The 119,775-nt window shown below is 40.8% G+C and overlaps 3 protein-coding genes across 16 annotated transcripts; 2 read left to right on the top strand and 1 right to left on the bottom strand.

Annotated features, from left to right (window-relative positions):
• Window positions 1-13,244: 13,244 nt before the first annotated feature.
• LOC146667822 (sorbin and SH3 domain-containing protein 2-like) lies at window positions 13,245-69,449 on the top strand. Of its 14 annotated transcripts, none has more exons than XM_085409525.1 (29): window positions 13,245-13,841; window positions 21,717-21,868; window positions 31,656-31,711; window positions 33,835-33,924; window positions 35,132-35,158; window positions 35,287-35,411; window positions 37,034-37,450; window positions 40,487-40,613; window positions 40,973-41,148; window positions 43,332-43,398; window positions 44,153-44,203; window positions 44,333-44,549; window positions 44,690-44,804; window positions 46,448-46,519; window positions 51,197-51,253; window positions 52,073-52,122; window positions 54,005-54,180; window positions 54,620-56,452; window positions 57,905-57,981; window positions 58,215-58,312; window positions 58,701-58,815; window positions 58,926-59,054; window positions 59,640-59,834; window positions 60,483-61,523; window positions 62,305-62,766; window positions 63,230-63,313; window positions 63,632-63,669; window positions 64,877-64,983; window positions 66,362-69,449. In XM_085409525.1, exons 3-29 carry the CDS (start codon window positions 31,702-31,704, stop codon window positions 66,421-66,423), a joined length of 6,018 nt encoding a protein of 2,005 aa, XP_085265651.1. In that variant the 5' UTR covers window positions 13,245-13,841; window positions 21,717-21,868; window positions 31,656-31,701; the 3' UTR covers window positions 66,424-69,449. The 14 variants fall into 14 exon arrangements, with proteins under 14 accessions (XP_085265651.1, XP_085265641.1, XP_085265644.1 ...); XM_085409511.1 differs by lacking the exon at window positions 54,620-56,452 and adding an exon at window positions 35,728-36,351 and having other exon boundaries at window positions 13,251-13,841; window positions 66,362-69,371; XM_085409514.1 differs by lacking the exon at window positions 54,620-56,452 and adding an exon at window positions 35,728-36,351 and having other exon boundaries at window positions 13,252-13,841; window positions 58,266-58,312; window positions 66,362-69,371.
• A 437-nt stretch (window positions 69,450-69,886) lies between these two features.
• On the top strand, window positions 69,887-83,987 carry LOC146667821 (PDZ and LIM domain protein 3-like). The gene is made up of 7 exons (XM_085409526.1): window positions 69,887-72,529; window positions 78,515-78,666; window positions 79,091-79,175; window positions 79,272-79,459; window positions 81,139-81,266; window positions 81,869-81,980; window positions 83,473-83,987. Exons 1-7 carry the CDS (start codon window positions 72,437-72,439, stop codon window positions 83,660-83,662), a joined length of 948 nt encoding a protein of 315 aa, XP_085265652.1. The 5' UTR covers window positions 69,887-72,436; the 3' UTR covers window positions 83,663-83,987.
• An 8,208-nt stretch (window positions 83,988-92,195) lies between these two features.
• Window positions 92,196-95,092, bottom strand: npy2r (neuropeptide Y receptor Y2). The gene is made up of 2 exons (XM_085408525.1): window positions 94,948-95,092; window positions 92,196-94,201 (listed from the first exon to the last, which is right to left on the bottom strand). The coding sequence occupies exon 2, from the start codon at window positions 94,177-94,179 to the stop codon at window positions 93,070-93,072; it is 1,110 nt and encodes a 369-aa protein (XP_085264651.1). The 5' UTR covers window positions 94,180-94,201; window positions 94,948-95,092; the 3' UTR covers window positions 92,196-93,069.
• Window positions 95,093-119,775: the final 24,683 nt, after the last annotated feature.

The following is a 119,775-nucleotide window of genomic DNA, read 5'->3' as shown; positions in this document are numbered from 1 at the left end:
AACACAGCATGTTTACTCTGTCTATTAACTGGATTAGTGCTATGGATGAGGACAGCTGTGTTGCAGGAAAAGGAGGAAACATTACATTGCTTCAGTTTGGAAAAAGAAAAGCCTTCTTCTCTCTGTAGTCAGACCCGAAGATATGTAAACACACCATTCTCTCACCTCCCTTTTCTCCTTCATCCCCCCCTCAGATTATTGGGCTGCAGAGCAGGTACTTCCTGGAACAGACCTGAGGCCACTGATTGGTTTACCCCACCACTTAAGCTGAGGCAGCTTACAGGGCGTTGTGCCAACTCCTGGATTGCTGAAGACCTGCAAAAACTGAAGACAGCTGGCATGGTCAGCACTGTGGTGGTGCTGGTGGAGGTCAAGCTAGTAATGCAATAAATAAAAGCAGGAAGAATAGATTGAAAGGATTCAGCAGGGGGGGGGCAGGAATAGGGGCAATCAAATGAAGTGAGATCAAAGGCGCATGGAGTGGAAAGGGCTGTGATGAGAACAGGAGCCTCTGCCATAACACCAACTAACTCATGAGATGCACCTTGATCAGCTCGCGAAGAGAAGAAAAGTAACCATCAGGTAACCATCTGATTCTGACCAAGAGGAACAACTTGGCGCTGGAATAAGGGATTAAGAATAAGGAGAAGCACCCCTACTTACCTGTGGACAGTGACAGGCGTTACTGTACTTATTTCACTTACTGTTGCCAGATTGTGGCCGGTGCGTGTTGTGCGTACGCGTGTGATTGAATGCACTCATGCAAAAGGGATAATTGGTGGGAGGCAACAGCTCCATCAGTGGGAGTATGTGTGCGGCTTGGGTTAATCTCCTCTCCCTCATTTATAGATTGAGTCTCCGGAGTGTTGGAATGCCCTAACACAAAAGGTGAGTTTGCCCTCTTGGCTCTTCGCTGTAGCGGTTGTTAACCTGTGCTATGTAATTATGTCAACAGCTTTAACTCACAAATAAATCTTCATCATCAGCGTGTCCAAACCCTCACTACACACTGACTGAGTGACACCTGTGCTTTGGACATCCATTTATTTACTCCCAGAATATGATTGTGTGCGTAGTTATAGGGAGTTGCAGTCTTATAGCAGCATACTGCCATTGTTTGGTGGACATGTGTGGACTTAAAAAAGACAAGCAGTGTTACTTTAAGTCTTTGTTAGCCTGACATTTTTAGCAGCGATGGGATAAATTCTCACAATAGGTGAAGTGGAAAACTGGAATGAAGAGATTTTTTGCAGAGAAGAATGGGGAAGAAGGGAACGGCTAATGCACATACAAGGAGATGTGCAGGCGGTAGAAGCAATGTTGTAGCATGTTCCCTCTGCAGAAAAAAAAAGACACTGCAGCATATCTCCCCCTCCCCAATTTGCTGACCAATGATGTTTGGAGGTCAGACTCCCAGCTCTGCTGTCAGCCCCATGACATACAGCTTGTTCAGGAACACACCTTAAAGGAAGCGCGGGGGAGGGGGGGCAAATAATCACAAGCAAAATATATGCACATATTTATGCCATCTGCTGAGAAGCTAGTGAGCAAAAATGTGCAAATATATGCATTCAGCATACTGTTACCCAAAAAATAAAGCTGCTCAGCACGGATGACTGCATGATGTGTCACCCCGCACAGAAACGGCTGTTTTGTCTTCAGTGCAGGAAAACGAGCAGCCGATGTCAGACGACAGAGATGTGGCCAGATAATTTTTGCACGCACTTGGAAACTCAGATTTTTAACAGTTTTGTCCTTATTTTGACTAAAAAGAGTGCTGTTGAGGAATAAACAAAATAATTACTGCATGTGAGTGTTTCTCATCAGTGGCTAGTGCTCACTAAGTGCTTACTCGGGTCTGTTCTCACTAGAAGTAGTCCCCGGGGGTGACAGGACATCAATACTGAATTGGAATCAGCAGCATGGATCTACTACCATACTCTTAACTCTTTGCAGTGTGCAGTGCAGCTCAGTGATATTCAGTGTGTAAGAGGCACAGTTTGAATAAAATGCCAGACATATGCATGTATGGATTTGAAGGACCTGAAATCAGCTTCTTGTTTTTAGAAATCTTTTCCTTTTTCTAATTTTCTTTCTTTCACATTTGAATTAATCTCTATTGATTTTTGTTCTTATCCTCAGTTACAGTGTTAGAAAATGTTCTGTTATTTTATGCATGGCCTAAAATTTGCAATACACCTTCCATCTGGCTCGTTTAAGGTGGAACTTCTGTATTAGTCAAAGTGAGTCATCTCTCTCAGTGGCCCATAGAAAACTGCAGATGTGGGCCACATTTAGACCAAACAGCAGTTACTGCTGTCTGGGCAGTGAGTCAGCATCAGAGGTTTGTTTGTCCACGTACTGAACACCTGTAGGTCGAAACAGTAGTTAAACATATTTTGAAGAACTTGTCTTAGGGCTGTAGTTGAGAAGGTAAACTGGCAGTCATGTGATAATTTCACATCTCTATCACTCTGTGTTACAATAAAATAAAAAATTAGAGCAGCTTTAAGGAATTAAAAATTGGCTGTGGCTTTCCTTTTAAGCAGACTTACTGATAGTGTGCAGCTTTTTCAGGCTGATCTGAGAAAGCATGTGACGCGATCTACAGCAAACATTTTTATTTTTGCCTACAGCACAAACAGTGCCCGAGCTGACCCACGACCCAAGTTTTCCAAGGTTGCGAGCCTTTCTGTGAAGAGCTGAGACCTGAGCTTTCTCTGTGTGATAAATGCTGTCGGACATGTGGCCTTTTCAAAGAGAGATTACACATTTCTAGCGCCAGCCTTAAAGTAAAGGAGGCAGCCACAGCTTTGTTCCAACACCTTAAGCTTTGGCAGTCTTAACAACCCAGCCTGCCTGTTATGTTTAGCAGATGGGACTAAATGCCTTGATTTAAAGAGCCAAGCAGACTGAGTGAGTGCTGAGAGTCAGTGGTTTGCTTTTATGTTAAAAATAGGGCATTATATTTAGAATACATTTTTTTTCAGTCTTGTTAATTCTAATGTAAGAGCACAGTAAAGTCCAGCCACCTGCAGATCCTCCTTTAGTATTTTTCATGTAATTAATGTGTAATTACAATATAACTAATGTCCAACAGGGAAGATTGTCCTAAAACAGAAAAACAACGGGAAAAAACAATTTAGGCTCAACGCAGTAATTACTACATGTCTTATTTTCAGCTGATAAATTAAATAAAATACTTTCATTCACTGCTGTGTGAAGTTCATCCCCTTTGGGCTAAACACACAAATATTTTTTCTGGGTCATGTGGTCAAAACTGATTTAGCGATTTAGGTCTCTTTTGATGTAGCAGAGCAGCAATGTTACCAAAGAAGGAAGAGGGAGTTTCAGGGGTCACATTCCTCACACCGGAAAAAAAAATGGACAGACTGCTTTACTCCTAATGCAACAGAACCAGAACGAAGGACACTGAAAATTGAGAGCAAAAGTATTTTGATGAACGAGATAGTCAATATTTGCTGACAATTCTGTCTGCAGTTCTCCCTTTTTAGGCAAACTAAAAGTAAGCACTGTTTTTTTATACACAAAACACTTTGCCCTTTTGCTACTGTTTGCATCCCCTTGTTGGTCTCTGAATGAACTTAGACATTTTGTTTGGTCGCCTAGTTTTCAAATCCCACTGCAAACTGTGCGTTGTCGTGATTGCGACTGCACTACCAGCACCATCATGTGTTTGACCTGTATTAGTCTCCTCCTGTTGGCTTCTAATAAATATCCCTGCTCCCCCCCCCCCCCCCGGTTTGATAGGATTAATCGAGCCATTACTTAATTACAGGCTTGAGAAGAAGCTGAAAATCTATGAGGAGGATTTACAGCTCTTCCCATAAATCAAGGACAGATTTTTTTCATAACTGCTTTCCACTAACAGGATCATTAGCAAGGAAATGAAGGAAAGAGCTGGTGTTGCTGCTGATTCTGCTATCCAGGTAGCATTTCCAATGCTGGTCAGGAGCATTACAGTAATTACTCACTGTTAGAATGTGAAAATGGTTTAATAAATTTATGATTAAAATGTTCAATCAGGATTAGTAGCTCTAAATTGCAAAAAAAAAAAAAGCAGTGCAATTGTTCCATCATACTGTAGGCTTAGACTGTAGACTTTTGGCATAATGGTTCACTGCTACACTCTCATTGCTTGCTGAATTTGTAAATAATTACCTTACATTGAACTCAGAGACCAAGGATGGGGTCTCATTACAAATGCAAAAAAGTTTTGAAAAGAAATATTCAGTATTTGCTAAGTTAACACAACATCTCTACTACTGACTATTGATGGTGTAAACACTGCTTTAGAGTTGAGATCATGTCTAAGTATTTCTATACTCTGTTAGCAACCTCTTTTATTTTACCATGTAGAATAGCAGAGAGTTTGGTCCATGTTGGCCCAATAGCATCATGCTATTGCCGCACATTTGTCTGCCACACATCCACGATTGTACTGAGATCTGGTGACTGTACATTTGAGTACAGCGAGCTCACTTGCATGATCAACAGTTGATGTTTTGAGATTATACTTCTACAGAATATTATACAACGCATTTTAAAGATAAATGATCCAGTTAGCAAGCTCCTCAGAGGTCAGAGGAGAGTGGCTTGAGTTTTTCAAGCTAATGAAGGCAACAGTAGCTTAAATAAACACAAGTTACAAACAAGGTATGCAGAAGAGCATCTACAGCAGCAGAAGACCACACAGGAAACCGAGGTCATAATTTACACAGGTTCATGAAAATTGAAAAATAGAATATGGGAAAAATGGTGCCTGGGCTGATGATGATCAATTTCTGCATACACAACATAAAGACACGGATCAATCCTGCCTTGTATCAACAATTCAGGCAACTAATTGTAGTGTAATGACGTAGGAGATATCTTCTTGGCACACTTTGGGCTCCAACTTGTTCATGAACACACCTTAAAGGAAGCAGAGGGGCGGGGGCCAAATAATCACAAGCATAATAAATGCGAGTTGTTTAAATCCCGCAGCCTACTTAAGTATTGTTGCTGACCATGTCTATCGCTTTTTGTGACCACAATGCACCCATTCCCTGCTGGCTGCATCGTCATGTCACTGTCATATCATCTCAAACTGGTTTGTTGATCATGCAAGTCACCAGATCTCAGTACAATTGTGGATGTGCGGCAGACAAATGTGCAGCGACAGCGTGATGCTATCGTGTCAATATGGACCAAACTCTGCTATTTTACATGGTAAAATAAAAGAGGTTGCTAAAAGAGTTTGCAAACACTTGAAATGTTTATGCCGTCAGTAGTTAGTAGTAGAGATGTTGTGTTAACTTATCAAATATTGAATATTGAATATTTCTTAAATTGAACTGTAATAAGACCCCATCCTTGGCCTTTTGATTACAATGTAAGCTAATCATTTACAAAATCAACCAAAGACTCTCCAAACACTCAGGCTCTGAGCTGAGAAGGGGTGTCTATCCTCACTAAACACTTAGATGTGCGAGGAATGGCTAACTATGAGCCAGCTGGCATCCCCACTTGCCTAGCACCTCTAACTATCAGTCACTTTTCATACTTTCTACTTCTCCATACTCTCTCAGTGCACTTGCTAATAGTCCATTATCTTCTTTTTTGTCAGGGTCCCCCACCCAGCTGCACATCTATCAAGTTTGCTTTTGTATTTGTTGGTTCTCATTTCTGCATCGGCTCTGCCAACTGGCATATACACAAAGCTTGCATCAGCAACCGGCCACATTTCGCAGCACCACTTATCAATCCACTCAGCAGTCACACAGGAGAGGCCTGGCTTACCCACAGTGAAGAGTAGAGAGGTGTATTAGAAATGTGTTCCAGAGAGTCTGTCAGCAATTACGCTTAGAAGACGCACGTGGGAAACATGAAGAGGTAGCTATGTTGCGTAAGGAGCACAAGATAGTCTGCCGTCCTTTCATGCCCTGATAAGGAAAAGGAGAGAGGTGGATGCGGTTCCAAAGGTTTCAAATGTAAGATTGTGTGTTTCAGTATCAGGGTTAGATCAGATTTAATGGTGTTGCAGTCTTCATAACACTGACAAGACAACAATTACACATGCATGTGATTACTAAGTATTAAGTGTGTGTATTAATCTGACACTGATGGAATGCCATTCATTTTTGCAGGCCTATCATAAATGAAGGCACTGAACAAAACACACATAATGATTCACGTTATTGCTACCCTTTCAGGAGTGTCACCAGTGTCATTTCAGTTCATCCTCTGGACACCATGGAAAGGTCTTCCAAACCTAATGGCTCATCTGTTCAATATTTAGTCAGATATTTCAGTCTGGACCACAGCAGACCTGCTAAATAACAGACTAACACTGATTCACTCAATAGAACTGTGCTAAAGAGCCTATTCATGTATTATCATGGCTAAAAAAAGAGATAGGCCTATTAGGACTTAATGATTTCCATAATGATGGGTTAAAGGGTGAGGATAATTTGGTTATTCAAATTGGGTGAAAGCTGAACTTTAATCTGCCTTAAACGTTTATTACAATATGAGAAACTTACCAGCATTCAGAGTGAAAGAGACATAAGATCTTTAATATCTTGATGACATTGCCTAACATGTCCAATATTTGGCTATTTCCTTCTAGAAAGCATGCTATTCCTCATTTTAAAAGGTTATCTCTGTATGTCAGCTGTAAGTTTGATCCCCCTATGTAGCATCACACAAATTAGAAGAGGGAATGATATAGACAGAAGTTAGTAGTTATCTTAAACGCATCCTTGTGCCCTGCTGCGGTAATTACAGTGTTAATTATATAGCTACACCCTCTGTTGGCCTCTGATTGCTCAATAGCTGCTAAATCATAGTTTAAGGAAACACAGCTAGTGCCTAACTTTGTCTCTGTGAATTGTAGTGCCGGGAAGGTAGCGTATCCAAAAAATGGCAAGCGAAAAAATAGTCCAGGATGTCAGGTGTTGTAGAGTTTGATGGCCATAATGAACGACTTCCTGTGGCATTCTGTTTTGCATTGTGGTGGAAGGAGTCTTTTCCTGCAAATGCTGCTGTGACTGTTCAACATGCCACGGAAAGGGTGTAAAGCATCCAAAACTGTGCTTAACTTGGACAGCATCCTCCTTTCTGACACTGACATCAGAGAGTCAAGCTCTACAGCCACGATCCTACTGGGCCAGCAGCAGTTTGTTGATGCCCCCTACCCTCAGTCTGCTGCCCGTGGACACCACAGACTCAAAGCATGCTGAGCATCATCCAACAAATATTAAAAGACCTCAGCTTCTTCAGAAATAGAGATTGCTTTGGCTTCTGTGTTTTAAGTTAAGTCCAGTATTGTTTTATTCTATTCATTTATTTGAATGAAAACAGTTCCCTGTAAGATGAGTTTATGAGAGTGGAACCTGGGGACAGTACCATCAAAACAATTAGTGAAATTAGCCTAAAAAGCTCAATAGTACTGCAGAGTCAGGTCTAACAATCTGTAGCTTTGGCAATTTACACAATACACATAGTCATTTTATCCGTTGTTGTTATAGGACATATTGATTAGTGGACTTTTTGAAGACTTCACAAGCACCGCAAGCAGACCAAAGACACTGCCGGGAGCATTTCCAAACAGCTACAGATAGATTATTGATTGATTGATTGATTGATTGGTAATTTATTTCAACATGTGAACAATATACAAGTACATTTAGAAAAGAAATGAGAGAAAAAAAATATACTATACAAATTACATACAAAAAAACATTCTGATTAATTTACATGTTGAAAGGGAGTGGGAAGAAGTATACACTTATTTAATCCCACCCCTGTCCCATAAATTATCAGTGAATATTTAGTCAGCTTCCTTACTGATATAATTTGTAATAAAAATAGTGAACAGATTTCTGATATACTATATACTATAATATCACATCATGAATTTTTTGTTTGTTTGTTTTTAAATAGAGACATTCACTTAATTTAAATATTTTCCTTTTCTTTATAGATCGAGAAGATCATATTTTTATAACTCTTTTTGAACAGTTTTATGTTTGGACATTGCTTTAATTCCATATTCAGTTTGTTCCATAGTTTCACTCCTTGAACAGAAACACAAAAACCTTTTCTTGTAGTACGTACCTTCATTGTTTTGAAGTTACAAAAACCCCTTAAATTATAACTTCCTTCTTTCAAAAAAAACATACTCTGAATATTACCTGGCAGTTCTTTATTTTTTGCTTTGAATAGAATTTGTGCTGTTTGGAATTTCACTATATCGTCAATTTTCAATATTTCAGACTGCAAAAATAGTGAGTTTGTATGTTCCCTATAACCTGCATTGTGGATGATTCGAATTGCTTTCTTTTGAAGAGTAAAAAGTGAATGTAATGTGGTTTTATAGTTATTGCCCCAGACCTCTGCACAATAGCTTAAGTACGGTGAAACCAGTGAACAGTAGAGAATATGAAGTGATGTTCTGTCGAATACCTGTTTTGCCTTGTTTAGTACTGCAATGCTTCGTGATACTTTGGAATGAATATATCTTACGTGAGCTCTCCAGTTAAGTTTTTCATCTATTATTACCCCCAGAAATTTATTTTCACTGACTCTTTCAATATCAACACCATTTATTTGAATCTTTGCATTTGTATTTAAACTACTATTTCCAAATAACATAAGTTTAGATTTATTCAAATTTAATAATAATTTGTTATTAAAGCCACTGAGTCAGCAAATTCATTTGGGAGATCTATTACAATACTGAAAACACGTGCATGGGAAATCTTGCAGAAAATTAATTTAGTCCTGCCTCTTTTCCCTCTGCCTCCAGTCTGACTGTGCCAAACATCTTCAGCACTATTGGATTACTGGTAATTGCAAAATATCAAAAACCGAGTCGGCAGCGGTTTTGTAGCAGTATGCTACAAAAAGTGAGCCATGATTGATTTTATCATCCAAATGGCAATAAGAGTCTGAGAATCTGCCTCCGAGTGAGCCTAGGTGAGAATTTATGGCCGAGGAAAAAGGCTGAAATGCGTAATCTGTTTAATTAATTCAAAATATAATAAACATGATAGTGTGCGTTGGTTATGCTCAACATTTCACATGTCTGCAAAATAATTTAATTCAATTATATTTCTGCATGCAGCAACATGCTATCAAGTATAATTTTGTTATTATGGCATCAACCTCTGGTTCCCCTCTCGTCCTCTGAGCTCTTCACAGTCCTTTATATTGCTATTATATTTCAATTCTCTGGTATTCCTGAACTTCTCTCATGCACCATTTTTTTTCTGCTGCATCAGCGTTTCCTTAACATCTGTCAAAGCACTGGAAGAGCAATACTTTATTCAAACTGAAGAGTCATGAGTGACACTGGCTTTCACACTGGGCAATGCTCACTCTTTCTGACTGATTACAGCACAGGAGCAGGGCAGAAGCCAAAGTGCTGGGTTCACGGTAAATTATACCATCCACTGGATGATTGATGGGAGGCGGAAAGATTTTTTTTCCCCTTTTTATTCTATCTGTGTAAGGTGGAAACTGACTCTTGACCAAGTAAAACACAGCTAAAACACAGCTAGCTTGATTAAGATAGTTATCTGACTAACTGCAGTCACGCTGGGTAAAATAAATAAGAGCAAATGGAAGTTAGGGGGTCAAAGATTTACTTTAATACTTGAGCTGTCTCTAATGACTCTGCTAAACAGAGAGAGGACGTAGACTTCAACATCATCGCCCTCTTACAGATCTGCTTTGGCATTTCACCTGCTCAGCTCTTAGACATCAAAGTAAGTCAGGAATAGAAGTGAAAGTAGCATGATGTCATTCCCAGACAATGTCCTCCTGTACTCATACGCCATGCACTCATTCTGTACCACTTCTTTAACACTGGCCAGACGAGTGGACCTCAGTATCAGCTGTTCCAAATGTGGATCTCTTTGGATAGCAATGACTGAAAGATGTGACAGAGTGCCACTGTTCAGATAAAAGAGTCATTTTCTCACAAGATCAGTGTGCCACCCTGCTGTCCTTTGTCCCGTGGGCTATTCTGAGAGAGACTGCGAGGGTGCTTTTAGTATACACTGTATGTTAGGGCTATATATTTATTTATATACATTTATTTATATAAAAACATCAGTAGATTATGAGGGTGTCTTGTGGGAACTTTTATGTATTTTATTTAGAATGAGTTCTACAGTATGATGTAGCTGTAATCATGAGAAAATGAAACAGTTGCAGTTGTTTAAAGGTTAGGTACAGGGATACGCTGTGTGACGTGCAGCGTGTTGTCTCCTGGCTGTGGCCAGCTTCAGTGTGTCTTGTATTTAATGTCAGTATTTGGAATGCATTTAAGACTTTACTAAATGAACGATGCACTATGAGAGCCACCCGCACTGAGGATGATTCTTGAACGTCAGTGGAGACTGGTAAGGATTCTTGCAATTATATTCATTGACCACTTTGTTTGAGTACATCTGTTCATCTCCAAATATCAAAAAAGCCAATCATATTGCAGTAATTCAGTCCATTTAAGCATGTCAACATGTTCTGTTGAAGCTCAAAGCTTTAAAGAAAGGTGATTTAAGTGACTTTAAATGTGGCGAGGTTGGTTAAGCTACTGGCTTACGTCGGAAACTGCTGATCTGCTGGGATTTTCTCACACAACCATCTCTATGGTTTATAGATAGTGGTCTGAGAAAGAGCAAAAAGAAATCCACCGAGCTGGAAAAAAAATGCTTTTGTTGATCCCAGAGGTTCAGATGAGAATGGCTACACTGTGTCAAAATAACAACTTGTTACTACCAAGGTATGCAGAACAGCATCTCAGGGCACACAGCCCATTGAACCTAAAAGCACCAACACATGTCAGCTAAGAACAGGAAACTGAGGCTACAATTTACACAGACTCGCTGAAACTCGCTGAAACCTACCACCAGGTGGGCATTCTAGCCTAGTTATTTCATTTCTATTACTTGAATCTTTAAAGTCCATAGCTTCTTCCCTCGGTATGTCTATACCTGTACCTCCTGTGGATCTCTGCATACCAGACACAATGTATCATCATCGTCTTCCCTGGCCCTGTAAGAATGCATGCCTGATAGTATGCCAGCGGATAACATATCACCTATAAAAAGGAACCCTCTTGACCACAGTAACAGACAGTAAGGGCTGCTTTTACAGCACATGAGTGCTGGTGATAAAAGACCGAGCAGATGCCTGCATACACGCGCGCTCACAGAAACACATATGCACACATACACACTAACAGATGTGGTCTTGCTGACACCTCACAAAGGTCAGCCATCAATAATGCTCTAAATTCGTACAGCTTTCAAGCTGACAGAAGAAAGGGCTCTTTATGGATGTGCTAACGGCAACATAACACCTCAGCTTTAACGCTGCTGATGAAATGCTGTTAATGTGATTGAAGTTATAAGATGACACAAATAATAATCACTCTTACTGAAGCATTAAACAGTGAAAATGTATCAGAAATGTGCAGTATAGTAAAGAAACTCACTTGAAAATCAAATTCAGACATAGTTTAAACATAAATTTGGCATCTAAAGATGAAAACCCTGCATATAATGTTTTCAATAATTTCCATATTACTAGAAAATTAGAACAACTCAAATTTTTGGCTTTGTGTGTGATTCTGTATCAACTCGCTAGACCATGTCTAATGGCCCTCAAAAGGTTTTTAAGAATTTATGAGCAAAAGCTGCTTACTTTCACTTTAGAGTTACAACACATCTGCAGTCTATGTCTCTGTTACACTGAGACCTAAATAGATAAATAGACCAGCCACAACAAAGAGGTATTAAATTAGATAGATAGATAGATAGATAGATAGATAGATAGATAGATAGATAGATAGATAGATAGATAGATAGATAGATAGATAGATAGATAGATAGATAGATAGATAGATAGATAGATATTATTGGACACATTAAAGACAAATTATTAAATGTGCATAAAGAATATCTTCTGTTGGCTATAAAGGCCTATAGTAGATCAAGTTTATATATTATTTAATAGCTGGGTGTGTTCGGATGGGGCTGGGGGAAATGCACTTAGCTTCCAAAGTGAAGCCAATGCAGCAGTGCCCTAAATAGGCATTCTTTTCTAACAGCCACCAGGGGGTGACACCTGTAGTTGCATAAAAGGCTTCAGATCCTACAGAAATCTATGAGATAACAGCACTCTCCCTTTACCTCTGTAAAAACTGACTTGTGTTGCATGTTTTGGGGCATAATGAAAAAAACCTTAAGTCCGTTTTGTAAAGTCTGGTGTCAGAGAGGAGGATTATATTATGTGACTGACAAGTCATTAGCCAGTGAGCGTATAAAACAATTAAAACTGACCTGTTTTAATTGTTTTATGGCCTAAAGTCATGCATGAAGAGTGTAGCCACTTTGAGCATCTGTAGCTGCTGGCTTTCTGCTAGATCTCACCTTAGATAATTTATCTAAATTTCAAATGCAGGACCACACCTCGTACACTCCCCTTCTGCTTCTCTGTCTATATATCTATATATGACGCCCCTGCACTACAAGCTACGAGTTTGTTCTCATTTTTGTTCCTCACCCTCCCTCTCTTTTTCAATTTATTCACTTCTCACAAGTGCATGTGTATCTGCCCATCCCAAGAGCCGACGCCAGTCCCCTCCAAGGCCTTTTCCAAACCGCAAAACAGGTAGCTAGCATTAGCTGATGACACAGAGCTCAAAACTAATATCCAAATATGATCATCAAAAAACCTAGATGGTGCATGCCAAAATGTCAAACTTATGACCAGGTGATGTCATAGTGGACATGTGCATCTTTTATATACAGTTTATGGTCAGCACTCAAATAAACCCACACTATCACAGCAGAGTATTTCCTGATAATTAAAAGATTTCGCTGCCAAATAATAATAATAAAAAGTAGAAACAAATGTATCTAGAAGTAAATACCTACAGCTCACGGTAGGGACATGGTAGCTAAAAGAACTCATTTAAACCTACAAGCATGGTGATGGACAAAATGCTACCAGGACAGCATAGATATAAATCTTAACACAGCTTCAAAGTTATTCCTAGCAAACATCTATGAATCATTTCTTATTTAGGCTTCGAGCCTTAGCCTGTGTCATGGTCTAACCATTAAAACAAACCGTCAGCACCCCGCCTCATATCTGAGGTCAGTCTATTGTGTGTTTCTGCTGCAGATAGAAGGCAAAGTGACACTTTCCTGTTGGTGAGCCGTACACAGGCCTCCCGTGTGCTGTGTGTGTCCTCTGCAAACACTGATTGAACCGCGGGCGTTGCCATGGCTACACGCAGACCCAATGAGAAGCTCGCGGTAGACTGTTGCTGAATGAAAATAACAGAGGCCATTTTGCGAACGAAGCCAAGACATCATTCACTAATAACGAAAAACGGAAACGGAGGCAGAGCCGGTCCATTTCTGGACTGACGCCGCTTCTCTTCTCCAGAGTCGCTAGGGTCGGGACTGCGGCGCGGCTCGCGCATGTAGTCGAGAAAGAAAGGCAGGCGGTAACTTAATTGTGCCGCCTTCTCCTTGGAGTGTCTTAAGGAGAGGGGACAGGTTATTTTCACCGCATTGCTGTCCGAGGCCCAGTGACCCCCCGGGAGAGAGGGAGTAGCCTTCAGTCAAGGTTGGCACAACATCCATGCGCGTTGAAAACAGGTGTACGGTTTCATCACACAGTAGCTCCCGAAGCCGCCGTAGCTTCACGGTGTGTGTCACTTCTGCGCCTGTCCGAGGACTTCACTCGTTTTATATGGAAAAGACATGTTATTAGACATGTTTCGGGAATTTGTCCGGTGAGGTGGCAGCTGTGTTAAGGTAAGTACACACTACCAGTTTGTTGTTTAAAAAACACAGGGGGGCTATATATTTATCTCTCCCTCCGCGTCGCTTTTAGCAGCTGCACCAGCAGCAGCAGCACTAGATCTGACCCTCGGCTTAATTTCGTGGTGTTAGAGCTGGTAAACAAGGCTATTTGGGTTGTTTTAACTGCCTTACAAGCAGTTATGACCCTGCAGTTGTAATTGACGAAACTCGAGAAAATGAATTAGCTTATCCGGGATGCGGTCGGGTCGACTCGGTTTCCATTTAAAGTGCATTCCGGTGGACTGGTGTCTCCAGTGCATTAGAGGAAGATGCGGTTGGGACTGGGAGGATGATAAATGACGAAACCACAAGCTTTTAAGCTTTACAAAGAATATTTCTAAAACCGTAAGGACCGACATTATGAGAGCAGTGTGGGAAGAACATGCAGCCTCCTGATAGTTGTAAACATGAACTGAAATATCCACGTTTAACCTAGATCTTAAACGCTTAGGATAATCTCTATTGTTAGCTTGCACTTGTGCATTGGTCAATACAGTTTCCCGTATGTGTAAGAAAAAAGGATATAAGCGTATAGCAGATATTTATTTTCTAACTGGACGAAGAACATATAACTTATTGAGTTTGGTTTTATGATGATAATAGTAACACTGTTACCCTGCAATTCTTTCATTTCATCTTGTGTGTAATATGTAGAGCAATGCTTCTGCGCAGGGCCACCCTACAGTCATCACTGAGTTGCAGTTTTTCCTTATTCCTGCTTCCTGAGTTCACATTCATCTGCCATTAAAGCTTTATCAGTCAGTCTCTATGCAGATAGGAAAACTCATCTGCTGCCTTGCTGTCTGACTTCCTCAAAGCCATTGCTGTCCCAGTTCAAAACAAGCAAACAAAAATAAAACGGATAACACAGCTTTTTCTGTCCAGTCTTCTAACTTGGTTAAACGGATGATGTATTTAGGGGCAACGGATAGTATCCGTAAGATGCATATGAATGCTGGATGAGCAGGGAAAATGGGGATGTGTAACACTATCACTCCGGGAACCACATACCACTCCCAGTGAGGCCTACCTTTCTACCTGCCTTGTGAGTGTCTTTTGCTGTGTGTGTGTGTGTGTGTGTGTGTGTGTGTGTGTGTGTGCCTTAGGCCATACTGGCCGGTGTTTCTGATGTTGTCTTTCTTGTATTTCTGTGACTACACACTTCTGTCTCTGATGAGGAAGCAGCGGGCAGGATGCAGTGTGACGAGCAACAGTTGGCTACTGACTGTTTCGCAGAGGACCAATAACAGGGACTTAAATATACACTCATAATGAGCAATCATAGCATTTTTGATTTGATTAATGGCCAGAGAGCCCAAAACTAAGTGTCTCTGTTGCTAACTCAGTTGCACCTGCTAGTTTAGAGTTACTGGGAGAGAAGCTGTGTGGTGCATGTGTGTCCGAGAGGGAGAGAGAAAGAAAGAGGATCAAGGCAGGTTGTCAGGGAATAGGCGAATGTGATACATTTTCTTCTGAAAGTACAGAATGTAGCAGAGGGGGTTACTATCACAGTGGCCTTTATTTCACTCTATCATTCTCTCACACTCATTTTCCCATGTCTATTCTTTGTTTTGGTGCCCTCTCTTTTCTCATTGTATCCTCTGCTCTGCTTCCTCCTTTATCTCCCCCTCACTGTGCCCTTCTCCAGAGTCTGATGTCATGGCTCAAGTAGTGTTTGAGAAGTGGTGTGTGCCTGCTCCCAGAGCCTATTAACAATGTCCTGTAGCGTGCATCATAAAGTGTCATGCTGATGACTTTTTTTTTTTTAAATCTCATCTGCTGAGCCACTTTTATCTAAAGAAATCCTCTTTTTTGCACAGTAATCAGTAATTCTTTGTTACTGAACCAGAGATACTTTATTCTGACAAATAAGCAACACATTGTAGCACAAAAAAAGACTTGATACGGTCCTGCATTGGAATCATTTTTGCTTAGTTATCTGGCTGTGCAACAGAGACGGCCCCAAAAAGCTGCTGTCGAGGCCAAATGCTGATTGTGGTGTGCAATGTAGTTGAGTTACCACAAAGACAAAGAAAAGCAAAAAACAACAGAGATGAAAGAAGCATGGATAGGAAACACAAACAATGGCTGTGATGGACAGTTCTGATTCTTTATTAGTCCTACTCCATTGTAGAGACGTTCTAGTAGATCATGACTTGACAGTGGCCAAACCAAAATGACTAACATGAGTGCAAACAAGAGCCCACATTACCGGTTGTTCCACATATTTTTTACACTGCCCCCTGGAGACAGTACACAGCGACAGCACACAGACGCAGGTCAGCCAGCCTCTGTTGCACCTGCGGATGACCATACAGGGACCTTAATCCCACCCAATATGGTTTGCTTAGTGGCAAACTTGTGCATATGTATGTGATGTGTAATAATCAAATGTGTAAAAATGGCAATATCTGATCTTATAAAATGGACTTGAACACATTTTTCTGGCTTTGTGAAAAACCTCTGCATCTATACACCGCTAGGGATGTTCAAATTATACTGTATCTGGAAAATTAAAAGTCTAAAAACTTACACTGCAAGTTGACAAGTATATCTTCACCTGTATTTCCAGCCAAGATCTTTCCCTAATTTAATCCTTGCACGTCAATCCTATTTCAGTCATGAGGCCTTTTAATCTATTTCAGTGGTTGTAAGAACAACCACAGGTTTCTAAATATAAAGGCTAAACACAGAAAGTAATACACAGCCAGCTTTGTTAAACAGCAGAAACACTAAGCCTCTGAGTACACTGAGTGGGCCTGCTATACCTCTGTTACACTTCATGTTATTCAAGTCCTGCCAGGTGCTTTCAAATTATGGTAAATCTAGAAAAGTGGACCAAAAGCCCGTGCAACACCACAGTTACTTGCTGTGGTCACATCCAGCTTGTCATACATCAGATTAAGCCCCGTGTATCCCTATATCATTAGGGGCTGAGGCCTAACCCCACTGACAAAGGGCAAAATGCAGGGCACACCCTCAGCAAGTCACTATACCGTCATAGACAGGGCTACCACATGAGGCAAACATGCACGCTCATACATATGACAATTTTAGAATTATCTACCAACCTAGTATTTGTGTCTTTGAATTGTGAGAGGAAGCTGGAGCAACCTGAACAAAACCCCAAACGGGGACAGGGAGAATGTGCAAACTCATCACGCAAATGCCCCCATCAGACCAGCTGGTTCAAATCTAGAATCGTCTTTGAGAGGGCCAACCAGTACAGTACTTGGCCACTCAAAAATGGCCAGATCTGAATGTATGAGTTATACTGAAGGAGTTCACAACACCAGTTATGTAATACATGTTAAAAAAAAGTTTGTAGAAAAACAAATATTATTAAACTATTATATCTCTATTAAAGAGCACGCTGCTTTGTGAATATGCTTTTCCTTTTTTGATCTTCAGATTTAAGTGTTTTCCAGTAAGTGACACTTACTACATGCGCAGCTCTTCTGCTTTTTATATCCTACCACTTACTTAACTGGGAATGGCAGGGCCTTGGAGAAGCTGATAATGAATTAGGTGTTGAAACTGTACGGGTGAGAGCATGTCGACACGGCTACTGTAGTCCAGAGTGGCTCATAGGTCAAAGTGTCGGTGCGTTTGAGTGTGAGTTTGTGTCAGTCACTATAAAAATAGTTTGCTTTGGTACTTTAATGAGATCATTACTAAGCTGCTGCTCTGTCCGTTTACTTTAAATTGTCTTATAAATCATTCTTCCACATGCAGCACTAAGTAGGACACACCTAGAAGAGCCAAAATATGATCTCAAGTAAGGAATGTGGTCAAAAATCTGTTTGCTTTGATGTGTGATGCAGATCCTGCTGCTTGTGTTTGTCATGCCAGGTTACAAGATTAAGTCTATAGTTGATAGCACTTATGATAGAACTTTATTGGTCCCCTGGTACTGCCCTGATTTTGGCCTCAAGGTTGCATCATTAGCACCTGTCAGTTGTCAGCTTTTCACCATACCTCAGTGATCCTTCCCACATGATGAGATGTTTCTGGGGGGGCAACTGCTGTTTGATTATTGGGATGTGTTAAACAACTTAATTAAACAAGGATCTTCTGGAACATCATATCCTGAATATTTTACTGATGCAAATGGTGAAAATCACAACATGAGTAATATTGTCGATGGGTTCAATAAATTCTTCATAAATGTTGGCCCTGAACTAGCAGCGGACATCCCGTGTCATAAAAATGAAAATATCAGTAATATAAAATCAAATCCCTTTTCACTGTTCCTCTCAGCTACAAATGAGCAAGAAGTAATAAATATCACATTAAAATGTAAAAGTAAGTCTTCAATGGATTATCATGACATAAATATGTCTGTAGTTAAACAGGTTATTCTGAATATTGCTAGTCCCTTAACATATATCTGTAATTTATCATTTCAGTCCGGTTGTTTTCCAAAAAAAATGAAAATTGCGAAAGTAATACCACTATATAAAAGTAATGACAAACACAGTTTTACCAATTATAGGCCTATTTCTCTACTGCCTCAATTCTCAAAAATTCTAGAAAAACTTTTTAATTCAAGATTAGAAAAATTCCTTGAAAAACATCAAATAATAAATGTTGGTCAGTATGGTTTCAGAACGCAAAGAACCACTTCAATGGCGATAATTGAGGCAGTAGAAGAAATTACTGATACACTGGATAAAAATAAATATGCAGTTGGTATTTTTGTTGACCTCAAAAAGGCCTTCGACACAATCAATCACTCAATTTTACTGGATAAATTGGAAAGATATGGTATTCGAGGGAAAGCTGGTAACTGGTTAAAAAGTTACCTAACAGGTCGGGAACAATATGTTAGCATAGGGCATTACCATTCAGAGAAACTTGGTATTACATGTGGTGTTCCCCAAGGGTCAGTGTTGGGACCAAAACTTTTCAATGTATACATAAATGATATTTTTGATGTTTCTCAAGTACTTAAACTCATACTGTTCGCAGATGACACCAACATATTTTTCAGTAGCGATGATTATACTGATCTTGTAATGACTGTAAACAGGGAGCTAAAATTAATAAAAAAATGGATGGACATAAATAAATTATCATTAAATATAAATAAAACTAAAGCAATGTTTTTTGGTAATTTAAAATATAATATAGAATTACCAATTATCATTGAAGGTGTACCAATTGATAATGTGAGTGAAAACAAATTTTTGGGAGTTATAATTGATAACAAAATTTCATGGAAACCCCACGTCAGACACATAAAAACCAAAATTTCCAGAAGCCTCGCAGTTTTGAACAAAGTGAAACAATTCCTTGATAAAGATGCACTTCGTACTCTGTACTGTACCCTGGTTCTTCCATATCTTACATATTGTGTGGAAGTGTGGGGAAATACATATAAAAATACAACTAATCCATTAGTCACAGTACAGAAACGAGCACTGCGTATTATTCACAAGGCTGGTTATCTAGATCATACTCACAAATTCTTTCTTCAGGCAAAGTTACTTAAATTCCAGGATCTGGTTAATTACAATACATCCATAATTTTGTATAAAGCTTTTACTAAACTTTTACCGGCAAATTTACAAACTAGATTTGAAATTCGAGAAAAGGTTTATAATGTGAGAGGCTTTGGAGAATTCAAATTACCCAGAACTCGAACAACCCGTAAAGGCTTTTGTGTGTCTGTATGTGGTGTGAAAATCTGGAACAGTCTGAGTTTACAATTGAAACAATGCAAAAATATTCATAGATTTAAATTTCTCTGCAAACAGTTGGTCTGGTCACAGTATACTCAATGATGGGTTTTAGTGTGCTCTGTAATGTCTGTCCTCTTACCATTGCTGGTATGGATTCCAAAATAAAAAATAAAAAATAAAGTGTGCGTATGTATGTACATATATGTACTTGTGTGTGTAGATATATATGCATGTATATGTATGTGTGTCTGTTACTTGTAGTTATTACTGCCTGTTACCTGTGGTAATGCAATTTATAATTTATATATTCTGTATTCAGTTATGAAGGCTCTAATTGTTGGTTGCGAGCTGCCGCTTAGATGCTTGTATCTGCCCGGGGCTGTTGATGGGTCTGTATGCAATGATGGGCGTAGCTGCGGGAAGTTTATTGTTTTTTTTTGTTGATGAGTGAGTATAGGGGTGGGATTTAATAAGTTTTCTTCGTCCCACTCCTTTTTCAGGCAAGTTTTGTTTTTTGTTTTGTGTATTTTATGTTCAATATAGGTATTTGTTGTGCCTGAAAATTAATAAATAAATGAATGAATGAAATGAATGAATGAATTATGTTTGTTGACACACTGATCGCTGCTGTGGGGCTTTCAGGAACCCTAAAGTCTGAAGCCTAGGTGTTTGGGAGACATAGTTGGAGGAGCGCTACTCGTCACTGGATCCATTCGTGCCCATGTAGACAGGATTTTTACATTACCACTTCATCATCTGCATGATGACAGCAGGCACAGAGAGTGTTGATCAAGACTTAGCTGTGTCCATGTTTGATTTAAAAGTTGGCAACAGGTTTGGCAGAGCCTATGAAGCTTTTTTTTTTTTTCTAATTTATGGCCTTATACTAAAATAGTTGCTGGTCAGCTACTGTAGAGTAAGATAAATACATTTAAAATGACAGCAAACTAAAGAGATCCGCCCACTGTTTGGTGGAAGGTTTGTAGTATGAATCTCATCTGTTTTTGTCATATCTCAGGATTTGGTTTATGGAAGCTAATTAATTTCTTTTGTAGTGGCACCTCGGCTCTGCCCGAGCCTTTACCGCACTTTAATTTGTAAGTTGCGGATTCTTGCGCCTCTTCTGTTTATTGTTAAAAACTTGTTTTAAGTGGATGCGTTGGATGTTGTCCAAATAGCATGTTACACAGTAGCTGCCTGGCTGGTTTTAGGTATCCAGGCTCTAAATATGACATGCTAATAGCAGTAGTTACATCATCATTCTAGGAATAGCAGGGAGTCTGGGGTCTAGAGGTGCTTCTGGCTGACCTCTCTCCTGTGTATATTCGGCGTCTGTGTGCATGTGTGTGGTCATTTTCCAAATATACAGTCCCATATGGATTACAGCGCGGGAAAGATTATTAATGGTACAGGTGAGTGGTCATATAATTTGTATATTTAGAGCCTGGTATGACGTTGACAGTACAAGATGTATTTACATGGATTTAAAAAGGGAAAAGAAAAAGTGCAATTGCATGTCATGTCTATGTGGCTGGATATTCACATCTCCGAGGGAGCATTCTTGACACAAAGTCAAGCTGACCACAACAAAAAAGGAAAGAAAGAAAATCTCATGTGAGAAGGATTTAAGACTCCTGTCAGTTTCTGTGTGGATGCTGCCACTTTACATAGCCACAAACTGACAACTCTGGCCACTGTGACATAAAACCTGTTAGGAGGAGATGAGTACATTGAGGTTCTCTTACACCCTTCTCACACCTCAGGCGAGCCTAACATCTGAAAGGTGTATCTACCCGATGTAGCATACAGTAGAATCACTCTGCGACTCCTTTGGAATGTATGAATTGTGTGAATGTGTGCTTAGAAGTAGTTTGTCTTCATGGGCATGCGTGCGCTTATACTGCGTGGCATGCATGCAAACATGTGTGTGGCAAAATAGAGATACTCAGGCCTGTCACTTATCCCCCACCCATCCACACCGGGGGGTTACTTTCCAGTCTCAAAGACAAGCATGCCAGAGTCTGAAAATAACCGTATCTGATCACTGCTTCACCCAAACAGGCAACTCTCTTTCCCTGTCACTCCCACTCTTCGACTCCGTCTCTTAACTTTCTCCTCGGTCTGTTGTCTCTATGCTTCCCAGGCATTGAACGGGGATCTTGGGACTAAAGCTTGAGCGGGAGGAGATACTTGTCCTGAGCAGAGGAGAGAAAGTGGAAGGCACAGGGGGACTTTAAGTCACAACGCCATACGTGACTCTTCTTAGCACTTCTCCAGTCTTTTGGGTTTATGACGGTAAGAGTTACATTTACTTTACTTGATGGACCATTGCACCTGCACTCTGTTGTCTGCAGTGGGGCAGGATTGCATTTCGTTGGCGTTCACAGGAAAACCATTTTTATTAAAACAAATTTAAATCCGAGTATGGATATTTTGGATTTAACCTGTCCTAATATCTTATATTGCTTTCTTCAAAGACCCTCTTCAAGGCACGCAGATATTGCAGCGCTGTCTACTCGGTTGTCATGTGTCTATATTTACTTGTTATGAACACAGATGCTTTAAAAAGATTTAAATTAAAAGAGATCCGAATAGCTTTTACAGCCCAAACACCCAAAGGGAATAGTATTTATCTGTGCTGCCAAAACCAAAAATTATAGCCCAAGAGTAGAATTTTTGTCTTTTGTGACAGTGGACAGAGGAAATGGTGTCAAATAAAAACAGCGGTTTTGACCGCGGTCACCTAAGAAATAGGATCACAAAAAAAGCTTAGATTACAGTTGTGAGCGTTAACTTCCTGAGCATGACTTTATCAGATTTTTGTGTATTTGTTTGTTTGTAAATATATTTATAAGAACTCCGTAACCTCTTAACTTTTGCCCCAGAATCCTTTCCCTCTTCGGGCCCTTTTACATACTTCAGTCTCTTGTTACAGCCTTTTTTCATGGTTTCTTATTTCCTATTCAACAAAAGCCATGCACCAATTCCTCCATTAGGCCAATCTCAGAGGTGTTGTGGAATGTCACCTTGACCCCTTGGGTACACAGTAAGGGGTGGTTCCCAGCCTCGGTTTGTATCACGGGCGGCTGGATTTGTTTTCTTCCGGATCTCACATACACAGTCACTTTGTGCGTTCCCTGCAAACGTCACAGGGCAACCTCTTCTTTTTTTTCTTTTTTTTTTTTTCTTCATTCATATGCGTCATTCCAGCCTCATTAAAACTGATTGCAGAGGTCAGCGATACTTTTGTAAAGGTTTTTTGGTTAGATAAATCTTTTTGTTGCTTTTATAAAGTCCACGCTTCATTGTAATGAATAGTTTTCTTCTTCAGCTGATGGCATTTGCTTGGTTAGATGTGTGTCATGTGGAGTGGCAGTTCTATGAAGCTGGTGTTATTAGAAAAATTAAATGAATCTGGCATGAAATCAGGGATTTTTTTTTCTGCAGTGTCTGTGTTTAAAATTAAGGATAGAATATTTTGTGGTAGTTATGATTATGAGCTTACCCGGGCTGTTGTTTCAGCCCTTCTTTTCCGCATTCCTTATTACTGGTTGTTTGTTCTAAAGCTGAAAATTTTTTTATTTTACTGAATCAAAGCGAATGCAAGGCTCTTATTTGAGGCTCTCATGCAAATATCTAGAATCCTGGAAATAGGAAAAAGTTTTTTCTAATGTTCTTGACCAGCTTCGAGGTTAAAAGGTCACGGCTAATGGCATTAAATATAGCGCCTCCTCTAATCAAGTTCCTCTTGTCTTCATGCTCGACACTTAACACTGGTACCTGGGGAATCCAGACTATGCATGGGGAATTTAATCTTGGGCACAACAGATAGCCCTGCCGCTTCAGCGTACCTCCTGTCTCAAATCAAAAAATATATTTTTGAACTGTTTGTCTTAACAAAGTCTTAGACGTAAACACTTTGTTTTACATATTGTAATTTGGAATTTCTTTTTGTTGTCATCTCTCTGACGTGTTTGCATATTTTCAGGATACATTTCTTTACCTCGTCACACTTTGTCGCCCTCGAGATGGGCGTGTTTACTCGTAGCATGTGGAAAAACTAACTTCTGCATCCTCTGCAAGCACAAAGGAAAATATTGCTTTTATGAAGTCCACACCAAGTTGTAATGAATAGTTTTCATCGGCTGATGGTATTTGTAGTTCAAACATCATATTTTAAACTCAAAATGTTTCAGATTCCAAGCTGAACAACAGTTGTTCTTCCTTCACTCAGAAAGCTGGAGCTTGACTATTACATTACGTCAAAATGACAAGTCAGGAAACGCTCAAGCTTCATCTTTGAAATTGCTTTGACATTTAGCCTAATGTCACACTGTCCTCTCATTTGCTCACTCTATTATCTTCTCGTAGCTCTGCCTATATTAGCTTGTTGTGTGGGCTGCAGTCTGAATAATAGTTTTCAAGCTTTTGTTAGATATCTTTGTGTGTGTTGTGCTTATTCTTAAGGAGCCGGCATGAAACTGTGGCAGCTCTAAATGTATTGTTGAGCGGGGCTGCTCAGATGTGTCCTCGGGCAGCTTTTGGCACAGAGCTTACATAATGCAACTAATATAAATTTCCATTTTCAGTAGGATGCCAGTTATTTTGCACTTCCTTCACTAAACACAACACAATAGGAAGGTTTTCTCTTCATCTCTTGATTTTATTAGATTTCTATGCACTTTTTTATTTTTAATTTTTAAATTGCTCTCTCCTTACACACAGAGCACATCATAAATTCTGTATAGGAAGACTGAGATAACAAACCCACCAAGTGTCACATCCAATTCATTCTTTTTCTCCCATATCCCCGACTCAAAGTACCAGGGATTGTGTTACATAATTGCATTAGTGCTCTCGGGCCAATGGCTGTGCTCGTTAGCGTCGTTGTGATGCAATCTGGAGAACACACTCTCTGTTGTTTGCCGTATGGGCAGTGAGTGGGCACGCAGGGTCAGTGTGTTGACCTCCCCTGTCCATTCTTACAGCCAGAGGGGAGGGGGGTCCGCTAATGAGTGGCAAGGTTGAGCAAACAAGGCTGATAACAGAGACTTTGTTGCAAGTGGTTGTTGTTCAACTACTGGCAGTAATGTGCTGGTAGAACAGTAACATGGCACCGACAAAACATTCCTGCATCTAACAACAAATACTTTAGAGCTTTTGTGAGAGGCTTAAACTGTGTTCTGCTTGAGGATTGAAGCTGTTCGTTTTGTACTTTAGAAAGGTTTCGTTTTTTTAAAGGAATCATTAAAGACCATTTATTCAGATTTAGTGGTATGGACGGGTATTTAACATACTTCTAACAGGCTGGAGTGCGGGGCCTAAACTGTTTCATGGTTCGAGTAATCCGCTTTTCTAAAGTGAATTGCAGGTCAGAAGTTTCTTAAGGTATGTAGGAAAGGCAGCATGCTGAAACAATAGCACCTCAATCATATGAATGGGAAATGACCGGCATATTACCAGGAATCATTGTGATGTGGCCATTAAAGGATTTTTAACACCGCTGCTCAGCAGAGATTTTGACACATGCCTCTGTGTTAAAGTGCTTAAAATCACCGTGACATGGATTACTCATCGCTTTCTGAATGTAATATTTAAATCTGACTTTGTTGCCACCATTATGGGAGGTTATATTTTTCATTACTTTGTTAGGACATTTGTGTGGCTAAATGATGCCAAGATACTTGGAGTTTTAAATTAAGCATAGACAAAAACTTGTTTGTTTTTTTTATGTTCTTCATTATTTGAAAAAGGAAAAGGTTACAAGCTCTTAACGCTTCCTCTGCAGCTTTATTAAAAGGCTTATAAACTATTTCAATGTTTACTTTTATTAACATTTGTTGGGCTAACGTGGCTACAGTGTCCATTTAAAGCACAGTGGGCAATTCTTTTTACTGTTTTGATTCTTTCGTTTCTTTTACCACAATCCCACACTCCCCACATTTTTACCACAAAAATGCAACACTGAAGAAAAAAAAGCAAAAAATTTGGCTCAGTTTCAGTAATTAAGGAATGAAGCAATGCTAAATCCTGCCTTTTTTGGAGGGGTTGTTGTCCCCGTCGGTTTGGTTTCAGTCTGGTCATGTCTTGACTGAGATTTATGTTGAATCTCCCGGGACCTTCTGTTTCCCTGTTTAAAAAAGGAGTTTGTTTTCTCTGATTCCTCCTAGATAGGTTTTCCAGATTTCTCTGTTTGCTGTTGTTGTATCTGCGTAAAATGCACTGGCCTGGCTGTTACTGTGTAGCATCCCTACAGGTAATACGCAGAGCACACATTCCAACTCGTGTCCATTAATATTTCTGCTGCAGTATTTTTTGTTTTTTGCTTCTTCTTTTTCTCACTGAAGCTTGTAACAAGCATTTTGAACATTGATAAAGCTGTTTTAACATTTTGCAATATGCTGAGTATTGCAATAACATAAACTGTGATTCATCACCTTTTTTCAACTGCGAAGTATGTTCAGAAAGTTATACTTTGTCAGTATCTTATTGGATAAGAAAGATATTGACAAACTTGTCTCACATCTATTATTTTTTTGCATTAAAATCAGATCAGAGTGGTTGTGAGTGTACAACGCCCTCAAGTTCTGGGTAGTCACCACGGGTTATGTGGCAGAACGTGGGGAAAATTCAATACAATCACCAGGCTGCCTCTGACTTTTGGTGACGTACGGAGGCCGCTGTCATATTTTACTTGTGTGACTGCGCCGTTAACTTGTTCTAAATTAAAAGGGCAACTTTGTCAAGCTAAGTGTGTCCAGTGTTTGTTTTTGTTTTGTTTTGTTTTTTTCAGGTGAACTGATTTAATATAAGTTTGCTCATCTTGGGATGAGTTATCATTTATAGTTTTTGATATTTGGTGCCCCTGTATTGATACAATATTGCCATGCAAAATATTTCAATGCTCTGTTGTATCAAACATTTTCCCCACCCTTAGAGTGCAGTCGGGCACATCAGCTGGTCTCCCCAGAAAATAAAGAGTAACAATAAAATTGGTTTGTTTGATTTACGCAACTTATGTGCACAAATCTCAACTGTAAACAGACAAGAAGTCAAAGAAGACATTGCTGTGGTTATAGTTTGTCAAAACAGAGGCCCAAAATATCAAAGTCACTTTATATGGAGAGGCATGCCCAGCCTCACCTTCAAGTAAGCAGCAACAGCCAAACCAAGCTGGACATAAAGTTGATATATAGCTGTTCTGTTTTTCTGACATCATACGGATGATGAATCCGGGCAGCTCTGAGTCTGTTGTTCTCAGTTCTGTGTAAAATACAGAGATTTAATATACTGCAAATGCTACCTATTAAATGTATTGATTACTCATAGTCCAATAAAGCTATCATATACAGTGGTCTTATTGCATTGATTTACATATTTTCTTTCCTCAAGACCAATTGATCATTTAAAGAGTAGGTACAGTTTCAGTCAGCCAGAGTTTACATTGGTTTAACTTTGGCCTTTATGTTGATGTAAATGTAATTAAAGCTGCCATTGAAGCAGGCTGGCTTCGTGTTTTGCAGGACTGTGTGCACACAGAGTTGGTCTCAGATGTTCCTCCAGTGGGACATTCAGGGTCATATGCAACACTTTTAACAGATTTGCTACAAATTTTAATCTGTGAGTGCATCTTAGTGAGTGACCACTTCAGTACCAGAACCTTTGAGGCTGATGTCCCCTCATCACTAATGACCATTCACTCTCACCTGGTGATTTTCCCCCATACACACTCTTCTGCATAATCTTGAACAGCAAAGTATTGTTTTTATAATAATTTTTTTTCAATGCAGTTATAGCTTATAAGAAAACACCATCAGTTGTATAAGGTCCGTTTAGCAGGCACATGATATTGAAAAGTGCTTCTCTCAGCTCTTTAAGTACTCCCCCTAAAAGATGGTGGCATGTTTATTCTTAAGACTCTTGTTTTGTTTATGTCAAAGCAGTCAGTGACTAATGGTATCCTGTCGAACACTTTTTGAGGGCATATCTTTATTTTTCACAGCATCCTAGCTAAGTGACTGTTGTTGTTTTGTTTTTGTTAATACTGGCAAAGAAACTTGTTCCTTCCGGTCTTTGGTGGTCCAGCTTTGTTGTGCTGTCTCCGCTCGGATTTTATGAGATAATTAAAACAGCGCTCAGATTACACATGGAATTTCCCATACATGTACTCAAACTTATCAGTTGTTTTCAGAAGGACATTTGTGTCAACACGTGATTGATTAAGTCAACAATATTAAAAGTCTTCCTGTTTAAGCTTACCATGTGATGAAGGGAAGGAAAATTAAGAAAACGGCTCATGGTGAGAAACTCAGATTAGCAAAAATGTTTTTCTAGTACTGACACAAAACAACACAAACTTCCTCTTACAGTAACAGTCTCTTGTCTATAAATAAAGTTTATAAAGTTTAAGCCCTATTAGTCCAATAATGTAAACCAGGTAGGTCTCAGAGGGCCACATGGCAGACTAACGAGACTTGATGGCCCCGATACTGGACATCACAGCTTTCTGCAGCTTCTAGCTCTGAGTTGTATATTTGCTGTCCCACAGCTATTACACTCAGTAATTATATACACACTGGTCTCCAGAGTGGCCAACCGATGTCTAAATTACAGTCGGTGGAAAAACCACAGCAAAGTAAAAAAAAAAAAAAAAAATGTCTCGAAAGAAACTTGACATACCAACTTTAAAAAGTAGTACAAGAATCCAAAGCATCTTGCTGGAAAACAAAGTCCTCTTCTTTATTATTGAGTATTTATTTAAGGTTTTGAGAGCTGACAGAGTATCAGATGTTTGGTCTGTCTGCATTTATTTCCAGGCTTCCTTTTCAAGCAACACAGTAAGCATTTTAGGGGAGTATTTGCAGGATTATTTTGGAAACTTTCTTTCAAATAGAGTGAGGCACATGCTAAAGAGCTACTAATGGTCTATCCCAGGCTTTAGACGGGGTTGCTAGATTGTATTTAAAAGCTTTAAAAAGCTCTATATTGACAAGCAGGCAGAGTTGAACTGAGGTGTTGAGCCCGGAGCGTTTTACTTCCAGTGTGTAGCCTTAATATTACACCACGGCCACAGCTGCTGTGTCGCCGCTGATCTGTCCCCAAGAAACATGATGCTGTTTATAATCTGACCATCATTTGGACGCCGACAGCCTGCGACGCCAGACCCATGATTTACCCCTGGGTGCCTGCGCGCGCGCGTGTGTGTGTGTGTGTGTGTGTGTGTGTGTGTGTGTGTGTGTGTGTGTGTGTGTGTGTGTGTGTGTGCGTGTTTGTTTCTGAGAGCAAGATTTATGAGGACACAGGGTATGAGGGTGAGGATTAGGTCTTGAGGGACAGAAAGTATCCCATGTTGTCTTCATGCACTCCCACAAATATTAGGATTTTATTTGCCAACCAAAATTAGCTGTGTTTGGAAGAATGAAGCAGTGAATATGGATAAACTAATCAAAGACATGGTGCTTGAAGGTTATGTCAAGAAGAATACAGAATACAGAAAGAATTTGTCAGTAAACGTTACTTCATGATAAAAACATGCTGATCCCATCTCTTATTGGGTGATAAGCAGGATACCTCTTGTAATTTAATTTATCTATTTAATGTACTCTTGTTTCGTTCCATCTCAGGGTGAGTTTGCTTATATAACTGCTTTACTGTGGGTCTACCCTGCTCTGAAGCAGATGGACACAGGGCTGAGCAGAGGAAAGTGTAGTAAAAATAATATTGTGTAACTGTAAGTGATAAAAGATTCAGCACTCAAAATCTCAAAGCCAGGGCAAAATATCTATAAGTTATGATAATAAAGATCTATGGCCAAAATAAAAACCCTTACCTGATTTATATTTGGCCCACCTCAACTTGTTACACACCTCTCGAGCATTTTGAGCTCACTGTGTACCTGCTACATTTTATCCTTTTGCACTTGTGCCTCTGCAGTGCATGCTGAATCTCCCCCATTGTCAAAGTGACTACCCTTCAGCTTGATTTTGAATTTTGGAAAGTGGTTGAAGTTGCAGGCAGCAAAGATTGGCACCTAGTCCAGGTGGTGAGTGAAGGTTGTGTTTGTGTGGCTAGAAAACACAGTTATAGTACAGCTGACGGTCTCAGCCTTGGGGTCGAGGATATGATGCAGCTGAAAACTGCTTCTGCATCGCTGTTCTCATCAATGATGATGCTCCTTACAGTCAAGTGAGGAGCATTATCAGGCCAAAAGGGTGATCTAAAAGGACAACCTTATTGGGTGACTGGCCAAATCAGGTAAGGCCTCAGTCACACTGGCTTGGGCCATTTGGCAACCCCCTGGCAACCTCTGGTTGCTGTAGTCTATTCCCCCAGTGTTGGCTGGAGGCATCTGGCTGATGCCTGATAAAAATCAGTTGAAAAGAGGTTGCTGCACAGATGCCCCTCATCTACAAACACTCGCCGTCTACTCTCCAAGCTGAGAAACTTTTCAAAGTCCAACACAATCTGGAAACAAAGAATGTTTGCCTTCATAGTAAAAGTTGTTCATAACTGCTGCAACCAACACGTTTCAAAACATTTACTATGAAGGAAAGTAGTCTCCATCCCCCGTTTGCATCACACTTCTTAGTTTTACTATTGCTTAGCAAGTAGTTTGTTACTATTTGTAGAAGATTCTGTGTCTTCAATTGGGAACCAAAGCAATCACAAGAAGGTTTGTCGTGCAGCACTGTATACCCCTGCAACCAAATCGACTGTCAACAGGCTCCCACGACACACTTTTCCCTAGTGACTAGTGGTTACCAGGGGTCTCCAGTCTCTACGCCTGCGTCAATTGATTTCACAGCAGATGCTAGCAACTGTCTGCTAACCGATCAGGGATTATAGATTTTTCCCTCATGGCGGGTAGTTTCCTGATGGTCTTTAGCCCCAAATGAGTTTAAGCTCTGTGTGACTGGGGCCCAAGACAGTTTCATCACACCTTGTGCATTTCTTAAAACCATTACAAGCAATCAAATAGAATCTGCTGACAGGAAAATAAAGTCCCTGTGATGGTAGATGTGTTTCACTATGTTTTGTATTACAAGTTAATGGTTGTAGCTGCATGTTTTTTGTCTTTTGTTTGTTATGTGTACATAAACTACTTAGTTGTAAATGAAATGGTTCTGAGAGGCTGGTGCTGTAGTTACTTGTATAGTTAGCAGCAATAAATGTTTCTTAGTTACTTCAAACTTAGTCTGTCATTAAAACTGTTTTGTATTTATCTCCTTGTTAAGACTGGAGTTGTGAGTATGGTCTAATACAGTATGTACTAAAATGCTGGGTCATCCATCTCGTGCCACTCATTACTGGGGACAACTGCTAAGGCAGTTTACACATTTATGTCAGAATACAATTGCATACCGTCCCCCAAATAAGCACCAGTAAATGACAGCTGTAATTATCAGGACCTCACATGCGTGCAAAGAGGCCCTAAGCTGTCACAGTGTTGAAACAAATGTCTGGTGATACATGTGTTTTGTTGGTGAATATAATCTGTTTCATCCTTTTTAACAAACTGGCAACATACAGCTATGGGGCATATAGCCCAAACATCTGTGCATTTCTCTCCTCAGCTCTAAGAATAGAAAGATAAAAAACAGAGTTAAACAGAATCAGGCAGTGTTAGCGATGTGAGTCTTGTTTCTTTGTAAAACAGGTGTGCTGTTTGCTTGTCAGTTGTAATGATTCTTTGCCTTTGATTTGTGTCCTTTTCCTGTCACTCGTATATCCAATAGTTTATATAGTTTATATAGTTTTTTAGAAATCATTTATTGCTGTTTCTCAGTGAAAAATGATCTATTCCATGTTTACAAAATACTATCATGCACCCAGCCTGCCATCATTCCTCAGAATGGAAAAAAAGCCAAATTAGTGAGCACACTAAAAACTAATCACAGTCATATGCTTGGTTGCAGTAAAGCAGGTACCTCGCTACAGTTTTGTGTTTTAACACCGGAATCTCCAAAATCTGCTTTTGAGGTTTTACCCTCAAGAAGATCTATTTGAGGTCTTGGATTTGAAACTCTATTCAAACAGTTTAAATCTCTTTCTAAAATACTTTGTATTTTGTTTTGTTTTTTAGGAAAGTGTGTGCCCCTGCTGCCGATCAGTAAGAAGTGCTCTTCAATATGAATACAGGTACAGTATATATCCAAAAACAAGTACAGAGTGCAGCGTTTACAGGATCGTTGGGAAGTCCCCCATCCACCTGTCCGATCCATGTCTTGCTTTTGTTTGGAAAAGTTAAAATAATTTTGTCATGTGGGTTTATCAGCCATGACGGTGATGAGCATACATGAAACTTTTACTACAAAACAGTGTCTTATATAAGACTTCAGGTTATAAGTGTAAAATGTATTCATCTATGAGAAAAATGGGAGAAATATAACAAGAAAGAGCATGTTTTACATTTCTGCCTGTCGTCATGTCATGATCATAAAATCATTAGTTTGGGATTTTTTTAAATTTATTTTTTGGTAATAACCCAGTTCAGAATCACGTTGATTTAAAAACAACTAATGTCTCACTTTATCTCTTGTAAATATTTAGGTTAGTGGAAGCTAATGCAGTAAATCATATTGACTTTGATTTGTTCACTTTTGCAGCTCTCGTGTTTGCACAGCTTTTTCCTAATTTTCTATTGAGTGTAGGGGCTGAACGATTATGGAAAATAATCTAATTGCGATTTTTTTGCCCCAAGATTGCGATGCGATATGCGATTATTTTTTAAGGTCTTTGTCTTCTGTATTATTAAACAAAGACAAGCAATACATCATATAGTATGGCCAATACTATATTACATTAATTTTAAACTGTTCTTTCCTGGAAGACAGACCTCTGTTATGATGACATGAGGTGATGCATGAATTGATGACTGACATTTTTATTTAACTTCTTCAATCACAACAGTATATTTGAACATACACAATAGTTTATTTTTAGCTTACAAACATCTGAGCATAAAGTGCTGACAAGGAACCCTGGTGTAAACATTAAAATGAAAGTCAGTACAATGTGCAGATTGCAGAAATATACATAAAAAAAATCAGTGGCTTTACCACACTCAGTTTTTCGACATCTGTGAACTACTAGACAGTCATTCAATTAAAAAATAATATTAAATAAATAAAACTAATAAATAAAAAATACACACATCTTACTGATCTCTGCAGTCAGTAACATTACACATAAAGTGCAAACATAATAGCAATTGTATAAACACACACACAAACACGCCTTTAAAGTTTAAAGGCGTGAAATTGGACGGTCTAGCCTTCTGATTAGCTAATCAGAAGGCTAGTTCTGATTAGCGTCACCGCTGTCTCGGTGGAGTTTAATAAACTCGGCCGTCTGCTTCTTGCTATCTAAAATATAACCAGACACTGGTGTAAATTCTCGACTGTCTCATACTTCTGTTTAATAAGTTTTCTGTTTGACGTTTAGTCAGCTGTGTGAAAACCAAGGAGGAACCCACCCGGGGGATTAATAAAGTTTTATTTTATCTAATCTAATAACTTTAATCTCAGCCAAACCGATTTACTCACGAACAAACAAAACACTGAAAAAAGCCCAACAATAACATTTTTAGGTTGTCTAAGTGACTTATATATTACGTTTAACCCGAGCAGCGAAACTCCGCGGTGATCTGAAAATGATGTGCCGGGAGTTGTGCCGTTCTCGGCCGCATCAGTAACCCTCGAGCTCCCGGCTAGCTGTCGAGCTGGTGGGTAGCAGACGCCTCTGAAAACGTCGAAGCACTTTTGCAAATATGGGATATCTTGATAAACCGAGCAGATATTTGATGTTTACACAACTACTTTCTCGCCTGAAAATATGTTAAAAGTTTATTTTGTGACCCAGAAAGATTAGTATGAGTAATTTTAAAACTTAGTAGCGGCCGCCATTGCTGGAAACTGGAGTTTGGCTGGGCCGCGCTATGAATTCTGGGATATGGTAGTAATTTGGACAGCCTTATAATCGCAGTATAATCGCAGCCTTTGCGGTTAGAAAATTGCACTTGATCATGTCGCGATATTATCGCAAATGCGATATATCGTTCAGCCCTAATTGAGTGCCAGTAAAAATCAGCTACTTGAAATGCATGTGCTTTGCCTCCAAATCTGCCTTTGTTTGCAATATTGTTACTGTAATTATTATCTTTCCGGCTGAATGCATTTGTTTATGGCAGTATGCGCACAAGCATGTGCATGTATGCTTCAGCTTTTGCTTCTGTGATCATCTGCCTGGCTGTGATTTCTCAGATAGCGGAGGATATGCTCGCAAATGTGTGGCCTTGTCACTCATGCTCTCTCCCATGAAGAGGGTCCAGAGCTCACCAAATCTAGCCACAGGTACTAACACTCACAAACATACAAATGAACATAACTATTTCCCAAAATAACCCAAATAAAAGGCCGCTGCAAGTGTTGGCTGAGCCAAACTATCGGTCAAGGACATGAGGTACATCTAAGTGGCTTGTTGTTGTTGAAAATCCTGTTATGGCTTGAACACATTTGAAATACTTTGAAATAGGCTGTGGCTGCCTCGGTATGCTTAAGCAATGTTTGGATTGTGGGATGCTATTTTTTCCTAATCAGTTGATTGTGTAATTCTTTCATTTCCTTTTGTTCATTTCCTTCTTTTGCTTCCTTCACTCATTCGTCATATTTGTATCTATGTGCTGTTATTCTTTTGCTTCTTCTTTGTAGAAGTGATATTATGTTCTCACATCCCACAATGTCTTCTCCCTGTCTATGTGTATATTACCTTAATGTTTTTAAAGGGTTTTTTTAATATATGTTTCTTTTTTTGGTTAGGCATTACACTGTTTCCTTGACCTAAGCTAAATTATCCTCAGATACTCTGTGTACAGAAAATGGCATCGTTAATGAAATTACTGTTACACTAGATTCACCACAGAGTACTATTGTTTGTGAGTTCAGTGTTAAATTAGATTACAGTTATTTGATTGTATTTTTAGTCATAGGAAGCAAGTTCAGTCACTGAAGCAAATGCTGATATTTTTTTATGCCAGGAGTTTGAAATGCAGAAAAAAATCATTTTGGCATAGATTTTGATATTACAGTTTGATAACTGTCTCTATAGAGTCTCGATTTCTTTGATTTCCTTTTAGATAATTTCAAGTTCACTCAAAGACATTTTTAGGTTATCTCACATATTTTCCTAAAGCTCCAACTTGCCTTTCTTGAAGTGGCTCATAGTGGATTTTAACGTTTGCTTTAGATGATGCTCCTGTTACAGCGTGAAGCGTGAAAATTGCTTCAAGAATGAGTTTTCTGTCTCTATCCTTTAAGCTGACGGGAAAGCAACCTCAAGAGGAAACCCACAGACACGTTGTAGCATGCAGGGGGGAAAATCATTAGCTGTTAAAAATGCAGTAGAAGCAGTTCTTGGTAATTAGGTGTGAATTGTATCTTGATGTTTAAGAGCTTTTTAAAAATGTTTGCACAGTAGGTGTATATTGGAGTTTGTTGCAGAGATGAATGTAAGGAACACTCAGCCATGTTGCTTATTATTGCTGTGTCCTTTTTTCCCCAGGGAGTGATTCTCACTCATCGGACTTGGGTAAGTGCCTGATGCTTTTGGTGATTTCTGGTGGACAATCCTAACACTGCTGTAAAACATCCCACATGATCCCAGCAAACTTGGTCAGAAAACATTAGTAATGGTAAAATTACTAAATTTATCTTCAGATTCTTGGCGGTCACACAGCGCAACAGACGGCCTTAAAAACGGAGATGCTAGCAGCTCATCGCTTGCTGCCAAAGGCTTTCGCAGCGTCAGACCCAATCTGCAGGACAAAAAGTCCCCCTCACAGGTGAAACATCATTCACAGTACACTGACAGACACTCACGCATTTATTTCTGTTGTTGCTATTTAAAATTTAATTACAAGTGTAATTTCATGATGTGATGTGCTTCTGTTGGCTTTTGAGTGTCTGAGTGGGGAAAAAAGTTATTTTTAACGTCATTAGGAATTTGGATAATATACATATATTGTTGCTGTATTCTGAAACAAGTCTTTTAAACTTTCTGATCTCATGCTTTGTGCTGATGATTTTTTTTTTCTGTTTTGTTTTTCTTTTTTGCTGTTTGAACTTACATTGGTTGCCACTTTCTAATTGGCTAACAAGGATATCAGTCCATTGCCATTGCCACCCCCCAGAAAAGAGAGTTTTCACTTCTCGCCTGCAGGCACTAATCCTCAAAATTACAGTTCCCTTATTGGCCTGGCTAATGATTTGAGTCCTGGAATGCTAACAATCACTAAAAATGAGCAAGCAGTCTTGAAAGAGTCCTACACTGTAAGAAGCACATCATCCTACTCATACTCAGAAACCAGTGCAAACACAGTCCAGCAGCTGAATGAGTCCGTTGTCTCGAATGACACAAGCAATGCTAATACAAAAGAACGTAAGGTGTCTTCCCTTACACTAACTCCTGTCACCATCCCTGACCCTCCTGCACACCTCAATTCTTGTGTTGATCCCCAACATAAGACCCAAACCACAGGGTCCCCTCCACCCACTTCCTCACCTCCACAAAGAAGTCCCATCCTATCTCAACCCGTGACACAGACAGCTTCGATTTCTGTCCGCTTGGACAAAGAGAATAAAAAAAATCCTGCTTCATCTAAGACAAACTCCAAAGTGGAACTCGAGGTCTCAGATCAAATGGCAGCTCCAGCTCCATCCCAGGTGGAGATGACGAAGCCTCCTCCTGCAATTCCACCAAGGCCTTCTCCTGCAAAACTGTTGGTACATAACTGACTACAGACCGGTACAGCAGAGCAAAATACACAGTTGTGTTCATTTAAAGGTCACTTTAATCCAGACACTGGGTTTATGTCTTGGTGACATCAAGACTGATTAAAGGGTAACACACCAACTGCATCATGTCACTTGGTTGCAGTAGGTCCCCAGAAATAACAGAAGTAGTCAAGCTACTATTACAGTGATGGCCCAAATTCTAAACTAGCTTCTTTTCTTATATGTTGAGTCTGACTGTGGCATTCTGTTAAAGCAGATATACCGTAGGGGTTTTAATGCATGTCTCCTACTTGTGTGTGTTGCCCTTTAGTTCATTCTTGTTCTTGATAATACCTTCCACTGAACCAAACAGTGATTCTACATTTGTGTGAACTTGTACTGCATTTTAACCAAGTGTATAATATGTTGTACACCACAGTTAATTACCATGTAATCTGGTGCTTTTTCTGTAAAGTGTGAATTAACAAAACATCTTCAGTTTCCAGCATTAATGCGTTCAGAAGAGGGTGCTGCAGCTTTATGACACAGTGTGGTTTCACAACAGTAATTCACCTGTTGTCACATGTTATTTTTACACATCCCTTTTGACGCCATGTCTAATAAATTATATCACTAAGCACTCTCCTCCTTTCCTCCTTTTCCAATGAATTACCTTTTATTCCAACCTCAGGGGCCTCCCTCGCCTGACCCCACAGCACGGCACTCCCCCTATCGCTACCACAGCTCAGAGTCACTTGACTACCTGTCAGGTCTAATGCCCAAGGCACTATCACCCACTCCGTATGTCCCAAGTGGAGCTGGTGGCACAGCTGGTGCGGCCAGCGGGCCAAGCCACGGCGCAGTCAGCAGTGTGAGCTGTGCCTCGCCCTCGGCTTCCCCCGTTACCGTGTCAGCTCTCAGCCACTACTCGACATCCACGGTCGGTCTGCTGGACGAGCTGCAGATCTGTAGCCTGGACTCGCCTGTCGCCTCACCCACGCCATCGCCCACTCTGAGCCATGTCTCTACCTACACGCCCACTGCTGGCCGTGATGATGTGCTAACAACCTCTGTGGCCTCCACTGCTGCAGCAGCCACTTTCACTAATGTAATTATCCAAGTCACATCTATAACATACATCATTACCAAGAACAGTTGGTTCCCACGCTCCCTCCACTCATTTTGATGGCTGAATCAGAACTCTACAAAGTGTGTGATCACTACCAATTTTTAACTTTCACTAACTGTTATCTACACCCTACCTGTCAGATACTGAAATTAAATCCAGCCCTCTTCGTTCCCTTATTATGTTACTGTCTGTACTCATTCAAACATGTCTATGCGTGTCTATATTTCTCCTTTTGTCGTTTTTGCCATCGTGTTTCTTAAGGCCAGTTCATATCAAAAATTCATGATGCAATGGAGTGATTTTTCTAAGGTGAAGGTGCAGTACTCTGCTGGAAGCCATTAGCTATGGGTTATTAGCATCTAAAAAGACTGAACTCCTGCTGTTTTTCTTCTTTCTTTTTTTTTAGCACTGCAGCATGTGTTTGGACTGTAATTATGTGACCATTCAGCTCATTATATTACACTGCAAATAGACATATTCTACTTTATTGTTTCTCTATGTTATGCTAGGAGAACATACATGTGTATGCTGTGTTTGCAGTTATGCAAGTATGATATTGAAAGCAGTAGATTTCATTTTGGTAAACTTGTTTCTTAGTATTTTAATCTAATTTTTGCCTTTGGGGAGAGCATGCAGTGCTTTGTAAATGCATGTAACTACACTGCTAATCACTATGTGGATAACAAGTGTTTGCAAAAGTACTCTAAATACAGAATTCTTCAAACCTTTTTTTTCAATGAGATATACAATGTTACCATGAGAAGTGAATTAGTCATTTTTGTTGTTTCTTCCTGTTAAAAGGGAGTTTTTCCTTCCCACTGTTACGGTACAAAGTTTTTGGTCATAGGGGGGTTGTCTGATATTGGGGTTTTCTCTATTATTGTAGGGTCCCTACCTTACAGCATGAAACACATTGAGGCACATTGGCGCTTTATAAATAATACTTTATCTTTCTGCTATATGACCACTATGACTAAAATATCACATTGGCCTTTCTTTATTCAGTTTATTAAAAAATCATATTCTAATAAGTAGCTTTAATTAGTATTCTCTGTGTAAGTAGATTAGGGTACTACAGGCAGGCAATCTCACTTGAACCTATGTATAAAAATAATTGTGTGTGTGTGTGTGTGTGTGTGTGTGTGTGTGTGTGTGTGTGTGTGTGTGTGTGTGTGTGTGTGTGTTTTTTACATAATTTTATACTATTCATATGACAACATAATAGCATTATATGCCAAGCACACTTAAAAAAGCAATTCATTTTTTAGTCAGTCTTTCTTTGGGTTATCTGAGTCGAAGATGATGGTGCTCTGGCTCTGTAGTACCTCCCTCTTGCTTCACCATGAATCTTTGGTGTGAACAGGCAAACTTTAAAACTGAAATGCAGTGCTGTGAAAAAGTATTCGCCCTTCATGAGTTCATAGATCTTTGCTTAGTTCTCACACGTTTCAGAAAATATAACTATGCCACCCACAGCAGCAAGTATAACTGTCAATGATCTGTGTCAGATCGCTATGAAGGAATCTTGAAGAATTATTTCAGTTTAGCAGCTTTGCGGGGTTTCCAGCATGAACAACCCGTATAAGGTCATGCCAGAAAGTCTCAATGAGATTAAAGTCCAGACTTTACCTTTTGGTTTGGTTTGTTGGTTGTCTTTTGTATCCAAGTCTTGGGGATCATCAAGATGTTTTCTGGTAAATGTGAGACAGTCGCTCTGTTCTTTTCGGTCAGCAGTGGTTTGCTCGTTGGAACTCTCCCATGGATGCCATTTTTTTTTCTCTTAGTAAATTAAATCATCATTTAAAAACTGCATTGCTTTTACATGGGTTATCTTTTTCTAATGTCAAAATTTGTTTTATGATCTGAATCATTTAAGAGGGAGAAATTTGGGGAATAACAAAACTATGAAATCAGGAAGGGGGTAAATGGTTTTCACAGCACTGTACAGACTTTTTATTCTTTTTCAGTTAATGTAACTTCTTCCTGTGACATATTGAATGGGAAGAGCATCCCATTGTAAATATATCATGTCCACTATCTTGTTTATGTCAGATGTTTGTTAACTAAATAATGAGATGTGTGTGAATGTGAATGGGCTTACTGTCTCTGTTTTAGTCTTTTGTTTTTTTCTTTTTTCATGTATTTTATGTACACTGTGACGTGTTTCAGTGAGTGACCCTTCCCCCCACTAACTGTCTTTATGTTTTAGTCACTTCAGATTCACAACTTACTGTGAATCACGTTCACTGTATGTTCACATGTCCATCCACTCTTAATCAGAACTGGTTCTTTTACCCGCTCTGATTGGAACAATGTGATGACTAATGTTGGATGGTAAGACTTTGTAATAGCCATTGCTAATAAACCACAAATTGATTGTTAATTAATCTTTACTAAGCGGTTAATTTACTAGAAACAAACAATGATTTGTTTTAGTGTTAATGAAGTTATAACTTAGATTTAGTAGCTGTTACATTATGATGTCACCAACACAAGCAACATTTTATAAACTTCTGTTATGTGTTTATTGCAAAACTGCATTAGCATTTCGGTAATGATTAACCTGCCTGTTTTCACTCCCGGGGGATTAAATGCTGCTGTTTATTCAACTGTGCAGGTGTCTCACATGTATGCACAAGGTGTCCTTTAGCCTTGGTCTTATATTGGTTCCTTGAATATTTACCTAAAACACAATCTTTTCATAAACATATGCAGTATTTTGAGGGCCTGCACCAAACCAAACAACAAATGTAAACAGCAAGTGACAATAAAACTACACACCGACAGAGACGTCACTGTCCAGGTTGATTTTTAGTCCACTAGTATCCATCCTTAGCAATGGTTATCATGAAGTGTTATCTGGCGGCTAATCCTTTTGTTTCCACAATTTTTTAAAAATATATATATTATGTTAAGCCAATGTTATAGAGCTTTACAACTGTAAGTAGTGTAGGTTTTGTCTGCTGTTGGTGATTTTCTTACACTCCCTGTTTCTGGGTTTTGGGTCGCTCCTAGGGCCAGGTTCTTTCTCACGCAATGAATGGAAGTACTAGCCATCCACATAGGCCGCTGTCTCCCCCGTCATATCCTCCACCTCCTGTCTCACTCCACACGGGGCTTCAGAGACAGAGCAGGAGTTCAGGTGAGTCACTGATCTGTGGTGATATATGACATGCCTAAAAAGATTGAAAGACATTAGACTTAAGACTACACAAGCACATGCAGAAAATAGAACCTAAGTTCAGTCAGATAATTGAACTGAAACCTCTCACAGAGGAACAAACGTTACATCATTGCTTACATCATTGTAAATGTAAAAGGATCTTTACAGTGTAACTGTAAACGTTAAGATGCCAAGTAAGGTGTATGTATCTATGTCTCAGGATTCATAATCTATATCTGTAGCAGTCTATCCATTACAAACATTTAACTGGAGCTTGTGGAGGACCTGTATTACTAACACGTCTGTCTCCTCTTTCTCTGCTTCCTTCTTGGATCCAGAGGGCAGTGAAACAGTCACCAGAGAGTCTGTGATGTCAGGGCACACCAGCATCAGCAGCACTGTGCCCATTGCCCGTTTCTCAGAAGAAGAAAAGAAGGTGTCGGTCGTTAAAGCCCCCCACTACGAAGGCATCGGCCCAGTTGATGAGTCAGGCATTCCTATCGCCATCCGCACGGTGAGAGAACTCGTACAGTAGACCTGCTCTCGTAGATGCTGTAGTAAAGCAGAGGAGTTTCTTTGAAGCCATTTTCTCCTGCCTCCTTGTGTGAACAGGTTTTTTTTAAGCAAGGAATTACTTGAAGCTGTCAGCAGCTTTTGACCCCATGTTCAAAGACTCTCTCCCGCTCTCACTATCTCAGTTTCGCTTCCTTCTGTGTGCTAGTCATGAAGATGAGCTCAAACAAGGTCTTTGCTTTGGTACTACAAGGTCCTTGCTGATTACTTGTCAAGGAGCGTGTCCCTGTGTGTTATATCTGTTAAGGCTTTCCGTGTATTAACACTTCACTCAGTTATTGGTTGGTTGAAGAGCAGCATTTAAAGGAATGCTCGCTGAGCTACAAAATGAGAGAAAGAGAAATGGGGAGAATAAGAGACGAGCAATAAACGAAAAGAGTTGAAAAGAGACGAAAGCAGGAGAGAAGAAAAACAGATGCTCCTTGTTTTAAGCGGGCAAACATTTTTGTGGCCACTCTGCTTGGTAACCGTGGAGAGTGAAGTGGTAATTGGCGCGTCTCTTGGCTGTGCCAGTGCTGCGTGCACAGTCACATGCTCTTTCTCTGTGGAGCCAAACTGCCTCCTCTCTGACCGGAATCCAGGCACATTGTTTAGTGCTACTGAATAAAGAGAGGATTAAGTCTCTCTGCCATTTGATGGGTCTTTTTTTAAGTGTCTGTTAGATCTATACTGTTTACACAAAGGCACACATACCAGGGTCTCTCCTTGATTCTCCAGCCACAGCAAGCAGAGCCCCCACTTTGTACCAACAAGGATTCGACACCTTTGTGGTTCAAAACTGAACCTGCTGAGGCAGCTTGACTCGAACATACGCACTGATAGTCATACCAAAACAAACTGACATAGTAGTCATTCAGGTAAGTGATAGTGTGTCATTTGTGGCTATTTAAACTATGCATTTAAATATTCTGACCTTACATAAACATCATGTTTTTTTAATTGCTCACTTTAAGATCTCAAAGTCATAGTTAGAAAGAAGGACCCCACAGCCCTACTAAGGGCTGCAGCAAGTGCCTGATTTTAGAATATTACAAAAGTAGTTGCCCATGCTACAGTATCGTTTGTCCTGTTCACACTTAATCACACTGAGAAAAGCATAAAAAAGGAGTGGTAAATACAGGCCATATGCTAATAACGGATCATTTTAGCCCATTGCTAAGTAATGATGTCATGTAATAATAATGTATCATGCATAATTTGAGTTTTGTGTATATCTGTTGAAGGTTATTCTCATGAAATTAAACCTATGAGATGATTTTATAAGGTGTTATAGGCACAAAATGCTAAAATTTAGTAATTTTAGCCATTTTGTTTGCTTGCAAAAATGACAATATAATAGTTGATATAACCAAAAAATGTCCTAAAGGTCTCTGAGGAATATGCAGACACAAACAGAGGTTCCACATATTATCCACATATTTAAACACTATCACTGCCAAATATTCTAAAAATCTGTTTTTTCACAGCTCTTGTGTTTCTTTTCATATGAATATTCAGTGTAAGTTCTTGGTGAGACTTGTATGGTTACTGAATATTATCAAAATTTCTGTCTAAAAGCTGTCTAAACAAAAGACTATCTTAACCTTTTAACAAATGTCAAGTGAAAAACAGTTATACAAGTTACAAACACACTATATGTGAAAAGCAGCCATACAGAGCAGGAGTTGTGTGAATAAAGCAACTTTAGCCAGTGGTCAGACACTAGCCTGATATTTGATGTAGGGATGCACCAACTAAACGTTGGCCCGGGTTTCATAATTAGTGCTTACTTAATTTAACGGGTTTGTTTGTTTAATCAACAGAAAACGACAACACACAAGTGGCCATGACAGAATAACCTTATTGGCAAATACAAATATTTCTCTCGGATAAGACGCAGTCTTGGTTTTATTCTTTATATTAGTTATAGTTATATTAGTATTAGTCTGTTTATATTAGTTAAATTATTTATATTAGTTATATTATCCCTGTGTGAAGTATAAATGCTTCAACAGGCTTACTGTGTTTTTTCAGCTCTAGAATGTCCAATAACATGTTGTGAGTCCGTTTATAGTTTCTAAATTCAGCCTTCACATTTGTGTTACATTTAACGGCACATAACTCTGGTTATTTCTTTGTCTGCAGACGGTGGATAGGCCCAAAGACTGGTACAAAACTATGTTCAAACAGATTCACAAAGTTCACAAAGCAGGTAAGGCCTCTGCTGTAGCGTGCTGAAATGATGTGCAACGACTAGATTATTAGACATTTCATGCAGAATTGGTCATGTATGCATGCTGTTTGTATGCGTGTGCATATTTTGTGTGTGTGTGTGTGTGTGTTTGCATGCCAGTTCTCATTAAACCAAAAGACCCAGATGATCCCAGAGCCAGAGCTCGTTAGATTGCGAGCAACAGCCTGGAGAGGAGGAGGAATGGAGAGAAACCTCTAATAGACACAGAGCCATCCTGGGAAATCTGCTCTAATTTTGTGGGCTTGACAGAATCACAGAATCAGTACAAGGCTTGTTTGTTCTAAACTGCTCAGCCTTCTGCTACAAGAGCACACACAAAAAACTCATGCACTCTCAGATACACAGACTATTTCACGGGTGTGTGCGCTGAGAACTCATCCAAAGGCTCATTATGGTCTTGATGCATTTTATTTTTTTGATTTTACTGGAAGCACAGGCAGTAGTATGCTTTCCCCATCCTGCAACCTTGATTCGTTTTAGTCAGAATTTCAGTCATCTTTCATCTTTAAAGTTCAGAAAGAGTTCTGGGAAAGTGGATCATGTTGCTTTGGTGCTTTTAATATACTTGTAGCTGAAAAGAAAATCACTTGTGTAACTGTTCATTTCCAGGCTGGTTAAAAGTGCTATCTTTGAGGACAAACTTGTACCCTGTGTACAACAAAGTGTGCTTACACGTGTTCCCAATCAACTGTTTTGTACATTTCCTCTACAGATGACGACTATTCCGACACATACAATGCTTCATATGCTCTCGTAAACAATGGTGAGACCTGCTCCTGTGTAACACAAGTTGTATTTCCTAAAAATCAATAACTTCTTCCCAACCTTCCTTTCTGGCTTACTGGCCTCATTGCTTCTGCCTCCACTCTCTCCTCCATCCTGTCCTTGCCAGATAACTACAGCCTGTCATCCAGCACCACCATGGCCCACCCTGCCCCTCGGACACATACGTACAGGCCTCTGTCCAAGAGCCCCTCGGATAACAATGAAGGGCATCTTGGACCTCGGGAGCTTTCACCATCCCCTGTACCCCCACCACCTCCACCCATGCCATCCCTTCTCCAACTGAGGGCGAGAGACAGTGATCGCGAGAGGGACTTGACAGACGCGTAAGTGCGAACTTTCTCAATATTAACTAATATTGATGATATATTGATATGCTGTAATATTTTTAATAATCTTTATTTTAATGTCAGTTATCTCAAGCGTTTTTTTCTGAAAAAGCATGTGTTTGTTTCTCTCACACCAGCAATGAATGGGGTCCTCCAGACCGAAAAGTGGACACGCGAAAGTACCGCGCAGAGCCCAAGAGTATTTTTGAGTACGAGCCTGGGAAGTCCTCTATCTTGGAGCATGAAAGACCAGTGAGTAATTATTATTTTTTTTTTTTTTTAAATACTGAAATTCCCACCCCTCTTAAAATATGCAGAGAAATGCCTCCCTGTTTATCTTCACCCTGGCATCGTGTGAGAACATCAAGTGATTTCCTCACAGTGTTTCTTGGTATCGTTTGGTAGAAGATTAAATAATTCAGTCACTGCTCAGGCTGTTTTTAGAGTGAAAAAATAGTCACAAGCAAGAGCGCCTTTTTTTTTTTTTTTTTTTTTTTTTTTTTTTTTTTTTTTTGGAAACTTGCTAGTCTGGTAGACAGACATTAGTATGTCATTATATTGTTGGCTTTCACATGGCTCTTCTTCTGTCAGAGACAATGTGGGCGTTAAAAGCTTCCAGTGCTTACATCCGCTAGCGACAGTACTCAGTGTTAATGTTTGTGTGGGGTGAAGGACAAAGCAGATAGCAGGAAAAAAATGCAAAAACTGACTGTGTTGACAGGCGGGACTGAAAAAAATAGTATTTGAGATTAGGACGGAATAATGAATAATGTGTTATAAATGAGTTGTGTTTGCAAAAAAAAAAAGGCTGTTTCGCAGATGTTTTATGTGATGACTGCTGAGAGTGCTTCCAGGGCAATAATGCATGAGTCACTTCCTGATAGACAGAGGTAATAAAGGAGAAAGCTGTAGAAGGACCCACGCTGTCTAATGTGCTGCTCGGTATAATTTTTTTTCTCCATTAACCAAAGTAAAAAAGTGTCACCCCTAAAACAACCTGTATGTTGATGACGCACTCGTTTGGGTAATTATGGCCTTTAAGAGGCAAAAAATGTTTTTCTGTTACTCTTGTTCTTTAGATGTGTGTGTGCAAGTGTCCCTAATGCATTTGTGTGATTGGCAGTCTCTGCTCCAGGCTTCTGTTTTGTTTTTTTTTCCAGGGTGACTCATCCATCTGAAAGCTGAATTTCCTTTTAAGCCAGAGATGTAGCACTACAACACCTACAAAACATCTCCTGGCAGTTTTTCATTTGGCATGAAAACTCAATTTTATGTGGGATTGGGGTTAGAAAGAGCAGACAGCGTGGTAAAACACACAATGCCATCTCTACAGTTCAAGTAACAGTAAATGGAAACAAATCAAACAAGCTGACCTTTTATTAAAATGTGTCTTAAAAGGCATCAAGACATACAAGAAAACTAAGGCAACTAAAACATTAATATGGACATCATTTTAAAACGTGAAAAACATCTAAATGTTGTCTTTTTTCATTCACAAACATTCACTTCTGAGTGGTTCATGGTGCTGTTTGTGTTTGATGTTTATAGACTGTATAAATGCATACAGCAGCACAAAAGCGTAGTCAGTTACAGTTATTATTTACATGTTTAGCCTGAGCCCTTTTTGGATTGTGGCAGTTTGTTGCTCTAGTCTAGACTGACTGACCACTGTACTGTAGGAGTGAAACTTGAGCTGTAAATGGGCTCTGCTGCAACACTTTTGTTTCCATGGGCAAGCCTTCATCCTGGTTCATCCTGTGCCCATCTCCCTTTGCCACCTGTGCCCATTCCTAACCACGAGGACCATGTCTCTCTTTGTGTGTGACTTCTTTCCACACTTCCTTTCTCCTGTCTTTCTTCTACTTCCTCTCTCTGTCACTGTCATGCTTTCCCAGACCTATGATGACATAGATTTAGAGAACGAGCCTTGGTATAAGTTCTTTTCCGAGCTGGAGTTTGGGCGGCCGGTAAGTCAGGGCCTAGCTACTCCTTTAAACACAACTCTGTCATAGGCATACACCCACTATCTCCACTCCACCCGGGACTTTTTTTTTTATGTCTGTGCTATTAGACTGGGTGGGGCTAGTTGTTTGGGCATGTGATACTTGTTTGGTGCTTGTTTGGTGCCCCCTTCCTTACCCCCAAAACACCTTTGTGACAAACTGCGGTTTATCTCTCTGCTGCTGGGTTTTTGGTTCTTTGACTAGCAGGCACTAAAATGCTCACACGTGAACCTCGACACTTTTGTTTCAGTTGGTTCATTTCTGCATCTTGTTCAAAAATAAGCAGGAAATGGTTTAAAGGCAGTGGCCTCCAAACGTTTGAGATAACTTGAGGTCATGAACAGTCAAAACATTAATAAAAAAGATGCAGTAGCAGAGATTCGACTGATATTTACTTTTTGCTCTAAACTCTTTCTTAAATAATTTGTGTAATTTTGTTCAGTATCTATCATACAGTTCTTTGCGAAAGTCTTTAGCCACTTCTAAATTCTTCATATTTAGCATCTAAGAAGCCAGACTTTCTTGTAATTTCTTTAGTTCTCTGGGCTTTCTGAAGTTTTTCTTTGGACATTGGCTGCTTTTTCAATCTGCTTTTTCATTCCAGTCATTCTGCCTCACCATTTTCAGAAGAATGTGTTTTTGTTAGCTAAGCCTCACAACGCTGACCTATGAATCATTCAAGCATGAAACAGGCTCCTAAGTCAAGGAATGAATCAGTGTTGTCTCTACACATACAGTGGGGCAAAAAAGTATTTAGTCAGCCACCGATTGTGCAAGTTCCCCCACTTAAAATGATGACAGAGGTCAGTAATTTGCACCAGAGGTACACTTCAACTGTGAGAGACAGAATGTGAAAAAAAAATCCATGAATTCACATGGTAGGATTTGTAAAGAATTTATTCGTAAATCAGGGTGGAAAATAAGTATTTGGTCACCTCAAACAAAGAAAATCTCTGGCTCTCACAGACCTGTAACGTCTTCTGTAAGAAGCTTTTCTGTCCCCCACTCGTTACCTGTATGAATGGCACCTGTTTGAACTCATCATCTGTATAAAAGACACCTGTCCACAGCCTCAAACAGTCAGACTCCAAACTCCGCCATGGCCAAGACCAAAGAGATGATGAGATGAGATGAGATAGCCTTTATTTGTCAGTTGCAGGTCTTTTGCCCACAACCGAGATGACAGACCTTGCCGACCATACATACAATACAAACATCACATTGGGGAGACAGGTCAGGCCAGGTAGCGAGGAAAAAAAACATTGAAATGTACAACACAAAAGGATAATACAGGAATGCACAGGTATCAACTCACAATAACACAATAAACACAGACAAGCAACATGGGAAAGAGTTCCAGTGTGTACATCTGATCTGGGACCGCTACAATCTTTCGACTGCGCCTCCAGCTGACCCGATGTCCACATCATGGGGGAGGTAAGCGTTGGGGGTGGCGTTGGAGCCGGGGTAGGGAGGGTGTTGCGTCAGTGAGTGCTTATCAGTATCAGTATATGTATGTGTGTGCGTGTCCATAGTTCAGCTGAGACAGTGTCCTTCGCCCTGCCAGAGCTTTCGAAGGACACCAGGAAAAGTATTGTAGACCTGCACCAGACTGGGAAGAGTGAATCTACAATAGGCAAGCAGCTTGGTGTGAAAAAATCAACTGTGGGAGCAATCATCAGAAAATGGAAGACATACAAGACCACTGATAATCTCCCTCGATCTGGGGCTCCACGCAAGATCTCATCCCGTGGGGTCAAAATGATCATGAGAACGGTGAGCAAAGATCCCAGAACCACACGGGGGGACCTGGTGAATGACCTGCAGAGAGCTGGGACCAAAGTAACAAAGGTCACCATCAGTAACACACTACAACGGCAGGGAATCAAATCCCGCAGTGCCAGACGTGTTCCGCTGCTGAAGCCAGTGCATGTCCAGGCCCGTCTGAAGTTTGCCAGAGAGCACATGGATGATACAGCAGAGGATTGGGAGAATGTCATGTGGTCAGATGAAACCAAAGTAGAACTTTTTGGTATAAACTCAACTCGTCGTGTTTGGAGGAAGAAGAATACTGAGTTGCATCCCAAGAACACCATACCTACTGTGAAGCATGGGGGTGGAAACATCATGCTATGGAGCTGTTTTTCTGCCAAGGGGACAGGACGACTGATCCGTGTTAAGGACAGAATGAATGGGGCCATGTATCGTGAGATTTTGAGCCAACACCTCCTTCCATCAGTGAGAACTTTGAAGATGAAACGAGGCTGGGTCTTCCAACATGACAATGATCCAAAACACACCGCCCGGGCAACAAAGGAGTGGCTCCGTAAGAAGCATTTGAAAGTCCTGGAGTGGCCTAGCCAGTCTCCAGACCTCAACCCCATAGAAAATCTGTGGCGGGAGTTGAAAGTCCGTGTTGCTCGGCGACAGCCCCAAAACATCACTGCTCTCGAGAAGATCTGCATGGAGGAATGGGCCAAAATACCAGCTACTGTGTGTGCAAACCTGGTAAAGACCTATAGTAAACGTTTGCCCTCTGTTATTGCCAACAAAGGTTATGTTACAAAGTATTGAGTCGTATTTTTGTTATTGACCAAATACTTATTTTCCACCCTGATTTATGAATAAATTCTTTACAAATCCTACCATGTGGATTCATGGATTTTTTTTTTTTTCACATTCTGTCTCTCACAGTTGAAGTGTACCTCTGGTGCAAATTACTGACCTCTGTCATCATTTTAGGTGGGGGAACCTGCACAATCGGTGGCTGACTAAATACTTTTTTGCCCCACTGTATGACAACTTGTCAAAGAAGCAGTTTTAAATATTACCTTTAGGCACTTTGTTACTAGCAGCCTGTCACAAAAAACACATAATTTGTTCCCATTTCTTTAGCTAAATCCATGAAAATAGTTGACAGGCATAACATACTATTGTTGTAAAACTTGGTGTGCAGTGTGAGTTTTAAAAATTTCTAGGAAACTGGACAAGTTGGGGACAAAATAAGAAATGACCTAAGAAGGCATAAAAAAATGGTTACAGCTAAAAGTCATGTCCTCGAGAAGTAGGAAAAAATCAGTAAAGACCTGACAAGACCTGAGAGATGCAGCTAATCCTTCAGCTGATTGGCAGCAGGCTTTATAATCATGTATCTGAATTTGAAACTTTTTGTTCACAAATTGTAATCAGTATGTACAGAGGAGGTCTAGAGAGAGGTACAACAGTGTCTGCAGCCATCTATAAAACACAGTGGAGGCACTGTCATGGTTTGGGGCATTTCAGCCTGTGGTATTGGGAGAAAGCGTCTGGTGGCTTAATTTTTCAGCATGATAATGACCTCAAAAGCAATGCCAATGCTGTAAAGCATACCTAGGAAGTAAAACACTATCAGTTATGTATTGGCCTTCCCAGAGCCGGGACATTAATATTAATGAAGCCTTGTGGTATCATCTTGACAGAGAACAAAACAAAAGGCAGAAACACTGAAAAAAGAGCTGCAGCCTGGAGAACTATTGCTGAAGTCTACTTAAAGAAATGACAAGAAAGCTGCCTGAGAGAGTTCAGACTGTGGTGAAGAACATAAAGAATAAGAATGGCTCAAGACTTTTGCGTAGTACTGTACATGCCAGTATTTATTTGTCAATCTGCCTTTACATACCCTGTTTATTCATTTGATCCTTGCAGTACTATGAGGGAACTCTCTGCATACTTTGAAGCTAAATGCTTTAGTGCCCTCTGATGGATGTAAGTGGTAATAATGTCATAGTGACTTGAAACAGAGATCGCCTCCAGTCATAAATGTGGGATCAAATTACCCACAACCTGTCTGATTTACAAAGTGTCACATGGACATGCCTCTGTCCATGCCAGCGCATGACATCAGGTGTTGACTTGCTGGGCTTATTCGAAATGTTCAGGTGAAAATTTCACATTCAGATCTAGCATGACTTTCTGTCTTCTCACAGTCATGTTTAGCTGTTTTGTGAGATTTCTACCTGCAATGTTTTCACTGTTTCACATCATTCAATAAGCCCTTAGAGTGTAGACATTTTATCTGACTGATACGGCCACGGTCAGAACCACACACTGTGTTCAGTTTTCGATTGAGGCGATAAGTCACAGCATTTGATTGTGCAAGTCCTTGCACTCTCAAAGAAACACAATGTCGCAGCTTGTGCTTCACTTTGCTTTTTGCTTACAGCTTGTTCTTACACTCTGCATGTGTGTGTGGTAAATAGGCACAGTTGCGTGTGTTGGTGTGGTTTATAGACTGGTGTAGTAGGCCTGCGTTGTTTTAGCCTCGACAATCTGCAGTTTAAGGGAAAAAACTAATAAATAGAATACATTAGAAAGTGTATATCAAAGAACGTGTGTGATGAATAGATATATGTAGGTGTGTGTCAATGTGTTGGTGTAAGTGCACAAGTGTCTGATACAAGCAAATCACATGTGCTGTGGTTGTCTGTGGTTACTCAGATTCTCTAACAGGTGTCACTCTCTCCACATGTTTTTTTTTTTTGTTTGTTTCCCCCCCATGATGTCACCACCGCTTCTCCTCCTTCACCTCCTCCATCTTCACCTTCTTATTCCTCCTCCTCTTCTCCTCCCCTTCCTGCTCACTGCTGCTGCTTGGGGCTCAAGCCTCCTAAAAAACGGCTGGATTATAATCCAGACATCTCCGCTCGCCAGCGCATTGAGGTAATCTCACATTCACAAGTGTTCCAGTAGTGTTAATTGTACCATTTCTAACCCGTTACAGCAATCAGGATCTCGATTGCTAAGACATATTTAAGATACGACTGCTAAAAATGAATGTACTGTGAGTTTAAATTAAAATGCTAGCCATTTACTAAAATTTGAGTGGGTTGTTTTGTGAAGGCTGTTGAACATTTGAAGCTTTGAAGTGCTGGTTCACGTCATTCTTTTTTATCAGCCTTTGGTAACATTACAGTATGAGCTCAAAACTTTAGAAAACCAATAGATGCTTCAGACATAAGTGTCCACCCATCATTTTTCTCAATCCAATTCAGTCTAGTTCATGATCATGGGGGTTGGGGACTTGCACCTACCCAAGTCATCATAGGGTAATCACACATTTATCCCAGTATAAATGTGATTGCAATCGATGCTGTTGATTTCCCTACTTTTGTCATCAGCGTTGAACACTCTATACCACTAAGACCCATTCCAGCTGATCCATGCCAGTTTTTGCAGGGTAACATTTGCCCCCCTGAGCTGAACCTCCATAACACCCTTCAGTGCATCACCTTTTCCATCATCCTTCAGAGCAGCACGACAGAGACCAGAAATTTGTCTTCGGTATGTGTGCACCAGCAGGGCCTCTTCTTGGTCAGGTGTGCCATGTGGAACCAGCATCCATTGCGCCTTACGCTGGGGGAGTGTTTTGAGTGTGGCACAGCAACAACCGCATGCAGGCTGTGTATTGTAAGCTGCTCTGCCTCAAGTCTTTGTTCCTGCGGGGCTCACTTTTCTCTTTTGTTGTCTGCCCTATTCCAGACATCCCTCCACATCACTCCTGCTGACAAGGCTCCAGAGAGACCTGCAAGGTAACTGCTGCTTCTTTTATTTTCCTCTGCATCACCCTCATCCCCTCTTCCCCCTCCCCCATCCTTTCACCAGCAGCTGTCCGTGTTGTGATTCAGCTCAGTAGAAAAACTAAGGTCTTTCTCATATTGTCGCTCGCACAAACATCTCGTGCGTGTGCAGTAAATGATGACTTGTGAAGTCTTAATTTTGCTTTTGTCACTGATGGTAGGGCGCTTTGCCTCGTTTTTTTTTTTTTTCATGAGCTGAGCCAGAATAAATGAACCCAGCAAACCTATTGATGCTGCTCTTCACCTCCTGTCCTTCCCTCAACCCCCATTCCTCCCCTCATCCCACTCCCTTTCATCAATGGCCTGCTTATTCAGATGCATTATACTCTGTGAAGAGAGAGGGCAGAGCGGGGATGTGATGAATAGGCCGGGTCATTTATTTAACTGTCCTGAACAGAAAGCCCCCTTGGATTTTTAACATTTAAAACTCAAGTTACTTTATTCCCTTTGTTTTGTTTTTGGATTTAAGTATAATCTGGTACTTTGTATGATGATCTTAGATATACTAGAAATGTATTCAAGGTTTTCATATTGATCATAGTGATTTTAACATTCTCTCAATATATAAAACCTATAAAGTATTCTATGTAAAGTCAAAGGAGCTTGCAAAGAAAAGCGTCTGGACTTCTTTAAGTTGCTTGAAGACGTTTCACTACTCATCCGAGAAGCTTCTTCAGTGGCCTTCTTCGGGCCTTCTTCTTCTTAAAGTCAGCAAAGAGGCACAGAAAAGAAGACCAGACACCAGCGAGGGAGGATAAGAAGGACAGACGCAACAACATTGTCATCCCCTATGTAGCCGGTGTATCAGAAAAACTCAGGAGAGTTTTCTCCAAGCATGACACCCCGGTGCATTTCAGACCCAGTAACACGCTCAGACAAAAACTGGTTCACCCGAAAGACAAAACGCCAAAACACAGACTTAACAATGTGGTGTATGCTGTACAGTGCAGCGAGGAATGCTCAGACCTCTACATTGGAGAGACCAAACAGCCACTTCACAAGCGCATGGCACAACACAGAAGAGCCACCTCCACAGGACAAGACTCAGCAGTCCATCTGCATCTTAAGGATAAAGGACACTCTTTCGAGGATGCCAATGTTCACATTTTGGACAGAGAGGACAGATGGTTTGAAAGAGGAGTGAAAGAAGCCATCTATGTCCACTGTGAGCGACCATCTTTGAACAGAGGCGGGGGTTTACGACACCAACTCTCTGCCATCTATAATCCATTTTTGAGATCCCTTCCCAGACGCCTTAACGCCCACTCACATCCTGGGCCATCTGACCTCAGGAATTCGCATGATAAGGTGGGGCCAGGTTTCACAATGAACACACCCGAAACTCTGGCTGATTGGGACCCACACCCAGTCTCACACCTTGGCTCAGGTGATTAGAGGATCATCAGGGGGTCCTTTTGTCCCTCTGTGGGGGGTTACTCCCACTAGTTTTATATCTGGGACTCTCCACCATTTGACCTTAGAACTGAAGAAGCTTCTCGGATGAGAGGCGAAACGTCTTCAAGCAACTTAAAGAAGTCCAGACACTTTTCTTTGCAAGCTCCTTTGACTACGATGACCTGGATGACTGAGAACCTTCACAGACATATTCTATGTAAATTTAACATCTCCTTTTGTCAGTAGCATCATTTCTTACAAAAGAGGTTATTTCTTAAAACTACTGGGTTACTTTTAATTAATTAATTTTTTGCCTGTTGTCAATTCAACTACTCATGACTTTGGTAAATAAACAGTGCTCCCACAGGAGATTTATAGTGTCTGTATTCGCCTTCTGCAAACTGGATTCACTGACTGTTTGGCCCATTCTTTATTGTAGTGCTGCCAGTGACTACAGGAAGAGAAGGAAGTCTGAGCCGTCAAGCTCCCAAGTGAATGCTCCATCTCAGAGCCGAGCTGCAACTTCCCCTAAACCAGTGGATGCCTACAGACCCAGCAGCAGCCTAAAGAAACCCGTCATTCGTTCCTCACCATCCTCACCCTCCAGAGCCAAAGGTAGCCACGCTTTCACAGATGCAGCTTCTTTCACTTCTGGGTATTTCATGAAAAGAGATATTTTTTTGTATTTTGCTGTTTGGCAAATCCAGAAGAAAGTTACCATTACTGTTTAGCCACCAAAGGCTCACCCTAGGTCAGGTTGTGTTTGTTTTCCCTTCTTTTCCCAACACATGCATGTGAACTGTGCTTATATGATTTTGTTGGGTTTTTTGCAATATGATGCCTTTCTGGTATAAACCTTAAAGTTCACTGATTGGTGGAAGTCTGAAGGAAAAAAAAAAAAGAACATCAAGTCATCTGTTTTTTCCATCCATTCTTCTCTCCTGTTTATTCTCCCTCTCCCCAGCTCTTCTACTGTTTTGCTGGGTATTATTTCTTAACTTGCTTTCCTCCTTCTTCTCTCTCACCACGCTGCTTTCTATTGGACATCTAAAAGGTGGGGACGCATGCAGCATGTATTCAAACAGTTTGACCTCTCCAGGTCCTTATCAGCAGCCCTTTGTTCCCCCAGTCCCATCTGACCCTCTCAATTCAAATGAGGATGGCAGCCAAGATGGCAGCTCTTCCTCCAAACAGTCTGTCTGTTGTAAGAACAGCTGGCAGACAAAACGCCAGAATGCTGAGACGTGGAGCAGTGCAGAGGCTGCGCCAGCTTCTCCTGCCAAGCTAAAGTCACGCAGTTGTGATGACCTACTCAACGATGGGCGTTCTAGCTCGGGTGGACGAAATGCTACCCGCTCAGAGAGTGCTGGGTCACTGGTATGCGATGGAAATCTCTCCACAGTATCATCATCTACTCGTTCATTACCCCGTCTCCATCGACGACGAGCACACGACTCGCCGGGCTTTCTCCAGCTCTATCGAAAGATGCACCAGATCGACAGAGCTCAGCTAATTCCATCTGAAGTCATCCGGTCGGTCCGTGCGCGCATCCTGGATCTAGAGCGTCAGCCTCATCTGCTTCGGCATCGCCTCTCTCCTTGGACACCCTCCTGGGGTGTGGAAGTGCCACGTGATATGGTGCCAAACCGCATTTCTGAATATGAGCGTCTTATTCAGAAATCCAAATCCATGCCTAACTTGGGTGATGGCGAGGTGCCTTCAGGCACCACCACACCAGGTGGCTCATCATCTCGAGCTAGCAGTGGTGGTGGTGTCACACCCAGTTATCCAAAACGCCGTTTTTCAATAGAGTCTTTACTGGAAGAAGACAACAATGGAAACAGTGGAACAGTACCTCAAACCATGGATCACTTACACCGACCTCGTAGCCCCCCTGAGGGACAGCCTCGTGTTGGACCAGACCCCGGGCGTGGACGGTCCTTCCCCGCTCCTCCTGTTCTCCAAGGCCCCCAAGCCAACCCAGACTATTCTGACAGTGAACAAGACGCTGTTGCCTCTGACCTCAGTGACTTCATTCAGGTTGAAGGCTCGTCATTTTGCAGTGAGAGTGACTTTGACCATTGCTCACTAACCTCCTCTGAGAGCCTATACGGCTCTTCCACCCTCCACCACCATCACCACCACCTCCGTCACCACCACCACCATCACCACCATCATCCTGGTCACCAGAGTCTTGGCCAGAGCCAAGGCTACCAACACCGCCATCTCATCAGCACCTGCAAAGGCCGCTGCCCGGCTTCATATACCCGTTTCACAACCATGATACGTCATGAGCGGGAACGCGCGCGACAGGAGCACCAGAGACCTTCACAGCAGACCCGCAGCAGCCATTCCCAAAACCAGAGCTCACAATCCCAGCAATCGATGTCCAAGCTGGCCTTCCTGGTCAGTCCAGTGCCTTTCCGCAGGAAAAAGGGCTCACCACCTACCTCTAGAAGATGCAGTGGGGGCGGAGGTCGAGGTAGCAGACCCAAGTCTAAACAGGCAATTTACGAAGCGCTAGATGCAGCTTTGAGAGACATATATGAGCACATTCAAGCAGAGAGAGGCCACAGAAACCCTCGGGCACCTGATGATAGCATCCTGAGAAGAATCTTGGCAGAACTGCTGCCAAATGTGCCAGAACGCAGCTCCTCGTTGCGGGGAAGGAGGGGGTGTTGGCACGGCGGTCACTCCTCTGCATCGTTGTACCCAGACAGTAGCCCCACTGGGTATGCCTCATATAGAGGAGAGCCCTCAACACCACGGTTACAGTCACCACGGATACAGTCACCAATCAGTGCCTGTTATGGACGACAGTTGGAGACCTCAAACAACAATGATTATGGAGAGGAGCAGGGCAATGGAAATGGTCTCTGTTACTCAGGTGGAAATAACACACATGTAACACCTCAGATACACACTACACTTAGCAGTCACTTAACATGAGTGTGTTTCACAACAAATACATGCATGCATACAAGCATAAATACACGAAGGCACATATACATCCACTTACATTTATCTCAGTGTCTCTTTCAGTTTTGTCTGCACTCGTTGCCCAGTTCTCCTCATTGATCTGCCGACACTTCCATTACCATGCTTTTCTGTTTAATTGTATGGCATTGATTAAGACCCATTTACTGTAAATTCTCGAGACAAATCTGGCTATTTGTTTATTTTGTTAAGTTAATGTGAGTGAAGCTTCCTGCTATTTTTTTAGTAAAATAAGAGGACAGTGCTTCTGCTTTAATTTGAAACACTGCACAGAATGTGGAGTTTTATTGGCAGATCCTCAATGAACAGATGAAGAAAACAGTGGAGAAGCTGAACTATTACAGTGAAATAGTACAAAAGTACAGTGAGGGATACAAATAACATGGTCCAAGTATAATAAGTCTGTTTTAGCACTGATGAAAAGGGTTTGAAACAGGAGAGGGATTGTTTCAAATGCTGGCTTTGTTTTATGCAATTTTGGAAGACAGATATTTGAGAATTTACAGTATATTGCTCTGTAATCCTGTCTCAAAGATGTAATATTTCTTTACACCTTACTTTTAGGCTCCTAATGAACGAGTCATTAACTGGATTTTGGAGTTTGGCTATACAAAGAATTGAATTCTCTCACCAGAAGCCGAGGTTTACGTGTAGACTTGAATTTATAGTTGGGTTTAGGCAGTGTCTAAACCTCAAATCACAAAACAGAACAGGATGTGTAGTTACTTCAGGTGGATATTGATCAAACACTTTTGTTTTAAATGTGTTGTCAGTGAATGTGTTCAAAAAATCTACTTTCATGTTCAGAGTAAGAAATAATAATCTGGTTACAGTTTCCTTCAAACCGTATTTGTTATTTCAGTTTATTTGTAAAGAAATATAACTTCTAAGAGACAAGGTTGATGTTTGGGGTAAATTGTTGTGAATGTTCCTTTTTTTTTTTTTTAATGCATTTTGTTTTTCTTGTATCATTTGTCTGTTTCAAACATTTATTTATAGTTATCGCATTATTACCAGGTCATTTTCTTTCCCGTAATCCTTTTGATCCTACGTTTTTGTTGTTTGCCATATTTTTTTGCTCTGTATTCCCCGTGTTTCATTTTGTTTTCCGGGTATTTTGTAGCATCGCATGTGTCTATTTGTGCTGTTGTCCAATCACCTTGTTTTCTCCAATGAAAAACAAATAAAACACACCTGTTTATGACCCAAGCTTCCATTCCCTCATTTACCTGTTTGAGTGGCATCATCACTGTTTCCCAGATCACACTTTGTATGGTAGGTGATGTGGCATGTTCGCTTAGTAACTCGTGTGAACCTTTTCATGTGTCTCTGCTAATCACAGACCAGGACATCTCCAGGAGTTCCACACTGGATGGACGCCACACACCCCAGAACAGAAGACCCACTCCTGACAGAGAGGTACAACATTGGAACTGGTGGTGCACTTAACACATTTATACACGGTGCATTTCTCTCAAATAACATGTAATCAATGTGCTCAAAAGGGTAACGTCTTTGTCTTTAATTTCCCAGTTCTGTAGCACATTGATATTTATATTTATTCTTAAAAATTCAAAATAATTATGTTACATACGTGTTTCATATACCTGGTAATGCTTGTGGGCTTTCTTTCTCTCACTCCACTCTTTTAGGTCTCCCATAAACAGATGACACAACTTATTCTGTTCTCTCTCCTCCATCAGAAACAACCTGCAAGAGCCATTTATGATTTTAAGGCACAAACGAGCAAGTGAGTACAACAAGCTTAGAGTGCACGCGTGAGAGAGCCGAGTCTAAGAACGCAGACATCTAACTGCACGTCAGCAAACTCAATGTCCTTTATTTACATTTTGTAGTTGTAATATTGCTTTCATGTATACCAGTATAACACCTTACCACCATAATCTGATGGGGTTTTTTTTTCTTTTAGATGTATGCATGAATAAAGCTGCTTTCTGCATTGCTGTCTCTTATTATTTTGCTCTTATTACTTATATTATTTTGCTTTCCTGGCTGACATTTTGTCACCGATGCTCGTGCTGCAGAAGTCACCGTGTCTTGTTCAGCTGCTATGTTATGTCCATGCAGTGGATGAAAGATGCATGCAGAGGCCCTTCACTCATAAAACTGTGTTACAGGGAGCTGACATTTAAAAAGGGTGATGCAGTGAACATCATCAGGCAGATAGATAACAACTGGTATGAAGGAGAACACCGTGGGCGAGTGGGAATATTCCCTATAGCATATGTAGAGGTAAGTCGGCTGCTGATTTCTGGTCTGAATATGGCTTGGTTGTATTTGAATATGCATCTCCTCCAACATGACACGCATACAGGTTTACACCATTTTTCACACATTTACAGAAGATGCCGTCTTCAGAGAAGCAGCAGCCAATCCGTCCTCCTCCTCCAGCACATGTCAGAGAGATTGGAGAGGCAGTGGCCCGCTACAACTTTAACGCTGATACTAACGTGGAGTTGTCACTGAGAAAGGTATTTCAACTTAAAGCATGTTTATAATGTTTTTGTCATTGATTTAAATATTTGAAGTGCTGGCTTTTGCAGTTATATCTAAAGGTAAAGATGTTACTAAATTGTAGTAAAAAAAAATGCAGTCCTCTGAAGAACTAAATTCCCGGTATTCTCTGTTCCATAGGAAGGAACTTCTAATCAAATGCAGTTTGATAAAGCAGACATATTGTATAAATTCCTCTATTCATATCAGATTTGAGGCCTAAAGCTAGGCCAAAACTGAGCCATGCAACAGGACAATGATCTCAAGCACAGCAGCAAATTTATAACATAAAGGCTGAAAAAGAAAAGAATCGATGTGTTACAATGATTGAGTCAAAAGCAAGAAAGTGCATAATGATATGCGCATAAATTGATGACAAAGAACTGAAGCAACGCCGTTAAGAAGAGTGGGACAAAATGATGTAAAATGACATGGGGAAAAAAGCCACATTGTGGTTTAAGTAAGTGTGAGAGGACCTGCTGTGGGGTCCTGTTCATTCCACCGTTCCTGATTTGCAGCTAAGTGCCTTGTTTGTGTGTTGTTGGTGTGTCTGATGTGTGCAGGGTGAGAGAGTGATTGTGATAAGGCAGGTGGATCAGAATTGGTATGAGGGGAAAATCCCAGACACAACCAAACAGGGGATCTTTCCTGTGTCCTACGTTGACCTTGTCAAGCGATCTCCATCCAAAAGCTCCGCCCATCACATAGATCCACATGGTTACCCCAGCAACAGGACACCAAGCTCCACACCCGTCAAGGTAAGAGAGTCTAGAGCCTGCTTACTCGTCAAGCCACAAAAAACAATAGAGCAACTTCAGATCAGATTTGTGCCTTGAAGATATTGATTAAGTTATACTTGAACTTGGCTTTTATTATTTATTTTATCAAAGTTATAAGTAATCAGAGCCTAATTATTGTTAAATTACATTGTTACTGTTTAAAATCACGTGTTTGTGTGATGGTCTCTTTATTTCCTGTTTTATGCAGTTTTCCTCACAGTTGTATGGGATGTATGTATAGTCAAAGTTTATTACAGAGGACACTGTTTATTTTCAAATGCGCTCTATAAATAAACTTTACTTGACTGTACGACAGTGCAATAATGTAAATAATGCATCTCTTTCAGGGGCTTCATAAATTCATTAAGATGTGATTTTGGGGGGTATTTCTTCATCTTAAAAAAAAGCTGTTGGTTATCAACTTGCACCCCAAATAAAAAGAAAATAAAGATCCAAAACTTCCCTCTGGTGTAACGGTAGTCTAGTAATTAGTGAATACTTTAACTATAGTAAGTCTTCTGTTCTACCTTGAAGAGTCAAAACGTACATAAAAACACACAGCACGTCTCTGTTCTAGTTTCATAAATCACCCACTGTTCCTTCTTTTTTTGCTTTATTTTCATGGAGCCTTTCTATCATCCACCTCCACCACCCACCACCCACAAACCCCCCTCCCCTCACCCCTCTTTGAGAAGCCTTGACCTGCAAGCCATCACCACCGAGTGGCTGTCCCTCACAGTGGAGCCGTCAGCATCCACTCAAGCTCGCTCCCTCACGAACACCCCTCTGCCGCCCACACCGCCTCCTCTCCCCTCTGACCTTGCATCTCTCCTAAAGGCTCAAGAGCCCAAAGCACTCTCATCTGCACAGCCACAAAAAAGTTTCACCTTGTCATCCCTAGCAACCACAGCCTGCAAAGAATTTTCCAGAACGCCCACTTTTAAAGACGCAAACCTCAGTTTAGGTCACACCACAGCTGTCTCACCCATCTCCCCCCCTACTCCTCCTCCTCCAGACCCCCATTTCTCATTAACCTCTCCACTGCCTGACTCTTCATTTCAATATAACTGTGGCAGAGGACTGCATATCACTGAGGAAGACTCAAACTTAGGAATTACTACGCCTGAGGTTTTATCAGAGCCGATAAAATCAGCCACACCTCCTGCACAAGAGCACAAATCCACAGTACGAGTAAACAAAAGCAGGGAAACCCCGGACACTAAACTGCAAGTCAAAGACCCTTATGATGAGCTGTTGTGCATGTTTTTGGATGGTTCCAGCAGCACAGATGATGGTGATGTTTTGAGATCATCTCCAGTAGATTCTTCAGCAGCTAAGCTGACCAAAACGTCCCAAAGCAGGCTCTTCCCATTAAAAGCGGAAGAATCCCATCAGTCGGACGTAAAGCCCCCAGCGGTCACTCCTGCAAGCAACTCAACAGGCAGCTTTCAGTTAGCAGTGCAGCTTCACAAGCCTGTAACAATGGAGCCCCTATGTGTTTCGTGGGGAGAGCAGTCAAAAAATGTGAATGGGCAACGTTTTGACTCACATAGACCACCGTCAGTACAAGCAAAGGAATACACTGAGTTGTTCATTGAAGAAGACGATGAAGCTAGAAGTGAGAAAGAGCAGGATGTTAGAGTTTTAAATCAGATGCACAGCCCACAGGTACAGCATGGTGTGCACTACATCTGTTGAGTTTGGAAATGCTATAGGGCCTTAGAAGGGACATTGAGGAATTAAGTTAATATACTGTATGATGTCATTCCCCGCCAAAATTAGCAAGTGTGTCCCATCGTCCTTTTTTTTATGTTTTGTTTTGTTTTCTCCCATCTCCTGCTGCGCGACTGCAAAATGCTGAGGCGCATAGTGCGTATAAGTCGCTAGCACTATGCTGACTCATTAACTGCAGAGCTCCAAACCTCTTCTGGCATTAACATCAGCATAGAAACTGTTCACCAGGAGCTTCTTGGCATTGGTTTCCATGGCCGAGCAGCTCCTGTAGGTGCAGTACACCCAGGGTTGTTTTTTTGTTTGTTTGTTTGTTTTTTTGGGGTGGGGGGGGTGTATTTAGTGTTCAAGAGGCACTTGAGTTCTCTTTCCAGTTTTTTTAAAAATTGTGTTATTTTTGGCATCTGATTTAAAAAATTAATACATTATTTTTATTATTGTTATCTAGTCTAGTCTAGGGCGCATTATAGACTTGTGTTCTTATTTCCATTCAACACTGATCACAAGATTTTTTGGAAACATCTCATACTCAGTGGAAACTAGTGGATATATTTTTGTTAATTAGGATACTTATCACAAGATTGTTTTTTTTTATATATATATATATATTAATATTATACTTTCCTCCATGTCCCGTCTGGGGTTTAGTAAATCACAAACAGAGCAGCTCATCCCGTGATTACACTTGAGTATTCACATGTGTGTCTTTACCCCGTAGGCTGAAGTGTCTCCATCTACTCAGTTTCCCCACAATGGTCCCTCCTCCCCCTCCACACCACCCCCTGTGACCTCCCTGCTTTCCACTTCTTTTTCCTCTGCTTGCCCTTCATCCTCTTTCTCCCACACACAACAGCAGCACAATCGTAGTATCGTCCCTTCCTGTGACCATGCCTCCCCTCGTCCTCCGTCCCTTCCTCAGCTCACAACGTCACTGCTGCCTCCAATTTCTCCATCTGTCTCACCACCTCCCCTCCACTTCCCTCCAGACGATCCCTCTCAGCGGTCTGTCTCTCACCCCTCAAGCTCTCCTTTTCTTTCTAGTCCGGTCACGACATGTCCCATCTCAGAGCCAAATTTTCCCCTTCCTCCCGCTAACATTGCCCCTCCACCCTCCACTCAGCGCTGTCCCCCCACTGCCCCAACTGTACCACATCAAGGACGTAGGTCGCCTAAGGTGAAGGTAAAGCTGGCATGTAACGAGTATGCCGTTGATTTGTGGTGATGAGGATGATAAGAACTCTCATAATAGTGTATTTCTCTAACTACTAAGACGTGAACTGAATTGAGAAGTAACTGATTGGTTATATATATCAAAGATTAATTACAATTTATAATCAGATTTATAGATGCAATGCAAGCAGTACTGTTAGTTTCAGGCACTAATTCTCATTATATTAACATGTAAGTACCCAGCTGATGATTTTAGAGGCAGCAGAATACATGCTTGAATAACTGTTAATAGAGTTGTGAGCTGTAACTGTACTGTGTTGTGATTAGGAGGCTTTTTATTGGCATCAGCATGTTGATGATGTTTTACAGCATGTCTTTAGACTCTGTCTGTGTGCAGAGCTCAGAGTCGAGGTTGCTGTTGGTTACTGTTAAAGATTATAGGTGTGTTGCTTCTGGTCTTTCTGCCTGTTAAGCAGGATCCAATTGTTGGTGGTAAACCCCCTCGTAGCCCCATCTTGTCCCGGAGGTCCTATCTGTCACCCGTTAGAGGTCGAAGGGTAGGGGGGCATGTCTTCATTCAACCATGCTCATAGTGCACTCCTGTCTCTGTGCAGGAGGGAGATGTTGGGAATAACCATATCATTCATGACTGATAACGTGCTACAGTATGCTTTTTTTGGTTCATTTCTTTTTGTTCTTTTGTCATATGATGATTTATAATTTCACTTTGTGAGAAGATAAAAATCAAAAGTATCTTAGAGCAAAAAAACTTGCTAAAATCTTTTCTCCTCAAACACTAAACAAAAGCTCCACAAATGGCAAAACACAAATTTGTGTTAATCATTTGTGTTTCTCTCTTTGTCTCTAAAACTCAGCGGTCAGTACAAGATGCACTCCACGGTGGAGGAGACCCGTAAGTAGTATGATTTTAATTTTTTTTTGAATTGCTATTAACATCTTTCTCTGTGCTTTAAAAGGCGTGTGTGTGTGTGTGTGTGTGTGTGTGTGTGTGTGTGTGTGTGGCATTAACTGTAATCAAAACAACTGCACCCATCCAGTTTAAATTAGCTGTACTTAACTGCAGTGTTGGTCAAGTTACTTGAAAAAAGTAATCAGTAACTAATTACTGATTACTTCGACAAAAAAGTAATCCCGTTACTTTACTGATTACTTATTTTCAAAAGTAATTAATTACTTAGTTACTTAGTTACTTTTTAAAAACCCGATTTACAACCTGAATAGGTGATAAAGCGATAGATCTTTCAGCCCAATTCTACTTTTTCTACATAATCCATCATACAAAATGTAATCAAATGGAAAAGTCTCTTTTTTAAACTTGTTTTATCAGTTTTAATCTTTTAACTTTATGCATCAAGCAAAAATTTAATTATATGCAACATTCTCTGACTTGAATTAGTTTAACATTTAAACCTATTTTTGACACATTCCAGCACATAAAATAAAAAATAATTTGTGTTTACACTCACTCTTTCAAATAGATGCAAGTAAAACACAGCAGGAAATAAATAAAGTCAAAGACCAGCGGTCCTGTTGCTCTATTTTCACCTGTAAAGCAGGAGTGGGTTAGGCGGAGGTTTACCCTGGTGCAGGTGTGCCGCGGTCAGTTGAAGAATCCGCGAGTTTCTCTGTGAGTTTCCCATTACGTCGTAGCTACTCGGTGCTTGCTTGGAAGTTTTGGGGTTTTTTTCGCTGTAAAAAGAATTTTTCTTCCCACGCACGATGGACGCTAATGTTTTTGTCACTTTTTATGGAATCAAACTCAAAGTAAGGTCAGTACTTCCACGCTTTAAACGCTGCACGCTCATACTCTCTCCCACAATCGATATGTGATCCATTGTTGATCTGCACACAGCTGTTGTCACTAACGGCGCACTCGCGTCCGTCACTGTCGTGAGACATTCTCGCAAAAAATCACGGTTTTAGTAACGCAGCGTTCCTACGGGAAAGTAACTGTAATCTAATTACCGTTTTTGCAATAGTAATCCCTTACTTTACTCGTTACTTGAAAAAAGTAATCAGATTACGCGTTACTGCCCATCTCTGCTTAACAGTGAAGAAATACTTGCCAAAGAATAAAAATCAAATCTTTTCCAACCCAGGTACCAGGCGCTGTACAACTACATGCCTCGCAATGAGGATGAGCTGGAGCTGCGGGAGGGAGACGTCGTTGATGTGATGGAGAAGTGCGATGATGGCTGGTTTGTTGGTAAGATGAACAGACATCAGCCAAGAAAAGTAATAGAGATAGAAATACAAAACGCATTGAGCCAAACACATGATGAACTAAAAGTGAGTTTATCACTATATAAGTGTATAAAGTAGTAGAATTATATTGTTACACTTGCCTGCCTCTTCTATAAATGTATAAAATCCAATCATCCAGTCACATGGCAGCATCTCAATGAATTTAGGCATGTAGTAATGATCAGGAGGACCTGATGAAAATGTACAGGATTTTCCCAAATAACCATCTCTGCAGAACAGCCTGAAAAATAGAAAATGGCCAGACTGTTTCCAACTAATAGGAGGTCAGCAGTAACTAAAATAACCACTCATTATAATCAAGTTATGCAGAAGAGCATCTCTGAATACAAAGAGCAGCAGAAGACCATACAGGGACCCACTCCTGTGAACTAAAAACAGGAAACCGATGCTACCATTTACATGGGCTCAGAAAAATTGGACATCAGAAGATTGAAAAAATGATTTCTGCTGCAGCATGCAGGTTGTTGATGTCATTGTGCCAATGTGGATTGGAATCTCTGAGGAATGTTTCCACAGCACTTTGTTCAATCTGTGGCACAAAGAATTAAGGAAGTACCAGCAAGACGTCGATAATTGTCATAACAAATGAAGCAGAAATGAGCGCACTGACTGAATAAGCAGGAAGAATGCAGAAAATAAATACAGTCAATGTTTAACTTGATAATGACTCCAATAAAGTGCTGAACTACTTTCAGTTAAATTAGGAATTTGATAACTCTGTCCACCACTGTATATATCAAAAAAATCGATATAATTTTATAGATACTCACAAAAATCACAGAATTTACCTCAAGGAACTTTTACACTTTATACAGTGCATTTTGTGCTTTTGTTTGTTATTTTTTCCTGTTGTGTTTGTGCTGGTTTCTAGCTTTTTAACCATTACTAATGTATGAGTTAAAGGTTTAGTCAGTTACAATGGACCGAATGGACCATGAAATTAATGTGATTTGAGAACACCAACTTTGGACCCCCTCCTTAATTTAATGTCTAAAGTCAGGGTGTAAAGACAAACACGACCTAAAACCTTCTAAAAAATAGAGGAAAACTAAAGCATAAAAATGTAGAAAAACTAGACACACCACTAGATGTCAGTGTGGCTTCAGCACTGACTGTGGGAGAAGACAAAACAACCATATCCCTCACAGCTGAGCACAGATTAAGTGTCATTTCTTTGTTTTTCAAAAATGAAACCTGCTTAAATGTTGGTGTAGTTCTGAATCTCCACAGTTGGCAGATTTCTAGACTACAGCTGACATTTGTGCCATAGTCGTGTTTCAGCCCTGACAGTTTCCTTTCATTGTTCTGTGTTTGTGAAGGGACCTCTCGAAGGAGCAAGTTGTTTGGAACCTTCCCAGGAAACTACGTGAAGCAGCTATAATGATTCCAAACTCCCGCTGACCCCGCCCCTTTCTATGACCCGTTCGTCGCCCTCCTCAGCACAGCACCCGCAGGACATCAACAAAGACCTGCAGCACACGTTTGTGTTTGCGTGTATGTGTGTGGCTTGTCAGCTTCACACAGACAAAATACTTAGCTCTAACTAGCCATCTTTAATGGAAGACTTCTATAAAGTAATAACGCATTTTTTAAACTTATCTTTTTACCCTTATTTTTCTATTATGGAGAACCGAAGATTTGTGCTGCACCCAGTGACCTTTGACTTTTGACAATAACGGAAGTATATCTGCAGTGATGCTTTCCTTTCTTTTTCAGTTGTTTAAGGACATTAAGATCACCAAGAATACCTTTTTTTTCTCCAGTAACTCAAAATTTAAATCACTTATAGTTAACTTCAGTGTTTATTTACAGATGTCTCCACAAAGATTTAGTGCAGAGAGTGTTAAAGGAAAGCAGTATTGTGTCAGAGGCCAGATGTGTTTTGGCAAATTAGGAGCCAACGTGTTGCATCATCATGCCAGGTAAAAGGATGGTTCAGCAAATGTTTTTTTGTTTTACTTTGGGGGATATTATTTAATAAAATGAACAATAAGTTTAAATACTGCAGACGTGAAGAAAAACACTATCACAGACTTAGCTCCAGATTAGTAAACACGTTGTTGCTGTTCAGTTATTTTCACGTTAGAATTGAAGCACTTTTACTGAACTTGATCACAAACAATCTCTTTGGTTTCTTTTTTTAACCTCACTTCAGATTTTACACAGCAGAGGTCATTTTGACTGCGCCTGGCTTCGGGGGAGAGGAGTGTGTTGAAAGTGTATGCAGAAAGGTTACTGACCTTTTTTAGGTATTATATTTATTAGAAGACGAAGGCTGGTCTCACTGTGTTATACGATGATTTTTAGAAAGAACGGAGCACCACATTGTTTTTTTTGGGATTTTTTTTAAGCATATTTTAACAGTACCTAACTTACATTTGAATGATTGTTATTTTATGGTCATCATTATTCAAAGTCCAGGTTCTGAGTGATTACAGAAAAACAAAAACACAATGGTTAATGGGCTAAAAAGAACTTACTGTTGTTTTATGATGAATTTATTTAAGTCAGATACAGGACGGGAATTTTGAAAACCTTTGGAAATCACAGAACTGCTGTTGGATCTTTTATAGCTGTTGTCAGAGTGAGTGGGTAGTGTGTCATTACTCATGTTTGTACTGTTGTGAAATGATTGGCAATTTCCATCTTAGCGTGTCGTTCTCAGTAACTGATCTCTGTTTTGTTTTCTTCACAAAGAATGGACACTGACAACAAAACGATGTAAAAGCACCTTAAAATATTTTATCATTCACTGTCCTTCACGTCACTCTCTGTCATTCACCATTTCAGCCGGCGTGAGTTCACTGTGTGCGAGTGTGAGCGTGTCGTGTTTTTGTAAGCCTTTTTTGTTTTTGTATGTGAGCTGTAAAATGGCCAACATCCACTTGCTTTATAAAGTCGGCTTTTTCTCATCCACCATCACGTTTGGTTTCCTCTTTCTTTCCATTTCGCATCATCAGTGGTGCTAACCCGCATTCTTCTGAGAACGTCTCGTGTAGCCGGGCTCGTAGGATTTTCTTTGCTCCAGTTCGTCGTTTTTACGTTGGTGGGGTATTTAAAGTGAATTTACTGTAGGTAGACCGAGTAGAGTTGGTGATCGCTGCCTTAAATCCAGCTCACTAATTTAATAGCCATGTATATGTAAACCTGTGATGCAAAAACAAAAAGAATAATTTATGCATATGTAGTTTAGAAAGTGTATGAAAGTGTGCAGAGAACATACAAAGTGTTCAGTGTTTAAACGTTAGGCCCTCTGCCTGCCTTTGATACGAGCGTAAGAACAAATTCGAAGCAAGGAGATGAATTTGATTGCTGATATGTTTATACGTGTATGAAGGTGTAAATCTTATGTTATTCATGTTATTATTGAACTCAATGCACACTCTTGGACCTGAGTATTTCTTGTAGGACTTGTTGGATGATTTTAAGGGGCTGTATTGCTAATAAAATCCAGCTGGTAGATCAAATATTCCAACAATTTTTTTTCTTTCAGCTCAACAGAAAAAGATTATGTCATCCACCTGAAATGAAAATCTCAGGTGCCATAGGCAGAAATCTAGAAATCCCTGGCATAAATCCTCTCCTACCAGAAGGTCACAGGACACACGCGTGAATTAATGTTCACTTTTGACGTCAAGCAGAATTTAAAAACTGCAAAGCGGTTTGCATCGGTATTGGACTGAACAGAGTGAAAAGTTCTGGGTATACAACCTACACAGATGTTCTTAGGTGCTCACATTAAGCATAGGTTGAAAGCTGATTGATAGAAATGTGGGCTGGAATACGAAAGCGAGTAACGTCAGAATTCAGCATGAAGGGTTTTTCCCCCTTCATTAAAACGTAAAACATCAAAAGAGCAGCACGAAAAGCAAAGGAAGCACCTGCAGAGAACAACCGTTTAAACCGTTTTTAACACTTGGTTTCACTTCACTACTAAGAAGGTCTTTGTCTATTATTACTTCAGCCCTATTCTCAGTAGACGCTAAGCTAAAGGACCAACAGACCGATTGTCATGGACACCGCCCCCTGGTGACAGTAAACTGCTACAACGTATACACGACTACTGGAAACTACCAATGTATAACCGGTGAAAAGCCCTGTGGTTGGAGAAATCTTGTGTCGGATGCTTTTTCTTTTGTTTTTTAAACCAGAAAACAGAGCCCAGAGTAGCTGGAGGCGGGTCGCTCCCTCTCAGACTTGAATTATTTTATTGTTGCCTGCCCTAGCTAAGGTAGGACATATAATTTAGATGGACACGAGTACCTACTAATTAGTGCTAGCTGACTAAAAACACAAATTTTGTAGACTGGAACTCAAAGCAGGGCACGTAATTCCATTCCCTGCAACCAGGCAAGTGTTTGTGGTGTCAGTGCCACAAAAAGAATTCAAACATCCATTTCAGTCCAGTTGACTTCAGGTCAGTGTTGGTCAAGTTACTTGAAAAAAGTAATCAGTAACTAATTACTTATTACTTCCTCAAAGTAATCCCGTTACTTTACTGATTACTTATTTTCAAAAGTAATTAATTACTTAGTTACTTTTTAAAAACACGATTTACAACCTGAATAGGTGATAAAGCGATAGATCTTTCAGCCCAATTCTACTTTTTCTACATAATCCATCATACAAAATGTAATCAAATGGAAAAGTCTCTTTTTAAAACTTGTTTTATCAGTTTTAATCTTTTAACTTTATGCATCAAGCAAAAATTAAATTATATGCACCATTCTCTGACTTGAATAAATTAGTTTAACATTTAAACCTATTTTCTGCACATTCCAGCACATAAAATAAAATATTTTTTGTGTTTACACTCAGTCTTTCAAATAGATGCAAGTAAAACACAGCAGGAAATAAATAAAGTCAAAGACCAGCGGTCCTGTTGCTCTATTTTCACCTGTAAAGCAGGACTGCGGTAGGCGGAGGTTTACCCTGGTGCAGGTGTGCCGCGGTCAGTGGAAGAATCCGCGAGTTTCTCTGTGAGTTTCCCATTACGTCGTAGCTACTCGGTGCTTGCTTGGAAGTTTAGGGGTTTTTTCGCTGTAAAAAGAAGTTTTCTTCCCACGCACAACGGACGCTAATGTTTTTGTCACTTTTTATGGAATCAAACTCAAAGTAAGGTCAGTACTTCCACGCTTTAAACGCTACACGCTCATACTCTCTCCCACAATCGATATGTGATCCATTGTTGATCTGCACACAGCTGTTGTCACTAAAGGCGCACTCGCTTATGTCACTGTCATGAGACATTCTCGCAAAAAATCACTGTTTTAGTAACGCAGTAACGCAGCGTTCCTACGGGAAAGTAACGGTAATCTAATTACTGTTTTTGCAATAGTAATCCCTTACTTTACTCGTTCCTTGAAAAAAGTAATCGGATTACAGTAACGCGTTACTGCCCATCTCTGCTTCAGGTGACGTAAAATCACTGAACTGAATCCCCAACCCCAGAGGCAATCTTTTAATACAGGAGTTGACAGAGATTGACTCTCTTTTGGAGCCAGTAGAGGAAACCAATCTGCAGTAAAAGGCGGTCGTGTGCCAATAAGAAGGCAGCTGCATGTTCAAGTAAACCATCTCAGTATTTTGGCTCTCAGCTACAAGGACATTTCTTTCTTCTTACAAACAAAACTTTTGCAAAAGGTCACAAATTCTTTGCGAAGAAGCAAAGAAACAGCAGTTGGTGTCTGTGAGTGTGGAAGGTCCGCTTCAGTCCAAGCGATGTAAATTTCACCATCAGGAGGGGAACGTGTGCCCTGCAGTTTGTCACGACACTCTGGCTACAATCCACCATATGCACGGCTCCTCTAGGCAGACTTGAAAACAAGAATAAATAAAGGATAAATAAGGAGAGCTCTTTCAGTGGGTCTGCAAACAAGCAGAGTCCTGGTTTCAGTCACGTTCAACAGCGCTAGATTAGATTAGATTAGATTAGATTAGATTAGATTAGATAGAACTTTATTAATCCCTCAGGTGGGTTCCTCTGGGAAATTCGATTTCCAAAAAAGCACAGCACCGACAGAAGTTACAGAGTTACTGTGTTGCTATTGGTGGATTTTGAAGCTTCATCACACATTGAACCAGTAGAGCAGTCCTGATCTATGTTGCATTAAACTTGCATGACATATATAACTGTTCCATTCCTCAGGTAAAGCAAGGTAAACATAAAGTTCATATAATGCCTATATGCTTATGTACTTGAACACTACACGTGTGCTAAATATGGTTTTGGTGTTACAGAGAATGGATGCCTAAATCTGTACTCTTACTGTTACGGCCTGTTAATTCTGTCCAGAGAGAAAGAAATGTGGAAACACAAGTGATTCCATGTCATGGCAACCACAGAAACAAACCATGAATCTGATCCACGCTGAAATACTGCAAGTGGGAAAGGGTTTTCAAGGCCGAAGGCGGAGTTTGTGGTGTGGATTCATAATGGCACATTTACATGATGAAGCCGCTCCCTGCTCAGGCTAAATGGCTATCACTGTTGACACAGATTAGTATGCCTTACTCACAGGCATGGACCATTTGATGTTTTTATTTATTTTTTATTTTAACTTATTAATAGTACTACACAGATATGAAAGGGGAGCAAAGAAAATTCTGTATTGGCTGAAAAATAAATTCCTGAGATCACAAAGAGCGAATTCAGATTTTGGCCTAGAAGAAGTCTTTAAAGACATGAAAAATGGCTCAGTTTAATAGAGTAGACAAAGCCCGGTTTCTGCTGTAAACACAATAAAAAATAAAAAAAACTTCAAGTCAGAGCTGGATTGTTATCAAGCTCGGCTAGGAGTGAGAGTCCTGGGTCCCTTCCAAATCAATAGTGACTGGAATGTGCCTGTGAGACCTCCAAGGCCTCAGAGAGAAGCTTTGCCTTCAGACCAAATAAGGGCAGGAGCAGCAAGACCCATCAACCAGAGCAAGAGGAGGCCAGCCAGACCTCGAGCTGCCCAGGGATGAGAAGCATTAGTGGGGGCTGGCTTCTGACAGAAGCTGGTTTACATCTTCAGTCTGTGTGTGGACACGAGTTCATTTAGGTAAGCAGTGACTGAGCCAGAAGTGGTTATGAGTAAAACAAGCAATGCTTTGGTTTTACCTCATCATCATGACAAACACTGGCTTCTATTCGGAGAGGAGGAATAGTACTGTAAAAGAAGCAACGAGACACGCTCAAACAGAATTAGTACAGACTTGAGAGTCAGTTCCTAAAATCTGACCAATTACCTCACTCACGGGGCGGGAGCTGTCCATCCTCCTCCCCCTGACCCCCTCACTTGGTTCAAAATCTCCATCACTTTGATATTCCACTGCTCTTTAACTGTGATCCCCACAGTGTGCAGTTTACTGTCTGTGCTGCTGTCAAAACAGCAGGGAGACTTTAAAGGGTCATGCCACTTAACGTGGTGCTGGATGGGCCGGCCCCCTGGGGCTTTCGTCTGACAGGAGGAAAGGACTTCAACCAGCCCCTGACCATCTCCAGGGTGAGTGAGTGAGTGAGTGAGTGAGTGGCATAATGTCTGCATTATAAGAACAGAAGCAAAGTGATATCAGTTTGCCAGTTTTTTAAGTAGTTCTTTAAATCATTTTTTTCTTTTCCCAGTGCATTTTTCAAATAGCTTGAGGGTAAACATTGTGCTTCCAGACGATTCATTCTAGAAACATTCTGGTGTGGTATGAAGCTTGCACCTGTGCCGCAGTAAATGCAAGAGGCTTAGATACAAATAGCAGCTTGCATTGTTATCCAACATATGTGCACACACGCACACGAATACACACACAAACACGGATGTCTCATTGAGTAAATTTTGAAGCATGGAAAATATTTCCAAAATCATACTCTAATCCCGCTGCCTGTGTGAATAATCACCAACTTAAAGCCGATGATCTAAACAAATGTTTGGACAAACCTGTGTGAACCTTCTCACGTTACAGGACGAACAGACAGTGCCGACGCTGGAGTGATGAGCGCAGCATTATGAAATGTCTGTTAGAACAGTGCAGCTGTTGAGAAGAAAGTACACCAACTTTGGATCAGCTTACAGCATCAGGCAGCTCGTCATCCTCAACAGCACAGAGAGAGATAAAAGATGAGAGAAGAAACAAAAATAACTCGCAAATACAAAAAAAAAATTCCAACTAGATTAAGTCATTTGGACATGTGAATGACTGACTGTAGGTGGACTTGGAAGATAAGAAAATGGAGAAACTCTTATCTGTATGGGGTCATCGGTGATGAAAACGATAATTTCCTGGAAGAAATTAGGTATTTCCTGTTGACACGAAGTACTAACAAGGGAATCCTCACAGATACCAATAATGATGTTGTAAATTTAGCACAAATTAAATGGTACAGTTCACATTCTCTGTTTCTGAAAATATGTTAAATATGTTCATGTATTTTGTAGGCCAAAGCTGGATAAGAAGATAAATACTGTAGATAAGTGACTGGGTGTTGTTGTTAGTTTAGTACAAATATGATAACAGATAGTCTTTTATATCTCAAACCTCACTGACTCTTTATGTTGCTGTCCTTAAGTCACCAGGCTCTAGTCTAATTGTATAAATTTTATATTATTGTTTTTGTGGTTTGCGTGTGTGAGAGTGCAAATAGCATTCTAATAAGTAAGTTTTGGGAGTGCAGGTAAACTTAGAGAGTCCAACTATCTGTTTCGCTTCAGAACGCTAAGCTAGGCTATGCTAACCAGTGGCTCCTATTGTCTCATTTTTAAAGGAAAATTCAGGTAATTTTCAAACCTATTTATATCTTCTAATTTGGGGGACCTAAATGTTTTTTGACCTAAATAATTTTTGACCAAAATGTTTGTACTTTCTAAAATAGAGCAAGAAACCAACGACCGTCAAGCACGCTAATCCCACTTAGCAAAGATCTGTGTGAATGTAAAAGCTTGTTTTTGCCACCAGCAAACTTAGACTGTTATTCTGAAGCGCCAGTCAAAGCTATCATAAAATGTTTTTTCATTCATTTATGGAATCATATCTACAACTTCAGAAAAGTGGTGTAGCACCTAGCTTACTAATGCTTGGGCAGGAAACCTCGCTGCCACTCTTTCACACACTAGCAAAATTTTTAACAGTACCAAGTAGTTCAATAAACTTCAATAAAACCCTCCAACATCTAAAACAGAAGCCATTAGATGTAGATGGTAGAAATTGCTTTCCAGTATGTAATTTATATTTTAAAAAGGATTATATTAACTATTTTGTTTTTTTAGAGCTAGCTAACTTTTGCTGCCAAAATCTAACCTAATCATACCGTCAAAAGCAAAGTCTCAACAGATGTCCTAAACGGGATGTGAACTTATTCCTTATGGGTGAAAAATCTGTCATTTTTGTTGTAGTCTCTGTAAAATGGTGACTTCCTGTCAGCTTTTAGTGTAACTTCAGATGTTATAAAATAAAGTGTCCAGCCATGCTCAGCTCAATGAATTTGATCATAATACGGTGACTACTTTAAAGTCTTCAACTTTAAGCATTATTCCAAAGTGGAAGCATTTAGGAAACACAGCAATGCCAGCCACGTAAGTTGCTGAGCGGGGATGAACGTGGTGCTTAGGAGATGCTCTGCGAACTGCACAACTGCAGACGTTCATGGGGTGTAACATGTAGGTGATCCAATATTTTTTGAGCATAGCCTGTGAGTAAGAAAACCAGTCTCTGTTACTTTGATGAGGATTATTTCTAAATGAGATTACATCGTCCCTTGTAGTTGGAAGTTTTAGCGTTTTTGTTCCATATTGGTCAAAATCAAAACTTTTTTTTTTAGCTTTTTAATAATTCAGACTCCACAAACCTAATAAACACATAAGAATTTCAAAGGATGCACACAGTTAACAGACATTTATATTGGCTACTGCTCCAAATAACTGTTTTGATCACTGCAAAATACAAAAGTTAGGATTTTGACGATGAGCACTGCTTTCTCCATCTGTGTTACAACTTGCCTGTGGGCTGAATCCCCAGAGTCAGCCAGAGATGGAGATCAGTAATCCTGTTATGTATGATGGGGTTATGTGAATCTATATTTAGAGAGGGACCTCAGGAAATACTGACCAAAAGCAATTTTAGCTCACAAACCACCAGCTCTTTCCAGTAAACTCACACCTGTTGTGTTAGTGGACACTCAGAGGCCTGTATGAGCACAGTGATGAAAGAAGGCTGAGATTGAAGAGAGAGGGGAAGTGGAAACGATATGAGATCAGTAATATGAGAAGCTGTATCCTCAAATGCATTTGTAACAGAGACAACTGTTAAAAAAACCAAACCCCAAAACAAACTATGATTAAAAAAAATGGCTACAGGGCAGATTAAAAAGCTGCTACTTCAGTGAACCCACAAGATTTATTTGAGAGCACAAGTGATTCGACTCGCTCCGTTCAATGCCATTTTTGGTTAGGAACATCCTCCCCTTCATGAGCCGTTGGTGTTCCCAGCTGGTGAAAGTAAACACAAGTGATAATCATCTTTTTCTTCAGCACACAGGGGCTGTAAAGTGGGCGCCGCTCTAGATTTACCCATGAAGATCTGCATCTCTGTGTGATGTCTCCATGAGGGGTGTAAAGCACATGGATTCAATTGCCTAACATGCATTACGTGTCTCTGCAGGATCTCTGTGAGAGAACTACTCCCATGATGTCATTACTTTGGCTTAATTTTTAAGACTACAACTGTATATGCTTATCAGAGTCCAGCGGTCCAAACAGGCAGAAAAAAAAAAAAGAAGATTGCAGCTGACAAGAAGGCTGAGGTACTCCTTCACAACGAGCTTCAACCTGTCACATTCCCAGTCTTGCTACTTGCATCCCCTATTTTATCCCGGACTCTTAAGAAAATAGTTTTAGAGCAAGCAAGGGAGGTAAAAAGAGAAGAGAGAGGCAGGACGGGAGAAAAGCAGAAAGAAAAGGCAGGCAGGTGGTTGTAATTTAAACAAAGACAAACGTTTGACATGACAGCTGAACTCCGAGGAAGCAAAAGAATGTAATTAAAGAAAAAAATAAAAGCATGGCTGTGTACCTACTCGATCCAGACATGAGAGCAGCGAGACAAAGTCTGACAGCGCTCTCAAACAAATGCTCCACTGTAAATTACCGCTCCCTCTTTTGGAAGCATGAGACATCCCCTCACCACTTTTATCCGCTGTTATTTATAGGCAGATGACCTAATTTAAGTTTCACCGTAACATCTCAGTGTAGCTCAGTCTGCAATGTCCAGTAATGCAATATGACTGAGCACAGGTCGTGCCCTGTGTGGCGCAAGTGGACATTTTGGGTACTGTTTGATGTTGCCTCGGGAGAGGTGAGCTGTGACCCTGGTGGCTTTCTGGCAGTTCTTGCTCTTTTTTCCAGTCACTTCCTGACCATCAGAATACATATTACCATCTGGACGCTGTCACTCGGTGTTTACTTTGGCTCCATGACAGGAGAGTTTACACACATGCATACCAACCAGAGCAACGTCTCTCTGTTAGCAGCTACTGTGGAGAGTGCACGAGCTGCTGAATTTATAGATTTAGCTCATCAATGGTCTGAATTGTGTTTTGAATTTGTGTGTGTGTGTGGGGGGGGAGGTTATAAAGCTTTGATCCAAGCAGGGGAACAGAAACAAGGGGCCCAGCCCCTGAGTACTGTATTAAAAGATGACGTGCCAGTGATGGAGAACAGACTTTTCACAGCACTGCAACATCTGGACGTACTGGACTGTATAAAGGCAATGTACAGAGGGAATCCAAGTCAAGGGCAGAGTTTCTGTTTAATAAAGCTAAAGCTTCAATCCATGTAAGAATCTTGACCATAACGTAGAAATGAGATCACCGGAATATGTTGGGGTTTTGTTTTATTTTTTTACTCAAGTCTTTGTGTGTAAGCATGTATAAGTTTAAGCATATTATGTATTTGCTCGTTCGTGTAAGGTGTTGTTGAAAAGAACTGCATTTGGACTCTATTGAAGCTGGATTTAAATGCTCAAACATGCCAAGTTTTCTGTTTTTGAGAAAAGAACACTTTGTTATGATTGTTAGCAAACTATGATACAACAAACAGGAAATAGTTTTAATACAGACGTAAATATCGTGCTCATTTTCCACTCCCTCTATTGATAATGATACTAATTCAGGCTGCTTCAACCTTTTCCGCTGCATAACTTGGTCTTCTGGTCCCAAACTTTTCCCATGACCCCACCAGCTACAGCCGTACATCCCTGAATTCGTCGAGGGCATGTTTTTGTTTGTCACTGAAACTGAGAGGAATAAACTGATATGAAAATTTAGTTAAATCGTAGGACGAAAAGCAAATGAAGACAGCTGCTGCTGAAATTAAAAGTTGGACGTTGGACAGACTAATTAGGAATTAGCTAATGAATGGTGTGTCTTAGTAAAGTGTGTAACTCCCATAATTTTCAGAAATAGTTGCTTGGTGAAAAACTTGTTGTGTTTCTTAAAGATCCCCCATTCAGTGTTCCCAGGGAACACTGTCTAGGAACTGAAACAGGCCATAGAATATGCTTGTTAAAGTATCCTTTGTCCTACATGGAGCTGTTTGCATTATTACTGACCGCCACAGTAAAATGAAAGCACACCCAGTTTAAAATTTATCTGGACTTACAATTGGATAAATACACCCTCAGATGAACTGTGTCTGTGAAGTACACCTGTATTGCTTAAGAGGATAAGTAGCAGCCATGAGCTACTGATCAAATTCACCAGATTAACTGATCATCAGCAAATTTTGGGAGTTTGCTTGCCTGGAGCATTCAGGTGCCAATCAATCCGGAGAGGGTTATAAGGCAATTTCTAAAGTCCATCATTCTACAGGGAAACGTTATTTACAAGTCAAAAACATTTAAGGCAGCTGCTAATCCTCACAGGAGTAATCTTGCCCCAAGGTTGGGCCATGCATCTTCAGAGAAACACTAAAATTACCAACAACTACATCCTAGACTCTACAGGCCTTAGTTGGGACAGCAAATATTGAAGTTCATGGCAGTACGTATAGAAAAGTCCTGTATGGCTTATTTGGAAGAGTTACTAGGAGAAAGCCTCTTATCTCTACAAAGGCTAAGTGCTACTTTCAGTAAAAACCAAACACAGCATAGCAGCACAAACACTTTGTACCAACAGTCAAGCACGGTGGTGGAAGGGTGAGGATTTGGGCTAACCTTCAGTGAACTGAATGGGTTCTCTCCGTGTACTCTGACTTCTCGCCACAGTCCAGAGACATGCAGTCAGTGGGGTTAGGTTAATTGGTGATCTGTCACTGTGTGAACCCTGTGGCAAATTGCCGACCTGTCCATGGAGTACCCTGCCTCTCACCCTATGCCAGCTGGAATAGGCTACAGCAACCCCACGACCCTGATAAGGACAAGCTGAAGAGAATGGATGGATATTTGTTTTTCCTTTTTTTTTGTTATCCACTTGTCTATGATGCTCGCCTTGTTTGTTGACTCCCATCCAGATCACTCCTGGCAGTAAGGCATCTGCTGCCAACCTGTGCCCTGGTGATGTCATCCTGGCTATTGAGGGAGTCCCAGCAACAAACATGCTGCATTGTGAAGCTCAGAACAAGATAAAGGAATCCACTCATCAGCTCTGTCTCACCATTGAAAGGTTGCGGGAGTATACACATGCTCACAAACCTTTTTTTGGATCATTCAGCTTTTGATTCAAGTTAAATTTGAAGTTGGATTTTTTGGTGTTAGCTATTTCACAGGTGTTCGCTTTACTATAAAGGTATAAATCCATGACTAATGTATCCACATTCTGTAATACAGATTGTTACTGCAATTATTTTGTGTGTTGACCCCTTAATTTTAATAATAATATCCACTGCTACTACAAAAAAAGCTGTGGGAAAAAATGTGGAAGAAATATGTAGCCTGTGGTACTTAAGGAAAGACATAAATCTAAGGTCAGTTTAGATGTTTTATGTGCCAGGATTAGGCTCACATGTGCGCACAAGCTTCAAAAACAGGCATTTAACAGTCAGTTCATCGTGGTGAACTTCTGACCAGGATCTGCCTTTAAATTCCAGAAACGAATCAAGACTGTGGACTCCACGTGCCATGGAGGACGGGAGAGCTCACCCATTTAAAATAAACCTGGAAGCAGAGCAGCAGGTCTGTGAGACTGTATGTTTAGTAGCTATGATGCCTTAAATCTTTGTATCTTGTTACTGCTTCAGTAGTGTCCTTGCTTCCTTCTTCTCCTACCAGGAATATAAACCAATTGGCACAGCTCACAATAGAAGAGCTCAGCCATTTGTGGCAGCAGCGAACATTGATGACAAGCGCCAGGTAGTCAGCACATCCTACAACACGCCTATAGGCCTCTACTCCAGTGGCAACATCCAGGATGCTATGGAGGGCCAGATCCGAGGCTTGGTCCAGCACAAGCCTGAGAGGTGATCAGTGCAAATAATCATTAGTTTGTCTAAAAGCACCACATTACACAAACTAAGTGCTAAAAACCTGTTGCTTAGAAATACTTTTCCATCAGTCATTGTGTTGGTATGTTTAGAAATATAAAGGTGCGTAAGTGTAAAGCCTAATGGTTCACACACACAGAAAAATGTTAGCACGACAGCATGCCACACTGTGCCACCAACACATTACATCAACAGGAAACTTATGCAATGAAGCTCCCAGCGCACAGTTTCAGTGCTTGATGTTAATGTACAAGGAGATTTGGAGGTCTGCAGCTATTGAGTGAGCAGAGCATTGGTGACTTTTATGCACTACCTCAGCACTTGGCAACCCTGCTCTGTAACTTTGGGGTCTGCCACTTTGCAGTTAGGGTTACTAAATGCTCCCACTTTGCAATGATATCACTTACACTTAATTTTGGAAGAAATTCCATGTACTAAATTGTTGCAAGTGCATAGCTGGCATCTTATTACACTACTATGCTTGAATTCAGCGAGCTCTTTAGTACAACTGATTCTTTATTGGTGCTTTATTTTATACACCTGTGGTTGAAAGCACCTGAATCCAAAGCCTAACAGGTGCACAATACTTTCACAATACTTTTGTACACATTATATACTCCACTTAACCAACTAATGTAAAGCTGTTCTGCGTCACTTGCCCTGTGTGTCTACTTTGCCACAGCAAACATAAGTGGAAATTCTTACATGAGCTTAAATGAAATGAGTACACATACTGATTCTCTGGAGTAGTTTTTGCCTTGTGGCTTTTAGTCTCACTTTACAAAGGCCTTCTTCCTCTGCGAAGGACATCATTGCATCGTTGTAATTATACACAGCAAATAGCTGTTTACTCTTCTATTAAGTATGTGGGAAGCTTTTAAGATTGTGCGTGTGTGTGTTTATGGTTGAAAATAACTGAGCTGACCTAAGAATATTTAACCAAATAACTGATTAACTAATTACTTTCCTCTGGAGCCTCTCTTATGGCAACTCTCTTTATTTGAGTGATAAGGATCCAGCAATACAACAACAGGAATGAATAATAACCACTGTAGATCCTACAGAGCTACTATTGCACCAATTGTTTTTGCCCGTTTTACATAACTCCCCTCCAGAATCTCCCGTCCAGTGAGTCACACAGATGTGCTACAGCATGTTAGCCTTCAGCCTTCCCATGCAGTCATATGGATTCCATTAGCTTGTTTGATGTACGGTGTCTTAGGGAATATAGGAAAGAATCTCTTTGTGGCTCAACCACAACTTCTGAATAGGTCACATCCGACCAAAGCCACTCACTCATGCATTACTTCTGCACTGATTTAGACGAGCACTGCAGCACATTATCAGTACACTGGAAGGGATCATTGTTTATTAAACCATAATTATGGTTAAATTACAGCTCAAATTGTACGTTAATCAAATCCGTGTGATTATTTTTGTCTCGCATCCATTTTCTCCTTGTAAGGCTGACCCATCATGCTGCGTGATCGTCACCTGGTTACGCACATTTGTTGCACACACTAGACACCAACTTTAAAGCGTGATGGGTGAAACTTTCATTGGGTTTTTTTTGTCAGAATTATAAGAAAACTCCTGTATTGCAGTTAGTAGAATTTGATGGGGTTTTTCTGTGTGTGTCTCGATGCACTGCTCAGTCCCAGAGCTCTAACCAGCATTGAGGATTCTGACGTTTACCGGATGTTACAGAAAGACCAGGAGGATCCCCAGGAGCCTCGGCAGTCTGGCTCCTTCAAAGCCCTCCAGGAATTTATTGACAGTGATGGTGAGCTCTCTCCTAAATTATGCATCTCTTCCTCAAAAAATCAATTCATAAATCATTCATAATTCTTCCCACTTTTTCAGTCTTCACCTGGTTGTAGTGACACTGACAGGCAGTAGTTTTGTCATCAAACACTTTTCAGTTCACGAGATGCTGTTTTTTCACATAAAGTTGCCGTTTTAAACCTTTTTTTTTTCAGCTTTCCCCCTGTAAGAAAAATAAAGAACAAATTTGAAGGTTTCATATCTTTTTCAACCCTGGTTGGAAGAAGGGCTCAGGGATTGATCTAAAAACCCTTTGGCTTAAAGTCATAGCTGAAATTACATGTTGATGACTTACCTGTGGCATTAATACATTTTCAATAAATTACACTGTGATTTACTTGGACAAAAAGGACTGAAAGTAAGTAGATCATTTATGCAATACTGTGACAATGTCTCATATCACACCCTATTAAAGCTCCACAGTGTGTGTCATTCTCCTTATTTTTGGAGTATTATTAATACAAAAGCACTTTTCCACGAGTCTCGTGGTTTTTCTTTTCATGTGTGTGTTATGATCACGCAGGGTTTTTGTGTTGAGTGGTTTCTTTCTAATGTGATCAGGCACTCGCCCCATTGTGACCAGGACAGTAAAAGCGCCCACAACCAAACCAACTACGCCCACAGGAAACCTGCAGAAACTGCCTGTCTGTGACAAGTGTGGGAATGGGATTGTGTGAGTAAAAATAGAACGACTCATCTGCGATTTACATTAAGACCATCTATGCAGAAACAGCACAGTTCAGCGCAGTACACCCAGAGGCTCTAGCATAGTTTGAAGATCGCAGAAACTGCATAAATTATATGCGCTCACCTGCTACCTCATTAGGTACACCTGTTCACCTCATTGTTAATGCAAAAATCTAATCAGCCTAATAATGCACTGAGTGGCAGTAACACAGTGCTGAAGTGAAAACTGAGCATCAGAATGGGGACGAAAGGAAAGTTAAGTGACTCTGAATGAGGCATGGTTGTTGGTGCCAAACAGGCTGGTCTCAGTAGTTCAGAAACTGCTGACATACTGGGATTTTTCCCCTCACAACCACCTCTAGGGATTACGGAGAATGGTCTAAAAAAGAGAAAATATCGAGCGAGCGGCAGTTCTCTCTGTGAAAATTCCTCGTTGACGTCAAAGGTCAGAGAAGAACGGCCAGACTGCTTTAAGCTAATACGAAGGCAACAGTAACTCAGTGCAACCAAGTTATGCAGAATAGCATACGTGACCGTGCAACACGTCGAACCTTGAAGCAGATGGATTGGAGCAGCAGAGGACCACACCGGGTACCACTTCTATTAGCTAAGAACAGGAAACTAAAGCTGCAGTTTACATGGGCTCAGCAAAACTGGACCACAGGAGATTGGAGAAATGATGCCTGGCCCGAGTCTCAATTTCTGCTTCAACATTTGGATGGCAGGATCAGAATTTGTTATAAACATGCAATTAATGGATCCATCCTTCCTTGTACAAACAGTTCAGGCTCCTGGTATGGGGGATGTATTCTTGGCACACTTTCAGCCCACCAGTACTGGCTCAGCGTCATTTAAATCGCACAGCCAAACCATCAAAAACTGAATTCTTGAATGTGTCAGTAAGTTCACTGCACTCATATGGCCTCCACCATCATCAGAGATTGCTAATATAGATGTGCAGCACCTGTCTGATGGACCGAAACCTCTGAGAAATGCTTCCAAAACCTTGTTGAATCTGTACCAAAGAGAATTCAGACAGTTCTGAAGGAAAAAAGGGATCCAATTCTGTACGAGCAAGGTGTACCTAATAAAGTGGCCACTGAATGTCAGCTAGAAACACAAATGTCTTACATTTTGAAACTCAATACATTATCAAAAGCTTCTGGGACTGGGGGAAAGAGAAGTCTGTTAAACCTGTGTGTTTTTAGATGGGCAGCAGAGGGCGACTTTTCTGGTTGCAAAAACACAAGTCGCATTGAGGTTGCACTGCAGGAAAACAAGTGTTCCAGTTATTTGGGTTTGTGTCCATCTATTGTCTTTACACTTGGAGCCTGTTTAGAGTACATCTACCAGTGTTTCTAACCTATAAACAGTTAGCACAGCAGTAACTGGGTTCTATGCTTTATCGTGAAGCTGTACCACTTTTTAAGTGCCGTATATTCTGTGCTCCTGACATCAGTTTGTTTTTGATGCTTCAGTGGGACAGTGGTGAAAGCTCGGGACAAATATCGTCACCCTGGTTGCTTTGTGTGCTCTGACTGTGATGTCAACCTGAAACAGAAGGGCTATTTCTTTGTGGAGGGACAGCTGTACTGTGAGATCCACGCTCGTGCCAGAATGAGACCAGCGGAGGGACACGACCTCGTCACAACATTTCCCTCTGTATAGAACCCTGCCTCCCTTATATGAGCACAGACACATAAAATCTAGGAAGCCCTTCTATTCCTTACATATGTGTTCATGTGTTCGTCTGCACTTTGGTGCTGTGTGTAATAATATTTCAGTAAGAATACACTCTTCACTCTTACTGATATGATGTATTTTCTAGGCAATAATGTAAACACCTGGTTGCTTAGAGAGTCCAGCGAAACCACAATCTGTCTTTCCAATAAAGGCCTCTGCTCATAATGTTAAAGGTCTCTGTATGTGTAGCCTTAATAACAACAACAACATGGCTAAATTACGTCCTCAACATGTCTTGAAGTTCTCCAGAGGCCTGGTAATGAAATAAACATTTGATTCAGGTGTGTTGGCCCAGTGTGACATCTAAAACCTGCAGGACACCGGCCCTCGAGGCCTAGAGTTCCCCACCCCTGCTCTAACAGATCCAGCTCTGTTTATGCATAGTTTAAGCAAGAGGTGTCGGACTCCAGGCCTCGAGGTTTTAGATGTCACACTGGGTGAGCACACCTGAATCAAATGATTAGTTCATTACCAGGCCTCTGGAGAACTTCAAGACATGTTGAGGAGGTAATTTAGCCATTTGAATCAGCTGTGTTGGATCGAGGACATATCTAAAACCTGCAGGACATCAGCCCTCGAGGCCTGGAGTTCGACACCTGTGGTTTAAGCTAACAGATGTTAGCAAATTAAAACGATGAATGTATTTGTTAAAATTCAACATGTACAAACTCATTAAATCTCTGGCATGGTTGTATGCCCATCATTGGTGTGAAATATCCACCTGCTTCATATTTGAAAGGTGGATATTAAATGTTGGCCGTTTATAAGCTTTATGGCTATAAGCATTTGTTAGCCACGACAAAAAAAAACCCCACTCCACTGATGACTTGCTCTTAGCCAACACCCTTAACGACTTCTACTGCCGTTTTGACGAGCCATCAGGCAGCCTTCACACCTCCAACGGCCCCAACAATAGAGACACTTTGGACACTAATTCCCCCACCTCTCCCCCCTACATAGAGCCATCACCACCTTCAAACCGTTCACCTACAACACCCCCCTCCTCACCCCACACAAAAGAGGATTTCACACCACCTCCTCCCACCACAACTCTTCATATTCATGAAGCAGATGTGAGGAAGCAGTTTAAGAACCTGAATGCTCGGAAAGCTCCCGGCCCAGACGGTGTGTCTCCTGCCACCCTCAGACACTGTGCAAACGAGCTGGCCCCAGTGTTTTCTGGCATTTTCAACTCCTCACTGCAGGCATGTCATGTGCCTGCCTGCTTCAAGTCCTCCACCATAATCCCTGTCCCCAAGAAACCTAGGATCACTGGACTAAATGACTACAGACCTGTGGCTCTGACATCTGTGGTCATGAAGTCTTTTGAGCGCCTAGTTCTCTCCCATCTCAGGACCCTCACGGCCCCCCTCCTGGACCCCCTGCAGTTTGCATACAGAGCCAACAGGTCTGTAGATGACGCCATCAACATGGCCCTACACTTCATCCTGCAGCATCTGGACTCCCCAGGAACCTACGCCAGGATCCTGTTTGTGGACTTCAGCTCTGCCTTCAACACCATCCTTCCAGACCATCTCCGAGACAAGCTTTCCCAGATGAATGTGCCTGATCCCATCTGCCGGTGGATCACTGACTTCCTGACGGACAGGAAGCAGCATGTGAGGCTGGGAAAGAATGTCTCGGACTCCCGGACCATCAGCACCGGCTCCCCTCAGGGCTGTGTTCTTTCTCCTCTGCTCTTCTCCCTGTACACCAACTGCTGCACCTCCACCCACCAGTCTGTCAAGCTAATCAAGTTTGCAGATGACACCACCGTTATTGGACTCATCTCGGACGGGGACGAGTCTGCCTACAGGAGGGAGGTTGAACGTCTGGTGTCCTGGTGCAGCCACAACAACCTGGTGCTGAATGCCCAGAAGACAGTGGAGATTATTGTGGACTTCAGGAAGCACACAGCCCCACTCCCCCCCATCATCCTGACTGACACCCCCATCACCTCTGTGGACTCATTCCGCTTCCTGGGTACCACCATCACCCAGGACCTGAAGTGGGAGCCCACCATCACCTCCGTCATCAAGAAAGCCCAGCAGAGGATGTACTTCCTGAGGCAGCTGAAGAAATTCAACCTGCCAACACGGACGATGATGCAATTCTACACTGCAATCATCGAGTCCATCCTCACCTCCTTCATCACCGTGTGGTACGCTGGAGCCACTATCAGGGACAAACAGAGACTGCAGCGTGTTGTGCGCTCTGCTGAGAAGGTGATTGGCTGCAGACTCCCATCTTTGCAGGACCTGTACACCTCCAGGACACTGCGGCGTGCAGCTCGGATCTCAGCTGACCCTTCTCACCCTGGACACAGTCTGTTTGACCTGCTCCCCTCAGGCAGGAGGCTCCGGTCCATTCGCACCAGAACCTCTCGCCATAAGAACAGTTTCTTCCCCTCTGCTGTTGGACACATGAACAATAAACGTACGACTGTTCCCACCACTAACACCTGACCCTACGCTGTGTACACTGCATCATTCTATGTTTGGCACTGATCACCACCTGCACTCATGCACATATCTTTCCACGTAGCACTTTTAATTCTTATCCCTACTTTTATTTTTTTCCATGTCTATTTAAGTGCTATTTATGACAGCATGTTTGCACTGAAGCACCGCAGCAATTTCCTAATGTTGTAAACCTGCTCAACATTTGGCAATAAACCCCATTCTGATTCTGATTCTGATTCTGACAACATTAGCTGTTAGCAGTTCACATGCTAAGTCTGGAGTGTTTTGTAAAGCAGTGGATTGGCACGGATGCTACCACAAAAGGGGAATTCAGTGGCTCAGTCTATATGTGAGAAATTTCAAGATCCCTTTCAGACTAGCTAACAAATTTTTATGTTTGTCAAGGATGTATTTTGAAGTAAAAGCAAAGCTAAAATTAGGCAAGATGACCAAATCAAGTGGATCACCAAATACTATGTAGTATGTACCATGTATATAGCCACGAAGATTGTAAAGTCATCAAAGTGATTTCACTTACTGTGGTTCTTTTGGGAATGTGTGTGGCCTTGATTAAAAACAGCAGCCTCATCTCTCTAATCTACAATTTTTGAGGAAAACCTCATCAACACTGGCAGCAACCACCCTGTGAGATCACCTATATGCAATACGACAGCCACTCCTTAGTTCGTTGGCCTCTTTGTATTGTTTGTTGTGCACCATATCGCACAATTCCTCTTGAGTGAATGAGTAGCTAACCTTGTTATGCACCATTTCAAAGAACAATGGAGAGTTACACAACTGAGTCTGCAAAAGAGCAAAACAGGCAGATGAATCTGTCACTGCAGACGCACAAAACCGCATAACTTTATTTTTATCCTCAGTCAACATCCGATTCTAATTTCCAGGATGTCAGATTGAAACTGTGGTAGCACACAATTGGAGTCATAAAATAAAAATACAGCATGTGGTTAAGTGTTATAAAATCCTTGAAATTCTCCATGATCTCAACTATTGCAGTGCTGGATCTAGTCCAGTGTTAAATAAACAATAATACTCAATATTACCAATACTATGATTAACTGTCTTAAAATATTGGAGAGTAACTTTAGTTTATATGACATGAACCTGTTGAGACAGCAGGGGGAGCCATAGCATTATTGTTTGTTCTGTTATGACCATTCTACATGATGTTTCTGAAGTGTTTTGAGGTTAAATTAATTACCTAAGTAGCAATTGTGGTGAATTTTCTCTAGGTCCGAATTTAACATTTAAGATAATTGTGAATTATTAATCAAGAGATTGTACCTAAATTAATTTCTTTAATCTGCACTCATAAAACATCTTGATTAACGGCTGCTAGTCAAACCCTCCAGCACTTTCTAAGCTTTTTAACCTGTCAGTATATTTGACCTACATCTTAATCAGGTGCTGGAAATTAGCCAGAAGTTTCACACATTAACCCGAGCAGGAGGTTAAGTCAATTAAAACATAATTGCTATCAACAACACGTTACTAATCTACAAATCTAGCACGTTGAATATTCAGAAAACTCTTGCAGAAGCTGGACAAAATCACAGTCAAAAGCCATTTACTGTTTAGGTTTATACTCTTTCTCTGAGGAAAGAAAAACTTCTAAGGATACAAACAAACTGTGACACCTAGAGCTGAGCGATTCCAACGAGGAAATGCTCGGGAGGTTTTATAACATTTACTATTACAACATAATCAGTGACGCGCCTAGCTAACAAACCTAGCTTTATCCACTCCGAGGACCAAGTTTTAAAAAAATAAAATAAATAAGGGACCAAAATGCCAGACTTGGTATCTCACACACCAGTTGGAGATGTCACGGTAGGTATGAGCTACTTTTTATATGATATATGAATGGACATTTTCTGTTTCTGTAGCTGCTGCTAACATGTTGTTTGCTTATACAAAATAAATCTGATGTTGGTCACATTACTTAAAAGTTTATTGGAAAAGGTTTGCACACAAACTTTCACTTTAGATCAACACATTAACATACATTTTAGACTTCACCTGCACCACTTTACCATCTGATGCAAATTTCAGTCAACCAGATATAATTTATTTCAGTTGTGCAATTAACGTATAGTGGAAAGAAAATACTGCTTTTCCACTCATTTTCAGTCTAGTACTTGTACCTGATCGTTTTCAGATAAATGTTGTTGTTTGTTACAACACTTAACATTGACCTACGAATGATTCAAGCATAAAAAAACGACCAAAGGATGAAAAATTGTTGTTTCTACAAGTAACTGACAGCTTAAGAGAGAACCAAGATTTAAGTTTTACTATGACGCTGTTGCAGAAACACAACATTTGTTTCCATTTCCTTTGTTGAATACGTCAGAAATGTCAAAGATAATACAGTTTGACAGACATGAAATAACCATGTTGTACCAACACACTGATTCCCAAAGAACTATTAGCCAAAACCTTGGCATATCCCAACATGATGTGCAGTGTGTCCTTTGAGGAAACTGGACAAGTGTAAGACAAAAGAGTAAGTGGAAAGCTTAAAACTGATCTTTGGCAGATAACCAGTGTCTGAAAGTCATGTCCTTGAGAAATGGGGGGAACCATCCAGCAAAGACCAGACACTGGACCTAAAAGATACATCTGAAACTTTGATCCATCTACTCCTCACTGAAGCTTCATCAGAAACGCTTTCAGTGGAAGGGTGCATATCAAGAAGCAATTCTTCAGGAAAGGAAGTGAAGGGAAACGGCTGAGGTGTGCCAAATTACACAGGAACTGGACTGAAAATCAGTGGCCTTGTAGTAATTCATCTAAATTGAACATTTTAGCTCAATCTGTCGTCAGTATGTATGGAGGAGGTCAGCAGAAAGGTACAACAGTGAGTATCTACAGCCATTTGTAAAACATGGTGGAGGCTCTGTCATGGTTTGGGGCTGTGTTTCAGCCAGTAGTGTTGGACATCTTGTAAAAAAAAAATCAGATTTTGATTCACCATGCAGTATGACCTGGAAAGCATGACTTCATTTTTTCGCATGACAATTATCCCAAACACACTGCTAATGCAACAAAAGCGAAACACACTGTGGGACACGGGGAGTCATGGATTGGCTTCACCAGAGCCTGGACTCAGCAAGCAGTGTGGGGGGATCATTTTGACAGAGAGCAGAACAAAAGGCAGAAACATCCAAAGAAGAGCTTTGAATGTCCTTTAAGAAGCCTGGAGAACTGTTCCTGAAGACCACTTAAAGAAACAAGACAAGAAAGCTTCCAGGCTGTCTTGAAGAATAAAGGTGGTCATACCGAACATTTACTTTCAAGCTCATTAAAATTATAAACCTTGTTTTGGCCTTATATGCTGTATTTCCATGTGTGCACATTTCAGTAAATCACTGCACTTATTTCAAATTTTCCTGGGAAAACATGAAGAAATCAGGGAGGACTCAAGACTTTTACACTGTGTTGTATATATAATAACAGAAAGCCACTCAAGTGGCTGAAGAAACCCAGGGAATCACCAATAACCAATAAAATTTTCTTCTCTACATGTGAATCAACTGATTAGTATCCTGCCACACCATCTAATTATTTCACAATGGGAATACAATTAATTGGCAAAATCAATGCTCACGATATCTAACAAAATGTCATTAATTAAATATTAATACATGTTGACAGAAAGTCGTGAGATTGACATGGCAGATGACTTAAGTGCTTTCTTGTATGAAAGCCAAAGGACATGGCGATCAGCAAAAAATAATAAAATCGAATTTGTTTTCAAGCTATTGTTCAATTTATTTGATTAGTATGTACCCTCATCCTGGACAGATGCTTTGTGACAGCAGCACCTGCTCTGCCAAACAGCCAAAGAAACAATTATTGATTTAATGCTGAATACACCATGAATAGCTTACTAAAAATGGAGACCCACAGCCAATATCCCAGTCCCTTGGGTCCTCACGTACACGTAAAGTAAATCACTAAGGACGCGGTCAACAGGAAGAACACTTTAAAACCTGAGTGCCGAGATAATCAGTGTAAGAGTGAATAGTGGTGATTACAATGCTCACTGCAAACAAAGACAATTCGGGGAGGGGTGGGAACTATTTTACTTTCCTGTTGAACTCAGAATTAAATTAAAAAACAAAAACATGCAAACATCTGCAACTACAGCTAAGACACCACTGAATATCAAATGATTCTCAAATTTAAAGCAAGAACAGAATAATTAGTGGAATTTACTTCACATGCCATTTCTTAAATTTGTTACATTTACATGTCACGGATTAAAATGTATTTCATATTCATTATCTATCAATAAAATAAGTGTGTATGAAGGTTAATTCACACAGGAAGGCAATAACGTCATCATTGTACACAGTTTTATAACTGTGACCACAGATGATCACAGTCAAAATTTCAACGTATTCACGACTCCTGTACTTCAAACCATGCATTCAAATCATGACCATTAACAAGAGCATCAAAGAAATATTTAAAACCCAGTCAGATTAAGTGTTGTTTACGATGCAGATTAGTTAGAAAAGAGCCACTCTATGTCAGAAATAAAGTTTAGGAGTTTAGCATTAACCACACGTAAAAGTTTAAGGAAAAATTAAATAGATGCAAGGATTTAACGGTAATACGATAATTCGGGTAAAAAGCCTGTTCTTGGTTTCACTTGCTTGTCTCAGCTGGGCTCTTCTGCTGAATCGTCTCTAAACGTGTTGATGCTATGAGAAGCACAAGAAAGCACATGATCAACATAATGATAGTATATTTGAACCATCACTGCAAACACTGAGCTCATAATAGCACATTTTCATTTTGCCACAGTTTGTTAACCTTGTAAACCATTACAGCTTTGCTGCTTTCTTGCATGTTGAAAGTGAATGCTTAAACAGAAGCATGGATACGTTAACTTTTCCAACTATATCTTTACAACCCTGGAAGCCTGAGCTGAACTGGCAACTTAAACATTAAATTCACTGGATATTCAATTCTTTCAATTATATCATAATTTGTCTGTTATTTATTATTAAGTATTTATTCTTAATTGCCCAATCCAAGTCAAACACTTAGCAACAGCCAATTTAGTACAGCCTAGGTTCTATTTATTCTTCTTATTTTATTTATTCTACATGCTCCTGTGTAAAAGACTGCTGTCGAACAAAGATTCATGGAACAAAATGAGTATTAAAGAATATCTGCAAGAGCAGATATTCTTTAATACTTTGTAATCTGATGCAGTTGTGCAGAACACTGCTTGTTAAACACCACACGTGTTTCTTCCAACACGTTGGTGAAGAATGAAATCTCTTGCAATCATTGAGATAACACTTCTCTCCAGTCTTTGCCAAACATACCTGGAAACACCCACACATGCTTGAAATCAGTTATACAACAGGCAGTCTGAACCTTAGTAGCTCAACTCCCTTGTAAGAACTCTGCAAACTTTGAGATAAAGAGGGTGGGAGGAAGAGGAAGATAAGGGGAATAGGAGGGAGAAGATCAGAACCAAGAACATACCTTGGTCCGGTCCTCTTTTTCAAGCAATGAAAGGCATGCAAGTACATCAATGTGATTTCAGTCCACTCGACAGAAGAGCAGGGTGATATCTTCCCCGTTGCCAAGCCACGGATGGCACAGCTTGTGATGTGGACGATGTGACGTGTGGAGCATAACAAATGACAGGATCAAACAGTACATTTTTTCATTATTCCGTATTTATTTTGTTTCAGTGAGTTTCTATATAACCCTATAAGAACAACCAATACAGCTGTTAAACTTTTCTGTTTCTGTGTTCACAAATGTGAGCAGCAGATACAGTTATTGCCCCTCTAAAGGTTTAATTGTTTGAAAAGCAATTGCTAGGTTAGACTGCAAAGTTTCATTTTGACATAGAAGTTTGGTGTTTGTCTTCAAGTCTTGTGTCTTATCAGTGTGTGCATTTCTAACACAACAAGACAAATTCCTTAAAAAAGTGTGGCAGGGACCAAAAAAAAAAAAAAGTAAAATAAAAATAAATTAATGATTACAAACATCAATTTTTTTTAATTGCTTATGATAAAAATGCTTACTGTTTTAATTATTTATTCATATTGTGAGAAAATAATCTAATTAGCTAATTAATTAATTAATTAAACATGTCAAGACTTTGCTACATTTCAGTAAAATGTGTCGATAAATACGCCATTAAAGTCTGTGCAGCCTGGCATCAGCGTGAGCAGGAAAATAAATGATTAGGGTGAACAATCAGAAAAACGTGAGATTATGAGAGGTTTTTGCTTTTCAGCTTTTTTGTCACAATAATATATTGTTGTTTCATTCTAGTGTCGATGAAGCTTATTCTGATGTTTGAGAAGATTTTGTGGCAACTTAAGGGTGGGAGCCGAACCAAGAATTTGAAGGAAAAAATCAGAAAAGCTTAAAATCAATTCATGTTATGCAGATATTGTAAGAGAGCTGTACTGGTGGCGTTGCTGAACAGAAATCAAAATTGAGAAGAAGTTCATTATTGCAGCGGGTATTTGTCAGTTATTTTTCTGACTGCAAAAATGTAGATAACACCAGTATATTGCGGATGGCAGATTGGATCCGCCGTATTTTAAATGATTAAGATTAAAGACGTATACATGTATGTTACGAAGCCGTGAGTACAGTTTCACAGGTGTGTTAATGATGCCCCCCTTTGTTGCTCTATTTGATGTTAGAAGTTAGCTATTTTAAAGTTTAAGCCCTTTAAAACATTTAAAAAGTCATTTTAATCATCCATTATTATGTGTGGTCAAAATGCCCAAAATAAACATAAAATACACACTTCACATTTGAACAACTAATTATCAGTCCATTCCCTTAAATTGTGCAACTTTAGACATTTGTTGATTTACAATCAGTACAAACCCCATCTTCGTCTTTCTGTGTCTCTCTGGCTTTGGAGCATCTTGCGGTCACGCTGGAAAGCGGGAAACACTTAAACACAGACATAAAAGCCATCCTGTAGTTGTTGTTCATCCAGCCGTACAGGATGGGGTTGACGAATGTTGAGCACATTGCTATGATATGGAACACAGTGAAAAGCAGCTTGAAGTCCTTCATGTACGGCACGCTGCTGTCGATGTCAACGGCCAACTGGAAGGCGTGGAAAGGCAACCAGCTGACGGCAAAGACCACCACCATGGTCAGGAGCATCTTGGTGGTCTTCTTCCTTCGCTGATTACGGTCATTTCGATCGTTTCGATGAGCCATGTGATTCTTCAGTTTATTCCAGATGCGAATGTAAGCGACAGAGTTGATTATTAAAGGCAAACAGTACTGAATCAGAAGCATCGATGTACTGTAGATGGCTCCATTCATGCTGCTTCCCGGCCACTTCTCCGCACACACGTGAAGAGTCTCGGCCGGCGACAGATCAAGCATCTCGTACTCCCTGAAAATGGCAAGGGGACTAGCCAACAGGGCACTGACGGCCCACGTGATGACGATAACAACAGCACACATGTCTTTGGACATCTTAGTCTCCATGTGGTAGACAATGTTCCTGTGGCGGTCCAGAGCAATGATATTCAGAGTGATGGTGGACACGTGCACAGCCATGCCTTGAGCACAGGGTAGCATGAAGCACAACACCTGACCAAACATCCATTTGCCATAGAGGGTGTTGACAAGGGTGGAAGGTAAGCACAGCGTGTTTACGAGCAAGTCAGCAACAGCCAAGTTTACGATAAAGAAATTGGTCACGGTCCGCAGATTTTTGAACTTGTAGACGACATATATCACTAAGGAGTTCCCAGTGACTCCAAACAGGATGATTGTGCTGTAAGCAAGGATGAGGATAACTTGAACTGCAACCAGCCTTGTGCTGTCATCCTCCATGAGAAAGTTCTCACCATACACTGTGTACGCGGTTGAGCAGCAGTTAGAAGGTTGAAGCTGATAATCTTCTACTTGAGTCATGTTTAATTGTTCTGCTGTGTTCATGACTAAAAGAACCAGAGTAAATCTGTGGAACAAAAAGTAGATATGGACATTAGTTGTGGCTCATGTAATAGTCTATTAACCATTAGCCAGTAGTTTATATTGCGTGCTCTATTAGTAGTATTAGTATTAAGTCTGCATTAGTCAAAATCACAAGTAAGCTCTGTAAAATGCAAATCTACACGTGAGAAGTCACTGAGGGACAGCCCTCATTTTAATTAATTCATACATTGAAAGTTTTTTTTTTTATGTGGTTTAACTTTGAAAAGTCCACCATTTATGTTAAATATCAGCCAGTTACCAAAAACCTCACAGTTACACTGGAGTTTTGACAGAACACTTGTTGGTGGCACATAGGTTTGCTTTGGGTGATTGCAGATATTGACTCCGAAGGCTTGGCTTCTATCCAAGAGCACAATGCGCTTCTGATGGGGTGGATTTCCTTTTAAGAGGTCTTGGAATACAATGAACGCAGGAACCAGAGCCACATACTGTAACGAGCAGTGCCGCAATTATCTTTCAGTGCGGCAAACACAAATCTGTCACTAGCTGAGAATACTAACCCCCTTCTCAGCTGCTGGGTTGTGAAAATCTTAAATTAACATTTACATGCCCTATAGGATGCACCGCGCTTTTGTGGGGGGCTTGTAAAAAATTGCAAATGCAACAGTTATTAAGTCATGTGGCAATTTGTGATGGCTATTTATCAAGAAAAAACACGTGACAGTTTGAGTATAAATGAGACAGCTACTCTGATCAAGATCCACTCACCTCAATCTGCAGAGTGAGATTGTTAGATTCCGCTCATCGTTTGTGCCGCTAGTAAAGTTTTGGTGCTTTTCTTCTCGTTCCTGTCATGTCCAGATGAGCAAACCCATTTAAACACCAGCGGGGGGGGGGGGGAAGAAAAAGTGTCCTTATTCTGAGAAACAGCAGCAGCAGCAAAGCGCGCAACAGTTTGCCAGTGCGCACTGCGGTCCGTTTGGCGTCGAGGGTTCATTAACTGCTCTGTGAGACTGAGCGATACAGAAAAACGAGGCGGGTTAAGTAACAGAGAAGAAACGAGAACGCGGTCTTTTGGGGATCTTCATCCTGTGAGAGTACAAAATGTAATAAATGTGCGCCAACAATAGGAAAACCTAAAAGTGCAGATGCGTAGCGTGCTTTATATGGAGCATTTGAGCAATAGCAAAGTGTAAAGACTGTGAGAAGATGAGACTATAAAGTCAATTATAAAAATGTTTTATGTAGAAAATAAAAAAAAATAAGCTTGGCGACAACGTGCTTGCAGCATCTGCGTATTACAGGGACTCCGCTGATGAAGTCTGGGTGTGCCTCCGCAGACTGTTACGCAGCACCGGTAGCAGCTTTTTCTTTTATCTTTTGGGGTTTTTCATAATTAGTATTTGCAGTTTAATAACTGCGCCTAGAACATAAACACTATTGTATGGTATTAAAAACTCTAAACAGATTCCTCCAAATGCGTCAAGGTGCAGCTAGGACGTGACTCCAACATGTCCTCGAAATGCTACTTGCAACAACAAAATTTACCGTGACTTAAAATCAAGTCACAAGCTAGAGCATATTTAGCATCTTCTCAACTTTGTAAGCAGTGAGTCAAATGTGACATAAATTTACCACCCACGCGTTAATTATCTCTGGACACTTAGGAGCTGAACAGTGGCGTGTCCAGCGGGGGCCTGGGGCACAGGCCACCCCCCCAACCAGACTGGCCACCCCAGGTGCCACTCCGAAGCTAAAACAATAAAATTTAATGAAATATCAAATGTACGATTATGGTTTCACAGTGAAGCTCAGATATCCGAGGGTAAGTGAATGGAGCACCGGCTTCTGCACTATGAGCATCATGTTAGCAAAGGTAGGAGAGCCAAGCACAAAAGACGGCACCGCAGAAAACATTTTTTCTGCGAAAGATTAACAAGTTAACATAGCTGGACTAGCCATCGGACATTTGCATGGTGGGCTGATGACTTATTTTTTTATTTTTTTTGTAACGGCATGAACAATGAGAGGTGGTGGATTGGCCAGATGCTGGCCAATGTGTAAAAATAACTCAGTTGTTTGGTGGTGGCTATGGCGGAGCTTCCACAGAGGCAACAGGTGGATGAGGGAAGGTGAGGCAGGAGGAGAGACCCGAGGCGGCCGCCGGTCCAAGTGTCAGGTGAACTGAACTTCAGGTAAGAAGTTATGACCTGCAGTCTATCTGGGTCAGATATAAACCAAGTTTAGGTGCAGTTTATTTTTGTTAAGCTGACTTTTTACAGTCAGTTACAATACCTCGTACTGCGTGAGCTAGAATGACGAGTTTCTATACAGCTGTTCGGTTGCTATGATGTTACTGATAGTGAACTTTATTTTATTCATAAGGTTAGTTAGTAGAGTTGCCAACAGCTCCTTAAAAAATGGAATGGTCCCTCATTCAGAGAAAATATTACACGTTTCGTATTGAGCTGAGAAGAGACGCAGTTTGTCCCGTACTTCAGCTAGGATGGAAAAAGACACAAAGCTGGAGTTATTCTGTCTTTACAGCTGCCTCTTCTATTGCTACTTCAATCATGAAACTGATCAGCTGATCAGCTTTTCTCTCTTGTTTGTTTATCGCCCACTTTGTGCCAGAAACAGGAAACCAGCGGATGTCACGCTAAACAACAGCAGCACGTTTAAGCTTGATCAGCTGTTGTTAGAATTTATTTAATATTAATTTCTAGTATCAGCTGATGTTTGCTGGAGCCACAGCTGTAAAGCTGCTGGTCATGATGTCGGTTTGGATATGTGGTGAGAGGGAAACATGAAGATGAAACCAGGAGACGTCCTTACTGGATCATCAGAGCTGTGATGGAGAAACAGGTTTACCTTTTAGGTCACATGAATGAGTTGAAGGGAAGTTATGAACTGTTTCTGAGAGACAAATAACACCAGGATCCTTTTTTACGTAGCTGACAGCTGGTAACTGTGCAGGGGCGGGTCTAGGAAAGTGTTGCCAGGGGGCCAGGTAGGGCATTAACAGGGAGAGGGGGGCACAAAGAAATACTTTTCTTTTTTTATTGTCAATTCAAATATCTAGCTTTTATTAAATAATTATCTGAATCTTGCGAACAAAGTTTTTATCTGACGTAAAATGTATAGAAATCATACATATACCAACAAGACTGTACATCACTGTCACAACAGCATTTGTTTTCATTCAAAGTCTTTATGGCTTTAATACCTGGTGGGCCGGTCTGTAGTCAAAATGCCCAATTTTTTGTCCCAGTCCAGCCCTGCAGGTTAATACTGGCAGTGTCACCATGCCAGCTGACTGTATTTCATTATCAGCCAATGCTGTTATTTATACATCAATATTACCAAAGTTTACCATAAGGCAGCATAGAAAGTATTTACTTGCTTTCAGGTTTTATTCAAATGTTAGTCTTTTCATTTGTTTCCCCACTTTTTTCCTGTTTCAAAATCAAACACCAGTTTGTGAGAAGATTATCTTCTTTTTTTTAACAGGCATTGGTTTTGCATTAGCATTGGCTAATTTGCCAATTGTATGTTAAAAATGTTCGTATTTTAATATTCAAAAATGTTTTTGCCCAAAACATATGTGCACTATATGTCAGTAAAAATACTATGCAAATATTGCTGTCCTTGAATGCTGAGTAAACACTGACTGATTGTATCTCTTCTACTTTATCAACGCAGTATCTAAAAACTTTGCACTGTAGTGGTTAAAATCTCATTCTAATAAGAGTTAAAAGCGCATTCGGTTATTAGGTTTACAGGGTTATTGAATTATGGTTAATGGTTGGTAGAATTGTTTTTAACATTATCTGCCAATTACATCTGCCACCCTTCTCCAAATCTGTGCCCCTACCTGGCCCCCCCAACAAAAATTTTCTAGACACGCCACTGTATAGTGTATGTAATTAAAGTTGTATGTAATTGATGTTGTTTTCTTTTTGATTGTTTATTAGTATGTTTGCATTGTTAAATTACGTTGTTACATGAAACAATATCAGTTTCAGTTATATGAGCGTCCGTGAGTCTCTGCCGCTTTTTTTCACTGATGCCATCAATCAGCATCCTCTGAAACGTCTTTTTTCCCCACAAACTCATCATTAGAGACCTCACTTTTTATATTCTGGTGAATAACAGCGCAGGTTCCAGCTTAAGGTCTAGTTCAGTGAAGCAGGTCCATTTCAAATTGTTAAGCCTGCGGCTTATAATTGCAATCATTTGATTACCGCTGTTATAAACCAAGTCACCATGTGGCCATTAGGAACTGAGTTACTGTAGAACTGTCTCCTTGGCAAACGCCTACCAAACTTGCCCATAGAGCTACAACACAGATGGTGAAATAATGAGGAAAGAAAAACAGGAAACCTGGGCAAGGCTTTCAGGAAGATTGCAGCAGGCTGAGCAGAGTGTAAATGATCTTCTTTAATATGGTAGCAAGAAATGATTCTTCATTTGTCATTGCAGATGCCTCACACTGTGATTTAAGGCTTCAGCTCCTGGTCAAGGAAAAAAAGAACATTTCTGTATTAGTAAGAGGTCCACATAGATTATGTGTGTGTGTGTGTGTGTGTGTGTACTCTATGTCAGAATAAAATGTTTTTTTCTATTATACAATTCTTAAATTGTATCTGTTTCACTAAATAGCTAGTGCAGGGATAAATATGTAAATGAATCAGAATTTATTTGCCTCTTATTTCATGTTTTATTCATCCTATTTAGCCTCTTACCCTCACAGGCTGCAGCCTCCTGTGACCCTGACTTGGAGAAGCGATTAATAGAATGGATGCATGGGTGCATGGATAACCTTTTTCTTTTTTTTACAGTACAATTTTGTTATTCATTGTCTCAGCTCACATCTTAGAAATTAGACTTATTTGATGCACTCAACTGGCAGCGAGCAGGTAATTGAACATGACAGCATTTACATAGACATCATTGAATTGTGCACTGGAGACATCAAAAACAACTGAAGCAAACCTAAATACCTGCAGAATTTTGCTTGCTGTGTGTCTGTAGAGGATGACACGACATATATCATTCTGAACAACAAAGTGTTTGATATGATAAAATACACAGAGAAACGTCTCTGTTGCAAAGAAACCAAATGTTAACCAAATAAAGACAGTGGTCAGTGCTGCAGAACCTGATGCCATATTAAGATCCAAAGACCAGATGTCAGTTTGTACTTAAAGTGATTATGCAGGGGACTGTATGCCTTTTCCCCTGTGGAACATGGTCCTGCGCCCTGCTGGACCCTTCTGCCCCTCCTTGGGATGAGGTTGCTTGTTGGTTCTGGGGTACATGGCTGGATGTTCTGGTGTGGACTTTGGCCCGCTCCCTTGGAGGCTGGGCGTGGCTTAGACCTCCTCTTTGTCAGCAGGCTCTGGCAGGTGCGGGATAGTTCTAGGCTGCCTGGGACCCTCAACTCTTCTCTTCTCAGCTTGCACCAGGGTGGCCAGCCTCTGGCAGGGTTGACTCTGAGACTCTCACCCTTTGGTCGTGGGCATCCCATCTGAGGCCTCAATCCTTCTCCTGCTGGGATGGGTGTGCGGTTGTCACCGAGATGTGTGGCCACAGGTCTAAGGTACTCTTGGGGGCTGCAGATAGCGCAGTTGTCCATCTCTGGTTCCATCTCTGTCTGCTTCTGGCTCATGGGAGGCATTATTGTGGCTTCCCACCCTAATTAGCAATTACATTTGTGACAAAGACACAGGCATTGTAACACACTCTCTCTCTGACACACTCATTAACGCTACAAGAAAATTGTTGATTTATGTATCTGTGTATTTTTCATTTTTGTGTGTGCTGCATGTTTGTGTTTTTCTTAAAGGAGCAGCAGTTGGCGATACATTCTGCATTTCCATTCGTACTCTATTCTTTTATTATATTTGCCCAATATTTCCCCAGCCCCCGCTTCCTATGAGTGCTAGGCGCTCATACTGTACCACATATAATGTAATAACTGAAATACTCAGAAATAGAAATAAATAAATCAACAGATAAAAGATTCACATGAACAAGAGGAGCCTGTAGAGACTCTATGTAGCTGTTCTTGTAAAAGCAAACTGAGTTTAGCACCACAGTGCATTCAGATCACAATTCTGACTGTAAAAGCTGACAGCTAGAGCAACGTCTCTTTTTCAGTGGAAGCTGACGTTAACCGATTAAAGACAGTGATAAACCAAACGTTGCTTGGTCAGTGCTGCAGAACCTGATATCATATTAAGATCCAAAGACCAGATGTCAGTTTGTAGTTAAAGTGATTATGCAGGGGACATTTTGCTGTATGCTGTTAAACGTGTTACCTTCAGTCAGTACTAATGGAGTTAAAACTGAAACATGTAGACAAATCCACATCAGTTTTGTCTCACATGGTCAATTCTTTGTGGATGTCCAAATGAAATGTAAACCTCTGACATGATTATTATTTGGACTTTAAATATTATTTTTACTTTATTTTGAAGAGAGATGACACAAAAACAGGAAGAATGGCATGAAAAATGCTACACTAACGTTTGCAAGTGTTTTTGTTATCGGTGAAACTGAGTTCTTACTTAAAGCCAGCTTGCTTGGTGTGTTTACGTCACTGTATCTCAAAAGGTGATCATGAGTCTCTTCACTCATGGCTGCTGCACATTTTCATTGTGCACAGCAAGACACATGCAGGGCTTCCAGTGTAGTCAATTAAAATTAGCATTGCCACACTGCTCTCGCACAGCCAGGGCTAATAGCCGCGCTGCCTTCTGGTTGACTAATTTTCTGCCTCAGTATTTATCATAATTACTGCAGTTGCTGCTGTGTCATATTTACTCCTAGTAACTAATAAAGCTGTAATATGCAAGCAACAAAAATAAACAAATAAATAAATAAGGGAGAACAGGAACAGGAAGATATTGTGGCCAACAATAATAAATTCATAGAACTCAATCAAAAGATAGCATTTATGGACAGTGTGTTCAAAACACTTGTTTAACATGCAGAAAAATGAGCTAAAAAGCTCAGTAAAAGCGATGAAATGGATCTGAGGAACATGCTGTTCAGAGCAAATAACAGTGTTGTATACAGTGACACTATATATTTTCACATCATTGCAGGCTGATACAGTCGTTTGGGTAGTTTGGTTTACTTACAAAAGCTTCCAGATTTGACATCGGAGTAGTTCTTGGACTTTATTTGCATGTAAACGTGGGCGTCATTTGCATATGTGAGTACGCACTGATATCCCCATGCTCATGTTGTTGTTCCTATATCATCATAATAAAGTTGATCCAGGATCAGCATTGCAGCTGACCAATGACATGTCTGACCATTCAGTTACCATTACCAAAAATTTGGCTATTGTTATTAAAAACGAATCGCTAGAAAGATATAAATTTGGCTAACAGCAAACTTACCTTGATAATATGCTTATTATATTGTATAAATGAACTTTGAAAAACACTTGAAAGATGAGATTTTTATATAAACAGTTTTGGCTCATTTACAGTAGCTGCGTTTGGTCTGTTTAAATCTGTAAGAAAGAGAGTTTAGGTAAACTCACTCAAGCAGTTTGTGCAGCAAATATTTTATAGCCTCACACTGGTGGAGTCACGATGTGCGTCACTGTAATTTCAAGCACATCAGCGCATCAGGATGCACTGCTGTTCAATTCCGTCCTTCAGTGCACATCCACTCTCCAGAAGAGCATATTTCTTGCCATCTTCACCCCACTTATCACTTTATTGGCTACTGTATTTTGAAGCCTTTGAAGCCTTTTTCCAGTCTTATCAAACACCTGAAGCACTTTTGCACCGCAAACCACTTTTACCATTTCACGCACATTTGTATAGCGCTTTTATCCTACACATTTTTTATCCGTCCAAAAGCTAATTCCACACCACAATAATACACACGAGGCTTGAAAGAACTGCGGATCAAACCATAAACCCTCTGATAAGTAGTAGTAACTTCCTATACCACAATTACAAATCTCTGTCACAGAAATTATGTTCATAGATTAGTTATTTTCCAAATCATGTTCTGGTGGTACAGTCAGTGTCCTGAAGAGAACCACGTTAAACTTTGGTGGTATTACAAAAGGATTTTGATAGAGCAGAGGTCCCCAACCTTTTTTGCGCCACGGACCGGTTTGTGCCCGACAATATTTTCACGGACCGGCCTTTAAGGTGTCGCGGATAAATACAACAAAATAAAACTAGTACCGGTACCGAAAAAAAAATAAGATTTATTCATAACACACGTGAAAAGACCCAGGAAAACCGAGTTAACGAAAAAAACGATAACAAAATAACGATAAAAACCGATAAAAACCCTGAAAACCATACATTTCACACCCGAGTCTCACTCTCGCGGCCCGGTACCAAATGACTCACGGACCAGTCCGTGGCCCGGGGGTTTGGGGACCGCTGTGATAGAGTTTAAATACATTTATAAACACTGTTTGTAAAATTGCACCCATTCATCCTTTCTCTTCCGCTTATCCTTATCAGGTTTGCTGGAGTTATCATAGGTGAGAGGCAGGGTACACCCTGGACAGGTCACCAGTCTGATGCAGGACTAACACAGAGAGACAGACAACCAGCAACACTCACAACTCAGTTTAGACTCACCAATTAACACATCATTAACTGCATGTCTGTGGACTGTTGGAGGAAGCTGGAGTACCTGGAGAGAACCCATGCAAACTCCACACAGAAACAAGGTTGGAGTCAAACTCAGGACCTTCTTGCTGTGAGGGAACAGCACTGACCACAGCACCACCATGCATTTAATATCTTTAGATTTCTGATTTACATAATTTAAAATGTTCTTAAGAAGAAAGCGAAATTCACTTTTTACCCCTCAGTTGCAAAAGGCTGATGGGTTATTGTCATCACCCCACCAGGCAGGCAGGTGGACAGCATGGACACCCAAGATTGTGAATGAATAACTGGAGAAGGAGGTGATGCGGGGTTTTGAAATTGATGCCATATGTGCATCTACTGAAAACCTTGGACAAATTCAAATATCAGTGAACCTTGATCCCGAGGTCGAAGTCAAAGGTCACATTCTGAATATCTTGTGAATGCAATAACTGAACATGGAAGTCACCTATGATAAAAATTTATACCACGTGTGCATGCACTAAGACGCTGAGGCGTGGCACTGGCAGCTACCACTATTTTTATTTTTATTTATATAGCACCAGTTCACAACAACTGTTGCCTCGTGGCACTTTGTATTATAACGGATGTGAACAATCCCCAATCAGCAACATTTAGCCACAGTGGCAGCAATGAGCTCCCCTTTAACAGGAAGAGACCTCCAGTGGAAGCAGACTCTGATTTTTATGGGAAAAAAGTTGTCCAGAGCATACATAAAAATACAAAATATATTTTGTGACAGAACTAGGAAATGTTTGAGTGCCCTGGAAATATTTTAAAAGGACAATTCCAGACATTTAGTTGAGTAACTATAGCCACTAATGTTAATGTTTGGACCACGTTTGACAGTTAGGGTAGGGAAAACTGGTGACAGCAATAATAAAGCTCAAGGCACCTACAGCTCAATGTCTCAACTGTAAAAAAGTCATTCAAATATTATCAGTTTGTGTGTATTATAAATATTAAAAAATGATTATAATGAAATATAAGAGTGTTTACGCACAGTGTACTCCTGCTTTAGCTTTTGGGCTCTTAAAATAGATTTAGCCCACTTTCTTCTCATAGACACAGACCTTTTTTTTCTTAAAGCTGCCATGTGAAATATGTCTCGAGGTATTTAATAGAAGCTGAATAAGGGAGACATCTGACACCATGTGAGATTATAGAAATGAAAATTAGATTTCTCTTAGTGAATCCAACTTAGCCCTGGAAATCGTCAATTTTAGAGGCGACAAAACCCAGTTACACTTCCATCTCAGCAGGGTCTGTGCACCTGCACTCCTTTTATTAGAACCTGTGGGGTTCAGCCCATTACATCAACCTATCTTAAATCAATATGTAGTGCTTCTCTGCGGGATTAGTGCTTAAGTGTAATGGTAAGGCAATTATCCTTCTTTAACTCTGGTCTTGGTCTGCCTTTGATACTCAGACGAAAGACAGACATACACTTGCACCTATAGAATGACTCCTATAAACTCATTTAATGACTCGTTAAATGTTCACATTGTAGATGTCCAGATGGAAACATCAAGAGTTGGATCTTGGACTTAGTTTGACTTATGCAGAAGACGTTATATGCGGTTGTGCAGTTTTTTCATGCCCCACATACATTTTTATGTCATTTTAAGTGTTAGTGTGCTTGTATTGCTTTTCTCTGCTCCACTATTGTTGTTGAATGTGTTTGTATGTTAAAAAAAATGAATAAAGTTCACTTGACTTCACATATCAGTGTTTTTATCATTTATTCTTATTTTTAACAATAAAAAAACAGTGACCACAATGAATTTTAATTTGATAAAGGCAGGAGAGACATACCCATTCATGCTCACATGTGTTGGTTCCTCACCCCACCAGTGGGGACTGCCCACGATCTTAATCTTAATTCATGATCTACTTAATCCGGTTGTTCAGTGATGACACGACGAATCCTACTTCCGGGCCTAAAGTAGTCTGCGTTTAATATGGCTTTTGTGTTGTTAACATGTTTAATGTTTTGTATTTTCTTCTATTTAAACAGTCTACTAAAACAGTCAGTGATCACTGTTGACCTCCCTCGGCTTTTATTACCGCTAATCATTTATTTAAGCTCAGTTTTTAAAACTTTAGGATGTAACTACAGCCCAGCCCATGCAGCAGTATATGAATGACTAACCTCGTATTGTGGATGGATTATCTCAGTTGTTCTCCTGGCTGAAGTTTGGTCCTTTTACAGCATCCTGCCATGCGATTACATTTGTTCCTGACCACCGAGAACACTCACGTTAACTTTTATCGAGCGGGAAAAAAAAGTTAGCTTGTTTATATTATGCTAACATAGCTGTGTCGCTAGCGGTCACGTAGCACATCATTATATACCAGCTAGCCCAACTTCAGTAACCCTACAAACGTCACTGCTGTTTAGTTTTCTGTCTTCATTTATGTTGGAAGTGATAACAAAGCTGCACGTTTTAATTTGTTTCCAAAACCCCGCAGTCAGGACATGCTATATTGTATTTAGATAGAAGCTAGCGAGCTAACTTCCTGCTAACTTCTAACTCCGTTAAATGTCATAAATTCCGTTTTCATGGATGCCTTGATGTTAAACTCAATTGTTACACCTGGTAGAGCAGAACACTGATCATTTTATTAAAGATGAAAGACTTTAGGGGGCGCTCGTGTGCAGCTATGGAGTAGACGTGTTTTCTGTGCTCTCCGTGCCTTCTCACTCATAAAGTTGCACTTTAAGTTTATTTCTAGCTGGGTAGTTTTAAAATCTGTTTCGTGGACTGTCGGAGCCGATCTTTTGTCATCATGCCGAAGAAAGATGAGAGCCAGAGGGATACATCCAAGGCGAGTCAGTCGGCGGCAGGTAATGATGCCATATTAGCGGCTATCGCTAACCATGGAGCTGAGCTTTCCAAAATAACCTCGCTCGTGGACGGGTTGAAGAAGTCGGTTGAGGGCCGTCTCGATGCAATTGATGCAACGCTAACTTCTCTCCAGAAGAAATATCATGAGTCTGAGCGCCGGTTTGAAGACCTATGTCCGCTAACGATAGCCGATTAGCAGCGCTGGAAGCATCGTGCAAAGAGCTACAGGTGGTTAACACTCTCCTCAAAGCTAAAGTCAACGATCTGGAGGGGCGCTCTCGCCAACTCAACGTGAGGATTGCGGGAGTTAAGGAAGGGGATGAGAAAGGCAGCCCTACCGACTTCGTTGCTAACCTACTTCCAGAGCTTTTGGGTCGTGAGAACTTCAGCAGGCCGATAAAAATAGACCGAGCCCACCGTAGCCTGAGACCGAAGCCACAGCCCAATGAACGGCCACGTGTCATCATCGCTAAAGTCCACAACGACCGGGATGTGTTTGACATACTACGACTCAGCAGGCAAAGGTCTCCTTTGCTGTACCGCGGAGACAGAGTTTCCATTTTTCCTGATTACACTGCGGAGGTCTCGGCGCAGCGGCAGGCCTTTGGTGGTGTGAGGAAGCGGCTGATCGACGCCGGTGCTAAGTGCTCTCTTCGCTTTCCCGCAAAGCTCCATGTCGAATATAACAACACATCGAAGACTTTTATGTTGCCGGAGGAAGCTGCACGGTTTGCTGACTCCATTGGCTCTGCAAATGAATAATAATTCACAAGTGACTTACTAATTTCACGACATGTTTACATATTCGCGCATTTTCTGCAGTAATGTTCTCTACCCAGCTATGTTGAATGTTTTGATCCAACATCTTTGTCCTCAGCTGATCAATGCGCAATATAAAGGTTTTTTTGGTTTGCATACTGTGATTTACATACTGTAGAGTTCATCTCTTTCCCGCACTGAAACGGTGTACAGTGCCTATTTTGCCTATTGGGTTTTGCTTCTGCAGTATTTGTGTTACGTTGTGATATTGGGGATATGCACATGTTTCTGTATGCTCTGTCTCATTTCTGCATATTTGCAGTTTTGTTGCAACGGTTAAAGTTTTATATCCATCTAGATATTTGAGTTGGATCTTTCGTACTTGGTGCACAATTTTGTTTTTCATGTTTGTTAAATAGATTATATGTGGGGCGCACGGGGCTCCACGGTATTTTTTTTTTTGAGTATTAGCGTTCAGTCAGGCTGGCCCTGGTTCCCGGCTGCCTCCCTGTTGGATATAGGGGGTGTTCCGCTATCTTTTTTTCTGCGGTTTGTGGGGTGGGTGGGGGTGGGAGGGGGGGGGGGGGGGGGGGGTCTACTTGTTTCTAAATATGTGTCGTTTTTGTTTTTTGATGTAAGTGCCAGCTCAAACCTCAAAGCCTTCATTTTGTCCTTCCACATCGTCGTACACCATCCACTCACTTAAGATGGGGATGAGCCACATCACTTTTACGACCTGGAATTGTCGGGGTATGGGCAAAGCTCTTAAACGTGGTAAAGTATTTTCGCATTTAAAATCTCTGTCTTCTGATATAATTTTTTTACAGGAGACCCATATCCAACCTTCAGAGCAGAGGCGATTAAGATCGGTATGGGTGTCACAGGTGTACCAGTCCGCCTTTTCTTCCAGGGCGAGAGGGGTTGCCATTCTTGTTCGCAGAACTATTCCTTTTATATTCAAAACTCAGATATGTGATCCAGGTGGGAGGTTCATACTTGTTACAGGTACAGTCAACTCCACCCCTGTAGTCCTCTTGAACATCTATGCCCCTAATTTTGACAACCCTGACTTCTTTAGTAAAATATTCAATCTTGTTTCACAATACAATGACCATAATATCATTATCGGTGGTGATTTTAATTGTTATTTCGATCCATTGTTGGATAGGTCTTCTGCGTCCCTGGCCCCAACCTTGAGAGCTGTTTCTGTACTCAATACTCTTACTAAATCTTTGGACTTGGTTGACATTTGGAGGCACCAGCATCCGTTAGAAAAGCAATACTCTTTCTTCTCCCCTGTCCATGGCAGCTTCAGTAGAATTGACTATTTTCTTATTGATTCCAGGCTTATTTCGAAGGTGGTTAGTTCCACTTATCACAGTATTTTAGTTTCGGACCACGCACCTCTCTCAACGGTAATTGACTTCAACCTATATACCCCCCAATACAATTGGAAATTTAACCCCTCTTTATATCTAAATGACTCTTTTACGGTTTACCTATCTACTAAAATCGCAGAATTTTTACAATTTAATGATAATGGTGTAGTTTCAGACTCTGTTTTGTGGGAGTCCTTTAAAGTCGTTATTAGAGGTCATATTATTGCTTATCAAGCTTCTCAGAAGAGGGACAAACTCAGGCTGCGTACTAATATTGAGGCAGAGCTGGCTGTGTTGGAGGAGAAGTATCGCGATACCGGGGCTGCTGACACACTTAATACCATTCTCAAATTGAAATATGACTACAACCACATGTTGGGGGAGCAGGTCATGAATTGTATTTGTCGATTAAAACAGAAGCATTTTGAGCTTGGTGAAAAGGCTGACAAGGTGCTTTCCAGACAGCTGAAGGGCATTCAAGCTGAAAGGGCGATACACAGAATTCTCTCTGCAACTGGCCAGTTGCTGTCTGATCACAAGCAGATAAATGACAGATTTCGCAGTTTTTATTGTCAGTTATACACATCTAGTACCATGGCCACAGTTGCTGAAATCACTAATTTTCTTAATGCTTTAGACATCCCGACTCTTCCTGAGGCTGCACGGGGCTTACTCGATGCAGACTTTACGCTGGAGGAAATTAGAAATGCAATCTGCTCCTTTCCTAATGGAAAAGCTTGTGGTCCGGACGGTTTCGGGATAGAGCTTTATAAGACACATATTGACGTTATCGCTCCCCTGCTACTTCGGATGGTAAATTGCGCAGTGTTAAACGGCTCATTCCTTCATTCTTTCTACGATGCCCATATATGTCTCCTCCTGAAAAAAGACAGAGACGAAACTAATGTTTCTTCCTATCGTCCCCTAAGTCTTCTCAACTCAGACCAAAAGATAATTGCTAAAGTCCTAACCAACCGGTTAAATAAGCATATAGGCTCTATAATTCATCCTGACCAATCGGGTTTTATCCCCAATAGATTCTCTTTTTCTAATACTAGATGTCTCTTAAATGCGATGTACTCAACGACACTGCCCAATTCTGCGGTGATTTCACTCGATGCCCAGCAGGCTTTCGACCAGGTGGAATGGAGTTATTTGTTTGCTACTCTTGAAAAATTTGGTTTTGGGTCGAATTTTTTGAATATGATTAAGTTGCTTTACGCTTGCCCTCGTTCCTCGGTCCTTACCAACCATGAGAGGTCGCTCCCGTTCCTCTTACACCGTGGGACAAGGCAGGGTTGTTGCCTCTCTCCAATGCTTTTTGCTTTAGCTCTTGAGCCGTTGGCCATTGCCATCAGAGCCAATTCCCATATCTCTGGTATAAATTGTGGCACATCAGAGTACACCATCGGTCTGTATGCAGATGATATCATATTGGCTCTTTCAGATTTAAAGATCTCCCTTCCTCCACTTCTTAAGCTGATTGACAGCTTTGGCCGCCTATCAGGGTTCACCATAAATTGGAAGAAGTCTGTTCTTATGCCGCTGTCGTCTGGTCTGGGCCCTGATTTCCTGTCTAGTTTGCCCTTTAAGGTCTCCCAGGATTATTTTTCATACCTGGGTATTAACATCCCTAGGAACTCAAAACTCCTCTTCAGGCTTAATTATTCGGTTCTAACTGATGAGCTCAAGTGTATGATAGATAGGTGGAAACTTCTCCCACTTTCAATGATTGGCCGTATCAATATAATCAAAATGGTTGTGCTCCCTAAATTCATGTACCTATTCCAGAACGTTCCTATTTTTCTCAGGTCTTCCTTTTTCAAAGCGTTGGATGCCATTATCATGCCTTTTGTTTGGGCCTACAAGCCCCCCCGCATCTCGAAGTCTCACTTGCAAAAGCCCTCGGACGAGGGTGGTCTGGGCCTTCCAGTTTTCAGACATTATTACTGGGCCTGTAATGCCAGAGCCTGGGTCTTCTGGAATCTGCCTATAGTTGGTGATGCTGTGGGATGCAGGTCCAGCCCTAAATGGCTCGAATTGGAGCTTAGCACTGCTATCGAGCACACTGGAGCATCCTTGCCAGCTATCTTATTTTCAAAATCGGTTATTAAAAGTGCATGTGATGACTTTATTCTTTGCAACTCCATAAAAATATTGAATCAAATTAAGAGAATCTTGAACCTCCCGGTAGTGTCAACTTTTGCCCCGATCTGCCACAATCCTAGCTTTACGCCTAGTACAATGGATGCTGCTTTCAAACAATGGCCTGTCAAAGGGTTAATTGCTATAAAGGATCTTTATATTGACAATCATTTTGCCTCTTTTGCTCAGCTTCAGACAAAGTACAATCTCCCTACAAGTCATTTTTTTCGGTACTTACAAATTAGGAATTATGTCAAGCAAGCATTCTCAAATTTAGATACCATCCCCATACAGCATGTCTTTTACAATATGATGAACAAACCTCCCACCTCAAAACACTTAATTTCTCGGCTTGTCAACCTTTTTTCTTCGGCAGCCCCCTCTTGCCATATTAAAGAGGCTTGGACAAGGGACACTGGTTTGGTTATCTCTGACGATCTATGGGCTGAAGTGTTAAGTCGGATAAAACTATCCTCTGTTAACGCCCGGCTTCAGTTAATTCAATTTAAGGTTGTCCATAGACTGCACTATTCCAAAACCAAATTGAACAAGATTTTTCCTAACGTTTCCCCCAAATGTGATAAATGTAAACTTGTGGACGGTACTCTTGGCCATCTTTTTTGGTCCTGTTCTACGCTTACAGCCTTTTGGACTAGTATTTTTAGTTTCTATAGCACTGTTTATGATAGGCAACTGTATCCTGACTGTCTTATGGTGATCCTGGGCTGCTCCGGCGACTCCTTGGCACTTCCCTTTGCTGTTCAACAGGCCCTCATGTTTGGTATGGTGATTGCCAAACGTCTGATTCTGGGGGAGTGGAAATCTGCCTCCCCTCCCTGCTTCAAGAGGTGGCTCGAGGAGATGGTCTCCTGTCTATACCTGGAAGAAATTCGGTTCTCTACGTCTGATTCCATGGAGAAGTTCAGGAAGATATGGGGGCCCTTTATAGACCATATTAAGAAGGACAGTCCACGCCCTGGGTCCTGACCACATTGTTTTAACTGCTTTCATTCTGAGCTGTTGCCCATAACTGTTTTTGCATGATTGTTATCAGCTCCTCCTAGCGATCTTTGGATTTGATCTTGTGGATTGGACTCACTAGATTGTGAGTTGTTTGACATGTATACCAGTTGCTTTGTTTGCTTCTCTGCTGTTTTTAACAAGTGCTGGCCTTGTACCCTGTTGTGTGGTTTGTTGCTCTGTTTTTTTGGGGGGGTTTTTTTTTTTTTTTGGTTGTTATTGTCTTTATTGTCTGTGTTCTTCTGTCCCGCTGTTTGTGAATGTGTAAAAAAAATTTGAAACTTGCATAAATAAATACATTAAAAAAAAAAAAGATGAAAGACTTTAGACAGTTTTTCAACTCTCAGTAATGCCATAGTGATCGTTTGATATATGGACCTGCAGCAGAGTTTAGGCCCAGACACGGCTAGTGACATCAGACTTAACAACCGGATAGGTTGTCACAGAGGCGGGCTCAGTTATAGTTATTAGAGCGCTCTGGCCAGGCTGAACATTTAGAGTCTTTGCATCTGATGCTGTGAAATTCTGATAAGTGTCTCATCTTGTGTTTACATCATGACAAATATAAATTTATATTTTATATTTTTCCCCTCATAAGCTCTACATTACACATATATACCTGCTCAGTGTTTCACATTTCCTGTTGTTCTTTCTAGCATCTGTTTTCCTGGATTTGTTCTGACCGCTTGCCTGGCGTAAAGTCTGCTTTCATCTCACTAGTTCTATCTATAAATCCTGGAATTAAACGCCCTCTTCTCTGAGTCAATCAGATAATATTCTCCTCTTTAAAAAAGGATGTTTCTCTTTACTTTTTTTGCAAAACTTTTTTCTCAGTTTTGATACTTCTGCAAAGGAACCCCTGAATGTATTAGTCAGTTTAGGTCAGTTTGAAATCTGTTATTTCTGTTTCAAAGACCTGCACACATCTAAACGCTTTGCAGGCAAACACAGATGTGTCAAAAAAAATCACAATAAAGATTTGTGGGTACTGACTGTTAGGTATTTTAGTACCATGGGAGCATTTACTGGATATTGTTTTATAGTGACATTATGCAGGAAAACTCTGTCATTCAATAAGCCCCCTTTGTTTTAGTTATTTTTCTCTTTGACCCAAGAATTGATGTGTGAGAATCACAGGCTGGTACAAGGTTGAAATACCACAGAGATCACTCCCTCAGCTACATTAGTTTCTTAATCTTTTAGACGCCTGTTGAAGGCCAAATGGTTTGTTTCAGATTTCACTAATGAAAGAACTCTTTGTTTTGTGCCTTGAAAATATGTCGCTGAGATAATCACAATTGTAGCTGAACTGATACACTATACAAAGGATGCTTCTTCACCCAAGGGCAGGAAGACGCTCCCTTATCTTGGTCTGTACTGGTTTAAACTGATAATCTGCTGTCTCATGAATTTTACCCTCTATATAAACTGTTGTACTTGTGAATAAAGTTGAGTCAATTTGGGAAGACAACCTGAAGCAGTCTCTGTTTTCTTGTTCTCCCAAGCTGCTCCCGAGCTCGTACTAACACGCTGAATGGCATGCTTGAATATTGCTTGAGAATATATTTGACTGTGTTACAGACTAAGGGACATTCTCTGCTGATAGGTGAAGGTACATTCTCTGCTGATAGACGTCCACGCCTCGAAGGAAGTCGATCCACGGATTAGGCCTTGGAAACCGTTTCCTTCAATTTTGGTGTCAGAAGTGGGATCCTGACGAAGGTAGGCACTCGTCTTTTATTTTATAAGACTGTGTTATGCCTTTCTCAGTGATCCACATAGAAACGGGATACGCTGACGAGGCCTTCTTCAGTGGCCCACATAGTAACAAGTGGGATACGCTGAGGAGCCTTCGTTAGTGGCCCACATAGAAACACAGGAAGTTGCCTGTTGTTTTGTAAATAAAAGCAGAAAGGACACAGGAAGTTGCCTGCTGTCATAAACTAAGAAGTTGCTCACCAGCAGAAAGGACACAGGAAGTTTCCTGGGGTCATAAAACGAGAAGTTGCTCGTTAAAAAGTGAGAAGTTGCTCACTAAAAAGATAAAATTGCTAGCAAAAAAATCAAGTAACCTCAGGTGTGCCACAGCAAAAATAAAAACTAACTTAAATCCTTCAAGCGTCTAAACCCCTCTGGAAATCACTGACCATGGGTCAGAATAATTCAAAGACCTTAGACGGGTCCGATAAAAAATCAAAATTAACTGTAAAACCGAAAAAAATAAAATATAAAATCACAAATAGCGGCTCAGTACGACTCCCACTTCCGGTTACGTTTAACCCACGCTCGCGAATCAATGAAGACTTCCATGATTACGTATCCAGAACATGCGGAAGTGCTTACGTGACTGATTTCGTCTCAAACTTAAGAACTATAACTTTAATGCATCCTAATGTATTTCCGGAGCCCTATCCCGAACGATTATCGCCAGAAAACAGGTCAGTAGAAATGTTAAATACTATTTGTGATAAGGAAAGTAGGCTGATTAAAAAGTCCTGTAAAAAATATATGATAGAATGTCGTGATGTGACCAATCGCATGCTACCACTATGGAAAAAAGGACCCGAGCCAGACGTAAATGCTTTAAATCAAGCCAGTGTAGGCTCTAGTAAATCCACTGCAGAAAAAACTAGCCTTATATGCCCATCCGTTCAACCTACGGCTCCGCCGCCTTATGATGAAAAGACAGAATTAATAGCTGCTGCGGCGGCTGCACGTCATCAGCGCGTATATCCTGATATAACAGCAGAATCCCAAAAGAGTGAGGAAGGCACTGAAATGACACCTAAATCAGAAGAAGATGACTGGTTTAACCTAGATCAAAGACAGGAACGAGAATACACTGAACGAGAAAGAGAGTTACAGGAACATAAAAAGCAAACAAAACAGTTAATGGCAGAGTGTGAGGAAATCATGAAAGATCCTTTAACTGAACGTACGGAAGCTGAACTGCAGGAAGCCGTTTCCGTCATAGATAATCATGTTCAGCGCCACACTAGAGTAGCGAATGGTTTGACTGTGCCAAAAGCAATAACTAACACCAGAAATTTAATAAGGAACTACTTAAAGCAGAAAAAAGAGAAAAAAACTCAAGAGGGCCCCCACAAAAACACCCGTTATAAAGAAAAGCAGGGATCACAATTTAATGACGTCAGCACCTCCCTCCCGTTCATGATAATAGGGGACATGTGTTGCATTCAACCCCCTAAAATTTCAGAGTTAGCAGCAACCATTAAAGAACTTCCCGATCCTCTACAAAATCCTACAGCCTTTGTTTCTGCATTACAGAGAAGTACCAGATACCACCACTTGGGTGGGCCTGACTATAGATATATATTATGTCAGCGAATTCCAGGTGTGACTGAATCTCAGCTTATTGAAGAAGTAGAGGAACTAGACCCTAAAAATGACCAAGCAGCCAACACCACCTCGTTTTTGTGGATAAACGATGACAAAATCACAGCCTTTTTTCAAAATCTAAAGAAATTTCTGCTCACAATGTCTAGAGATAAAATTGATTTAAATGCAGTAACCATGTGTAAGCAAAAGCCAGATGAATCCATTCTAGTTTTTATGAAACGTTTCACACACTGCTGGACTAATGAGGCATGCATGCCTGAAGGAGGAAATGATCAGATTTTCATAACAACATTCTTAAACAATATTCATCCAGAATGTTCACAACTATTGAAGCTGACTGCCACTGATAATCTCTATGACATGAAAATAAAGAACTTTATCACACTTGTCAAAACAAAAGCTGGTGCAGATCTTTTCCCCAACAGCACGAAGGCTAAAAGTGTTAAGATGATGTTGAATTTTGATGTTGAAGGCTCAGAGGAAAGTGAAAAAATGATGTATGCAGGGGCCCCGCCCCCTCAACAAGCGCAGCAGGGAGATTTCAGAAGGAGAGATAGGAGTGGAGACGTATGTTTTTATTGTGGAAAAATAGGACACTGGAGGAGGGAATGCAAATCAGCAGCACGTAGGTCTCAACCACAAAACACAGGACCAGCTCCTGCCACTAGGCGTCAGCAGAGCTCTTACAGACAAGGTAACTGGCAACGCAGACAGGAATCACATCAAAGAAACGGCCCCTTTGCACTTAGGGAGCAACCTTATAATCCACATTTTAATCCCCATCCATATGATAACGAAAGACTGGACCAACCATAGGGAGGCCCAGGTGAAGATGAGGGACAGTGTGAAGCACTACACACGATGCTGCATTTGCAATTGTCCCGTAACACAGAAAGCTTGCCCATGTTAGATATAGAAATAGGTGAAAAGATTTATTCCTTTTTAGTTGACAGTGGAGCCACTAAAAGTTCACTGTCTGGAAAATTCTATAGTGGGCCTGTTTCCTCTGTGTGCATCAACACCATGGGAATAAACGGAACTCTAGTGCAATGCCCCAAAACTCATTCTCTAAAAACACGCTGGGGCCCAAAACCAGACGAAATTACATATCATCCATTCATAATTATTCCAAACTCGCCTGTGAATCTATTAGGCAGAGATTTAATGGCAAAAATGAACTTGTGTATTTCATTTAACACAAAGGGTGAAATGTTTGCAGATACTGATAACAGCTATGTTTTCTCTGCCCTATGCACCGACACCATGGAGAAGGAACAGCCTCTGTGTCAGCTGGACGCCTCAGCGGAGAATGAACTCAATATCCATCTGACTGGTATCCCACGTCACACTCTGTGTCAAAAACATGTGCAAACACCGTTACCAGGTAGCCCCATGCCTGGAAGCCACATATTTGTTTCTCTCACACTGTTCAACAACATGATAACTGCTCACACCAGTGAAGGCCAAACAGTGGTTTTGTCACATAACTCAGACATAGGCTATGACATCACTGCACCATGTCAACACATAGATCTAACCTACCCCATACACTGTACTATCTCTGCTGTCACATTGCCAGCTGAATATCAAAACATGACATTATGGTCAAGAGGTGAGAATGATGTAGGATTTATTGACTGTACACCTTATCATGCTCAGCTGAAAAACAACAAGCCGGTATATGTCAAGCAATATCCCATTTCCGCTGAAAAAGCCGCAGCCTTAGACATCATCATAGGAGATTTATTGACAGCTGGAGTAATAAAGCCCACAGTATCTCCATATAACACTCCTGTCAATCCTGTGCCAAAGCCTAACAAACCTGGCGTATGGCGTTTCACACAAGACTTAAGGCAAATTAATGCAGTCATTATGCCTCTACCTCCTCTTGTCCCAGATGTTCCCAGCATACTGACAGGTATTCCAGCAACAGCTACACATTTTACTGTGGTGGATTTGTGCTCCGCCTTTTTCTCAGTACCTGTGCATGAGGACACACAGCCGATATTTGCTTTTACACATAGAGATAAGCAGTACACATGGACTCGCTTACCCCAAGGCATGGTAGACAGCCCTGCGGCTTTCTCAATGGTGGTACGTGCTACCCTGGACGGCTTCACTCCTCCAGAGGGCTGTACTCTGATCCAGTATGTAGATGATCTCCTCCTCTGTGCTGAAAGTGAAAAACTATGTCAAACTGCTACACACATGCTACTCCAGCACCTCCAACAGACTGGCCACAAAGCATCAGCAAAGAAAATGCAGTACTGTCAGACTTCTGTTCAATATTTGGGATTTACACTGTCTCACGGACAACGTTCCATGACTACAGACAGGGTCAAAGCTGTGACCTCTGTCCCTAAGCCCACTACACAGAAGGAAATGCTGTCTTTCCTAGGCATGGTGAACTATTGCAGACAGTGGATACCAGACTGTTCTTTTCATGACCACATTCTGCGTGAATGCTGCAAAAAAGACAAGCCTCCTCGAATACTGTGGTCCACAGAAATGACTGCCTCTTTCAATGCATTACAGGGAGCGCTGACCTCCGCCCCTTGTTTGGGTCTGCCTGACTACCACTTACCGTTCCACCTGTACGTCACAGAGAACGGCACAACCTGTGCAGGTGTATTGGCCCAAGAGCATGGCTGTGGCTACCGTCCAGTAGCCTTCTACTCAAAGGTGCTGCCAGCAGTAGTTCAGGGGATGCCGGCCTGCCTGAGAGCAGTAGCAGCTTGCTCTATCATGATAAGGGACTGCGAGAAGCTCACACTCTCACATGACACTATTCTACACACCAATCACCAGGTCACGACCATTCTAGCAAACATAACTACACAACACATGACCGCACAACGTCGCTCAGGTTATGAAGCTACACTGACTTCAACAGCAAATCTCACTATAAAAGCAAGCAGCACACCCAATTCGCCAGCACACTTACTCATTCGTATGCTGTGTTCCTCTGACCGACAGGATGGTTCAGATGACCCTGACGATCATGATTGTATGACACGTATACAGGAATCCACAGCACCACGCCCAGACTTAGAGCAGACACCAATCCCAGACTCAGTCATTGTTTATGTGGACGGGTCCTGTTCAAAACCAAATGACAACTTGTTTCTTTGTGGCTATTCGGTGGTGACATTGCCTGACATCATACTAGAGGCTCACTCATTACCATTTCACTCAGCACAAAAAGCAGAGCTCATGGCTTTAATACGCGCCTGTGAGCTCCATGTGGATAAGCGGGTAACAATTTACACTGATAGCCGTTATGCATTCGGTGTGGTGCATGACTTTGGCACATTGTGGAGACAAAGAGGATTTAGATCTGCTGATGGAAAATCGATCGCTAATTCTGACCTTGTTCTAAGACTTTTGCAGGCTATACAGCTGCCATCGGCAATTGCAGTTGTTAAAACGAAGGGGCACAGCACGGCTGACACAGACGAAGCAGTGGGAAATGCTCTTGCAGACGTAACCGCGAAAGCAGCTGCTGCCTCACAGCAACCACCCAGAAAGGAAGTATTATCTTTGCCTTTACAGCTGCCACTTGTCACACTCCCAGACTATTTAGAAGCAAATGTTGACCTAAAATTCATACAAGAGCAGGCCTCTGCCTTAGATTACACTTACTGGGAAAGTAATGATTGTACCTTAGATAACAGAGACGGCTTATACAAAAACCTTGAGGGTTTGATTGCCCTCCCATCTTCACTACTGCCAATCCTTGTCCGCCATTTTCACGGTGTGAGTCATGTCGGACAAAGAGGGGTAATAGGAGCAATAAAATCAAGATTTGTAATCGAGAAAACATCACACGCAGTAAAACGCATATTAGCAACCTGTCTAACATGTGCACGAACTAATGTAGGAAAACCAAAAGCAAAACATCAGCATTTACCACAACCAGATTTCCCATTTCATACATTACAAATTGATTTTACACACATGCCAGCACAAGGAAGCATCAAGTACTTACTGGTAATAGTGGACCAATTTAGTAAATGGGTAGAAGCTTATCCAACATCAAAAGAAACTGCAGAAGTAGTCTGTCAAAAGTTGTGCAATGAAATAATACCCAGATTTGGAATACCTCACCAAATTAACAGTGATAGAGGACCTTCATTCACATCAGAAGTAATTCAAAAGTGTGCTAAAACTCTAGCAATAGACTGGAAATATCATGTGCCATACCATCCTCAGAGTTCAGGAGTTGTAGAAAGAATGAATAGGACCATAAAAAATCGCCTGACTAAAGCAATGATAGAAACAGGAATGACCTGGATCAAACTACTTCCTCAAATCCTCTGCGAGATTAGAATGACTCCATCCGCAGCAACCAAATTATCTCCATTTGAAATAATCATGGGAAGACCGTTTCCAACACCATGGTCAGCCTCCAGAGGGGCACCGCTATTGGAAGGGGACATAGACACTGCATTGTCTGACTATGTTCATAACCTGGTAGAAACACTGAATAATAACTATCAGAAAGTTTGTCTCTCTCAGCCTCTCCCTTCCATAGATCCAACCCATCCGTGGAAACCAGGAGATGCGGTGTTGGTAAAGTCGCTAAAACCAAGGGCACTCGGGGAGGCCGCGTGTTCCAGCCCCCAGACTGTACTTGCAGTGACGAGAACCAGCATCCTAACAGATGGACAACCTCAGTGGATTCATGCCAGCAGGGTTAAGACCAGCCCCACCAAACCACCTAAGGCGTCGGATCAAGTAGATGACGACTCAGGCGAGCCAGCGCCCGGATCCAATCCACCTACACACACACAATCACTGATTAACACACAACGCCTGAAAGAACAACAACAAGGTACTCGAACATCCAGCAGGAACAGAAAGCCTAGAGTACCACACAATGTCTAACCTGATAAAGATAGACTCGTTTCATCCTGATAATGGAGAAAATGAAATGCCCATTGTCATCACACGACGCTTATACGGTGTCTCTCGAACCTGGGACCAGGCCAGGAGACGACTGAAGAACTGTGTTTTTTATATATTTAGATTATTAATCATATCTACTGCATTAACCTTAGGATTTTTATTTACTATTTTGTATTGTAAACTGCAACCCTGTTCACATTTCTACAAGCCACATTTTGCTGACAATACCTCATGCTCCACTTGGCAAGACACCCACCTAGTACAGCTACTTCAATGTATTTGCAATTAGCACAAATTGATCCTGTGGATGTGCCAGATGTTACCAATGATGTTCCTGATGTGTATATTGAACATTAGGCTGTGAACTATTACATTTTATGATTTGCTTTTTATATTATGTTATTACATTTGTGATTTTTCCTTTCTATTTGAGTTATTATTTTAAAAAATAATAAAAGAGGGGAACTGTTAGGTATTTTAGTACCATGGGAGCATTTACTGGATATTGTTTTATAG

Source organism: Rhamphochromis longiceps, linkage group LG6, assembly GCF_057381845.1.
Source record: "Rhamphochromis longiceps isolate RC_006_pf linkage group LG6, R_longiceps_female_GT1.1, whole genome shotgun sequence".
NCBI lineage: Eukaryota > Metazoa > Chordata > Actinopteri > Cichliformes > Cichlidae > Rhamphochromis > Rhamphochromis longiceps.
This window is presented reverse-complemented; position numbering and strand designations above follow the sequence as displayed.

Excerpts from the sequence above, each read along its gene's own strand:
- npy2r (XM_085408525.1), bottom strand. The coding sequence starts at position 94,179 with ATGAACACAGCAGAACAATTAAACATGACTCAAGTAGAAGATTATCAG.
- LOC146667821 (XM_085409526.1), top strand. The coding sequence starts at position 72,437 with ATGCCACTTAACGTGGTGCTGGATGGGCCGGCCCCCTGGGGCTTTCGT. Across the intron at positions 79,460-81,138 it reads GTCCAGCACAAGCCTGAGAG|TCCCAGAGCTCTAACCAGCA; the intron begins GTGATCAGTGCA and ends TGCACTGCTCAG. Across the intron at positions 81,981-83,472 it reads AAGTGTGGGAATGGGATTGT|TGGGACAGTGGTGAAAGCTC; the intron begins GTGAGTAAAAAT and ends TTGATGCTTCAG.
- LOC146667822 (XM_085409525.1), top strand. Across the intron at positions 40,614-40,972 it reads GAGACAGAGCAGGAGTTCAG|AGGGCAGTGAAACAGTCACC; the intron begins GTGAGTCACTGA and ends TCTTGGATCCAG. Across the intron at positions 63,314-63,631 it reads CACCCGTTAGAGGTCGAAGG|CGGTCAGTACAAGATGCACT; the intron begins GTAGGGGGGCAT and ends TCTAAAACTCAG.